Raw genomic sequence first — 141,614 nt, 5'->3', positions numbered from 1 at the left:
ATAAGTTATTTGAAGTAGAGTTTGTTCTGCTTCAGTGCTGGGTGCTCTAGGTTGTAAAATAACACTGACAGTTGGGCCAATTCCACCAACACACAAAGCAATAAAAGGCCGTACAGTTACTGGATTATGAGGAGCACAGTTGCACCTGTCAGTATTGTTAACACTGTTACCACCTGTATCTTCAACACAGGGGCAGCATAAGATAATATAGAATATACATCTCAGTGCAGACAACAATAGCTGCTATTCCACTGCATCTATGGCCATGTCATTTCCACAATAAATGGTTAACAAGACCTAGAGTATTTTTGTCATCAAAGAAAATCCTTCATCCATCCATTTTCTTATGCTTATCCAGAGTTGGGTCATGGTGGCAGCACGCAAACCAAGTATTCTAGATGTCTCTCTGCCCAGCAGTGTTTTTTCAGCTTCTACTGGGGAATCCAAAGATGTTCCCAGACCAGATGAAATGCAGTCCCAAGTATCGGGTCAATCCTCGGGGCTCCTCCCAGTTGGGCGTTCTCTGAAAGGCAGTCAGGGGGCATCCTAATGAGATGACCGAACCAGTCAGCTACCTTTGTCAAGATGGAGCAGCAGCTCTGCTCTGAGGTCTCTGTGGAGGTCCTAGCTAACCTTATCTCGAAAGAAAATCATTTCAGCAGCTTGAATCATTGTTTCGGTCTCTACCCAGAGCTTCTGACCATAGGTGAGGTTTGGAACATAAAGCCTCGTTAATGTTGACATTACTGCTGACACTGCACCAATCCTGGCTGCCTCACACTCAACTGCAAACTGCCCCAGTGCACACTGAAGGTCAAAGTCTGATGAAGCCAACAGAAACACATCATCTACAAAAAGAAGAGACTCAATTTCAATGTTCCCAAATTGAACACCCTCCTCACCCCAGCTACACTTTGAGATCCCATACATGAATATTATAAACACAACTGGAGACAAGGGGCAACTTTGGTGGTGTCCAACACCTACCAGAGAGAGAAGAAAAACACCTGCATGACTAAAAACAAATGACTCATAAATGTGGATTATATGGCAGTGGAAAGTGGCATCTAATCCAATTTAATAAGCACAAACTGTTTCACAAGCTATTTCTCTAAAGGATTAGACAGAATTAGTCAAATTAATTATCAATCCATTAATTTGCTATCTGCTTGCAAGAAAACACATTGCTATCAGTGTAGCTCCACATGTATATATGATGGAAATATGCAAACAGCATGTATGTAAATGTACATGTACAGTGCAATCTGGAAAAAAAAGCTGTCATGACCTGTTATTAAGCATCACAGCCACAACCAGCAGGTGAGAAACAACATGTTAAGCGAATGTATTTGATATCAAATAAGAAAAGGGGAGAGTCCAAGAGTGAATATAGTAATTCTACCAGCTCAGTGAGTGCAGCTTCAGAGGCTTAAGAATCGGTCAGTTTTGTCTCTATCTGGCTGCGTTTTTCCCCCTCCAGACACTTGACTTAATAAAATTTAGTTTCAACATCTCTTAAAAAGCTTCATGTAATGATGCTCACATATACAGTGATGTATAGTCATCACATATTTTCATCTGTTGGTTTATGTTTTTTGATTTAAGTTTTGTCTCTTTAACTTCAAGACTCAAGAGGAGTTCCATCAGTCCATCCCACTAAACCCCAAAAAGAAAAAACGCATATCATTCAGGGATGAAACGGATAAACCTTTGAATAAAAATCACAACAATCAGCAAACACTCCTCCATGAAGTCCAGAAGAACCCAGACAGCCTGAATGCAGCCTCAGCATCCGCATACATCCCCAAAGTGCACATTATAGCAGACTACATCATGTAAGTTAACATTTAAACTGTGCATGATGTTGAAAAATCAAAGCCTGGAATTCCAACTTCTGTCAAAAGAGTTTTCTGTCACATATGTCACTTCTCTGTGTAGGAAATATCCTGAGATCAGCTGTGTGGAGGAAAGGGAAAAGTACAGAGCTGTTTTCAATGACCAGTATCAGGAATACAAAGACCTTCATAGAGACATCAGCACGACCCTGGATAAGTTTAGAGAGCTGGATGCCATGATGGAGCAACTCCCCAAGGAAGGAAAAAGCCACAAGGTGAGACAGACCAGCCAACCTTGATTTAACCATTTAAGTGATAGTCAGGCCTCTGTTTTGTACGCGCATATTCATTGTTGCCGGTTTTTCCAACAGGATCAACAAAGGATTCAAAGCATTTTGAAGAAGTATCGCCAGAAAAAGACTGTAAGTGAAGGAATCCAGACATGTAGTAGAACTTAGTTTGTGTACACACAAAGACAATATTATTTTTTCTTCAGTAAAGCTGTCAATTATTGCAAATAATATTGCTTCCATTGGAATTTGTGGGTGACTGAAATGTTTTGTTAAACATACTTAAATTACAGACTGAATCAAGCAGTATGTGAGTTAGCAAGGAAGAGGAAAATACAAAAGAAAAGGCAGAATTAGATAATGGAAGTTTGTGTGTGTGTTTCACAGGATCCTGCTTTCCTGGAGAAAAAGGAACGCTACGACTACCTGAAAGCAAAATTAAGTCACATTAAAAATAGAATCCGCACTTTTGACCAGGAAAACCCAACAAATGATCGGATATGAAGAAGACCAGGGGGAAATATCTGCAGCAATTGAAGAACAGACAGAAACAACCTAACTTTTCCTCCATTCTTCTTTTGTCTCTTTGTGTTTTGTATATTGAATGCCCTGAATATATTGTATTTTGACTAAAAAGTATATTTTTTCATTTGAGACCAAATGCATTTTTAGACATCATTGTACAATCAACAACATGAGGGTCACAGAAAATCTGATTTGCATTTAAATTAGAACACCTGAACATTATGAGAGCAGACTCCTTTTATATAGCTTTAAATACATATCAATACATTTTGCATTTTCTTATATTTCTGTCACTAATGTCAAGCAAGAGAAACAACATGCAAATTAAAGTCCACTCAATGATTGCTGCATATGTATTTGTATAATAAAATTTGTTTTTACTAATTTTCACTGATGCTTCTAGTTACTAGAATGTCATTTTATGTTTTCTTTGCAACCTCTTCTTACACCTGTGTTGACAGGTGCTTTAACTAATAAATTATATGGATTAGCCCGTTGTCCTTTAGCTTTGCCTTCACTTCTGTAGGCATCAGAGCAAAAGTACCTGTCATCAAATATGTGATGGATAAAAATCATGTTGTCAAATAATACTACTGAAAGCTATAAATCTTCAATGGATCTTTGATTTATTAGCCTGGTATATTCCTTACTGCAACACAACAGGAAGCAAACTGCAAGCCAACAATTGTTGACTTAAAAACTTGTGTTTACTGTAACATCAATTAAGAAAATTAATTCCAAAAGAATGATGCAAACAATTGTGCTATTATTGTTGTTGTTGTTTGTTGATCCTACATTTTGTTTTTACAGTGTAACGGGATATTTTTATAGTGTGGAATAAACTACCATTAGGCCATCATCTAAACGAGCTTTTCTATAATGTTATCAGAAGTCCAGCGTCACTGCAGGACCTGAAGTGGACCTAATGTACAGGAGTGCATGCTCAACATGCATATTTTAATATTTCATTGGACTGTAGCCTGAGTCTTGTTAGCAATCAGAGGACACGTGGGAGCCGTGGGTCGGTTTGTTCAGTCTGTGGGTGAACTGTGTCCCTGCTGAGACACGCAGAAGCTCCCACGGTGACTCAAGCTGCTCCGTGGGTTTCATTTACGCTCCGTTTTCCTCGGAGGAAAATGACGAAGTTTACGAGCGTTGTTGAGCTATAAAGCAGAAAAGAGACATGAGTGACTCTCAGCTGGACGAGTGCAAAGTTGAGGAACGTTTTCCATAGTGCCTGGTGAGTATATGGTGTATGTGTGAACGTTTCTGTTGATAAATACTGATTTTTTTTGGCGAAATTTTGCACATTTAAAGTAATAATCCCTATAATTAGGTGTGTAACACGCCTATTCCACATGCTGAATGTATAAAAATGAAGTTTAAAACATCTAGAAACTACTTGCAATTCATTTTTACCTGTTTACAATGAAGTGGGCAGAGCTAAGACCTGGAATGTGAAGTTGACAGAAACTCAATAGTTTATTCTAAAGTGGAATTATTTTCATGTGTCACAGCGTGTTAAAAAAAAAAAAAAAAAGACCTGAGGACTTAGTTTAGTCGCTGCTCCTCACTTCCTGAGAGCAAATTTTAAATATTAACTACACTATTGATCCAAAAAAAGAAGCCCAAACTGTTCTTCCACGCCTGAGCGGACTTATATTTCAGCTTCCCCTCAGTGACACCCAGCAGGTGCACACAGGTAACTCAGTGTAGATGCAGCCCGGGGAGAGAACGACTGGTTCTCCCCCCTGCAGGAAACACCACGCATGGCTGCCCCGACTCGCCTCTTATCTGCTGTCTGTCTGAATTATTGAAGTCCGTTGGGTTGAGTTCCTCTGGAGCGATGAAGTGTGGGTCGCCCGATACCGGAGAGGACGGTTCAGAGATGGGCTGAGGTGAAGGAAGGGCAGGTGCATGTGGCGCAGCAAGAGAAAGTCCTAGAAACTAAAATCTAGTCCTATCAAATCAACAAAGGCACTGAAAGGACCAAGGAACAGGAATTTGAAGCGCTTTTTCTGCATACATCTTTTCATTTTAATAGCCATTTTACTTATGAAAGCATCCCCCCAGAAGCATGATCCAACAAAAAGTTAGAATTTTACTATTTACCGCTTTCAGGGCTGCCATTGAATGCCCAATAAACACACCCAGTGGACTCATTTTACCTTCTCTTCCAGGTGAAATTGCATCAACATCCACTAAACCATGTATGAGCCTCGGTACTACGACAGACCACCTGTCTACAGTCCCCCTTACAGCACCACCTCCCACAACTTCTATCCCCCAAGGAGCGTCCACTCCCCCCGGAGCCAGTATGCCCCCTACACATACAATGTCCCTCCAGACTCCTATTACGTCGAGGAGAAGCCCCAACACTTCTACCGCTGGTTCTCGCCTCCTGGCTTCGTCAAAACCTTCCAGGGAGCCACAGTGCTCATGTGTTTCCTCATCTTCGCCCTCGTAGCTTCGACCCTGGTATGGGACATGAACGGATTTGGGTACGGGGGCTACGGTGTTGCGGATGCTGGAGGTGTCAGTGGGATGGGGTCTGGATATTATGGAGGCAGCTACGGCTACGGAGGCTCCTACATGACGCCGCAGTCGGCCAAGGCGGCAATGATTTCTATGGCAGCCATCAACTTCCTGGTTTCGCTGGGGTTCCTGGTGGGGAGTTTCTCACGGTCGCGGGTCATGCGGGGATGCAAGTTTTACCTCACTGTGTTCATCTGTGATATCATCTTAGCTGTCCTTCAGGTGAGTCCAGAACTAGTCACTCATGTTTTTATGATGCTGATTATCTTACATTAGAGTGTCATCCATCAGGTGAACAGGGGGGATAGTTTGGTTGCTTTGTAGTGGGGTTACATGAGGTTCTTGTCCATAGTAAGTGTGTTTCTCACAGTAGATGAGTTTTGGGTACTCCCCCAATTTGGAGAAGCACAAAGGAGTACCAGTGTTGTGCTGAATTCTCATGTTCCTGCAGAATCCAACCCCCTTATGCTGACACTTAACCCTGACTCTACCACCTGCCCAAACCAACCCTAACCTTTACCCTCAATAATCTGTTTTCCACTGCAGGAACTTGTGGGCTCTTTAAGGACAGCCTGAACCTCTGTGCATGTTTTGAGCACAAGAACTGCCCTTGTAGAGCCTCTTTTAAGACCCATTTTCAGGAAGAAAACATATCTACTCCAGGGCAGGTACTTCTGAGGGGCCCTAAAAATCACTGCTGTCAAAGTCTTGATGCTGATTGGTTGAATATGGAAAGAACAAACACTGACTAGTTAAACTCAGAGGGGATGACCTCCACTTTTTCTTTCCCTTTGATGATAATTAATTGTCTCGTTCGCCAATAGGCTAACATGACAAATCCTCCACTGCTCAATTTTCAATGTCCTCACAGAAATGGAGTTACATCCAGAAACTACTACTTATTGTTGTTTTGACACACTCAGTTGATATTGAAGCTGCTGGATCGTACACCACAGTGGAACAGGAAGGCTAAAAGAGCCAATTAGGAGAACATTCTTGTACGTGTTTGTGCCATCTTACGTCTACTCCAGGTTCCTGTGATGTGAAAAAGCTTCAGAATTCAGCTCCACAGCTAAGCCATGAACTGCTGTGGATGGGATCAGCAGTAAAAATGTATTTAAGCCACCTTAAAAAGGACCAACCTAAAAAAAAAATCGATGTCAGTTGAAGTCTATGCTAAATTTAGAATATTTTGACTGTTTTGTTCTGCCAGTAGAATGGACTTTCCAGCGGTGAACTGAATCCATTACGGAATTCTCTTCAAAACCACCAAACCACTGACAAAAACAGCAGTAATTTCATTCTTCCAGAACATAGGAGTTGCCGATCAAACGCTGTGTGACTCCAGATCAAAGTAATAGAATGACACAAGCAAACTAAACGACAGACCAGCAACTTCTGCATTCTGTTAGGTAAAACTGATGTTTAGTTGACTGAATCTGGTGGATCTGATGGGTTCTCCATCAGGAAGAGATGTCTGATGCAAGGTACACTGATACACTAAAAGAGATATTTTTTGGGTGACTGAAATCCAATTTTGGTATTTTACATATGCATTAACTTATATTTTGGCATTATGAATACTACATTGACATACATATATAGCAAAAATGTCAGCAAGTCTGATCTCTGGTGTTTGGCGGGCAGCATCCAGTAGGTTTTCAAGCATTTTCACAACAAAAAAGCTGCTTGTTGCTTGATCAGTAGAGCTCACAGGGATTTAGGCAATAACTGTCTGTGGCTTCATCAATATAACAGACCACTTTCACATTACACATGATCCACTGTTGTTGTAGAAGTATTGATCAGCGCAGCTTTGAGCTGGATCACTGTTGACCCCAACACAGCATTTCTTCAGGAACGGGACTTTAAATATGTAGAATGAATTAAAATCGTTACTGTGATTAAATCTGCCTCTGTTTTGGCTTCTAGGGCATCATCGACATTATCTTTGTGATCGGGGTGAACCCGATGTCTCAGAGCTCACAGAGTATGTTGTACAACCCCATGCTGATGATGTGTCAGAACATCCAGGGCAGCCCCAGCTTCAGCGCCAGTGCGGGGGCCGGTTTTCCTGGGGGGTACCCCATGTTCAATCAATACCTGCACCACTACTGCTACATGGACCCCGAGGAGGTTAGAGGGGTAAATTCTGTTTAATTCCGTTCACTTCTACTCTGTTTTACTGTATTTCAGTCTAGAATTCACTGTGTTTCCTCAGGCCGTGGCGTTTGTGTTGGGTCTGTTTGTGGTGTTGGTCTTGTCCCTCGCTGCTTACTATGCCTACAAGACCCGCAGCAAGATTTGGCGCCATGGAAAAGCGAACATCTACTGGGATGAGCCGCTGGTCAGGCCGTCAGAGGGGCAGGATGTGCAGGACTGGGTGAGTCATACGTTAAATATTCATTTGTTTGTGATATTTCAACAGAGGATGGATGTGAATTGTGTTTTCTTAATCGATTGTAAGTAAACGAGTCCAAAATTTTTATTCCTTTTTCTTCTAGTCAGATAACAAAACAAAAGTCAGACTTATATTACTGCTTACAACTGAATCCTTGGAGTCGATATATAGATATATGAACATAATAAAGGATTTTCATGTCTCTGTATTGACCATTGAGTTTCGCAAACTCATTTTACCTGCAGATGTTGACTCAGAGAATGCTGGTGTTTATCTTTGGCACACCCAGGTTTCACTCTGAGTGATGATTAACCAGAGCAGTGATAACAGCTTCACAGAAACAGTGACTGTCAGGCAGCGTTATATGGACCTTAGTGACAGGAAACAGCCAGCAGACTCCTATAAAGTAATTCACTTCAAGGTTCAGGCCTAAGTTACAGTTTGTTGAAACATATATAATCACACAAACACGTATTTCCATACAGTCACAATCACACCATTTGTTGAAGGACAAACTGAATAATGTGCATGTTGTAAAACAATCATTTACAACATGCATTTAGCATTTTTAAACTATTTCAGGTATTCCTTCACAAAATATGCATTATTAAGTTTGAAAGTAACAAAGCACTTTCAGCAGTCAGCAAATGTTGCTGTCATTTGCTTACAAAATCTAATTTTTCTACAGATTTGTGGCACATAGTATCATATATTTCACCAAATAGAGTTATTAACAAACTTCCTATAAAAATGTGATTGCACTTCAGTCAGTGTTTTACTTTTCCTGACACTAACTTCTATATAATTAGCCCCAAAACACCAGAAAAGCACAATATCCATGTTCAAGAATTCTTAGTCTTTTCACACAAGATTTTGAATATATTACATTTTTGCAGAAGTCTTTATATCTAAAATTGTCTAGTATTTTGGAATACCAAAGGGCATTGTGCAGTGCTGTTCTGTGACAGTGTTTAGGCGGGTGGAACATGTTAAAGTAACATCCATGTAAGTTTTTGCAGCAGAACATTGCTTTGTAATGAGATGATCGATGTTGTGACTGATCGACGTAGTTTATCATTCAGGTAACAAATCATTAAAAAGCGATAACAAGGCGAGAGTTAAAACTGCAGACTTAAAGAAGTCGGAGCCTCAGAATAAAAAAATCCCTGACTTTGTGGCCGTGTGTGTGCCAGCAGTATAACACTCTAAATATCGGATACAGCAGCTCATTCAAGGGATTTTCGTTGTTTTTACTACTTTCTACATTGTAGAACAGAACTGAGGACATCAGAACTGCTGGATTTAAGGCAAAAAAGTGTAACCAAAGCACAATATGTTTTCATTTTAGAGTCTTCATAGTTGCCACTGTTCGCTTTTACAACAGCTTTGCACACTTTTGGCATTTTCTCATCCAGCTTCTTAACCCTCCTGTTGTCTTCATTTACAGGCACCAAAAAATATTGTTTCCTTGTCTGAAAAAAAAAAAAATTCAGCAAAAAAATTCCCCAAATTTCTTCAAATTTGCAAAACCTACAGGAAGAAAATTCCAATAATTCCTTAAAAGTTTCCATTAAAAGTTTTATTTTAAAAAAAATCCCCCAAATTTGGCAAGAAAATTCTTGCAAATATTTTCAAAAAATGAGTCAAAATCTCCAAAAAAATTCGAACAATATCTAAAGTGATTACATACATAATATTTTCTTGAAGAACATTCAGAAAAAAATTTTTTGTGAATGTTCTTAAGAAACATTTTTAACATTTCTTTTTTTTCCACCAAAAAATGTTCAAAAATTTCCCAAAAATGTTGAAAATGTGGACATCAGAAGTTTCACTGTGAAAATATATTTTTTTCCCAAATTTTCAAACTTTAAAACAGGTCAATTTTGACCCGCAGGACGACACGAGAGTTAAAGTTGTCACTTGGTGCTTTTCCAACAGTCTTATGAAATTCCCACGTATGTCAAGTTCTTGTTGGCTGATTTTTCCTTCACTCCGCAGTCCAACTGATCCCAAACCTGCTTAGTTTATGTCCAGTGACTGTGGAGGCCACGTCTTGTGAAACGTCATGGTCAAATTGCCCTCCACAGCCTGGACGCATGTAGAAAACAAATGAGGTGTAGCTGCAGAATGTTGTGGCGCTCATGTTGGTTAGGTGTTGCCTTGATCGTCACTAATTCTTCTCCATACGCATACCATCACTTCGCCTTCTCTGCTTCTCACAAAGACAAGTTGTGTTCACTTGGACTCAGGCTATGAGATTTAGCCTCTCTGGTTTGGTTTTTGGGAGGCAAAAAGAGATGAGCAGAACATGGGGGGGGAAGGAAACTTTTGAGAACAGTAACAAATAAAGCAAACATTTCACGTAGCAGATATTCCTGGTGACCTCTCAGACTGAACATCCTGTGCGAGACTCAGCGTCCTGCAGCATCAGTCCTGCAGCAGTAATCAGGTACTCATGCTGCCTCAGAGCCCGGTCCTGTTTGTACTTCACAGCGGGAGCCTCACGTGGTGTTTAGCAGTGATTAATCTATTAGAGTGGCAGCGCGCTATGAATGCACCATGTCCACCATGACTCATTTTGGAAAGGAAAGAAGAAACATACTGAGTTCTATCCAGCGAGGCCTTGGCCTACATTCTGCCTATCGCTGCAAAACATGTAGCGGGTGGCTTCATCGAGATGCAGGGCCCTATTCTGGGGCACTCTGGTATCGCAGTGAAGATGCCTGCCTTGCAGGGAGGCATATATAATGTATGTGGCATGTATAATGTATAAAAAGGGTTGAGTTGCCTCTGTGTTGCTGTGTGAATCCCTACAGAGTGTGGTGGCACTAAATGATTCAGTCTGTGAAGGGGCTGCTACACACTGCTGCAGATTAGACTCCTGGCAAAGAAGTCATTTCCCTGTGTTTTGTGCTGCATTGTTGTTGAACACAACTGGAAAAGGGATAATTGAGAGAAGAATGTAGAAAAAGTGGAATATAAGCAAACGCTGTATTGATTTTTCAGAACCGTATGTTGCTTGTGTTGAACAGGAGACGCAATTAATATTGATCAACATCAGCAGGAGCAGAAGATAAGTCAGATTATCAGCATGATGCGATGAAGTGTGTAGCTGAAGATGAGAAAGATATTTCATGTGGATGTTCAGTTAATTTGTGTTGCAGACCTTTTTTATTAGTTAAAAAAATGTCAAAATAATGCGTCAAACTGATGATTAAGACAAAAATGTCATTAATTGCAAAATATTTGTTCCTTACGTTTTTATTAAACTGTAAATGAAATACCTTTGAATTTTTTTGAAGAGTTTTAAGACATCTTTTAACATTTTCTTGTTCTGAGATGGAAGTTTCTGATAATTTTCTGACCTTTTGTAAACTACAAAATAGAAATATCTGTGCATTTAAGCAAAAAAAATGAAACAATAATTAGTTGCAGAGCTAAATGCAATTTAGATTTCTGGATTTAATGTTTCACAGAAAGCATCAGTTTCACAAATAATGACTGGAAAGCACAGAAAATTAGTAACGCTTGAACTGGTTGCAGTGTATCAGATTCTCTGCAGCTTCCTGGCTGATTTTCCACGCAGACGATCGTCCTGCGACTCCACATTAATGAGATCTGTTTCACAGTCTGCTGTTTTCAGACATCAGCTCAGTAGATCCTGATCCTGTGTGACTCCACTGTGATCCAGAAATAGGTCAAAGACTGGGAGTCATTAATGATGCATGATACCGTATGACGGCAGATTACACCAAGCGTGATGCAGATTCACTGTCTCGTGTTCTTTTGTTTCATTTTAGGTGCTTTCGTGGCTGCAATTCTGTATTTCAAGTCTTTTTTTTTTGCACTTTCAGCAACTGCAACTTTACTGGGTTGCACTGTAGGTGTTAAAATTTTCAGTTTGATGAGCACATGTAATGATTTCACTCCTGCCTCAGTGTTTTCAGTGTGCTGGGAAAGATATGGCTCACAGTTGAATTTCATGTCAGATGCGGTTGAGACATTTATTTAGTGTCTTTATTGTAATCAATTGGTTCTGTTAGTTGTTGAGAGAGAGCATTCGGGGTGACGCACAGATTTGTCCTGGAGGAAAGGACTTCTGCTCTCTGGGGCTAATGGATGTTCGAGCTTTCACACTGTGTCACGCTGAGGCCAAGGCTACTGTGTGAGTGTGAGTGTGTGTGTGTGTGTCCTTGTATTTGTCTGGCTACATGCATACATGTCTGGCAGTGACACAGCTTCTCTCAGCCAAGTGTTTTTGAGTGCAGCGTGCTGTTCAGTATAGAGAACTCTGCAGCTCTGCACTTCACTGCTTCTCCTGCCAGCATGAAAAATACATTTGACTGCTAATTATCTCATATATACTGTGATGCTAAATACAAAAAGACATAAAGATCCACAATTTCTGTCTCCACGAGAACAGAATTTAAATGGCTAAAGGCTAAAAAAACAGGACCCAGTGGGTTTATAATTTGAGTCTCCTGATATTGTCTAAGGTGAATCATGTTGGAGAAGCTCGCAGCACCCAGCAGGCGCCAACTGTTGTTGTGTCGGAGAGAGCAGCGCCTGACCTGAGGGCAGAGAACAGCGTGGTCTCCTACGGCAACGGAACAGTCAGCATCCACAGTGACGGAAATTATAAAAGCAACAGGTGAGTGACGGTCGCAGCTGATGGCTCCATGATGCAGGAACACCACAGGGACAAAAACAGGACATGTGAGCAGAACGTGTCAGTCCTGAACCTGGCGAGGACACTGACTGATGCCACGTTTGGCAAAAATCACACGTTCTTCTCAGTTTAAACCATATAAATTATAGTGATCTGTTCTCTGATGATGGGTTTTATTAAAGGTCATGTGATGAAGAAATCAACATAACGCTTCACACGCACAATTTCAATCAGTTTTGCTTTTAAATATGCAGCTAATATAGTAAAACAACCCGTTAACATTTTCAGATGGAGTTGATTGCAAAACTATAAATATGTCAAACACATTTTTATTGATATAATTTAGTTAATAGCTCCACCGATTTGGTACAGACTGAAACATCTCAAAATCCACTAATCATTACTATGATTACAATGAAAGTAGAATTTGTTGCGCTTTGGTTGAGCTGTAATTTAGAAATTTTTGCAAAAGGTTTAATTTCTTCAGTATCACTATTTTTTCTTAGCTCTCTAATTTACATTTTTTATCAATTGGAGGTAAGAACGCCAATTTTTGTAGAATTTTGTCTGCCCTGTAGATAAGGAGATTATCTCATAGAGTGACTTATTCATAGAGCCAAAAGTTATTTACATTTTAAGAGCTATTACTGATGAAGTTTGGGAAGTTTTTTTCTTTATTTTTTGATGATTTTGTTTTTAAAAATAGCCAAGGGTTTCAGGGGTTTAATAGATTGTTATTAAATTTGGTTCATGTCCCCTTAGGATGATTTGTTATTTGCCCACAGACTAGATCCCTCATCAGATTAAACTTTGCATTTGTCCAATTTGTTGTTGCATCACCAAATACCTAAAGACGTCCCCGTCAGCCTTATATGCATTTTTTACTAATTAGCAACACGCTAACATGCTAAATCAAGATGGTGAACTTGATAAATATAATACCAACTAAACATCAATATGTTAGCATTATGATAATGTTAGCATTTGCTTTTCTAACACCTGTGTGTTGCTTCTCCATAGTTTCCCTGCAAACAACAGTAACAGCCGAGGAGTTGAGCCTCTGTACCAGAACACCAGAGCAGCAGTTTGCTCCAGCAGCTCCTCAGATGAGACCGACGGCGTCAGGAAGCCTCCTCCTCATTATGTGAAGAAGGAACAGAGGAAGAGTGAAGAACCATTACCTGCTGCTCAGGTGATGGTCGAGTCCCAGTATGAAACTGGTTACACCACAGGAGACACTGGAAATGAGCTGGACCGGGACCACACAAGTCACCTCTACAGGTAATACTGCAAAATCAGTGAGGTTAACATCTGAGGGTGTGTTTAAGCAAAGGGAAGTGTATTTGTATTCATCTCGTACACGGGGGCAGTTACATAATGAATTAAAAATGGAAAATTCAACATACAGTCAAGTTTTAAACTACAAAGTAAGAGTGAATGCCAATACAGAATTATAAATGTAGAGAAAAAAAAGGTAAATAAATTAGGAAAATGCATACTGTAGTTTGATTTAAATGGCTGGTGTAAAATGCAAGTGCAGTTAGTTTTTCCAAAGCTGTTTAATGTTAAAAAGACATGCAGAAATTCAAGACTTATTTTAATGAGTTTCACTGAAAAGATGTAGAGTCTGCATGCTTGTTCTGGGACATTTCCTCCCCTTAAAATATCAGAACATCATTTCAATTATACAAGAAGAAAAAATAGGAAATTCTAAGCTGTTGAAAATCAGTGTAGATGTTGACTAAGCAGGAAAAATAAGCAGCAGTGTCAATTTTTAAAACCCACTTGGTTGCGCTTGTTTTAAAAATTTAAGACCAAGATTAAAGTCATAACTTTTTTCAAATCAATTACAGCTTTTTTATCAGAGAAAATAAGACAGTGTTAGCATTATTTCAGTCAATAATACGTAACACTTCTATCTGTCCTCTAACTGGTATATTGATTTTTATTCAGTGTTTGTATAAATACTGATACAAAGATAATTTTATGTGCCTAAATAATAGTTGTAATGCAATAATTACTTCATGTCTTGACTTTTTTCCCCCCAGGCTTTACCCAGAGATCATTTCAGATGAGCAGCGGCGCAAGTATAAGAAGGAGTTCGACTCAGATCTGTTGAGCTATAAGAGCCTCTGCAGCGAAATGGACAACATCAGTGACCAGATGCACAAGCTGAGCCGAGAGCTGGACACGTTGGACGAAGGCTCCATGAAGTACCAGGTAGACGAAACCAGGAGAGGGGAGGGTGGAAGTGGAAAATAAAAGGCAGACTGCCAGGAGAATATGTAGTCATAGTTAAACGGTTCATCTGTAGTCCGCTGAACACACAAACACAAGGTGGTGAGGACAAACCAAGACAGAGTTCAGTCATTTCCATGCTTATTTAATTTATATCAAGACTCACTTTTAGCGCGGTTCCTTATCGAACCAGCTCTAACGATTGGATCGCGTTGCAGGTGTCGCCTGTTTTTGCTGAACTGCATCCAGTTTTACTCACTATGCACCTGCAACCTGAAACAACACGCAGAACAAACTAAAGCTTGACTCATTTTTATCTGCGGAGCAATTTAGGTTTTCAGTTTGTTCTCATCTCACTTCCAGCTGTTCTTGTTTTAGTGGACTCATTTTGTGTTAAATCTTAATTGCTCTATTTATTCCTGATGGCTTTATTACTTTACTGATTTGGCTTTTTTTTAATAGTTTTCGTCACCAATTTGCATGCATGCATAGTCTGTTTATTTGCATTTTTGCTCAGCCATATTGTACGTGGAGCCTCCTTCTCAGCGTTTTTAAAAACAGGTCGAAATAAATGTACTTTTTTCCTGTTGTTTTTTGTATTAAATACTTTTGGTATTGTATATTTTTGTACTACAATTTCACAATTTTATGATATAGTTTATTGCATTAAGTCATCAGAATCAGTGACAATGTTTGTATTTTCATTTTCAGGGTGTGGCACATGAGTATAACCGACTAAAAGACCTCAAAAGGGTGAGTGCAGTTAAATCTATGGCATCAAAATATGAATTTAGTGGTATAGTTGGATATTTTGTGAATTAGGCAATGAGTTTTCGGCTAAGAAAAGCAGAGGAGATTGAGACTACTGTTATTCCTGTACTAAGCTACAGCCAACTGCCAATTAGCCTAGCTTAGCTTAGATTAGATTAGCTTAGCATAAAGACCAATAGCAGGGAAACCTTTGTTGCAAAGGTGGTATTGCTTGGTTGGGTGCAGTGACTACCTGGAATGGTTAGATGTTATGTAGCAACTTCACCAAATTTAAATTGACGCTGAACTCAAATCAAATCAAATCAAATAGAAACCAAAGTATGATAAACAGTTAAAAATATCATATATTAGTCCTAAATGTTGCATTAGATTTAAAAAATAGTGTATATACGGTTGTTTTGTTGTCATTATGCCTGTTTGAACAGGCCTTTGTGTTAGCAAAGTTTGCACGCTTAAACCACGTCCATGAATAGTGGGAGTTGTAAGTCTCTGACACCATTACTTTAGAGGCCTTGGGCTGAATATTGTGGGAGTTCCTGCTTTAAGTGAAGTCAATAAGCACATTCCTTAAAATGTCAAACTACTACTGCTGCTACTGATTATCCAGATTGTTTAATGGCTGCTTGTGTAAACTTCTGTTTTCCTAGACGGCAGACTATCAAGCAAAGAAGAAGCAGTGCAAAGAACTTCGGCAAAAACTCTTCCACATCAAACGTCTGGTGAAAATCTACGACCAAGGTCTGTGTTAGTGCATGTGAATCAGCTGTGCGGACAGCTTAGGATGAACTGACGAAGTGTGAAGAAACAAGCATTCAACAGCTAAACCTCTTTTTTCCCTGGAAGCTTCCTGCAGGACAAACCAACATGACCCTCACTGTGACCTTATAGAACCTCAATTCTGTTTTTGACATTAATATTAACATCAGAACAGAGCTATTAATAGTTTTCACCCTGTGTGGTTTCAGTACAAACTGAATTGTCAAGCAGTTGTATGTATATATATATATGTCATATCTAGTGTCAGACTTTACTTTTACTTTCAGTTGCGTTTTAAATTGAACATGTGCTTGTTACAGAATATTGTTGTATTGTAGCAATGAATGTCTGTTTTCATATGAAAATAATGTATTTAATGATTGAATTCACTGAAAGACAAGCAGATGCAATGTAAATTAAAGCTGCAAGCAGCGCTGGACGGGTCCTCGCATCCTTGCTGGTCGGTGAATCCACGCATGTCCACCAGGTGGCGCTGCGACTGAGAGTGTATGTCGGCCTATGGATGTGATGAGGGCTGGACTCTGATCACACATGTAAAATATTGGGCAGATTGGAGCATGTTCAGGCTACTTATAGAGCTTTTCCTGTCCATCCACCAGGTGGCGCTGCGACCGAGAGTGTATATTGGCCTATGGATGTGATCAGGGTCAGACTGATCACAAATGTAAAGTTTCAGGCAGATTGGAGCATGTACAGGCTAGTCATAGAGCATTTCCTTCCATCCACCAGGTGGCGCTGCGACCTAGAGTGTAAATTGGCCTATAGATGTGATCAGGGCTGGACTCTGATCACACATGTAAAGTTTCAGGCAGATTGGAGCATGTACAGGCTAGTTATACAGCATTTCCTGTCCATCCAACAGGTGGTGCTATCACTCTGAATGTATAGTTGTCTATGGATGTCGTCTAAGCTGGACTCTGATCACACCTGTAAAGTTTGAGACAGATTGGAGCATGTAGAGGACAGTAACAAACACTGTTCCCTCTAAACTGCGCGCGTGCGCAATTGCGCACTGCTGACACGGTCTCCGCGCACAGAAAATCTGCTGCGCACAAAAAAAAAAATCCAACCTAAATTGTAAATAAAATAAACACGTAACAATTCATTCTGTGCCATTTTTCAATGTGATACAGTGAGTGATCGGTGACTGGCTGCTGCAGCCAATGATGCGATTCACATACGTATTTACCATAGACTGTATATAATGGTATTTACGCAGCTAATCAACGTCATGCGTCCTTATGTGCAGTCACCGTTGTTCTCATAGATATGAATGAGTAGATAGGACACGCCCCTTTGAGCTGCGGCTACAGCGAGGCTAAGCTAGTGGGGGCAAAGTTTCAGTGCATTCCGTTGATGTAGACGGCGTGAAAACGGAAACAAGAAGTATGCCGGCTCACTGTGCTGCATACAGTTACACACTGCGTCGTACGATTGAGACAAGGAAACTTGGAATGACTTTTCATAGGTAAGAATAGTTTTTGGCTCTTTTTTCATTATGAAATCTTGTTGAGAGCTTCCAGTCTATGAGAGCTAACTAGTTAGCCACTAGCAAAACGCTAAGGCGAGCTAGCAGCTTGACAACCAAATACCAGACGATTAATAGTAGCTGTAGTATAGTTGTACAAGCAGTAGTAGTAATACTAAAAGTACAAGCAGTAGTAGTATAAACAGCTGTTAGAGTCGTAGAAGTAGTATCAGCATTTGTAATAGTATTACAAGTTGTAGTAGCAGTGCCAGTATCAGCAGCACTACTAGTAGTAGTCACATTGCTATTACTACCACCAATACTACCAATAGTAGTTATAAAGCCTAACTCATGTATATCCAGATTACCATCTATGTTCTTCCTCCAAACCCATTTTATGATTGGGATTACAGGCAGTTCTTTAGGACTGCTTTCAAATAATTGAAATCTTACTAAACAAGGTTATACTTATCAAATTAAATTGCTCTGGTCTCCAGTATATTGGCGAATTCGGTTCTTTGTACTTAATTTATTAGCATGATTTCTTTTTTAGTATGTTGTCTACAGACTTACTTCTCTGTCTACTTTTCTTACTCCATGTAGGTTTCCCAGAGACTGTGGGTTGAGGAGGAATTGGAAGTTTGTCGGCTTAGACCTGGTGTCATTCCATCAGTGTTAAACTTCCCGGCTCATCTTGGAAGAGCACGTGCCAGAAAGACCACGACCAAGCAGCCTTGAGATCTTAGGCAGCGTCTCCCTCAGGTGGGTGTCAGCGGTGTTCACAGTCAGGTCTGTGGTAATCCCGTCAAAAAACAAAACAGAAAAAAATCTAGATTATAAATCAACATGTAACCAAAGCAATCTGTGTATAATGCCATAGTATAGGATGTAGTTCAGAAAATGTCAAAGTATAGTATGCTTTACTCAAAATAACATAGTATGGCCTGTAGTTCATAGTACAGCATGTTGGCAAGAAAAAAAAAAACATAGATTATTATGTGGTTCAAAAAGCGCGAAATGATAGGATGTTGCCTAAAATTGTCGTTTTTGATATGTGGTTCAAAAAATGTCGTAGTGCAATATATTGTCAAAATAGTATGTTATTCAAGAAAACATCAGCGTATGATATGTCATCTAAAAAATGCCATAGAATAATAATTTCATTGCACAAGTAAAAGTATAGTAACTTTTAAAACTGTTCGAATTCTTATATGCTGCTAAAAAAAACCAAAAAAAACCCCCAAAAAAAGTCAGTAATATGTCAATTAAAAAAGCCTATTATATAGCGTGTCGCCCAACAAACATCATAGTATAGCATGTCGCTCTAAAAACGTCACAGTATAGCCTTTAGTCCACAGCTGTCAGTAGGTGAGGAGCAACACAAAAACAGTCCAAACGCTGGTTTCCAGAGGGTTAGACAAGAATTTATTTGAAAGAGTAAGTTTACAACAACACAACATGTGAGGGGGTTAAAAACAAATGGGTGTTAGTAAAATAAAAATAAACAGAACTAAAAGTGAACTTCATGTTGACATTGATGGGCATTCCAACCAGGAACAAAGTAAAAGATAATCAATACGAAAAAAAACTTCCTGTTCACCTCTTAAAACCCAAAAACACACCGCAGTAGCACCCTAAACTAAAACTACCAATGGGTTCCCTGTTTTCCTTTCTGAACAATTCAAAGGTCCCTCTCTATCTCCCCACACATCCACCAACCACTGGAACACATCTCCAAAGTTCTGCTGGGCCAGCTCAGCTTCCCCTCAGAAGAAGTGCTGCCACCTGCCAGATGAAGGAGCCTTTTGAGAGGCAGCTGGCATCGTGATTGGACTGTTCTTTGGTCTGTTCCAATCCAGCTTCAGCTCCAGAGACGGCAGGCGGGACGAGTCAACGGAGGCCGGGTGGACGAAGGCATGCAGCTGAGTACAATCCAGAAAACAACAGAAGAGGAGTGCAGGGCCAGAACAAGCAGAGTAGCATCGTATGTCTCTTAGAAAACATCATAGTATAGCCTTTGGTATGAAAAAACGCCATCATATACATCGTATATTGTACAAATAAGTCAAAGGAAAGAGACATACATTGTAAAATTGTAGTAATTGTGGGCTGACTGATTTACTGATTATCAGTATTTTATTTTTTACTGATTTACAGTAATAAATCAATTTAAAAATGGTGCTACTTTGGCTCTGAACCTTTATCTACCTGTGGTCGCTCTGTCTTCTGGAGTGATTTGATTGGTTATACGTCACGAATAAAACTCCTTTAACTTAACATCTGTAAACAAAACAAAAACGTATCGTAGTTTTCTGTTAGAGTTTGTGTTCTTCTAAGTGTAACTCAAGATTTTAAATACTTTCATTTACTGCAAATGAATATCTACTCCAAATGTCTCACTAATAATCATTATCAGCCTTAAAAACCCATAAAACACCCCTCTATACTCGACCAAACTTAGTACAGTCTGGTTCCTCCTTCTATAAATCTGCTTGGAATCTTCCACTTCCTGTTTGTCAAAGTGGCCTTCTACCTGGACAGGTTTTGTTGTTGGAGCTCATGCAACAAACATTTTGGGTAACTGCACTTTAATATGGATGGATGACACTGAATTAGAGTCTGTTTTAATGAGACTGAGTTAAGATGTGTAGCTCTGTCATTAAATAGTAAATTATTTCTCAGAATTCACAGAGAAAAGTCTGAAATGTTTGCTAGGTTAGCGTCCCACATGTTCTTTGGCTCAGCTAAAGCTAACTCTCGCCAACTTCTGGATCTCTTGAGTTGCTTGTTGTTAAATTATCTTGCTAGAGGTGCTGAAGCTCAGAAAGTCTGAGATGTTTGTTCGAGATGCTTATCTGAACTGTCCTCTTTCCCTAAACTTAGGAGTTAATGACAGAGCAGCACATTCAGACTCAGTCTCATTTATGTAGCGATTAAACTTCAGTGTCATTCATTGATGTTAAAGTGCAGTTTTTCAAATGTTTCTTGCACATGCTCCCGACCAAACCAGTTGAGGTGGAAGACGATGTGAAGAGAAAGCTCCAGAGGATGAATATCACACATTTACGTTGGAAATAAATGTCCTTTAATTAAACATTGTCATGCAAAAGTTGGATTTCCCTTTAATGATGTTCAAATCTTTGTTGAGTGTTTTGTTGATGTTGGTTTCTAAATGTTTTCTGACACTCGGCCCCAAAGATTAAAAATTTCTACGGCTCACAAGCTGCAACAATTCACACATTATCAACTATCTTTCTGACTAAACTAAGATAAAAAGTGAAAAACTGCCTGATTCCTGCATCATGAATGTAAATCTTTTTGGTTTTTATGACAGTAAACTGAATATATTTGGGTTTGACATTTTATAAACCAAACAAGAATTGAATTACTGGAGAAAACAATCAACAGATTAATGGACAAAGAAAATGTGTTTTCCAAATATATGGCTGAATTACTCCAACATTACAAGATACATACAATTTTAATTCAATTTTATTTATATAATGCCAAATACAGGTCAAATTGTCTCGACACTTTATTTTTATATTTTTTGTCATATTTAAAATATGACAAAGTAAGAAATTTAAAACTCTTGACTAATCCAATTTATTACTTGGTTTTTAAGAGACTAATCGACATTTTCTCCACTAAAACTAATAAACATGAGGTCAAATAGAAGAAAGAGTTTTAAATACTGCAGTCCCACGATGACAAGAATAAAGTTTGTCAACAAAAACTAAATCTGCTGGTGGATTCCATGAAAGTCCTAATAAATAATAATAAAGTGTGATACTAAAGGTTTGTGCTGCAAAAAATCTCCAAGTAAAGATATCAAGTTGAACATCTGGATGGTGGTTGATAAAAGTTGATCTCCCTTCATTTCTCTGGAGTCGACTCCATGGATTTCATGGATGGTGGTTAAAGACCTGCTCTTCTAGTTGTCTTCCTTCTAGTTGCTGTAAAAAGTAACTCCATCCTGGCCGACTTCAACACCTCTTGATGACAACTTGTTCTGCCTCCGACCTCGTGGAAACTCAAGAAACTCGGGAAAACCCGTCGAGACTCGAAGAACTCGTGGAGACTCGAAGAACTTGTCGGGCGGGGGAAGGTGTGGTGGGAGGTGGGGGAGTAGAGGGGGGAGACCGCCACCCACCTCCCCGCCTACTCTCCGCCCTGACTCCACCCAGACTCCGCCTTGGCTCTGCCCATGTGGTCACTTGGAAACTACGATGCCAAAGGGACGACGAAATTATTTCATTTCATCTGATCTGTAGCTCAGTGAGTTAAGGATTTGCCTATGGAGCTGCAGGTCGCTGGTTCAAGACCAGACCCTTCTTAAGTTTTATCAAAATCCTGACAAAGACAAAGAAAGAAAATTGCCAGTGGCGGGTCTTGAACCTGCGACCTTCCAGGTGGTAGTCCTCTTCTTATCCTCCTGAGCTACTCGCTCAGATATAAATTCTTCTTTTTTTTGCGCATTTATCATCTAGTTTTTGTCATTTTCGAGTTTTTTTTTAACTCGAGTCTCGTCTCGACCGTTTTTCTCAGGAGGTTGGACTTCAGCCTTTGAGCTGGAGGGTGGAACCCTCAGTTCCAAGACTTTCCAAAGCCTCGAGACCCTCCGAGTCCTCAGGACCTGAGCTTTCAGACAGTCTGAGGGCTGAAATTTTCTAAGTCCCACAGTAGTTCTCTGTTAGATTTAACTTTCAGACAGTCCAAGGACTGATATCTTCTAAGTTCCTGAGTAGTTCTCTGTTAGTTTGAGCTTTTCGACAGTCTGAGGGCTGAAATCTTGAAAGTTCTTGAGTAGTTCTCTTTTAGTTTGAACCTTTAGACAGTCTGAGGACTGAAAACCTTAAAGTTCTTGAGTAGTTCTCTGTTAGTTTGAACCTTTAGACAGTCTGAGGACTGAAATTTTAAAAGTTTCTCACTACTTCTCTGTTAGTTTGAACTTTCTGGTTAACAGAAGCCTTAAAACTTGTGACCATGAGTCTTGATTTCACATTTAGACTATCCATCTGAGTTCTTCTCAGACCTTAACCTGTGGGTTTTTTAGAAATCCTGAACAAACTTTGATTCACTTCACTGAAGAGTAAAGTTTGTGGATATCAGAAGGTAACATTAGTTTGATAAATGCCATCAACTACTTGTAGACTTTATCTGGAAATCTGTTTTCTGAAATGAGCACTTAATAAATCTGTCCACAATCAAACCAAGAACATAGAAAGAGGAAATGTTTGAAGAAACAACTTGATGTTTTCATTTCAGACTAGAAAACGCTTTAAGCCTTTATCTGTTTTTGCTCTTTTTGATCATTTTATTGTTTCTTCTGTTTAATTTGATCTTCTAAAGTCTAACTGGTGTCTTTTCAAATGTTTTGTCTTTAGTTTGATTCTTCTTAAATGTTTAGTTTTGCTCTTTTCTCACCTTTGATTCTTTTCTAATGTGATTTGATTTCCAAATGTTTTGTGTTTTTAATGTTTAATTGTTTTTTCAAATGTTTTATCAGCTATTTTGAGTTATTTTTTCTTTCCCAATATTTAATGTTTCAATTAAATCTTTAAGGTTTTTCTTTTTAAATGTTTTACCACCTTTTAATGTTTAATTTTCTTTTTAAATACTTCATTGTATTTTCTGTTTAAGTCCTATTTGGAGTTTTATTGTCTTTAATATGTAATTTTCTAATAAAATATTTAATTTTTTAATTAAATGTTTTGTCTTTTTAAAGGTTTAATAATCTAATTAAATGTTTTGCATTTTTTAAAATGTTTAATATTCTTCTTGTTGAATTGTATTTTTTAAATGTTTAATTATTGAAAATATTTTATCTGTAATTTTTAATATTTGTATTTTTAAAATTTTGTTTAATTTCATAATGACATGTATTGTATCTTGTTGAATTATCTAATTCAATGTTTTGTCTGTTTAATAGAGTTAAACATTAAATACAATTAAATGATATTAAACTCCAAATCACAATGAAAATACTTCTGTTGTCACAATCATGAGTTAGTCAATTATTTAGTTTATCAATTCAACTTTATTTGTTTAGCACCTTTTATACAGATGACAAAACTAAACAAGCAAAGAGAAAAAAAACTATGCTAAAACTATGATTAAAACTCAAAAACATTTAAAAAAAAAAAAAAAAAATTTAACACGGTAATAAAATCTGTTGTGTCCAGGGGATGGAGGGAGTTTATTGAAGTCTTCTTGGGCTCACATGGTAAATCATTTAAAATATAAACTTGATATTCAGTCTAAGGAAACTGCAGAGTGACAGAAGAACCAACAATATCTCCTGTTTTCTCCTTTAATGAGTCGACTCTTCTTGTGCTTTCAGACCAAAGAACTACAGACTCTTCACAACCTGCTCAAACTCTTGGTACAGGACCTCACCACACGGGTCAAGAAGGTTTCCGTCTCATTTCTACTCTGAAGATCACCTTCTCCTGCTCAAACTGCTGACAAATGTTTCTGCTGCTCTAAAGTCTGGTCTCCAGAACTTCCTAAAAACTCTCAAAGTCTCTTCTGCTGCAGGTTGCTTTGTAGAACTGTTCCAGAAAACCTCACTAAACCACATGGAGGGGCCTCAAGATAGTCGTCCAAATGAAACCATACAAAAACCAAACTAGTACAACCCAAACACTAAAGTCTCCTGCAGCCTACCAGAGAACCTCTGAGAACAGAGAATCAGGACAGGAACTCTTACCTTCTGGACAACCAACGCTGGTTCACAAACAAGAATACAGAATGTGTCTAACCAAAAACCTCTGAAGACTCACTACAGCCAAGATAAAGACACAACTCAGCTGCACCAAATCCACTAATCACTGCACACATTAACACCATGTGCTAACTGTGGCTAAAGAACCACATTTACCAAGACAACTATCCAGTACAAAGCCCTAAAACACACCAAGAAACACATTAAAGTCTATTTTACTGCTGGAAGCTGCAAGCCAACGCCTAAACAACAAACTAAAGCAACGGAACCAAACCCGGTTCAGTGGTGAAGACAAGCAGAGGAAATGTTTGTCTGCAGCTAAATAAAGCAGGAAGATACTGAGCTGCTCAGGTGTTCCTGATAACACCAAGCAGCCACCTGGACAGCCAATAGGAACACAGCTTACTGGAAGTCCAGAGGGCTGGCTTAGTGAAGGAAATTTAGTTTAAAGTTGAAGCAGAAAGTTAACAAAGAAAGTTGAAAAGCACCTTCTGATACCTGATACCTGGCTGTGATTGACTTTTTTGTGTGTTCTCATGTGCTGAACATGCCTACAAAATTTTGTAGCTGTAGACGAAACACCCTACAAGTTGGCCTGATGACCACTTTTTCAATTTTGCAGGGGGCGCTATGGAGCCATTTTACCACACACATGCGCAACTCCCATAAAATATGAAATTTTTCGCCAGTCCTGATGTGTGTGCAAAGTTTCATGCATTTTACGGTATGTTCAGGCTGCCAAATTTGAGTTTCAAAAGACGGTAAAAGAGTGAAAAATAAGAAGAAGAAGAAGAAACCCATGCATTTCAATAGGGTCTTCGCACCTTTGGTGCTCGGACCCTAATAAAGCAGTAGTTCAACTCCTGTGTTCATTTCCATCAACACACGTTTACATTAGTGGTACATGTTGCAGTGTTTATTTGGTATTCTTCATACAGATTACACTTTTTCACGTAGTTTGAAAAAACAAACATAACAAAAGACACATCGTCATCTTTTGATTCTTTTAATAACGTTGCCATACACGTGAAGTTTTAAATCTTAAGAACTCAGTAACACAAACATAAGAAAACATTAAGAGTATATTTATCTTTTTTCCCCCTCTACAACATGGTTGAGTTGTTGACTAAAAGAAGAAATACCCAAATAACTTCCGCCAGGCCCGATGGTAGATCAAGAAGCAGAGTTAAGACTTTTGACTTTGAGTTTTCCCATCTATAAATGCTGAAATATGTGTTTTTTTTTTTTATTGTTTTAATTAAAATATGTGTGATTTTGTAAACCCGCCTCTTGAACTACCTACGTGAGGTAAATCCTGGTGGAAAATCTTCTTTTAACTCCTCACATAGTGTGATGTTTTGGCATTGAATTTCCTCCTGGTGCAGTCTCTCCACCAGATTCTCATCCATTACAACATCGTCTCACATCATTTGCAACAGCAGAGACTCACTCAGGATGCTCAGAGATGAGAGCGTGAACAGCTCTGCGTCATATTAGCTGTAATGGCGTTAAGCTTCTTTCTTGACATCTGAAGAGATGACGGAGGTATTTTCATGTAAATTCATGTAGGTAGGAAAAAAACCCTTTAGGAGCTACCAGTGAAAGCAATACTTTAATGTTTAAATCAACCTTGAATTACATAATGTAAAAGAAGGAAACAACTTAGCAGAGATCCAAAACAACATTTGAACATGCAAAAAGACAAACTTGGCCTCAATATATATGTACATTTTAATACATTTCCAAGAGATCGTTACCCCAGAAACTGTACTAATTAACTGGTGTTTAACTGGTAGTGTTGCTTATAAACTCTGATCACCAGCTACATCTGTCGAGCTAATTCTTAGTATTTTTCGTTATTATTTCTCATAGATGTGCAGCTGCTATTTCTCAAAAAAAAAAAAAACCCCAGCTTGATCCAAACAAAGCTGAATGCGCCTTTTCTCGGTCAGTCAAAACTAATATTTAAAAGACAACTGAAAAATCACTTTGGGGATCTTCTTTTCAAAAGATGCAAGACAAATGCTCGTGATGCACATAAGACTCATATTTCATCGGTGTCCCAAATTCATACTGAATAACAAGGCAGTTGTCAAAAAAGAAGGCGATTTCTGGTGAACAAAATTTACAGAGGTTCGTGTTTAGGAAATATCAGACTAAAGCATTCTGATGTCTAGTGAGGTATTAGTCCGTTCTTATGCAAGTGTGGCTTTTTTTTTCTTTTAAATCATCTTCGACTACAGCGACAGTGAGCCCTGTGGATGAATCTAAATGCACTGTTCACTCGATGGTCAGGCAGTCACAAGAGTCCACTCATCTCTAATATTTCTATTCAAAAACCATCTCTGAGGATGACATGATAGACTTTGGTGATTTTCCCTTGGATCTTATTTCACTTCCTTTCCAGTTCCTTTGCTTCTTCCTCGGCGTTGAGGTGAGAGAGCAGCAGATTCTGGAGTTTCCCTTCAACAACGAGGCCTGCAGCTTTCAGTCTGTTTAATTAGCTCCACTGTCATCATGATTCTGTATCATCATCATCGTGTTACGTGCTTGAAAAGGTCACTCTATCACAAATGGTGAGCCATAGAAAATGAGCCCAGTGTGGGAAAAACTGTTCCCCTGACTGTCAGTGGCAGGACAGTTTTATTTGTAGCAGGGTGCTGCTGCCCTCTACATGAATCTGTGGCGTGTTTAGTCACTCAAGTATGTGGGTGGTAACATGACTGGCTGTGGCGGCCATATCGGAGCCCAGCGTGAGGAGCTGGTCTCTTGGCCTGAGATCTGGCACCAGAATGAACTGCGCTGGCAACAATTCAGCTCCAGCCTGGCACTCTCTTCTCTGGAGGCCCACGTGGAGACCGAGGGCTCGTTTTCATGGAGGGGAATTGAGCGGTTACAGTACATATGACGGCCAGCTGGCACTGCAGTTTGATAACCCACACAGATGGATAGTGATGAGTCAGGAGGTTTCCTGTGGGTCCTTGTCGTCACTAATCCCAGACGGAGACCTCGCCCTGTCAGGGAGCTACTGTCCTGGGACGTACGGCCAGCTGATTGAGCTTCCGGAGAGCTGCATGTCACGGATCAGCGTCTCGATGGGGGTCTTTCCTACCAGGCGCATGAAGAAGAGCTGGGAGATGAGGTTGGCAGGGACGGCACGCAGGGCGGGCAGGCGCAGGAGCAGGCGGCCGAAGCGCTGAGGCTGACTCGGGTACTGCATCCTCTCGTACTCCGTCAGAGCCACCTGAGCCTTCTCCTGCAGAGACTCCACGTGGACTGGGTCTGTCAGACCACAGGCGTCTGGGAGAGAGGAGGAGGCAGTTACTTAATAGTGTGGGCAGGTTACATAAAGAGTCGTGATGAGCCGAGAGGAAGGTTGAAATCCCAGCAAATATTGTTAGAAAATGTCCCCGAGGGGAACACGTACAAATATAGCTGCTCATCATATGCACGCTCTGGGACAAACACATCATTTACACCCTTTAATTCAATTCAATTCAATTCAATTTTATTTATATAGCGCCAATTACAGTCAAATTGTCTCGAGACGCTTTACAGAACCCATATGCCTGACCCCCAGAGCAAGCCAAAAGGCGACAGTGGCAAGGAAAACACCCTTTTAACAGGGAAAAAAACCTCGAGCAGAACCCGGCTCTAATGTGGGGGGACCCATCTGCCTGCTGGCCGGGCGGGTTGAGAGGGACAGAAGAGGTAGAAAGGTAGAGATAGAGGGATAGAAGTAGAGGGGTAGAGGTAGAGAGGTAGAGATAGAGGGATACAGATAGAGGGGTAGAGATAGAGAGGTGGGGGGTGGGACACAAGGACCATAAAACACAGCCACACATCTGAAGCATCCAGCATCCAGCTCTGGGACCAGGGACACTCGGAGAAAGGACACAGAAAGAAACAGAGTGAATGTAATGCAATCAATTAAATTAAATGTCATTATACGCATTATCTAAAAATTCTATGCTTCCAAAGGTGACACTCCCAATAAGGAATTTCTTTAGGGTAGCCAGTGATACAAGAATTAAGTCGGGAATAGCTTTGTGCTGAATACTGATCAATGGTGCCACTAATTACTCAGCACATATAAGATGCCTGCATTTTCATTAATAAGCCAGGAGAGGGTGCCATAGTAGGTAAAGTCCTACTTTAACTGCAGCTGCCCTCTGTTTGAACTGGATTTCAGTATTAAGACTTTCAGCAGTTCCTTTTTCTGTTGTTCTCTAGTGATGTGCTTTTGAAGTCTTCATGTTTTGTGATCAATTCCAAACCAACAATTTAAGTCCCACTGAGCCAAAACAGCTGTGAAGTTTCTTTTGTAGCTCTGAGGCTTGAACTAGGAAGCAAGCTCAACATTACCAGGCCTTCTTTGTGCAAACCAGCTCAGCAAAACCTAAAGATCTTCTTCATCAGACTCTCATTGATTCTTCTTTCACATAAAATAGACCATCCCTGCCTACTTCAGTCAAGAGGAACAGGTTGTTATAATGGAGAGCTATGAAGAGCATAAAAATATATTATGGTATAAAGCGCTGTTACAGCAAATGAGGCAAGACAGAAAAGCTGATAAAAAATTGATCATCATGTAGGTTAATATATTTATTTTGCCACTCAGTGCACTCTGCATGCTGCTGCTGCTTAAACTTTAAACTTCATTTATTAAAAACATGCAATTATGTCTGACACTGTCCCATAATTAAGAATACATAATTATAATTTATGAAGTTAAATTAATATTATTGATTGAATATTCTCTATGACAAATAGACTAATACATTTTCTAATCTGTGTTCTGTTAGTTGCAGTACTAACAGTGTAAAACGGACTTGAGATCAAAACAGCATCAAGTACAAAAATGTATCGAGGCAATTTTTACATCATCAGCTGAATGCATGTGGGTTTCCATGGCAACAGGATGTACTGTATACAGTTTGTGTATTTTAACTGCACGGCTTCATCCAGTAGGATTACTAATGTACAGCTCAACAGGTTTGCTGATTTTATGTATTCCCTCAATTCATATCTCGCATTCATACAATGAATATCAGGAAAAGAATTAGTGGGGGGGTCGGTGCTTCTTCACTCCACTGAAAACCCAAACTTTTAACATAACCTCCAGAGCAGGTTAGTTGTGCAGCATTAGTTACCATGGTGATGTTAAAGAGAAGCACCTTCATGACACAGAAAGCTCTGACTTTATCTCAATACACCTGACTAACCCATTATTCTTGCTTCATCGTACGACCCTCAGGAGGGGAAAATAAATCGGATTATGTGAGTAGTGATGTTTACCAGGAACTAGCAAGGATGGAAACAGTAGGATCCAGTAAAAGCGAAGATAGCTCTGCCTCTGCTGCACAGATTTTTAACATTCCTTTCTTAATCTGTTCCCAGTCCGACGCTAAATCTCTCTTAGAAGCGGCAGCCTTGGGTAGTTTTGCAGCACGCTGTGTTACAATAACAGCAGATAACACGGAAGAGCAGCAGCAATCACCTGGTGAGAACAGTGCGATGGCCTTGAGACAGCTGTACTCAGCGGAGTCCACCTGCAGCCGGGTCAGCTTGTCCACCTGGTCCTGGAACACCCTCACCTGGTCCATGAAGGACACGACGCGCTCCGCTGACATGGGCGAGGAGTGGAAGCCGGCTGCAGCCAGCAGAGGCGCCATGTGGAGCGGCAGCGCCGACTGAGCCGCGTTGAGGATGAAAAGCTCACTCCAGCTCAGCCTCAGCAGGGCCACCTGAGGATATGTGTGTTAGTGTGTTAATCAGACCCCCAGCACTGCCACCATGCAATGTTAACGCTCACCGCATTCATTCTATATTTATGCTTGATGTACACGTGATTGTTTGACATATCCGGTCTGTTGTAATGGCTGGACTATCATCTGCGAAAACATATTTAAACCTTTTAAATGGGATTTAATCCACTAACCTGGTCTGACACAGGAAGCTCGGGGAAATAAGGGATGTTTCTGGCCCACTCCACTGTGCTGAAGAGCAGCCGGGCAGCCAGTTCACAGATATTATCGATGCCCATAGCGTTGTCTGGACCGGCCTGCTGGTTGTACTGGTGTCCATATCGGCTGCTGGGGTAGGGTTCGGCCCGCAGCAGCTGGGAGATCAGCTCCGACACCGGCTGACCTCCACCGCTTCCTCCGTTGTTGTTGTTATAAAACTCGCCACCTCCGAGGCCGCTGGTGCCACCTATGGGTGTGATGGAGGGACTGAGGCTCGGCTGAGGGGGGATGCGACCGCGTTGAACTGCTGTAGTTTGGTTGGGGGACAATGGGGAAGGAGAGGAGAGGAGAGGAGAGGAGAGGAAGAGATAAAAGGAGGGAAGAAAAGTGTGAAGGACAAGGGGAGGTGAGGGAGGGGATTTGGAGAAAAAAACCGAGAGGGAGAAAAGTTAAAACTGACTTCAGCCGGTTTGGTGTATGTCAGATTATCATCAGACAGGCTTGACCCAATTAGGAACCTGTTCTTCAAGATTAAAAGGAGGCACGATCGAACCCACACTGATTCCTCAACAAGAGCGTGAAAAATATTCTCAAGCGTAATGAAGGTCATCTACAGAAATAGAGACTTTGACGCAAGAATTTCCTTTCAAATCTTTGACAATATTAATCCTGGAGGAAAACTGCAACATTGCATTGCTGTGTATTTCATAGATTTCTATATTAAACACATAAAGGATTGTTTCTGCACTCTAAAGCATTCTGTCAGACTTCACTTGGTGTGGAGAAAGTAGCACAGCTGAGACAGACAGCTTACTGCCAAAACAGAGACAGAAGGGCAGATTACTGAAAAGAAACTCATTCATTTGGGGATTTGAATCCATGTAGGAAGCAGCTGTCCTTCAGCGAGACACTGAATCAAGACACAGGAATGTTGCTCAGTAGCTACATCTGACCTCTGACCTCCCTTTGGAGCAAAGGGAATCTCTCTTCAGGGAGCCATAATGTGTCTCATTAGCATGTTTTATGATCTGTGAGGGGAAAACAACTCAGACAGGATGTTTACAATCTCCAAACCCCTATCAAAATAAAGTCAAATATATCTTTTCTAGCTTCAGTATTGAAAGTCATCATACATTCGGATCGATCTGGATGCAGGCGTCTGTTTGCTGTTTGTTTCGGTGTGTCTGCCAGAGTGACATTCACTGACTTGAGCTCCACCACTTAAGGAGAAATCCCCATATTGGATTCTTCCTGATCGAGCCAACAAGTCAGAAGGTTTCTGTAGCTTCAACAGGAGGCTTAAGGCTCTGAGGCGCAGGTGTCTTAGCACCGTATCCCTCTCAGTCACTCTTACGCAGGCACTAGATTAAGCCACTTAGTACATGGCATTGAGCTGACATGCATGGTTAGCTTAGCCATGATAGGGCCTCGACAGCCATGTGTGGCATTTTCTCTGCACTATAGAGCAGAAGAGGCGAGATAACCGCTTACGCAAATTACTACTATAGCGTGATTGATATTTCTTTTTTCTGAAAGCAGCTGATGGGAGTAATGAGAAGACTCTCTCAGGCTCAAGTAGATATTTCCTGTTTTCAAATTAATATTTCAGTGTTGCGCATTTACAATCACAACATGTCCCACAGTGTTTCTCATGCTCCCCCGGATGACTGAATTATTGGAAAAGGATTCATAGAACAGGTTAGATACCTTCTTTACGCATTCCCACACGGAAGCATTTCTTCAGGCGACAGTATTGGCATTGGTTCCTGTGGTGCTGGTCAATCTGACACTCTCTGTTTGACCTGAGAACAACAACAAATATGAATACAAGTCATTATTATCTCTGAAACAGACACAGCGGCACCAGCTTGCTACTCTAAGTTGCACTAATGTAACAACAGGCACATTTACTGCAGCTGTCAGACAGTGTGAGTTGTTTTCAATACAAGTGGTTTTATGACTTTAATCTGGTTTTTGCACAGATTATAAAAAACGATTCAAACTTAATGACAAATGCAGAAGCAATCCTGCTACCCTGACAGCTGTTCAGTGATTTAAAGTCATCATCATCCATTCAAAAACAGTTTGATACACATTAAAAGCTGTTCACAGATTAGATGAGTGTCTACAGCCTGATGCCAGTGACACTGAGCATTAATACTACATTATGAAACTAGTTTTTCCATGAGGCTGCAGGCAACAATATCACGCTCATGGAGCAGATGGTTTTATTGGACAGCATTTCAATCATGTCTCAACTGCTCTTATGTGGACTTTACAACAAACTCATTCATTCTCATTTAACTCAAGCAGAGCTGAAGCGATGAGGCAATTAATCAACAAGTGCATCGACAGAAGAAATACTCCTGGAGTTGGTTGTTTTAATCATTTTTTCAAGCCAAAATGTGAACAATCACGTCGCTCCGACTTTATATATGTAAAGTTCGAATTACTTTGTAGATTGTTGGAATACAAAATTGAGCAACTTGAAGACATCAGATAGATAAAGTGCACCAGCACTGTATATAACGTATAAAATACATATAATATGTACTAGATAGAAAATTATAATGTAAAAGCTATTTCAGTGGACATTATTGCCAGCTTGAACTTTTGTGAAATCAGAGAACAATAGCTTTAAAATAGAAGTATTTAGAGACAAATTGTCAGAATTATCACCTAAAATGAGAAGTTTGACACATTTGCTGTTATTTTCTGTAGAACAACTAATAACAAAATATTTTGATATATAATTCAGATTTTTTAAAAATTTAATATTGAAAAAAACAAAGATAAATGGAAAATTCCTACATTTGAGAATCTAGAATTGAAAAATGTCTGACATTTTTTATTTAAAAAAATTCTCAAACATTTGCTGAACATTTTCTTAAGATTAAAAATAAACAAATTTGCTTAATATACATATAATTTATATGGATTTGTTGAAAAAAAATGCTTTAAAACCACATTGGTTACAGAAGATTTGTTTTCTGAGGTCCATGTCAAAGAGATAGCAGCCATATATCTGATATAAACATATTCTTATTTGTCTAAGACTCCAAAAATGCAATGATATGTAATTTAAAATCAGAAAAGACAAAGACAAGTAGAACATTCTCACATTTAAGAAGAAAGAATTGGAAAATGTTTGACACTTTTGGTTTAAAAAATGTTCTCAAACAGTTGCTGACTATGACAGTTTTTGTCATGTGGCCATTTTTTGTTTGCAAAAATGTACGCAAACATTTGTTGATCGCTCTGTTGATCACTTTCAATCTAAGAGTTTGAAATGCAATTATATTTAATTTAATATTCAAAAAGACAAAGATAAGCAGAGAATTCTCACATTTGAGAAGCTGAAATTTTTTAAAAAGTTTATTTTTTTAAATAAAAAACTCAAACAATTGCTGACTATTTTCTGTACATCCACTAATAACAAAATATTTTGATATATATTTTATTTGTTCAACCATATATCTGATGTAAATATATTCTGTTTACTTAGTATCTCTATGGGTCAAAAATGCAGATTTTTTAGGTTGACTTTTTTTGTCTCAAACATTTGTTGAACATTTTCTATAGATGAAACACAAACAAATTCGCTTAATATATATTTAATTTATATGTCTTTGTGATAAAAAAGCCTTCTAAAATCACATCGAATTTAAAAGCCTTGTTGTCAGAGCAGCATGTTGGACAGACAGCAGCCATATGTCTGATGTAAACCAGACACCAGACTACATTTTATGACTCATATCCTCTATTAGCATCTCGTGGCTACTATCATCCAGCGGCACACAACATCACGTGACCCGGATTCTGCGCGAGACGACGCAACAACACATTTTATAGTTTTTAATCCGCAGCCAATCAAATGAGGACAAACAAACAATACTACCCATGATGCCTCTCTCTCGCTCGCTCTTACCTGCAGGTGTAGCTCAGGTTGCGTCTGACGCTGCGTTTGAAGAAGCTCTTGCAGCCCTCGCAGGTGAACACGCCGTAGTGTTTCCCGCTGGACTTGTCCCCGCACACCACGCAGTCCACCACGCAGGCCTTGTCGTCGTCCCCGGCTTCCATGTCGCTGCCTCCCGCCTGCGGAGAGCCGTCCTCCTCTTCCCCCCTTAGGTAGCCCTTGTCCCCCAAGCCGTTGGTGCCCCCGTTGGGATCTCCCCAGCCCCCACTCACCATGGCCATCGCTTGGTTACCGAACCGCCGCAGAAGAAAATGGGACAAGCAGCCAAAAGGTCTCTGGTTGCTGTCAAGGTAACATAAATATTACAAAAAAAAAAAAGAGAAAAGTCCGGACTGAGCGTTTCCCCTCCTCCTCCTCACAGGGAGAGAATCAGGATTTCCTGCTTGTTTGCATGTGTTAATTAAGTCTCAAGAGTGCTATTTTTACACCAAATCTTAAAAAAAAAAAAAAAAAAACAAACATAAATAATCCTCAGGCTAAGTAGGCAGATGTCAATGAGAGAAAGGGGGAAAAAGGCTTTGAGGAGGAGGCAGAAAAAAGAACAGTCTCCTCCCCCTCCACTATGACCTGGAAACAGTCTCAGTCAGTGTGGCAACTTTTAGTTTTGCTTGCCCGTGGATTTCTCTTTTCTTGTCCCCTCGTCCGGCTTCTTCTGTGCGTTGTTTAGTCTTTTCTTTCTTTCTTTGGAGCAGTTCCTGAGACGGTCGAATGGCTTCAACCTTTCACAGGAAACAATGAGTCAAACAAACAGTCTCCCCCCCAAAAAAAGCAAAATGACATGAGGTGAAATGACATGCTGCTGTTCTGTTTCCCTCTCACAGTAATGGCTGAAAAAGGACCTCGGTGTAGCTCGCCTTAGCACATGCCTGGAGAGGATTTGACCACCCCTCTTAAAGTACCCCTCACACTGAATCTGTCTGCAGCTATTCCCAGTGCAAGGCGCCCGTGTGGCTGCATATGCAACGGCTGAGTGCTTGCAGAAACGATGTGGCACTTACCTTAACAATAATGTGCTGCGTGTAGAAATCCCTCTCTAGATCTTCCTTCCATGCAGAGTGCAGCTTCCCTCCTTATTCTGCTGTAATCCTCGCAGCAGCAGCGGCGGCTCTGTGACCCATGGTGAAGATATTCCAGATCAACAACATCATTTTCATGTGGTGCTTCTTTGGAGGCGACGCCAGCTGCAGCTGCAGCAGCCGACGAGGCGACGTGGACTTCCAAAATACACAGCAGGAGTAGATCCTCCACACAAGGAAGTCCTCTCTCTCTCTCCCCTGTTTGTTGTAGCACGAGTGCTCGGCTCTGACTGGATCCTCTGTGCTGCTTCCTTCCACACACACACACACACACACACAACAAAAAAACTGAAAAATCAAGCAAGCAGGAGAGCGTCCGTCCTGCTCAGCCCTCCGTAGTTCCTGTGGTGGCTTCTCCCTCCAGCCTTTTGTCAGTGCTTGCCCACCAAGAACTAATGACTTGCGGCCTAGCCCTGCTTTTCGTCTCTATGTGCAGCCTTTCCCTATGGCTGAGGCGAACAAGAGGAGAGGGGGGAGGTAGAGATGGGAGCTCCTCTTCCCCCTCTCTCTCGCTGGCTCGTTCGCTCGCCGGCTTCCACAAAATCAGATTATGATTGAGGGAAATAGCCGAGCTGGTTTTTTTCTCTCTCTGCTTCCTCGCCCCTCTTCTTTCTCCAGCCTGTTTGTGAGTGTGTTTGAGAGAGAGGGAGAGATCAAGCAAAGCAAAGCAAAGCAGAGAGAGGGAGGCAGTGAGGGAGGGAGGGAGGGAGGGAGGCAGGAGTGTATGCAGAGGGGGAGGGGGAGGCAGTCTATGTGTGTGTGCTCCCAGGGATTTGACACTGCTATTCAAGCCCTGTGGTTACCATGGTGCCGGCTGCCTTATATGGCCATTGGAGTCAAAGAGCAAAGAGAGTGGGTTGTGTGGGGCAGCATGCACACAAACACACACACACACACACACAGGAAGAATGTGGAGGATGTGTCTCCTCGGAGATGCAGAGAGCGTGACCCCGAGGCCTCCGAAAACCACCCCGACAATACCAGATTACCCTGAAGCCCCGCAACAAATGCAAGCGAGCTCATCTCCTGCCTGCCCTTTGTCTTTTAGTAAGCAATCAAAATGTTGCATCCGAGGCTTTGGGAACTGTTGAGGTGAACTTCGCCGAGATGCATCCCGAGCAGCTCGCTTTGATCCTGCTCGAGGAGCGCCTCATTGTGCTGCAAAATAAAGGTTAACAGGACGTTGCTCATTTCTTCAGAATGCGTGTCCATGAGTGTCGAACACATGGTGATTTGTGTCGGAGGTTACCCCCGAGAGGTCAAGCTGACTTTCACACCCCTGGCAAGCTAAAAGCCCAGGGTCAAATGCAGATAAAGGAGGAGGAGGAGGAGACAACTCCTGGATAAGAGCTTTAAGAGATAAATGATGAATCTGCTTGTAAATGTGCAGCTCCTTGGGCTTGGAGGGGGGTTAGCAGTCGCAGATATGGACAGATGAAAGTGCCCTGAGAGATTCACCCGGTGCAACTTGTTGTCTTATCTACACAGAGATTACCGAGATTTTAAAGGCATTTTTTACCCCCCTTACGGACACTTTCATGGCATTCCTCAATCTAAAAACCCTGCTTTACCCCCCGGAGAACACAATGTGTGTGTATGTGTGTGACAGAGAAGCATTGTCCCGACCATTGTGCAGCTAATGGGTCATCAGAGGGTTGTGTGTGTGAGAGGGAGTGTGTGTTAATTTGAATGAAAGTCCCTTTAATTAGGCCTCTGTGCCTGCTTATTGTCACTTCTTGTGTTGGGAAAGATTAGGCTTGTCAAATAAAGGGTGCTTGTAAAGGGACTGTGTGTGGGGAGGGAGATGAGGGATCCAATAGGGTGCTTAATCAATACTTTTGTATTTGGAAAACAGTAAATTTCAGCAAATTGCATCCATTATTTGTGTTGTAGGAGACATTTTGAACATTGATTTACAGTTTAAACATTTAGAATTAGTGCTTTTAAGTGTCTTTGTGTTCTTATCGCAGAACTTATTGTGAAGAGAAACACGCACATTGTCTTTTGTTACGCTAAAGTCTCTGCAAATTGATTGTGGCAGAACTAGGTTTGCATAATCTTGTTTTCGGAACTCCTGTGGATTGAACCCCTGGGTAGCAGACCTCTTCTGCGTCATCGTACATGTAGGTTCCCAACAAACTCAAGGAATATTGAGTAATTTGGATGACTAACATAGCATTTGACAGACTGAAAATATTTGTGATGCGAGGAAGGGAAATACGACACGCTTTAGATAATTTTCACCAAGAAAAGAAGGAGCTCTGCACGCCTGTCATTTCCACTTCAGAGTGTGTATCTGTTTCTGTGGTACCACTGGGGGCAGGAGTGACGTGGCCTTTGAACTAACAGTCAGGAATGTGGTTGCTCCCAGCGAGGAATCCCGAAATGCAAGACTGCAAAATAAAATGTCTGTCAAGCTGCCAGTCAGATAGTAAACAGCATCACACACACACAAAATATACAGAAAACAGTGAAGCATGTTAGGCTTATGGCAGGTTACAGACTGAGACCCACAGAGCAAAACCAAAAGTAACAATTGACCTTGTGTGTGGTTTGTGGTTCATCAACAGTTTTAAGATTGTAACAGTAGGTGAAGTGTGGGGAGGAACCATGCTGTTTGTTGAAAAAATTACTTGAATGTAACTAACCATCTGTCAAAGTCCTTCCTTAATATTCTCTAAACCACCTCCTAAAATTGCTCAACTCTATACTATATTGTAGCCTGTACAGTACAATTTATAAAACAGCGTCACCTTCATGATCAAAGTGACAAGTAGCAGCAAGCAGTCATGGAAAAGCAAGAGGATCACAGACACGCTGGGGCTCCAAGTGTTCCTATAATGTTACTGTAAATGTCATTTTTAAAACAAATTGTCCATTGTCCACTGCTTGTCCATTTCTGATTTGCCTGAACATTTTCTAGGAATAAAATAGAGATCTTTATTAAGATATTTGTGAAATAAGTCTTCTTCAAACCTTGGTTTATGCCTAGAAAGTGGGGTCTGAAAATGAAGATTATGCCAATATCATAAAAAGTATATTTTGTTAGTTATATAGAGGGCTGCACAGTAGCTCAGTGGTGTTGCTTTGCACCTACAAGATCCCTGGTTCGCATCCCGGCCTGGGATCTTTCTGCATGGACTTTGCATGTCTTCACTAGGGTTTCTCCTGCCTTCACCTTAAGTCAGCCCCCCAGAGACCCTAGTGAGGATTAAGCGGTGTATAGATAATGGATTAGATATTATATAGAGCTGTTTTCATGCTCCAGAACTCTGTTCTACTTGGATTAGGATATGTAGCAATATTTTAGCTTTGTGGTACAACTTGTCCTACCAGCTCAAGTCATGAGTCAGATAAATGAATATAACCTTTAAATTTTAGTGAGTAAGTATTCTATATGTATTAGATTCTATATATGCTTATTTTGTACTATTGTGTCATGCAGCAACGTCAATATGTGCTCAAAGATGCAACTTCTAGTAACAACTTGATTTTTTTCCATCTATAATCTCACCAATAATCAGAGTACTACTTGTGCTGCTGGAAACACACCTAACACCAATCTACCTCTATGACCAAATATTCTAGGGGCCATGCGACTACAGATACAGTTTTAATACAGGTGTTTGCTGTAACCTGGAAGTGTAGCAGGTAATGTGATGAAGTTAACCTACCCTGACAGCAGCTGTTTAGACCATCCTGTGAAGATTATACCCACAAAACTGCAATGTGTTCTTAAAAATTTTTAAATCCTTAATATCCACATCTAGTAAATAACAGGCCTCCACAAAATATGCATTTAGACAAGTGGCAGCTCTATTAAATTAAAATGAACACCGTTATCCATTACTCGTCCTGTAACACTGTCCTTTGGTACAATTAAATGTGTGTGTTAAAGGTTGGACTAGGGGGTGCTTCCATTTGGCCAAATCACCCTCTGGATTATAGAAAGTAAGGGAAATCTCTTCTGGGCCACATTTGTTTCAGTTGCAGTGAACACCAGGAATAAAGCCTTAAGGGCTGAGATACGTAACATTTCTGGCTTCATCAGTCTATTAAAGTCAGACTTCGATCACTTTTACCATCCTTCATGGCTTCATTCAGACACACATGACAGTGATGGAGTCTTTAACTCCATCACTGCTGTCACGACTTTGTTATTTTACTGTTCGCAAAAAACTGTTCTGTTTACTTAAGTCACAAATATTTTCTGTCGTGAAGTTTTTCAGTCCCACAGCAGGATATTACCATTGTCAGTATATAAAATTGGACAAACGCTTGGTAACATCGCCTGTAGGTTTCCTGAAAGCCTGTTTTAAACCTCAGTGTGGTGGCTGTGACTCCTTCTAACTCCTAAATCCTAAAATGAGCAAACAGTTGGAGCATAAGTGGAGCTGAGGCAGCTCATGCTAATGTCTCTGTGCCGTAGTCTGTCCTGTGGAGGAGCCCACTTATCTCTCAGATCAGCCTTGCTCTCAATTATGCACCACTTTAAGTGTCAATGCAATTTAAAAGTGTGAATTCTCAGAAAATGTACCCCATTGTGCAATTGTCATTAATGGGAAAGTTAGCTATAGAGACCCAAGCAGTTTTTTGTATTGGGCTGTAAACATTTTTGTTGAAGTTGAGGGGATCTGTGGGGATTGACTCACAGCTGGAGCTAACCAGTGTCATTTAAGGAGCTACCAAAGGTTGCCACTAAGGTGTCTGCAGTAGTCGCTGAATTGTGCATGTCTGAAAAGGGATGTATCATTTTTACACCACCAAATTCTCACATTTAGATTTCTGCAATTTTAAGGAAGATCTAAATCTGTGCACGGCCTTACTAGTATTCTGTTTTTAACAGCAGTGGGGTTTTTTGTTTTCCAGGGTTATCTGGGGTTACCAACAGCAGTGAGTGTAAATAATTGAACGATTGTACTCTACAGAAGGCGTACACACATTTGTATGCACCACCATGATGGTCTTTGTCTGTAGCAGCAGGTTAGACATCATGTGCACCTCCGCTTTACCTCCTTTACTGGACGGCACTCTTTTTGTTGTAACCGTGTTCTCTGAAAACGTTTTGTTGCCACCAGTTTGTAATTCATCTGAAGCACTCAGAATGTTACAGCATCACTCGTCACTGACCAAATGTGAGTCTTTGTTCATCTGGCTGTGTGTTGCTAAAAGGTCTTTAACCCTCGTGTCGTCCTGCGGGTCAAAATTGACCTGGTTTAAAGTTTGAAAATGTGGAAAAAAAAAAAAAAAATTCACAGTGAAACTTCTGATGTCCCCATTTTCAACATTTTTGGGAAATCTTTTAACATTTTTTGATGGACAAAAGAAATGTGAAAAATGTTTAAGAACATTCACATAAAAATCAACCAAAATCCAGCGAATTTCGCTGGATTTTGGTTGATTTTTATGTGAATCTTCTTAAAGAAAATATTAGAAGTTTTACTGATATATGTAATCGCTTTAGATATTTTTAGGATTTTTTCGAAGATTTTTACTCATTTTCTGAAAACATTTGCAAGAATTTTCTTGCCAGATTTGGGGGATTTTTAAAAAAAAAAACTTTTAAGGGAAACTTTTAAGGAATTATTGAAATTTTCTTCCTGAAGGTTTTGCAAATTTTCAGAAATTTGGGGAATTTTTTTGCAGAATTTTTGGAGTTTTTTCAGACAAGAAAACAATATTTTTTGGTGCCCGTAAATGAAGACAACAGGAGGGTTAAGTTTGTTGTAATCGGCAGAGCGTAATTAACCAGTCAGGGCTGTAATTTGAAACCGTTCTTTGGGCTTGAGCATGCCTGTTTGGGATGGTAGCATGGCAGCTCCTAGTTTGACAAAGCTGAAAGTATGAATTGTGTTTTGTTTCAAATCTTAAAACCAGAAACAAACAGCTGGTTTACAGAATTCAGTAAAGAAGAATAAACTGTGTGAAGAGAACATTGAAGGTCTCATATTGTGTCCTTTTTTCAGCTAATTAATAAAAGTCTCACACGTCTCCAGAATATAGCTTTCAATTTTTCAGCTCAAAATACTGCAAATGTGGTTCGTGTCACCATGACTGCATAGCCCCTGTTGTAAACTGTTCAATATAGCTGAGCTGCTGCTTTCTGTTTTCTTTCAGGAAGAAGACTATCTCTGCATCTGTGATTGACGGCATGAAGCAAAAGGCTCTTGTCGGTAGGTACAGGCCTTTAAAATAACATAAATACTATATATGTATAGATATAATAAAAAATACAAATAAAAAACAGTAGACGGGAGCTGCTGTGAACCGAAGTGTTTTTATGAAGGATCCTGGGAGTTAGCCAGTAAGGCTGCTAGTGAATAGGAAAAGGGAAAGACTTTGGGAAGGAAACTGGACAAATCTGTTTTGCCAAAGCATTTATTTTATTGATTAGAATATTATTCTGGCATTGAACTCGGGAAAGCTAATTCTTCCAGTTTAATGTCAGGGCTGATCAGGCTCCTGCACTAGTGTAGCTGGGTAGCGTTTTTGACAAACTGACTTACCAATGAGTGTGAGACCAGACTATCACTTCTAATTTTCTCTCTGAGCAAACATTTTACATGGAAATATTATTGTTTTAACTCAAATGTGAATATGGTGAATGGTCAGTCAGTGTTGTGGTTATATTATGTGCAGAGCAGCATCTTGAAAATGGCTCTGAAGTGACTGCTGGTTAACATGTAGTCACTATTTCAGAGTCGTTCTGTTGTCTGACAACAACAGAAAGAGAAAACTATGTAAATGAGAGCAGCTTTATTGGGAATTCAGCTGTATCCTCATTTTAAATTCCTAACCTCATACATCCCACATAAATTTTGCATATTTTTATACTGACTCAATGATTTGATATTCGGAATAAGATTTGCAAAACTTATCCATGTTTCATAAGCCTGTTGTCCTAAATGTTTAATTTTTTCCCTTAATGTTTAGTTTGACAATACAAATCCATTTTCTTTTGGATCAAAGGAGGTTCAAGTTTCAGTCAATCAGCTGAAACAGATTTCAGTTTTCCTCACGTGTAATCATACTTTTCACGAGGATCATCTCCACCTTTTTAGACCTTAAAACTCAGTTCAGAAATCGGCCATTCAGATCAGTCGTCCTATCAGTCAAATTTAAAATGAGCCTTGTTTTTTTTACCTGTTTAAGCTGTCAGTCTGCCTTTTAGGTTAACATTACAGGGTGGATCATTAAACCCCACCTATTGGCATTTCTAGGCAGGCCCAAACACGAATCACACAGCTATTGATTCAGTTAACATTTCAGCTATTTAAGTTAACCTTTAAATGTCTAATGTTAGGCCGGCCCACTCCCACAGGCATCCCAGGCAACCGCTGTAATTCAATCTCAGGGTGTTTGCTGTGTGCTCTCAACTGCATCAGCATATGGAAAGTAGGTCTTTGCTTAAAGTAGTCGTGAGGCGCCTGCTGCCTTCTTGCCACGACGGCGTTTTTATCACGGTCCGATGGCCGTCAAATGTTTAGACTTGCTCTGACAGCTTTACCCTGAGACCAAAGTGACCTGTGACCTCTGAGGAATGGACAAGCCTGGTAACAAAAACAGAGGCCTTTTGTGCAGGTCAAAGGGAAAACATCTGCTGTGCTGAAGACATAGAGAGAAGAGGGGGATTAACTCTCGGGTATTCATCATTTCAGCCACCTCACATGAGAGTTCCCTGATGGGAACATGCAGAAAGCCACTGTACGTGACATCATTACGAGTGAAATCCTCCTTATTCCAGCCAGTGATGCTCCAGCTGCCTCTTAGCTCGGCAGGAAAAAATGATTAAAAAAACACACACTGGTAAATACAATATGAGGGGGGAATTTCTTTGATGTTAATGCTGCAGTTTTTCTTATCGTATCACTGCAGGAGGTAGTGGCCACAGCCAGTCTTTCATTTTTAAATTAAATTTCAGCCAGAATAAATGATCTGAGAGGATTGCACATCACAGTGCCTGTTGAGAAAATTCGATTGAGCAACTCGGTGTTTGATATCATTATGCATTGTCATGATAAATGAGCGTCTGAATTTTTTAACCCCACTGAAGCAGCACGGTGTCATTTAAATTCGGCCGCTGGGATGTTGCTGTGGCTGCAGCGTAGACAACAAAAGAGAAGCATTTCTGCTCGCTTTCTTCACTCGACACGAGCTCTGGACACGCTGTTATTTAGCACCATGTTGTTTATTTGTCTTTGTTCAGGCTGGTGGTTCACTAAGGTATTTACCACTTCACCTCTGCCTCCTCGGTATCTCAGTACAGAGACCTCTTTCTCCAGGACAGCCACCCGATACTGCACACAGCTGTGACATGAGTAACCAGATCCTTCAGAGCAAATTACCTATTAGCCAAACATCTCTTGAGGGAAACCTCATGGTGTGATGCTACGTGTTATCCAGGCATTGTCGTTTTTGTAATGGAAGATAAAACAATATGCCTGGTGGGTGGACTGAGAAGTGCTGGAGCGAAAAGAAAACACAGAAATTAGATTCTCTTCCAAATATTTGTTAATAAGTGGAGAGTTGTGGGAGATGTGCTTTTTGAGCAGTTACCAGGCAACGAGCAAAGATTCTAGGAAGTTAGTGCTGCTAACTGATGATATAGTCTCATCATAGACCGTACAGGAAAGATGGATGTAGATTGAGGTCTTGAAAGTGCCTTAAACCATTCTTTTTAATAACCAGCAGAGGGCGACTCCTCTGGTTGATTGTCAGATTGTGTAGAAACCTACTTCTTACTTGTTTTTACTTCAGTGAACACTTTTCTAATGAGTTTATTGTTTCACTCATTAGTCCCAAGTCTCCTTCAGTACAGCATAATGTTCATTTTGTAAGTTATGGTAACAATCGGAGGAAAATACATGATAAAGTAGGGTATGTTTTAGGGCGAGGCTACTTTGTGCTGCACAGTTCATCATCTTATATGCATGCATTATATCCCCCATCCTCCTTTAGGCATTAAAAAAAGTAGTCTATTCCTCACTGTATTCTGGTGAAATTTATGTCATTTAATAAGTCTCATAGCTTGTGCATGTAATAACTGACCCGTGCATCTAATACAAGAGAAAAAACTGTGTCTGTGAGCATAAAAGCAGCTTAATAGAATGCATTCCACAAACACTCCAAGCACAGGATTGTGATAGGTGCTGCTTGAACCTCCCCATGAGCTCGCAAATGGTCAATAGTCTCTCATTCGTCAAGGTGACTTTTAAGGGGCAATGGCTGATAACTCCTTTGACTGGTCACTTTCTGGTACCCACAGTGTGAAGCTGTCTGTACCCTCTGCGTTAAATAAGCAATACTACAGTGTAGAAGTGGTCATGCATTCAAATTTCCAATTAAGTAAAAATAGAAAAGTATCAGCATCAAAAGATTAAAAGGTACCAAAAGCAAACGTACTCTTGAAGCAGAGTGGCTCATTTCAGAATAGCAGTAGCTGTATAAAGCAACAGAAAATGGTCGGAGCCCAGATTTAGACTGGAGTAAATGTTCAATCCTTAAACAGGTTTTGAGACTAATTAAAGGCCATTAAAATGTTTATACACTTTGTATTTTTTATAGCAACTTAACTGGTGACTGTTAAGAGTTGCTGCAGCCACAAGATGTTTAGCTCAGTATAAAAACTGAAAGAGGGAAAACAGTCTTATTTGGTCTAAAGCAGGGGTGTCAAACATACGGCCTGCGGGCCGGATTGGACCCTCTGGTGGGCCGGTTTTGGCCCATGGGCCGTATGTTTGACTCCAAAACCGGCACACCAGAGGGTCCAATCCAGCCCACAGGACGACTTGACAATTAATGGATAAAAATTACAGAGACGACATTAACTGCAATTTTTCAATAAAAGTAGCTGCTATTTTAAATTTGTCCACTGCACTTTTTATGTAGAAATTTTATACATTTACAAGGAAAGGGGATAACTAAACCTTCTTCCTTAATAGTTCCCGTACTTTGTATGGTGTGTCAGCTCAGGTGGTTAGGATTACTGCACAGATGTGGAAATGATTGTAAATTTGAAACAATTTCTAAATCTTGACACGTTGCTTCGATCATAAAGTAAAATACTACATCGTTCAGTTCCAGATACCTGTGACTAAATGTTTTGTGTCTTTGTAGATAAACTGTGATCTATAAGTTGTAATGTGTAAATGATAAACTGAAGCTTAATATTGTTAAATTGCACTTATTTTTTATTAAGAAATTTCAGTTTGTTCATCATGTTTTGCAAAAAGATAGTTCATTAAATGTGAACATTTTCAGTTCAGAATGTACTTTTTGCACTACAACAAATGGGAAAAATTTGGAGTTGTTCTTATTTTATGGTTTTTATACTGTGATTTAACTGGTACGGCCCATTTGAGATCAAACTGGGCTACCTGTGGCCCCTGAACTACAATGAGTTTGCCACCCCTGGTCTAAAGGAATTAATGAGAGAAAAAAAAAAAAAACTCATGACAACAGAAAAGTGCTGTCCCTGACCACATCTGGCTCATAACTCACCGTAAATCTGTGAGTTGTCATTTCTACATTTCATTTTATTCCACAGTGTAACAAAAGAGGTATAGTTTTGTGAACCGGTGAGCTTTAGAGGTGCTAGTAAGTAGATTTAGTTACTATTATCTTGTTTCTAGTCCTAATGCTGAGCTCAATTAAGCTTCATATCTGACTGAAACGGAAGTCTATTGACCTTGAAAAACAAATATAGGACAGTAACTACGTTATACGCTACAGTATGGTACAGTAAAAGCACATCTGCGTCCGATTCTAGGTTAGTTTACATTTTTCATAGTTTCCATTGAGGATAGTTTAAAAATTCAGGAGCGCTGACTGTATATGCAACTCAGTCCATCAAATATTGACTATAAATAATCTGATCTAAGCTACCAAAGCTATTAATAAGTAATATACAGCTGTTAAACATGCTCTGCTCATTCAAAGCAGTGGTTTTTCTGTGTTCAGCTGTTTATCTTGTCCTCCGTGTGTTTCCATATTCACACTGCTTTACTTAAAGCACATCAGATCTTCTGTCTGCTCATTCGCACCTATCACTAGAGCTGCAGTAGTGCTAATTTTCCACTAAGTGGCAGTGTGTTCCATGACAATTACTGCATGTCTTGATTACTGTATTGACACTATCCTCTTGGTGTAAAATAGTGCAAAAAAAAATGAACTCCCTTAAAAAAGAAAAATCTTTGCTTAAAATATGTCAGTCTTGTTTCGAATCAAAAAGTTCTGATTGGTGCATGGTGGCATGCTTTATACTCTAAGGGCTTATCTCAACAATTTAAGTTCCATTGTCAAAACTGTTCTTATTTTTTTTTTTCTCGTGCAAAGCTGAAAAATCTTTTATATTCCAATATATACCATTAGAGTGAAAAAGAAAAAGAAAAGCCAGAGCTAAGAACCTATATATAGTATCTAGTATGAGATGTTTTAGCATTTCTACTACCTGAGATCTAAAAAAAAGTTTTTTCGTTACCCGGCATTTATTAATCAATGACGTTTTGATTTCTTTACAAAATTTTACTAAATTACATCCACCTATTATGCCACAAAGGCTTACTTGTGTCAATGAGAGTTTCAGAATTCAAATTCCTTCTAATTATTCTGCTCATTCAAAGCATTTTAAGCAGAAATGAGCTGATCACAGCCAGATCTCAGTGGATTTTGTGTGGGTGTATGTTGTAAGAAACAAGCAAAATGGAGGTCTTCAAGTTTCACAGAAAGTAGAGAAACAGGCCTCTTCATTGTCTCTAATCCCTCAGCCAGGTTGAATGATAACTGACTGGTAAATGACATGTTACTGCTTTGTTAATCCTCCTGTTGTCCTCATTTACGGGCACCAAAAAATATTGTTCCCTTGTCTGAAAAAAATACAAAAATTCAGCAAAAAAATCCCTCAAATTTATGAAAATTAGCAAAATCTTCAGGAAGAAAATTCCAAAAATTCTTTAAAAGTTTCCCTTAAAAGTTTTATTTTTAAAAAAATCCCCAAATTTGGCAAGACATAAAAATTTTAAAAAATAAAATTGTAAATATTTTTCAAAAAAAGAATAAAAATCTTCAAAAAAATATCTGAAATGATTCCATATATATCAGTAAAAGTTCTAATGTTTTCTTTAAGAACATTCAGAAAAAAATCTACCAAAATCCAACGAATTTCACTGGATTTTGGTTGATTTTTTTCTGAATGTTTTTAAAGAAACATTTTTTTAACATTTCATTTTTTCCACAAAAAAAATGTTCAAAAATTTCCCAAAAATGTTGCAAATGTGGAAGTTTTCACTGTGAAAATATTTTTTTCCCACATTTTCAAACTTTAAAACGGGTCAATTTGACCCGCAGGACGACACGAGGGTTAAAGTAGTTGGTTGAATTTATGTTTTTATTTTTCTGTTGACTTAGAAGAGCTGAAATAGGGTACTCTTCCAGCTGCATGACGCCACAAGCTTGAAGTGCAGCAGTGTTGGGGACATACAGTTCACTCTCCACAAAGAGCACTCGAAGCCAGGGAAGGAACATCTTAAGACTCGTTCAGCTTACAGGAAACCATCCCTGTAAACACTCTTCAGTTTGCTTTGTGTCTAACAGAACGCTTGACATCCTAAACACCACCGACACAATGGAGCTGTGTTCCCGCGTCACCTCTAATCTGTGACATCCAGAGCCTCCTCTGAAAACTCTACGTTCTGTAAACTCTCAGCATGTGGGAGTGACGCTGCTCACCTTCGTGGCTGACGATGTGTGGGAGTGGTGCACATTTGGCTCATTCTCCACACGAGGAGCTGGCGACCGACTCTTTCACGCCCACAGCTGATGACAACAGTTTTGGGTCTGAGAAATAAACAGTGTTTGGGTGGTTTGGAAACATATAAACATTTTTTAAAAAATATTTACCGTAACAGCTGTAATTTCTTATAATAAGATCTGGTCGGAAACAGCTTCAATAGCCTCTTAGAATGTTTATTATCATGATTATGCAATTACATTTATTTAATACAGACTTTTTCAACCTTTTATCAACACTTTTAACAGGGCAAAAGTCACAATAATACAATTACAAAGACATTTGTTGTAATTTTCAATTTTTGGTATTTATACATTAATCATATATTGATAGACTGTTGCTTAAGTTTATTTTCTGAAAAACAAAAAAGGTTGATGTTGTTATAGTTTAAAGCTGACCACTGCTTTCAGTAGTGTGTGTGTGTGCGTGCGTGCGTGCGTGCGTGCGTGCGTGCGTGTGTGTGTTGTATAACTAAGATTACAAATAGAGACCTCACCTTATGAGGAACTGACGTCCAATCTGAACAAGTTTTTTTTTTTTTTAATTCTTTATTTTAGCAGATAAGATCAGCTGAGAACAATTTCTCATTTCCAATGATGACCTGGCAAGAGGCCTCAGCAGGAAGAAAGATAACAAATTAACAATACATATACAAAAAGACACACAAGTGTTTAAACACAGATTAAAAACACCCTAAATTAATGCTAGCAATTAAATGAAAACAGTCAACACGTGCAGTGGTCAGCTAGGGTCTGCTGCAGCTTCTGTTTAAAGATGTAAGGTGATGGAAGTGATGACAGTTTCAGAGATTTTTGGAGGGAATTCCAATCGATTGCTGCAACAAAACGAAAGGAATTCTGGCCAAAGACAGTGCGAACCGTGGGGACAGAGTGTTATGAAATCACTGGACCTCAGGTGGTAGTTGTTATGGGAGGGGTGCAGGAGGTTGGAGAGATATTTAGGTGTCTTCCCTGATAGGGTCTTGTAGATGAGTAAAAGCCAGTGTTGGAGTCGCTTGGTGTAAAGGGAGGGCCAAGCCACCAGTTTGTAAAGGTTGCAATGACGGGTGGAGAAAGGTGCACCGGTAGCAAGACGGATGGCTGTGTGATGGAGGACATCAGGCCTGTTAAGGGCACACTTAGGGGCCATTTTATAGATGACATCACCATAGTCGAACATGGGAAGGGTGGTCATCTTCACAAGAGTTTTTGGTAGAGTATGTAAAGGAGGACTTATTATTCCTTGCACTGCTGGCATTTTCTGCACTTTTGCATTTATTCCACAAGCCACTTTTTGCTGATGTCATTTATAGTGTAGTAATACTCTATTCATTTTCATCCTTCATTCTTGTATATATTGTATATATTATTATTACAATTATTATCTTACTGTACATATGAAAGATTTTTGCTGCTGTAACACAGGAAATTTCCCCTGAAGTGGGGAGTAATAAAGGATTATCTTATCTTATTATGGTAAAGGAACCCCAGTCTAGATTTGATTTTAGCCTGTAGAATATTGATGTGAGGAATGAAAGAGAGTGAAGAGTCCAGCCAGAGGCCAAGGTACTTGTAGGAATTGACAAACTCCAGATCTGAGCCATCTGCACAGGTGATCTTTGGGGGGCTGGAGACACTGTTTGTCCAGTTGAATAGCATACATTTTGTTTTCTTCAAATTGAGGCACAAGCAAAGGTCCTGAAAAGACTCCTCGATTGAAGTAAGGCTGAGTTGAAGGGTAGATGTAGCAGAGTGGTCAACATGTGTAATGGAGACTTGACATTTCTGGAAAATGATTTTTGTGTTCGCTGTCATGTTTCTGCGCTTTTCTTAGAGAAACACTGTCAATTGATGATGTCACTGATGAAGTAGCAGAGGTTTTAAATAGCCCAGACACTGTAAAGGTCAGTCAGTCCTGGAATCCTACCAACTGGAGTAAGAGATTTACTTGGCACTAGTATCTAGACTCAAGATCTGCAGCACTCAGCAAGAATCCACAAAAGAAAACTACAAACCTCAGACAGTGAAGATCAGCCAACGACTGAAAGCCTAAAACCTCTTCACAGGTTTAGTGTTCTGTAGTTTAAGGTATTTTGTACTTTGTTTCACCGTGAAGTGGCGAAAAGAAACAACACAAGAGGCCGTGATGGGTTTGGAAACCCTCCTTGCTGTGGTGGCTACCAGAATAACGGGCGTGGTCCCCCTGAAGAAGACATTTAGCTGTGTGCCTACCAAGACCACATCTTTAAGCTGAAGGACAAAATTGAGGAGATGGAGAAGCGCACGAGTGTGCTCTTAGAGGAAAATGCGCAACTGTTCAATCAAGTCCACAGCGACAACAAAAAGATCAAGATTCTGGAGGCGCTTCTGCAGACCGGGGAGAGGAAATGTGAGGAAAAGAATCCCAATGAGGAGTGGAATAAGAAACTGGAGAGGCAAAAATTAGAAATGGAGGCATGGAATAAAGACCTGCTGAAGGTACAAAGACAGTTGGAGGCCAAAAACAAAGAGCTCTTGGAGGTAAACAATGAGTTTGAGATGAAGAAACACCTCTAGAGGCCTACAAAGAAATGGAGGTAACAAACATCTCCAAGAGGCCTACAAAGAAATGGAGGTAACAAACAAACACATCCTGGAGAGTAACAAAGAAATGGAGGTAACAAACGTCTCCAAGAGGCCTACAAAAAACTAGAAAAGACAAACAAAGACCTCTAGGAGCAATGCAATGAAACAGAGGCAAAGAACCAAGACCTCCAGGTGGCTAACAAAGAAATGGAGGTAAAGTACAAACAACTCCAGGAGAAGAATAATAACATGGAGGCCATTAATACTGAACTCTAGGAACAGAAGGAGAAAGTGGAGACCAGCAAGAAGGTATTGGAAGAGAAGTATAGTTAACTTCTGGTGGAGAAAAAGACAATAGAGGAAGGGAGGAAAATCCCGGAGCTTGAAAATCAGGAGCTTCAGCAACTTCTGATTGAAAAGACCAAGAAAAGAGGATTCTTTGGTTTGTTCCAGAGGAAGACAGAGGAGGAGAAAATGCAAAAGAAAGAAAAGAAACTGAAAGAAAACGAAGAGAAGAAAGAGCAGCAAAAAGAGAAGAGAAGAAAGAACTGCAAAGGATGGAAAAGGAAGAAAGAGAAAGAAGAAGGACTGGTTACACTAAAAGTGTGGCAGTGACAGAAGGTGGAGCCTCCTGATGTTCATGTGATGGATACAGTAGCTTTGCCTCCCCCTTAGGCTATCCCTTGCCGCACTTCAAAATGTAAAGTTTTGTCGAGGATTTGAATCGTGCAGCAAGGTAGCCCTGTTAGTTTTTTGCTGTGGATAATCCATTTTAAATACAGTGCGTAACACTCTGATTGTATTCCACCACAACAATTCTACCTGTCACTATTTTGAGGGAACATTAAAGCTGCAACCAACTATGATTGTTTTAAAGAAACACAAACACAACAGAGTGTTTTTTCACCTATAGCAGAATGATAATGAGGGGCAACCAGATCATTATGGTCTACAGAATGGACTGGATAAGCATGGCTAGTCTCACATTTGTAGTTTTAAATAAAGGTTTACATGCACTTGTAAAAGCCGTGTATATCATTGGCTGCCTTGAGTTTCCAACTCTTCATTTTCTATGACAGAATGATTGAAACAGATGTTTCTGATCACCACACCCTTTCACTGAATATTTGAGGATGTTTGAGGCTTCTGGGTTACCATGTCCTGCTCCATCTAATATACACTGTACATCCCACAACTATTAAGTTTCTGGCAGAATTTTATTACAAACTGCTTCTCCATGACTGTTGTTCTCAAACAGAAGATTTTTAACAGCATAACCAAGTAGATCTGAACAACCAGTAAAATGTTCACACTGTTTTTGTGGCAGGATTTTGTGTTGTTGTCATTAAAAATGTAAAGACAGTACAAAAATATGTTTTTAAATGTGAATAAAGAAGTGTTTGTAAATGTTTTCATTTGTTGACATGTGTATTATTCAGTTTTAATTGTGGATTTATTTGAAGTGCTTGTATAGACTCTCGAAGGCTGAAAGGAATCCTACTTTGAAAACTGAGAACCTGCAGCCAAAAGAGAGGAACCAAAGGTTGTATGGACACAGATGGGAGTCCTAAACAGAACAAGGTCACTTTGATCTAAGTGTCTTACATGTACTCATTCTATGGAATTTTAAAGTCTAATGCACTTCATTAATGATTACAAAAACATAACTTAATGAACCAGATTTTAAATCAAATGATGGCTACATAAAAAAAACGTTTATAATACTGTGTATGAGCTCGCTTTAATGTAGCAGTTTGTCTGCATGGGTAAATGATCAAAGTGAGCAACCAAAAATACTATCTGACCTGAAGCGATTTCCTGAAAATAAAGAAACAATGAGACATTGTGCCACCTTATTGTAAATAATACTTTCAGTCTGACTAACCCTAAAACAATTATTGTCTGTCTCTGCATCTGACCAAACAAATGTTTTGAGTCATACTGGAGCATCAGATCTTCTCCCACTGGACACTGTGCTGTTTGTGATTAGGCCTATTTAACTGACTACACATTACTGAGGTGTAGAAATTATGCAGCAAGCTACTGACTTAAGAGTGCTGTTTCAGTCTGGTTGAAAACATGGCACCAGAAGAAACTCGTCTAGACGTAAAGATTAAACAATGCACTTCGCCTCTTTTGAATTTACGTCGGGTTATTTACGCCTTCTATTTGTCTCTGATATCCTGCATTTGTTGATGCCTTTAATCCTGGATCTTTTCCAGAAAGTAGCTACAGGTTTGGCCATCAGCAGTTCCTCTATGAATTGCCGCTTCCTGGCGAGATGAGGCCAAGCATGTCAACAATGCCTGGCAGGAAAAAGTTGCGACTGTTACTGTCAGGCTGCTGGATTTCATTTTAAATTAAGTATCTGTGTGTGCCAGTGTGTGTGTTTGTCCTTATGACACGAAGGGAAGTTAACGGACGTCATCATGTTGGACTGAGACTTGTGCCATCAAAGAGCCACTGAATGAGAATTTGCAAAAGAATAACACGAGCCATTGTCCTCCTGGCCTGTGGAGTGCCGGAAAACACTGTTCATGATCCCATAAAAATGTATTTGGCAGGTTTATGGAGAAGCTGCACACATGGAGTCTGGTGATGTCTTTATGGCCGGTGAATAGACACAATAGAGACGTGTTGTCAGTGTAGATGTTACCTACTTGTTTGTTCAACAGTAACTGCATAATAAATTAGATTTTATGAATGAGATGCACTCCTTAGATCACAAAAAATGATCTTTATTTTAATCATTCCCCAGATCAGTGAAAATTCAAGCTCAGCAAATTTACATATATGTGTTGGAGAGTGTGTGTGAGGACTTGTACGGTACATACACGCATATACATGTGTGTGTGTGTGTGTGTGTGTGTGTGTATGCTAAACTCTGCATGGGATGGGACAGCCAATGGAGGGAGGAGACTGAAACCAGCACCACTTCCCATCATGGGAAATGTGTGGCCAGAGGAGTTTATAAATCTGTGTCCATGTTTACACCTAATTCACAATCTTATCAATTCTCACGTTATCAGTGCCGCCGAGAGGAAACGTCTGGCCCACGTCTACAGTGTGTTGGGATTTGTTAGAGGAAGGGGCAAAAGCCTCACAAGAAATGGACTGCGAAATCCGCTGGCTGCTCTGAAATATTGTGCTCATTTGGCTTGCAGAGAGCTGATATTTGTCCTCTGAACTGGAGCTGAACTTAGTTTGAACTTGGCTCACAGTGATTTTTTTAAGCCTCAGACTACATTGTGCACCATCTCTCTGACCTACCACCAGCCCTCATGTACAGCAGTGGCTACTCCCAGGTGTCCAAGTACAGCCCAGAGGCCCGAAAGAAGATGCAGTACCGCTCCAAGGGCAAAGGCTGTGGCTACTACATGCGCATCGTCTTCTTCTTCTCTTCGCTCATTCAGTCTCTTATCATAGTCAGCCTGGTGCTCTTTCTGGTCTACGGTAAGACGCAGGACTCGGCGTCCACGTCTCGAATCCAGGACCTAGAGGAGAGCTTCAGCCGGCTCTCCATAGAGAACGTAGCTCTCAGGCAGCAGAGGACCAACCTGACCAACTTACTCAACGCCACCCTGACGGAGAAGGCTCGCAATGACTTCGACCTGGCCAAACTGCGATTTGTCTGCAACATGTCGATTCTGTTCATCCAAGAAAATGAGAGGAAGCTGGTGAGAAGCCAAACTTAAGTTGGCAATTTGGTATCTGTAGTAGAACTGTGTGTAAATTAAGTTCTATGTCTTACATGTCTAACATTTGAACAGCAGTAGAAATGATCTTTGTGTCAACAAAGGTGCACTAAGTTGTTAGTGTAAGTAAAGTTCCAGATCAGATGGAAATAGCTATCACTAAATCTGCAATGCTTTAATCAAGTTGATAAAAAGTTAATAAAGCTGCTACTTCAGTCATTTAATGAGGTGTAATAGTGTCATACTGGCCTCAAACACTAAAATATATAGACAATCCATGCAGTAATAATACTCTATCAGTATTTCTATTCATCAAAAAATGTGTGCAATACTATTGATATGTGCAGTAATGGTATTTTTAGATCTAGTGCTTATGTACATTTTGATTTATTCTTACTTTTATACTACATTCCTTAAGTATTTGCACTATCTTTGCTGCTTTGCTTACTGTGGGATTATTACATCTTATCTTATCTTATCTTATCTTATCTTATCTTATCTTATCTTATCTTATCTTATCTTATCTTATCTTATCTTATCTTATCTTATCTTATCTTATCTTATCTTATCTTATCTTATCTTATCTTATCTTACACCACTCACAAATTATTCTGCAGTATTGTTTTTTAGTTATTCTGCTGATTATTCTTATTTCCATTTTTAAATGAGATAATTTTGAGTCATATACTACCACTTTAGCCCACATGTTACAATATTTTTAGGACCGGTTGACCTAAACAATGTTGATAAATCGTTTACATGATTTGTGATTGATTTATGTTTTGCTGTTTTTCTACTCAACTGCTCTAAACCAAATCACTAAATCACCTGTGGCTTTTTCCCTCTAATCTGAACAGCAACAGTGCAATGCCGATTTGCTGTCTTGCAGGATCAGAGGTCCTTCAGTTTTCCGTCAACCAATGCGTAAGTATGATATTTTTTTTGTGCAAACCACAAAGTAATCCAAAAAAAATTAAGATAAGATGAAGCTTCATTTATCCTGAAAGAAATTCTTGTGCCAGATATTGCTCAGAAAAAAGAAGTGACATAACATAAGAAATGCAGTGTCTAAAAGTAAAAAAGCAATAAGATATGATACATTACTGGAATTAAATAAGTACACTAAAACGAACCTGAAAAAATTAGATGAAAATTCAATATTGCACAAAAGGTTTGGGTAAGTCTCCCACTTGATTTATTTTTTAAAGCCTCTTATTTTGTTAATCTTTCTTCATTCGTAATTTTTTTTTTAAAAACAGCGCAACTTCCAGGCGGTTGTAACTGTGGGCTGCTGGCTGAGCAGCTGGAAGCCAAAAGGGTGCTTGTGGAGTCCAACTTCACCCAAACAGTGCAGAGAATGAGGATGGAAATGGACCAGATTTCTAAAGAGAGAGACAACCTGAACCTGGAGACCATCCGTCTGAGGAGGGACAAATCCACACAAGAGAAGGAGCTGCAGTTCCACAGGCAGACATCCAAAGAGGAGTTCTCCCTGTCCTTGAACTCGGTTCTGAATGTCTCCAGAGCTTTTTTGGTGAAGATCAACTCTCTCTTCCCCGCACACCTCCACTTCCAGATCTCCTGCCCGAAGCAGCAGGAACACCTTGAGCAGATCCGCTCCAACTGTACCAGTCTGTCCAGGGAGGTGGAGGACAAGCTGCAGCGTTACCTGAATGTCGTGGGAGACCAGGTGTCGAACATCCAGGCTGAGAGCATTCGCTTGAAGGCAGAAAACTGGCGACTGTCTGAGGACTACCGCTGGTGCAGCCAGAACCGCACGGGCCTGATCGAGCAGAACAGGCAGAACTTGGACAAGCTTCAGCGGAAACATGATCAGGACAAGGAGAGACTCCTGATGGAGAAGTTGAGGATGACCGGAGAAATAGACGTGCTGCGAAACAATGTCAGATATAAGAGTAAAGAGGTTGATCACCTTACAGAGCAAGTCAAGCAGCTCAACATCTCCTGCATGGCTAAGGTAAGAAGAAATTGCATGACTAACTGTGTTCTTCATTCAGCTTTTAATTACTAATGTTACATTCAGATTACTCAGATTTGAAAAATTGATTCTCTCAAGGTTCACTCAGAGAACCAACTGCAAAGAACAGAAATGCTTTAGTGTGACGTAATGTGAGTCTGTACAGTTAGTCCTCATCTTACTATCAAATCTTACCATAAATATCTATAAAGATCTTGATATGTTTGTGCAGCAATCAAGTGATTCTGTGCACAGATTCTGCTTTTGTTTTCAACAAAACTCTCTGCACTATCAGAGGTCGTATCTGCTTACAGTATAACAGGTGTGGAAATACTAAAATACAGCAGAGCTCAGATCCCACTGCTTTGAGCTAATGACCTCTTACATAAGATGTATAAGATCAAAGGAGCCCGATTTGTTGTTGGAAATGATCCAGCTTCATGTGCATAGGAGGAGGAGGTGGGGGAGGAAAATGTCTGGCAGTAAAGAACAAGAGGGCAGAAAGGTGAAAGCGGGCAAAAGCTGTTGTCTCTTATGTTAAGTGTCTGCTGCTGTTGTTGAAGGACAAATTTAGAACCTAGATTGTTATAGTCATGGAATCAGTGGTTTGTGTCTTAAAACAGAGAATATGATGCTATGTTGTCAACTACATCATATAATGTCATTGAAGTTCAGTTTTAACAAGTAAAAATGATGGAGAATCAGTTTTGTCTGTCATAATGTTGCTTTTACTTTATTTCAGGTAGGGTTTGGTGGATATTCAGGAAGTATGGGCTCTCGGCAGAACACGCCGATTCAGCCTGGGTGGGGCTCATATGGCGCTGGTGGATCCAGCTCTTCTTCATCCAGCTCTTCGTCATCCAGCTCTTCCAGTTTGGGTCAGATTGGTAGGACAGGGTCAAATGGGTTCGGTTCAAATTTGGGCTCATCTGGGTCATCATTCAATAAGCCTGTGTCCAGCGGATCATCCTCTTCAGGTTCATCCTACTCTTCTGCTGGGTCCAGTCCAAGCCTGAGCTCCTCTGGATCTGGATATAATAAGCCTGGATCGACTGGAGGAGGGCTCTCAAGCTTTGGATCAGTGGCATCCAGTCCAAATCTTAGCTCAGGTGGGTTTGGTTCAGATAAACCAGCACAGAATACAAGAGGCTCATCGGCATATGGGTCATCCTCTGGGTCATCCTCTGGGTCAACAGGGTCAAGTTCAAGCTTTGGCTCCACAGGGTTGGGCTCAAATAAGCCAACATCGAATGAAAAAACCTCCTCAAGCTCTGGGTTTGGGTCATCATCTCGGTCAAGTGGGTCAACTGGGTCAACTGGGTCAACTGGATCAAGTGGGTCATCTTGGTCAAGTGGGTCATCTGGGTCAACTAGGTCAACCGGGTCAACTGGATCAACTGGGTCAACTGGGTCAACTGGATCATCGAGCAAAAATGGGTCAAGCAGCTCTGGATTTAGTTGGTTTGGGGTGGGGAGCTCTAACTCAGGACAAAGTAAGCCAGGAAGTGTACCAGGGAGAGGAACATCCAGTGGTGGAAGTGGATCTTCAATTGGAGCAGGAAGGACGACTGGTCTGGCAGGTGGCCCAGGTAAGAATGAATACACACTTTACCTGTGATTGTTTGCAAGTTTTATTGCCATTCTGGGACACTTTTACGACACGGGTTTGGTATTTTCTCAGATACCTCCCATAGATTTGCCCAGGTCTGATGATGTCTTTCAGATTTAGCAACATGTCTTCTCAGTAACAGTGTTGTTCCTGGTGGAGTAACAGTCCAACAGTTACTGTTAAACTTTAGCTCCACAAGCAAAACTCCACATTAGAATACTGAACAGCAACCAGATTGATTATTTTTATGGCCGAGTAATGACAAATCCCGGTTTTCTTATGTTTAACCAACAGTCAGCGTATCTCAGCACCTTCAAGAGCTGCAACGCCTGATCAACCCTGCTGGCCCACAGTGAGTATCCAGTTTGTTTAGCTGCAGGTTGTAAATTACTGCTAAGTGCTGCTGCTGCTGTTGTTGTTTGATAGGATTTGCACAGAGGAAATATTTTAGGTTACTGTCAACAAATCCCAAGACAAAAACAACATTGCCATAAAGCATCTCTCATTGCTTTGGTTTCTCCATCGCCTGTGGCCCTCAGCCCCTGATGGCCGCTGGTTCCTGCTGTAGACATAAATATTTAAAAACATACAATACAAATGGATAGTTGCACATTTTTTTAAACAAGAGTAGATGGGAATGTGTTATATCAAGCTTGCCTACACAAATAATGCCTGTTAGTAAAATGAGGTCATTTTGGTCTCTTTATGGGATTTGCTGAAGAAGAACACATAATAATCTTTCTTTCTTTCTCCAGGGAGAAGCAAGATCTCTCCAGAATGTTGGGTTAATCCAACCCTGTTTTATGTTCCATTGCATCTATCACACATCTCATACTGATTTCACACATTGTCCATTAATAAATGTACTATATAATATGCACTGGTTATGACAGTTAATGTTTTAATGTTTATGTTTTGAAGTGATTTGAATAACTTTGGCACTTTGAATGTAAAATGTGAATTTTGTGTCTCATGTATGCACGAATAATGACCCGTGTTTGTTTTTTTACATTGTAAATACATAAAATAAAAGCTTTGTTTAAAGTTAAGCATATCGACTGTGCCATTCTCTCCTTGTTCTTGCTCCTCATAAACAAAGCTATTTAAAATATTACCCTATCCAGACCCGGAAATAACTGTTTGTCCCTGTGTGCGTCACCTATTGTGTGGCTAATTGTCTACAAATGCCTCCTCAGCCCCTTCTGTGACCATTTACTGGCAACTCGATTTAATCCCTCCAACATGTTTATGTTTACCTGCCAACCTGTCAGTGCACCGGCATGGACAGATGGGAGGAACCTCTTAGAAAAGCTCTTGTATACATGTTGTCAAAAACAGGGCACGATATCTTCACTGCAGAGAACACGGATATCCATTGTCTAAATGAAATCTTAAAATATCTCTTATACCGACCACATGAAGGGAGAAAAGATGTCGGATCAGTGCTCCGATTATTCATCCTCCTTCATCGGCCGTAAGCTGCAGCCAGATTTTATCTTCAGTCTTTGTTGAGCAACAACAAAATGATGCCGCCAAAATATAAACAACCCGTATTCTTGTGTGTATAAAAAGTACTGCAGCGTTTGAACATTTGTGAGATACCAAGAGGATATTTCCCTTATGAAAGTATCAAAATAGTATGAAAGAGTTTTACATTATGTTATCGACATATAGGATTATATGGAGGACCAGAAGTGCCAAGAAAAGAGCTAATTAAGAGCTAATTGTACAATATAATCATCCATCCCTGGCAAGGCTACTAAACAAAACAGACATTATTAAATTTGTTTTATAAATAAGTAAAAGTTGCAAATCAGTTTATTGTTGATATTGTCATGGGAAAAGGAAAAAGCGGTTTACATTTAAAAAAAAAAGTAAACCAGTCAAAAGCTGCAGTTTAAACATTTTGATTATTAAAAAAAATGTGAAATAAATAAATATAAATTGAATTTCAAAATGTATTTAAAAATTCAGTTTAAAAGGAGAGATCACTGCCCAAGTTCACAAATTGAATTTAAAATTAGGGTTTTATTCAGGCATTTAAAGGGACAATTCTTTTTTCATTTGCATTTTTATTTCCTCGCTGCTTTTTTTTTTTTTTAGCTTATTATTTTTCTTAGTCATTTAGTTTGTCCTTTTGCCTTCTGTGTTCAGCCTTTCTTCTATGTTTGGGCCTTGCCAAGAAAAAACTATGAAAATTAGCCATGATATGCTCCATGTTCTTTGATTCGCCATCACCTGACAAGTCATTAATGTACCTTTAGGTGATGTACTTACTGGGCATTTTATGTTGTTTTTGTAAATCCTTTTAGTTTCTTTTTAAAATCTCTATTATCTAGTAACGAGCTACTTTGTAATTTAGTCCTGACATAAAAATTAAAATGTCCTTAGTAAAATAAATAAATGAATAAATGCTTAATTACCATTTCCAAGTATCATAGCAATAGTTCAGCAGAAAGGAAACTTGATTTGGACAAGAACAATTTCACCGTGGTGCCAAAATGGAGGAGGGGTTGAAAGAAAAGCTTCATGCGAACACACAAACATCCTGTTCGTTGTATTGTGAGACGATGGGAGCGTGCTGTTAATTCCAGAACCAATCGTGTATTTGTATTGGTGCCAATTAACAAATAAGGCACTTGAGTGAAGGGGCAGCTCTTTCCCGTTTAAAGGATATCCTTTGTTTAACATCAAGTGTTTTTCCACGTTTGGGTTGTGCAGCTTACTGCAGGAGCTGTGGGACTATTAAAGGTCAACCGCTGGGATGCTTCTGAGAGTCACTGTATCAGACAGACTGAGACACAGGACGTGTTAAAATCATCATCCTGATCATACAGATCTGTGCAAACATGCTTCCTTTCATCTCCTCACCTTTTCCTGTCAACTCGTTTCTTTCTGTATTTCCTGTGCACAAATGGCACATATTAACCACTGACCATTGTTTAAACTGGCACTGTGGACAGGATCTGTTGAAGGGAGCTTAACTTATTAACATTTTACCTGCTGGCTTAAGGGTTCAACAACACTGAAGTTTATTTTATCAGAGATGCAACAATAATATTCTGATTACATTAATATAACAATATAACTCAATCACAGACCGCTTTATCACAAATATGTAAAATAAAAGAATGAAAATAAGGAAAACATGATTACAAAGAAGTATTTAGTAGCATATAAGACATTTTGATAAGTGCTTAAAAATAATATATATATATTTTATCTATAAAATGGCTCTAATTCAAAGCAGTTCTAATTCCAAAGTTTCTTTTGACTACTTTGGCCCTATTTATTTTAAACTGCAAACATGACAGGCATTAAACAGAGAAAGGGGAAGACGCTTGTTTTGAAGCTGACACTTGAACCCAAAAGTCAAATTAAGTTGATGTTTCTGAAAATATCAGTTGTAAGAAATCCTGGTCTAACACAGAGGTCCACAGAAAAACTTCAACACATTGTAGAGAAAAAAAAAAATCTCAAAAATAAAACAACAAAAACAATAAAAATCTGGCAGCAGGGGTTTCAGAATATATACATTCCAACACAGTGGAATACTGTAACGTTCAGAACATGTTAAAAAAAAAAGAAAGAAAGAAAAAAGTTAAAATAATGGTAAAAGTGGTTTAAAAATTGAAAATGAGCAAAATGGTGTAATTTAATGATTAAATGTAAATGATTGAAAATACAGATTTTTCATATGTACTGTTTTTGGTATTATATGTAATTTAACAAAGGAAAATATTTAAAACAACAGTTAAAAAAGTATTATCCTTAATGTACATAATTATTTTAAATAAAATAGATAAAAATCAAACAAAAAAATCTGATTTAAACACAGTTTTAACAAATTATTGTAAATCGTTATAAAATAACAAATTACCATTTATTAAAAATGATGATTTTTGATGTGGACATTATTTACACTTTATAAAAGTTATTATCTGCATGCTAACAAAACCAGTAAAATCTATAAAATAGTCATTCCTTTTTTTAAATTGTTAAAAAACTTTTTTTCATCTTTTTTTGGTTTTACAGTGCATGTATCTCAGCACCGTAAAACAAAAAAAAAGATGTTTAACACAAACTGCAATGAACAACTTTGAAACAAAATCCTATTGTATCTATAAATCTGATTTATATGCAAAGCATGCGACTTTTGGATAAAAAAGTCTTAAAAAGTAATTCACCCAAACTGTCTCATGGAATTTTAAATGAGGTGGAAACAGTCATTTGTCAGATTTTCCATAGTTTTCTTGTCTGCATTTTTCAAGTGTGTCATTGTTTAGGCCACATGTGTCACTGAGAGCTTCCAGTCACGTTGAGACTGCATGACTTCCACCTCTGATGGAGATCTGGAGCCACAGTGTCACTGTCTGCATGGCCGCCTCCCTCCTCCTCCTCCTCCTCCTCCTCCTCCTCCTCCTCCTCCTCCTCCTCCGGCAGGAAACCGAGAGGGTGGTTATGGTTACGACCTCCTTCCTCACCTGGGCTCTGACCTCTTTTGTCTTCGCCTGCTGATGTCCCTTTTTTACAGTCCTCTAATTGCATTTCCTATCTGCTGGGCCTCCCACACCTTCACATCGCTGCCCAGGCTGGTAAAGACATCACGGGGCAAACCCCTTTCTCTTTCTTGTGCAGAGCTGAGAGGGGGGGATTACCGCTGGAAACAGCTGGGAGGGAAAATATCCCCAACACTTGGCTTCCTTTTGTTTTAAAGTCCCTCAGCGCAACCCTCCCTGACTTTCACCTTGACCTTCAGCAGAATTGCGGTGGAAGGGAAAACATGGATCATTTTAATTGCTTTAAGGGGGTGACTTTGACTTTGTATAACCCATGTTTGGGCAGCTCGACCTAATGTAGCCTCAGTGTATACATGACGTCAACATAGCAAAATACTGCACTTTCTTTGGTTTTACTGCAGTACCTCAGACAGCATGGATTCAAACCACATATTTATTATTTACATGTGTATACAAGGGACTCCTGCGTTAATATTGTAAAAGGTTTGATTTATGTATGTTCCTAAGCCACAGAGGATTGCTAGTATTTTCTTGTAAATCATAAATATGACAGTTATGTCCTTGGACATGTGTTTAACTCTCTCCAGTGTCTTTGTAAATGCAGAATAGGATGTTCATAACTGGCCCTGGTGCAGAGATGCTGTCCAAGCCGTTTTCTTTCCAACCTGAGGAATGTGATTGGAAGGTTGCCCAGTCGAGCTCTCCAATCAACAGCATTCAGTGTTGCTGCTGTTGTATACACTCATGTGAAATGGTAAGTACACAATAAATCATATGATTTTTTTTCAGTTCCCCTGCTGCCTTAAAAATTTGAGTTTACTGAACTTAAGGTTGAATAGTTGCTTCAGCAGCATCTCATGGCTGCTAAAATGTCAAATTTTCCAACTTGATTAGTTCAACATCTTCAGTCAAGATATTGAATAAAATCAACTGTGTAGTTTCTCAAACAGTTGTTACAGACTGAACTACTTTTCTCAATTTATGTAGACACAAAGAACTGCCAGCTTTATACCTTGGATAAGACAAACATAAATGTCAGCCTGTGGCATTTCAGACAGAAATTAGGAAATATGTCTCTGCATTGTCTTAGATTTTGTTCATCGTTTATTTATTTGTTGTTTAGAAATCCAAAAATTCTGTAAAAAAAAAAAAAAAAAAAAAAAAATTTTGGCTGAGTTGTGAGAAATTAATCTGTTTTCAAATCTGGGAATGTGCATATTTTTGCCCTCTGAAGCATCTTTTAAAGCAGGGGTAGTCAACACGGTGCCTGCGGGCGTCTGGTTGCCCGCAGAGACCATGTGAGTTGCAACACATGTTCTAAAAATAACACTAGTCACCATAAAATTCTTTATAAAAATTATAGTTTCTGTTCTTTATAAAAATCAAAAATACTTACATTAATGCAGATTTTAAATTACAATATTTATTATATATTTTTTTTAAAACAAAAATGTCTTCGGTGTAAATGAACTTTGACCTTGTCCGAGTCAAAGTTCACTGCGCATGTCAAACCACCACGTCACTCTGCTGAAGCGTCCGGACGCAGACACTTTCGGAAGCTGGATGTGGTTTTTACCCCCAAAACATGACAGAGAAGTGAAAGAGAAAACGCTATTTTCACGATGACTGGGAGGAAGAGTTGTTTTTCACGACAGTGAAAGATAAATTTGTGTGTCCAATATGCGGGGCGACTATTGCGACGGCAAAGCGGCACAATGTGGAGAGACGCGACTTTAGCCGCTACAAAGCTTCCATGCTAACTAGCCACCTGCTAGCACACATAGACTGTATGTGCGCTACGGACAGGAAAAGCCCGGGACTTAAAGGCAGCTTTGACATCTACTGCGCGGCTAAAAGTTTCTTCGTGGAGAAAAATGTACCATTAGAAAAGCTTGTTTTAGTCACGACAGACAGGGCTCCCTCCATGACAGGTCGGCATGCAGGCTTCATTGTACGATGCAGAGGTGATCCAGACTTCCCAACATTCCTACATTACCACTGCATCATTCACCAGCAGGACATATGTATGTACAAAAGTGGCTGGATTTGATCATGTGATGACTCGTGTCGTGAAGATCATAAATGGCTCCAAAGCCAAACAACCAGGACATTGAAGGTGCTGCTGGAGGAGCTGTTAGCTGAACACGGTGACCTGTTACTACACACAGAAACCCCATGGATCAGCAGGGGACCAGTTTTGCAGCGTTTTTTGTCACCATTGGCCGAAATCAAAGAGCTGATGCAGTCCAATAGGGGAAGACATCTCGCTGCTTGAGGACACTGAGTGGATTCTTGCCCTTGTATTTTTAACGGACATCACTGGGAAACTGAACCATCTGAACTGTGAGCTGCAAAGTAAAGGTAAGACATGATAAGCTCTGCAATGCCAGGCTTCCCACTAACACACATTTACAGACAAAGAAAGAGGTAACACATGTTGTCATTCAAAACACTGTGCCATTACATAAAAATGTGAAAAATAATTAGTTGAAAACATGTAGTGATTTGTTGTTATGATTTGTTAAAAATGTTGCAATGCTGGTGATTAGTACTAATGTGATAGGATTCATTTCAAAATGTGAAAGAGTTGATTTTTTTTCTTACATAACTGATAATTTGTACAAACATGGGACAGAGTTCATGAATTGTTCAAAAATGTTACAAAGGTAGTGGTTTGCACAAATGAAGCATGATTTGATGACAGTTAATGATTTCCTAAAAATGTTAGAAGTGACAATTTGCACAGAAATGTAACTGGTGTGATTTTGAACAAAATGCTGCAAATATGCTGATTCATACAAAACTGCCAAGAAAGATATTTACCAAAGTTTCAGAGATGGGATACCTCTGACTTTTAAATATTGGAACAGATTTCCATATGTGTGTGTGTGTGTGTCTGTGTGTGTTTCCTACCATCATTGTTGTGGAAATCGTTGTTAATAATTATTGTAAGGAATAATTAACATAAATGTGATCAGACAGTCTTTCTACATATTATTTTCATTATTATTATTGTTTGAAGATGATGGCACAAGTTTGCTATTGAGGAAGTTTGTATCCAACAAGGTGCCCTTCGTACTACTCAGTACCCTTGAAGTTGCTCTCAGGTTCAAAAAGGTTGATGACCCCTGTTTTAAAGGATTTATTGTTACTCCCAGAGCCATCAAATTTATTGAGGACATAGACAATGTTTTTATTAAAACAGCTTCAAATGATTAAATGGCTCCAACAGAGGCCTCATTTACAATGTTTGACCCCTGAAAATGGGAGAAGTTGCAACATTTTCAAACAAAGATGTACATGTTGTTAAATTTCAACACAAAGACAAAATAAAATGGAAGAAACTTGTACCTTTTCATATATAATGACAACATATAGAGCCCTGTGCACACTAGCTATTGTTGTCCTACAAATGAGTCCATGTCACCATTTTAATACCTTAAAGCAGCAATAAAAGTGGAACCATGGCTTGCCATATTTGACACAAATGATACTACACCGATGTCAAATGTCAACCAAAGATTGTATTTTCATAGAAAAAAATGGATACATCCATACACTTAGAAAACTTTGTGGACACATAACACCAAAGATTTTGCCTTTTTTTCTGTTTTCAAGGCCCATTAATTAAAAATGTGGCCATAGAACCATTCAATCTGTCGGGAACGATGTTGTCTTAGTCCTGACTATATTCCTTATATATCATGGTATATTTTAGCTTTATTTAACATAAAATTGACAAAATGTTTGTATTTACATTAAATTAACAAGAAAAGATTGATTCCTCTAAGTTTCTATTGTTTTACAAAGTACATTTCATGTAATTTGTTGGATTTTTGACATATTTGAAGACAAACATTTGATCTTCTTTGACAGTAATATACCTGAAAAACACCAGTAGCAAAATTTGCTTTTCAAACATGTAGTGAACAAAGACATACATAGATTTTCTTTTGGATAAGAAATAAGTACACCACTGACGTCAGGAGTTTGTATTTCCCCCTTCAGCAGAAATAACTTCTTGTTATTGTTTTGCATAATCGCCACTAGTCTCTGACGTCGGCTCCAACATTTCAGTGAGATTCAAATGTGGGCTTTGACCAGACCAGTCTGTAATCCTCCCTGTCTTCTGTTTAAGCCTTTCCTCTGTGGATTTGCTTGTCTGCTGAGGACATTTAGGAAAATGTTGAAAGTCCCACCTCTGATTCACCTTCAACTTTTGAACAGATGCCCTCACATTATCTGTAAGCATTTATTTGTATGATGCAGAATTCACAGTTGAATCAAAAAAACTGTAGTTTTGTTCTAATACTTTTGGGGACCAGAGGCTACTTCCTTGCATGTAGGTCAAAGTCCTGCTGTCTCTTGCTGACTGTAGACTTATGCACTCTGGCACCAACAGCTGCAGAATAACCTGCAGGTCCAGCAATGATGTGATGTGGGGTTTTTTAGGTTCTTGGAGACTTCTTGTTGCATCAATCAGTCTGCTCTTGCCAGGCAGATAAGAATAAAAACTCCGGCCTTGGAAGAAGTAACTTACATGCAGAATCCATCTGGTTTCATGTTGCTTCTCTTTATCCGTAGCAGAGCTGGACTGTAACATTGAGGATCATTAATCAGAGTAATGGGTAAGTTAATATTTTGACCTGGTGATGGTGTTAGAAGTGAAGTCAGGAAAGCAAATAAGATATAATATGACAATATACACTTTTACACCAACATGTCTGGGAGAATTATGCTCATTCCATCACAGTTCATCAAGGGGCCTTCTGCTCAGTCATCTTGGATTTGCTTGAAACTTTATTATTATCATAAATCATGGATATTTGAAATAATATCCATGAAATGTTTGCTTCATATATTGAATGTGTTCTGAGATTTATATTTTATTTTAATTGCCACAAATGTTTCGCATATATTTACATTTGAAGCTATGTTTGAAGGTCAATATCTTGCAAACTATTAAGAGCAGAAGCCTAGAAGACCTTCACTGTTATTTCTTATTGTGACAGTGATTCAGAATCTGAATACTGGATAAGCACATCAAATAATTTTGAGTGCACATTAACCGAAAAATTGATAATGCATAGGTCAAGTAGTGATATCTTCTGTACAACGTGTAGTTGAATGTCACAGTAAACAAAAACAAACATGCAAAAAAGATCCACGTAGAATACTTTTGAATGTGAAACACTTGGTCATAAAAATGAAAAAAGACAAAGTTACTTTAGTGTGACTTTCATGACTGATTGAACCTAAAACAGAGTTCTGGAGTTTCAAAAAGGATTTTCCAAGAAAAACTTAGAAAACAGTTTTGGATGCTCTACGTGTGCTGATGGGGAGTTTAAACAAAAACATATCTCAGAAAGTATTTGATAAATAAAGCTAATATTTCACAAGTATCCTTATAAATATTCATTTTATGCAAATCAAAGATGGTCAAGCAGATATTGATGAAGTGTACTACAAGTGGTCTGTGCAGCAGAAGAACAAGAAACACCTGAAGTGCTGGCAGCTAGCGATGATGCATTTAAATACAAGGGTACTTTTAGTCAGATGCTAACATCAGCTTGAAAACATGCACAATGGGGCTAATTAGCAGTAAACACGATTTAGCAGAGGCTAATTAGAATGTTGTTCATTTTGGGTCAGATTTGGTCATAAATTATTGCTGTCTAGAAGAACTAAAATAAAACTTTATGTTGTCTGTCTGTGTACCTGCAGTATGTAGCAAAGTAAAACTATACCTACTAGAAATAAAAGGCGGGCCCAGCATTGTTTGAAGTAGTGTCCTATTTATCTTTGCCATTTATTAACCATGACATGCTGGGAGCCCCGTATCCCTCAGGCAGGATATAGAGAAGATTACTGATCATCTAGTGTGTTAGACAGGCCAACAGAGGTGAAGCCACTGCACTTACATCATTCGATCGTCACACCCACATGGAGACTTCAGTCAGTGTATTAAGTGTATGTAAATGCAAGTAGTCTGGAGGTAAGTAAGTTCTGCTCATTTTGAATAAACAGAAAGTAAAACCAGTAGAGTGAACTCTACGTCCTGAACACATCCACAACTCATCTCAAATGTCAGTGATCATTTTTATTTATTTATTTATTTATACGGGACTTTCTGCTCATCAGACTATCTGACTCCAGCAGCTTCCGGCAAAACTGAGAAAAATGTAATGTTTTGACAGAGGTCCTGTGATCTAAACACAATAGAGATAGCACAGTGCCAGTTTGACGTACTTCAGATTTGTTAGCGTCTCCCTATTTGTCCTTTCATTACACAGTTCTAGCGAATTCTGGTTTTGTCATTTGATGTTTTGTCTTTTTTGTGCATGTGTTTGTTACAGTAATTTTGAGAATCTATTCATATACTTAAATATCCCTCTTTCTTTCGTGTTACAAGGACATTTTATCATCTATTTTCTTACTTGAATAAAAGATCTAAAGACAAAAGGTGAAATATGTCATATACACCGTAAAACCATGTGGGATAAATTTGTGATTGTGAGCTATGTAAGTAAAAACGACTTATCTGACATAAAACTACATCTTTGATAGGAACAAGACCCCAGTATGTTGCAGCAAGACATACAGCCAAACAGTGTCTTATTTTCACTCTGAGGGTTGTAAAGGAGTCATAAACCTTCGCTGATGATCTTGAACTGTCCACTGCTTCCATCTAGTGTCCATAGAAGTGTATTGCTGCAGTGGACCGTGAGGGAAAAGAATGGCTCATGAGTAGGTAATTAAGTTTCCTTTTGATTGTACTCCTTTGAACAGGTCTAAAGGGTGCAGCATTTTTCAAAGCTACAAGTTACTACAATACATAAACATGATTTGTGGGATGTTCATATGACCTGTTGTGGTAAAATATATTAGAATTCAGTGTAAATGGAAGCTTTAACTAAGTTTTGTTGTCATTTTTAACCAAAAAGCATATGGATATACAAAGTTGATCTGCAGTCATTATTTTGAAGGCTGTTCTTCCGTCCATCTTTTTATACTCAGCTCACATTTGCAGTCCACAGTCAGTGCTACCTGTCTGTCTCCCATCACTGCACATTCTGCTTGGTGCAATGAAACATGAACACAAAACACCTTCCTTCAAGACACTGTGCTGAGGGACCATTTGTCTGGCCCATGTGGCAGCAGACAGATGTGCCTTTGGGTGACGACACCAGCAGAGGGTGAATGAATAATTGATCCAAATGAATCTAATTAGGGAATGTGTTGGGCTGAACACTTCCACATAGTTTATATTGTTGGTGGGAAATGATACAAACACATTGAAATGCAGCACCATATGGCATTATCGTTGCTGTCTCATTTAGCTCTCCGAGCTGTTTAACTGCCAATATATTTTAAGATTCAGAACAAAAATATGTTAATTTGGCTTGTTGACAGAGTGATTTATTTGGACACCAGGCAGCAAACTGCCTTATATAAGAATATTTAGACAGATATTTGTTCTCTTTTGGTCTCGGTACAACAGAAAGTGAGCAGTCCAGGAGCAGTGACTCTCAGGGCTTATAAAAAATGACTAATATGGGTTACTGATGTATTATTCTGTAGTTTCTGTCAGACTGCGGGAATTACTTTCAAGGCTGGATTACCCAAAAGCCAAAGCAGCAGGCAGTTATCCTTGAACTTCAAAAAGCCCTGGTTCACAACACATTCATTGGTATAATAAAGGCCTGGCTGCAAATTTGAGAGAATTTGCGCACTATTTTTACCTAAATGATGGGATTGATGAAATATCTTAAAGAACCAAAAACAAGTCCAGTTGCCTTCTATTCAAGCTCATAGGATTTTTCCGTATCTACGCCAACTTAAACTCTTAAGTCACAGAATGCACTAACTCCCAGCAGCTTCCTGGTTGCCTGGCAACCTCATCATTACAGCAAGATAAAACTGTTTAAAACCACAACAGATTCCATATGTTCAAAATCACTTAGCCTGATCTCCATCATTAGTAATTAAGTTCTGGGCGTGTTAAATGTATCCACTGTATAGTGCATGCAAAGATCTCCACTGAAATGAAGATTACTACCGTACTTGTCACATCTTTACATTTCACAAATGCCAACGTTAGCTACTCCGTGTGAGTCAGTGATGAGCAGTCTGACACGATTAGAGTGTGACACATTTCATTTCACTGCTACTATTAAGTGAACTACTGAGCGTCCGTATAGACTAAGGAGTAGTGATTGGGCCAGCACTTTTTTTTGTAATAGAACTAATGCAGTGTTGACACAGCTTTAGAGTTCCTGGTTACCTTTGCTCACTGCCAGGCTAGCTCTTTCTGAGCTGTTATTGAGCTATATACTAACCATCTGATGGCTGTAGTTTCCCTGCATCTAAAACCCCAGAGGGTAATTAAAAAACACATTCTGCTGTTTTGTTTATTTTCAGGAGCCTAAAAGATGTTTCTAAGCATCTAGATGCACAGATAACCTGTTAATTTTTCACGTCTGTCTTGCAGCTTTCATGTCCTGGAGTTTGCATGTTTTCCCTGTGCATATGTGGGTTTTCACCGGGTTCTCTGGCTTCCTCCCACAGTTCAAAAACATGCTGATGTTAATTGGCGATTCTAAATAGTCTATAGGTGTGAATGTGAGTGTGCTTGCTTGTCTGTCTCTCTGTGTAGCCCTGTGATAAACTGTTGACCTATCCAGGGTGTCCACTGCCTTCCCCCTAAGTCAGCTGGAATAGATTCCAGCCACCCTGCAACCCTAATGAGGATTAAGCGATGTATAGATAATGGATGGATGGATGGATGGATGGATGGGTGGATGGATGGAAGCTGCTGTTTTCAGTGGACCTAGCTGGCCATCCACTATGGTTCGATTAGTCTTTCGCCCCTATAACCCAGGTCGGACGACCGATTTGCCATCCACCATGTGTTTGGACGTTTGTGAAAAAGGCATTAAAATGTTTATTATTATTCAGCAACAGGATATTTTTTTCATGCAGAAAATAGTTTGAAAACATACTTGTTGATACGTCTCAATCCGCCTGGCACATCTGGACACTGCAATTTTAGCCCATTGTTCTCTGCAAAACTGCTCATGTTCTGTCTGGTTGCAGAGGAATTGTGAGTGAACATTGAACTGAAGTCTGGGGATCTGACTCACTCACTCCAGAACATTCACCGTGTTGTCTTTAAACCATTTCTGTGTAACTTTGGCTGTAGCTTCGAGTCATGGTCCTGCTGGAAAACAAATCTTATCCCAAATCATAATGCATCAGGTTGTACCCCAGAATTTCTTTATACTTGCTGCATTCATTTTACCTTTAACTTTTGCAAGCCTTTCATGGCATGCTGTCAAGAAGTATCCTAGTATCATGATGCTGCCACCACCATGCTTCAGTGTGTTTGCGATAGTGTGCAGTGCATCTAGTCTGACGGCCAGAAAGCTTCATTTTGGTTTCATCAAACCAAAGAAGCTTCTCTCGGTTGACTTTAAAGTCTCTCACATGCCTTTTGGCGAACTTTAGTCAAGATTAAATATGAGCTTTTGTCATCATTAGCAGTGTCCAATAATGATAGAGGGATATGCGCAATAACAACAAAGAGACATTTGCAATATAATCATGTTTAAATGTTAGTTAGTTAATTACTGCTTGGTAACTGCCTTGGTCCCCCAGCTTTTGTTTGTTATGTGCACTGTGTTATCGCTTGTTGCTTGTTTTTTTTTTTGCATGTCTTTGTTCAGTTATGACATTATTCTTTATCTTTGATCTGCCAATGGGACTCGAGATGGAAGTTAGCTGTACGGCTACAATCTCTCGTATTTACGTGGAAATGTACATTAATATGAACTGTCCCATTTTAAAAAATAAATACAATTAAACATTAAAAAAAAGAGATTTGCTTTCACTTCGACATGAAAGAGTCTTTGTTTACTCCATGCAGACCACAAGGGTATAAAAGTTGTCATATTTTTCTTATTTACAAGTTGGATTTTTCAGTCCCTTTAGGTAGTTGTCACCCACATAGTTGCCATCACATAAACCAAAGCTTATTTGATTGCAACCAGGTTTGTGGTGTATATATAGAAAAATCATTTGGGGTCCATGGGGACCCCAACCAGACCCCAGCTGGACTGTGCACCTATTATTTATATATATTTGTGTTTTTTTTTTCTCTTATGATGACTGCTTAAGTTTCATTGTGTTTCATTTCAATTCAGGAGTTCTTACACTAATATTGTAAGCAATACATATTTGTAATCATCAATAGTAATTTCATTGTTTCTTTCATATTTGTATTTATAGACGACACATGTTTTAGGAAAATATACATTGAGAGGATATGGACAGGTACAGAAATGTGAAACAGATGAAATACTACTGGGGTCCAGCTGGACCCCAAGTGTACGGATGAAGTAGGTTTTGCCACGTGTACTGATGAGGGTTATAATATAAATTCTTATTATAAAAAAAGCCAAATTAAACTGATCATGATTTAATGTTGAAGAGCAAAGATTAAACTCCCCATCATTGGTTATATAAGCTGGTTATCATGGACTAAGCCATGCCCAACATATTTTGAGCAATGTGCTGTCCACATCCTCTCAGATAAGCTATATTTAGGCGAACAGAAAAGGCAGTGCATTTAAATGAGTGAAAAGTCATCGTGGGACACTACAAGTCACTCTCAGCTGTGCATGTGAAGCCATTAAACACGTGTCACTGTTGGTGGACCTGTAGGCTGCGCGGTGTTTCCCCCTAAACTCTGTCGTCATCCAGTCAAGTCACGACTGGTGCGCGTAACGTGTAGATGCCATGATCAGGTTCCTCCTCCTCTTCCTCCTCCTCCTCCTCATCTTTCACGTACACTAGTGTTTTCCTTTTCTACATGCTATGGCCATGCAATAAAAAGAAAATTTCCCTCCGTGCAGTGCGGTCATCCAGCTCCCCTTTTCTCCACCTGGACTATTTGTGCAGCACCATGCAGGCGGCAGCGGACAGCGACGCTCCTGTAAACACTGGCAGCAGCAGCGGCACCGCAGACGTCGACGACAGAGACGGAGCGGGAGACAGGATGGAGAGGACGGTGGCCAGCGAGCAGCAGGACAGGACCAACAGCCAACAGCACCAGCAGCAGACGTCCTCAACGCCGTCCGGTGTGCTCGGTGAGTATCACAGAGGAGCCGCGGAGATGAGAGGAAGCTGGGCATTTGTGCGCATTTGCAGCCAAAAAAAAAAAGAATATTGAGGATAATGGAGATTACGCGACCGTGCATGAGCAATATGGTGCAGACACTAGTGCTTCATAGACTTGGGTGAATGTGTCACAGGAGACAGGACGGGTCAGTCGTCTGTGATTGGGTTTCGGTGGGTCCGTCCTTTCCCCCCCCCCGCTACATAGTGCGCATTGAGGCAGGCCCGGAGAAGAGTGAGGCTTTGTGGTCCACAGGTGCATGCATGCAGGAGTCTTCTGCAGCCGAGGTGCATGTCCCGGCGGGCTTTGCTGCACTCCGCGTCCGTGTTATCTCGGGTGCTGAAGTGCAGAAATACGGTGGTGAGTAAGCAAATAAATGGTGATATGGCCATTTTTGGAATTGCATTGTGAGCTGCACTGGAAATGATATTTTCTCTAACCTTTACTGGGTTCAGCAGTGAGTTGTGTTACTTCAGTGGAGGGGCCCTGGTTCATCTCTGGGCCCCCTGAATCATTTATACTAGGCGAAAATATCAAGGCAGCAAGTAATAATTTATTCAATTCTAAATATTCTTTTTAACATAGAGCAATATGTATTTGTTGTCGGACGTCATGAAACAACCAACCACGCACTATTTGGGACATGATAATAGGCAGATGGAGAGTGGGGTGATAGACCAGAAATCACAAGTCAGTAAATCATGCTTAGATTCAACAAGGTTGTGGGTGTGGCTTGTTGAATGTTGTCCCACTCTTCCTGAAGGTCTTGGTGGATCTGCAGGACATCCCTGGGGGACAGGATCATGTTGTCAGACGTGTCTGTACAGAGCATCATGTGGCCAACGATTGTTCATACTGTGCTGTTCAAAAGAATGTCTTAGATGACAAATGTTGGAGTTGTGGACATTTAAGTGTCTGGCTACAGCCTCATCTGATGCAGCAGTCAACGTCTTCCTCTTGTCATCTGTGACATCGTGTAATTTCAGGGTGGACTTTTATAGTCACTGGTCATAGAGTGTATGTATACAGGTCATTTTCCTTCAAAGCCACATCTTACTGAGGTGTAGATTAACTCAACAGACACGGATTTGTCTTCAACTCAACAGCTCAAAAAGTTTTTCAGAATTGGTTAAATTTTTTCCTCTTGCATTCGTAACAATAGAAATTAGACTTTTAACTTTTCCTTTAAGTCAGAGAAAAAGACATTTGCAGGCTGCATTTCATTTTTGTTCAGTATAGTTCATAGTGCTGTCCATCTGGTATGTCTTTGCCAGACATCTGCCACAGGTAAAGTCCAAATGGTTTTGGGTGTGGCTTGTTGAATGTTGTCCCATTTCTTCCTGAAGAACTTGGTGAGGTTGGAGGACATTATTAAGGGACGGGATCATGTTGTCAGACATGTCTATCCAGAATATCATGTGGCAGATTTTCTGTTCTACCGGGCTGTCTGAAATAATTCTTAGATGACAAATGGTGGAGTTGTGGACGTTCAGGTGTCTGACTGGCATGTCATCGTCCAGCATGGCAACGTCTTCCTCTTGTTTTCTCTGGCATTGTGTCATTTCTCTCTAAGTCAGGAAAGAAAACTGTTAGGTGCAGTTTATTGTGTTGTACATCCAGTACCTCTTGTGGACATTCAGGTCATGGTTGGGCCCTCTGTTCATATCATCATTTCTTTCTTAGCCTTAACAGTGTTGCTGCAGTTACTACTTTGATTCACACATTGACTTTCTGGCTATCTTTAAACATTCTTCTAAGAACACGATCATCTTAAAATGTGCAATTTCACAGCCTGAAGTAATGTTAAAAGATTAGACCTTCCTAGCCCTGTGTGTTTGAACAGTAGCATCGTGGTGTAGCTGAGCTGTAACACATGAATGATCACTTTGCTGATACCCACATCAGATTAACTGCAACAGATTACCACAGCTTCCCTCTTTTATTGGATCATCTGAGTTGTCTGCATTTGTTGGAAAACAGGCCACTCACGGCTACATCTCAGGCCTGCATCTTATACATAATATGCTGGAAAATGCACCAGATCGACCACCCAACTGCTAGCTGTCTGACAGACAAGGATTACTCCAGAATGAATATTTACATTGACTATTAAAACCATACACAGAGAGCTATTTTTTTGGAGGAGTATTTGAGCTTGTTGTGTGATGAACTCAGCCATCAATGGAACAAGTGGACTGGTCTGTGTTGGTGATATGATACAAAAAGAACATCAGTTTTCAGATTTAGTTTGTTAACAGTAATTGTAATTATATTATTTAACTGTTTACGTATAGTGACACCCTAAGAGGTGCAGAGTTGGATGTCATTGGTTTATTTATTCTGCAATTATGAAGAATTGCACTATGGGGGAATGTAGATCAGCAGAGTCATTATGTTGGTAAGTCAGTAAACTCTGGGTGATACTGCTTGATGATATGACATGCTCCAAACATGTATCTACATTTATTAGCATCTACTGTATATTGAATCTTAAGATTCATTGATATGTTAGGATGCTTTCCTCCTTGCACTGTTTTTTATGTCATATTGGGATTGTTCTAAATTTTGTATCATCACATTAGACAATAAGTTCTGGTTAATGATTGAGTTGTGTTTTAATTACAGTGGTACATTATGTTTAGTACCCACTAACTTTATGGCTAGTTCATGGTAACCATCCTGGCCCTATATAGCTCATTATAACAGTTAAAACAAAGGCACAAAGAAAAAAACAATATCTACGATACACTAGATCTTTGGTCCATCCTCCTCTAGTGCATTTTGACATAAAATTGCATCATCATTATGTGATAATGTTGCTCTGTAAGTATAAATTGCTGCTGCCCGGCAGAGAGATTTTACATGTCAGATACATCTCCATGTGGAAGCAATTATGTCACTTCCAGCTGTAGAGATATAAGAGTGCATGCAGGACAAAAGAGAAGCCACCTCTGTCATTGATTTGGCTTAGAATCCAATCATTATGTTACACAAAAGTCAAACACATCAGCAGAATTCAGTAGTGATTTATACATCTCATCGTATTTCTAAAAACACCTTACGATAAACTCCTTGATTAGCACATCAGTGCATGAAAACAGACCAACAAGATACTGTTTCCTTTGTGTATTACAGCCACTTAGTGGGTGGTTGAAATCAAAGTCCTGTAACACAGAGATGACAGCAGCACTGGCGGCTCTTCGGAGGGGGGATAATGTGTGCTGAAAGCAGGGGATGCGATGTGATAATGCAGTTACGCTGCAGAATGTGAAATCCTGACCACAGACACGTACTGAGAGAGTGTCACAGTATAATTCACTGCACAATGAAGACAGCGGTCAGTCACTGTGGCTATTGTGCCTGCATTGAGGCAGAGTGTGAGCCAGTGCAAACCAAGAAGAACCAGAGAGGAAGAAGCAGCAAAAATTGTACCTTCAGAGTAATAAAGCACAAGCAGAAGAAACCACCAAGGCCTTTTGCTGTGCCTGTGTTCAGTGGCTGCAGAGACAGGCTTGAAAAAGCGTGACTATTTACACACCAGCCAGGTCACAGATTATTTATTTGTTTGCTGCTTGTAACATTTGCTCAGTCATATGACCAATGCAGCACAGTCAACCTTCATGCTGGCTGAGTAATTATAGTGGACATTTCTGTCATTTTGTCACCATCACAGTGCACAAAACGATGAAAAATAAGGCAAAAAAAAGGCGCGAGTGATGACTGGCAGAGTGATACTAATGACCAACCTGTCATCTGTGTTCATGATCAGTATCACCATCTGTCTGTCTCTCACACATACTCTCTGCCATACCCTCTTTTTTTAATAACTGTATTAACCTCAGTCTGACTGGGTCTCACCTCCTCCCCACATTCTTCCTTCCTCCTTCTAGATAAGCTGTTTGGGAAGCGACTTCTCCAGGCCCGACACTACATCATGTCTCGGAAGTCTTGGTTAAAAATGGTTCCCACTGAAAACTGTGATATCCTGATGACATTCCCAGGTACGGTAAGCTCTCACTTGTCCTCCCTGTTTGTCCTATGAAGAAGCTATAGAGGGAACAGCTCATTAAATGTCTTTGGTTGTCAGCCAGCTGCTCATTCACGTGACACTGACTTAAAAATGGCCTCTGGGGACAATTAAATACCATCCATCAGTCTGGATACAGCACCTGTATCTACACACCACTCCCTTCTGCAGTGTATCAGTGTGTGAAAAGTGAATTGGAAGCATTTTATTAAACAAATCTACACACATGGAGTGTAAATATCACATCCTATATATTATGTTACACACAAACAAAACAGTGTGTTTCATCTACAGGGGGGAGATATTAGGTTGGTTATGTAAGTGCTTATTCCATTTGCCAATCCCTACACGCAATCCTACAAAGTGTATAAGTTGTCCTTGTGTTCAGCATGTGACTACTGGGACACGTGTATGGAGTATAGAGTCATGATTTTCAAAACCTCTCTTTCTATTATTGAGATTTTACAATATTGGGTAGTAGTATTGTAATGCCATACATTTTAATATTAATTGAAACGAAGGGATTCATCGCAGTAAAACTGGAAGCAGAGCAAATGTCAGGATTTGTCAGGACTCCAGCCTTCAAAAATGGTTTTCTCCAACATCAATACAAATCAAAATCAAAGTACCTTTCATTATGAGAACAAAAAGCTGCACTCTTGTTTAGATGACTTTTAAATTACCATTGAAAGGCATTAAAAATTATCTGAAGTCTATAATGTCCCCTTAAAAACAAATCAGTCGAATTTTGATTAGTGCTTTCTAATTGTCTATTAAAACAGAATTAAAAGCAGCCAAGTCGACAGTGTCAACTCCACACACTATCTCTTCAACTTACCTCCAGCTGGCATTTCAATTACATACTTCCATTCATTTACACACAGAGCTGACATTGCTCACTGATCTTTCCATTGCCCACTCTTCAGTTGTCCAACTACCTTCATTGCTTACAAACTGACAGTTCAACCGCCTACAATGCTTCAGCTCATACGCTTTAGCTTCTTGTCGTATCTGTACTTCAAATGGCTCCTCAGCTTCAACTGCAGCTCCCACACATTTCAGATGCTGCCAGGTAACAATTTAAAAACATGTGCATACCTGCATTTTGTAGAGTAAAAAGGCACGCTTACATTTTTAACAGGAAATATAGCCTTCTTACTCTATCCAAGCAATAAACCAAATGACACAATCTGTTTTTGTACTAAGTAATCAAATACATTTTATTACAGTAGCAATTGCAAAACAGGAACTCAGCAGTATGTCAAATACAGTCAGTGTCACAGCTTGAGTATGATATCGAAAGACAGAGATGAAGCTCTGAGACAGCAATGTGAACATTATATACATCAGCTTTAGCCCATTTACATTAACTCACTGCTAGTTTCATGGTGTTTAACCCCTTTATCTGGTTGATAACTAAAATCCCATGTATGTCACATGTAATATGTCCAAACTACACCATATCTATGGTAGAATCTGTGTGTATTAAGAGAAAACATGAAAAAAAAATTTTAAATGCCAGGTCTGTTACATCAGCATTCAGCCTACCGTAATAGGACATATTTATGGCAGTGTAAGTTATTTCGCAACAAAAGTATTTGTCTGGTGGGTACATCAAAATACTCACTACTTTCTGATGCCATGTTTAGTGTTTTTAAAAGGTGCCAAAAATGGCTTCCTTAAGATACGATACTCTGTATCCAGTCAGCTGAAGCAGTTGGAGTCTGATTGTAATCAGTTTGGGTTGCAGTCCTTCCTTTCGACGTGCTTTTTTTTTTTTTTTAGACAGAAATGCAGTTGGAGTTTCCTTTCACTGTCCTCTTTAATGCACTGTTCCACGGCCCTGATGTCAGAACTGTGACCCTTCACCTTGATTCAATCTCTTTATGCAGCAGCAAACTTAACATTGCTTTTGGCAGGAAATGTGCTAGGTGTTCAGGTGAATGTAGACAAATAAACTGCTCATATTCACTATTAGTGTAAATAATCAAAAGTATGCCATCAGACTTCAAATTAAACAATTTTTTCTTCCTCCAGAAACAATAGATGACCACACTCTGCTGTGGCTCCTGAATCAGATTCGTGTCGGAATCCCACAAGTCAGTATTCAGGTTCGACAACATAAACACACCCAGGCACACGCCTTCTTCATCACGACAACATTTGAGAAGTAAGGCTCTGAAACTCACACTCTGACTTTGTGTGTTTGTGTATATGTGCATGGGCATCTGTGTAGGTGGACCAGTTTCACACCATTTTGACATTTTACACTGTTTAGTAATGGCACATGCATGAGCTAGAATGAAGTCAGACAAGCTGTAAACAAAACCCCAGTTTTTAAATTTCATTCCTCAAACACAGTGTTGTAACTCTACATTAGATTTTGCATCTAGTATTTTGCAAATCGATTTTTATTTTAAAGTCAGGGATGAGTCCATTCATGTCAGTTAATGTATATACTTGAATAAATTGTATATCCACATGTGAATTTACCACCATTTACTCATTTGCTTAGTTTCCAATGAATACTTCTAATTTACAGAATATTTAAAAGTCTGGCAAGTTAAAGGAATAGTTTGACATTCTGGGAGATAAGCTTATTCATGAGAAACAGATAGATGCAAATTTACTATTAAATTAGAGGCCAGAGATGATTAGCTTAGCTAGCATAATAGCATAATAGAGCGAGCATAAAGTTAGAATAAATATTAAAGCAGGGCGAAAAGCTGCCCTGGATTTGTCCAAAAGTAAGGAATACTCGTCATAACCTCTAAAGGTCACTTATTTACAAATTATATTTAATTTTTGTTTATCAGTCTTTAAAAAAACAAGTGGTTCTGATGTGCAGAACTGTTTCTTGGCTAGGGCAGATTCCAGGAAGTCAGTGCTTGATGTAAAAACCCTTAAAACAACAGTGGGTTGTTTCTACAGATTTAGCCTTTATATGTGACCTATTACTGAGACGAAGAGGTGCTGGTTAGCAAATTTATTTCCCTAGACAGAACCAGACAAACTGTTTCCTCCTGTTTTCCATCGTGCTAAGATAAGCTAAGCTAATTAATTCCATTTCATAGTAAATGCACATATCACTTTGATGTTGACCTTCTCTTCTACCTCTCAGCAAGAAATCAAGTTACATTTTTATAAGCACATGTCGGCATATTCAAAGTTTAGAAACCACACAGAGAATCATCTCCCAGTTCCAGTTGTGTGCTACAGTTTGTTGTGTGCACTTAATCTATCAAACATCTGCGGTCCAGCCCCAGTGTTTGAGCTCCATCAGGTTTAATCCTGCTGTTCATCTGCCCTTTGCTCCCTCTCAGCTTACTGCGAGGAGCCGAGCAGATGGGCATGCACAAGACCGTTAAACCACAGTTTGGTGGTGGGATGCGGCGCTTTTCCTGTGAGGAGGACAACATCTATGAGAACATCGAGAGCGAGCTTTGCTTTTTCACCTCACAGGTTAGAGGTCAAACCTGTGGAACTATTTATGTTTGCGTGTCAGTTTTTGAATGTGGTCCCAGTGTTACATGGATCAGAATTCTGAATATCGCTGCATTGATTATATTGCAGAAATTGAACTGCCTTTTCTATTTTTCTCTATATATCTATAATTGTGTTTAGGAGCGTCAGAGCATCATTAAGTATTGGCTGGACAACCTGCGAGCCAAACATGGCGACGTGCTTCACAACATTCACTTCCTCGAGGGACAGCCAATCAGTATGCTCATATTTATTATGTTTAATTTTTTCAGGCTGTTTCACATCATTTTTTGTCTTCCCCTGAAGTGCTTCTTAATGTCAGCTGCGCCCAACTGAATATATTCCCGATGTACTAGTAGTTGTTAATTAAAGCCATTAGTCACCCAGTCATTGCACTCCTATATTAATTTATTTATCTAAATATGCCATAAAAATATTTGAGTGTATTTATCAGACACCATAGCTCATAATGAGCTATTAAAAATTAAATATTAATAATGCACGCATGAAGTGATCCACAGCAACACCGGCAAAAGCAGTAATGACTCTGAATGTGCTGGAAAAACCAGCCAAGAGACTGAACATTTTATAAATAAGCCTGTTCCTATAGTGCAGCTAGCACCTCTTCCTTGGATCCAACCTTAATGCTGCCATAAGTCTGTCACAACCCCGACAGAAAATGACACTTAACTGCTGCATCAGTGGCTCGGTGTGCCATCAATAAAATCTGAAATGTTTTTTCTCATTCTTTCTTGACTCTTCACCCACCTTCACCTCTCTGTATACCTTTTATTTGCTGCAAATGAGAACTTTCTGTGTGCTTGTTCTTGGACTGGATAAGGGAGGCCTGATAAGTTTTTATGGGGTTGTTCTTTATCCTCTATAATGGTCCCACACTTTGGATTTCCTTATTTGACAAATGTGATCACAGTGTATTAACTACAGGGACCAGCAGTGTAAAGGATATTATCTGTCTTTGTGAGTGCCGCCACTTTTTTTTCTTTTCTTTTTTTTCTCTGACAAACCGATAAATCCAACTTGGTCAACTAAGGCTTTTTTCATCAGTGTTTGGTCGACTGTTAAAGGGCAGCCCTATTTAAATGCATTTGAAATTCTAGCTGTGCTTCGTGCAGAGGCTTAAATATGCAGTATTCATTTAAACCAGAGCATCTGTTGTGCTAAAACAAACAGCATGACTCACGGTCATCAGGACACCCTCTGTTTGAGATTTAAACTTGACCTCTTGCGTAGCTTCCTCATTAAACTAATAACATTTTTTATGCTAATTTGTAGCAGAAAAATGCATATGTCTTTTGAGATACCATGTATAAATTTCCTGATGTGCCCTCTTTAGTTCCAGAGCTGGTCGCTCGGGGGGTGATCCATCAAATGTTTCCTCTTCATGAGCAGAGGATACTCAACCAGCTGATGACATCCTGGGTCCAGGCTGTATGTGAAAGACAGCCGCTTGGTAGGAAATCACAAGGTTATTTTTAAGAAAAATTGTCAGGACGGTAACAAGCAGCCCTGAAGTATACAAAGTAACATGAACTGACACTATGAAATACTTTAGTCTTTATGGTATAAATACTAGAATCTACAAGTTACTGTATTTTGTTTTTTTTTTAAACATGATGGTTCTTGTTACCAAAGCCTCAAAGTTGTGTTTGTAATTATATCTGCTTTGTAGATGATATCTGTGACTACTTTGGAGTGAAGATTGGCATGTACTTTGCCTGGCTGGGCTTCTACACCAACTCCATGCTTTACCCTGCTGTCATTGGCTTTCTGCTGTGGATACTTGCAGAGGCTGACCAGGTACTCGAAACCATTTTTTCCCTGTCCTTTAAAAGACAAAAATATACATACATCAGCTTGCTTTAATTATCAGTTTTGGTGATGTAAAAAGTTGTATTTAATTATTTTAGTGCCATGGCTTCTTAACTTGTGAGTGTATTTTTTTTTTTTTTTTTTTTTTTTTTTTTTTACAATTGACTACAACTGGTGACTCATCTGGGCCAATTTAAATAGTCCCAATTTAATACTTTCATCAGACTCAGGGACAAACACTACAGCGAGAAAGTCTGAGGAGCTCAGCAACGATCTGAAAAAAGCAAATCACTGAGTTGAACAAATCAGGACAGTCACTTGGAGCCATTTCGAAGACATTTTAGATTCTCAAATCATCTATGCAAACTGTTGTTTGTAATAATAATGTGCATGATAGAGTTGTGTCACTGAAAGAAAACACAAACATCACCTGCTGCTGAGAGACAATTGATCAGAATGATCAAGGGTCAACCAGGAATCACCAAAAACCAGATCTGCAGTGAAGCTGCTGGAAAATAGGATTTGGTGTCCAGAGTCAGATACCATGCATACTAAAGCCATGCAGTCATTTACTGGAAATCAGCAGTATATGTGTAACGATGCTGATTTATAACCATAGTTTTGCCTTTCAGCTACATATTTTGTTTTTACATCAGAAATGTCAGGATTTTGTTTTGCTGTCTTCATGCATTTTTCATTATTTCTTCAGCTTGTTTTGACAGATATCATGTTGCCTTTTATACTTTTTCATAAAATTTTCAAAAGGTTTACAGCAAGTCGAAGCAGCACTCTCTGCAAGCAAAATAATTTATCAGTGGCACTAACAGCAGCTTTTTATCAGACAACTGGACAGTGTAATCATACTGTCAGAAGCTGCAGTATATGATTATCTCTGTTTCCTTTATGCTTCTGCACAGACCAGTCAGGATATCTGCTGTGTGGTTTTCGCCCTCTTCAACGTTGTGTGGGCAACTTTGTTTCTGGAGCGCTGGAAGAGGCGGGAAGCCGAGCTGTCCTACAGGTGGGGAACTCTGGATACCCCTGCCGAGTCCCTGGAGGAGCCCAGGCCTCAGTTCAGGGTGAGGGTCGTTTCTATGGTTGGACCTTACATAGATGAAAAAGTAGACCTATTATCATTGTTATCATCATCAGTCACCTTCTCCGCTTGTTGCAGATTGCAAACGTGAGATATTTGTCTCCACAAAGGTCGATCGCCAGCAGATGAGTTAAGAGAAAAACTTATGGGTTGATCTTTTGATATGACCATATAGTTTAAGTACTCTTGATTTAATAACTGATGAGATTGGCTTCAGTTTGGTAGTGTTGAGTAGTTGTTTGATAGGAATATGGCCGCTGAGACATTTGTTAGTCATAAGTCTTATGATGTGGTTCTGTAATACAGTGAGATTTTGGAGTGATTTTGTTTTCCAGCTGACGCAATCAAGACCGTAATAACACAACTGGCATAATGTAGGTATCAAAGATCTTGGATTTCAGATGATAAGGAACTCATTTTGATGTTAGGACTTGTTTATTTTTGTTGAAAACCGCTCAGCCTAAAGCGATGCACTGCTGTACAGTGACCATTCCATTGCTGTTTGCAGTTGGTGACCAAGATACACAAATTCAGTTACTTGAGTGCTTTGCTGATTGTATGTCATGAGGTGGAGACTGGCATTGTTTTGGTCAGTTGCCATGCATTTCGTTTTCGAGATGCTGATGTGTAAGCCAGCCTTTAGTGCATGTTTGCCAAGTACATTCAAAAAGTTTTGTAGATCAGTTGTACAGTTACTGATAATGGGAAAATCATCTGCGTAACTAAGGTTTGTAAGAGTGTGACCTCCTATTCGGTAGCCGGAGGAGCATTCATCTTCAGCTTGATATATAAGAGCTGCTATGAGAAGAAAAGAAAAGAAGTGCTATTGGGACATTTCCTCGTTTAACTCCCTTCAAAATGTCAACACAACGTGTAGTTAGAAGATCTGTTTTGATATATGCTGTTGAATTGGTGTAAGTTTCTTTCAGTAGATTAATGTAATTCTGGTTGATTGAGGTTTTGTTTACGAGATGCCACAAACTGAGTAGTTTCACACTGTCAAAAACTTTTGTGAAGTCAATGAAATAGAATTCAGGGTTGTTGAATTCTATCGATTTCTCAATGATTTGCTCAACAGCTAGGATTTGCTCGATGGTGCCTCTTTCAAGTTGAAATGCGGCTTGTGTTTCAGGAAATGATGCGTAAAGGTTCAACTTCACCCGTGCAGCAATGAAAAGCTTGTAAACGTGGCTCAATAGGCTGATGGGGTGATTGTTACCACACTTAAGTCTGCTGCCTTTCTTGTGAGGTACAGCTATCATTGCTTTCTTGAGCATCTCAGGCATTTTCCCTGTTGGGATAATACAGTTGAATAGATGCTGAAGTGCTTTGATGATTGGTTCTCACCCTGCTTTGATGTACTCAGAGAAGATGTTGTCAAGTCCTACGCTCTTTCCTTGTTTCAAATTGGTGATGGCTTAAGATATCTCTCTAGTTAAAATGGATGGAATGGCATCTGATGTTGAGTCATCAAAGGCTGTTGAGTTTGAGCTGTTGAAATACAGTTCCTCACAGAATTTTGTCCATCGCTCAAGGATTCTGTCTTTGTTAGTGAGAATAGCTCCGTCTGAACCTTTGATGCTCCAGCTAAGATTTCTTGGTTTAGTATTTAGTTTCTTCAAAACAGCATGACATAACCTGTGGGGTGGCGGGTTATTGACTTCCTCCATGTTGTTGTACAATTGTTTAACTTTATCTGATTTCACAAGTTGCTTAGCTAGCTTTTGCGATTCTATACTGGATTGATGTATGGCAACACTCTCTTCTGATTCTGTTTTTTTCAGAGATTGCTCTCCGTTTGCTGTGATATCCACTGTGGGGTAGATAGTCTTTCCTTGGGTAAAATCTCTTCTGATATCTTGTTTATGCCTTTGCGGATAGTATCATAGATGTTGTTGTTGATGGTTTTCATCAGATTGCAATGCTGAAAAACGATTTTGAAACTTAAGGTGAAATTGGTTGGCTGTTCTGTTGCATAAGAATTTTTCTAAGTTTAGTTGTTATATTTCCTTCCAAATATATCCAGAGTCATTTGTTAATAGACATCTAAAACGTGTAAAAGTTCAATACATTTTCAGTCAGACCTTATGAAGTCTTTCATTTCAGTGCACCATTTCTGCTGCTCTCAGGTAATGTGCAGTATCAGGCTGTTTTACTGCTGTCAGTAATCACTTGCGCAACTCTGCTGTAGGAACTTGGACTTGCACACAATACCAGGAAATTCAATCGGCATGTTTACAGGAGTGTCTCTCAGACCCCATGTGCTCTCAGAGGAGTGGGGGAGGGCAACGCCTTCCTCACTGCCGCCTGTTGTGAAGAATGAATAGAAGAGTTTAGGGAGGGGATGTGGGTCACCCCATTTAAATGGAGGATAGGAAGTGAAAAAAACATGCCCGGCTAGCTCAGTCGGTAGAGCATGAGACTCTTAATCTCAGGGTCGTGGGTTCGAGCCCCACGTTGGGCGTCAACTTTTTCCAGGAAGAAACTTTCAGAGAGTTGTAGAGCTCCTGACGTACTGTATCATCATATAAATAAACAGCACAGATAAACCACTATCACAAATGTGCTGCTTGTGCTTTTTGTAGCTACATTTTAAATTCATGTAGATGTTGTGCAAATCTGGATGAGCTGTTACAATGCAATTAGGGTGCAACAGTATTTGTTGTATTTTATTAAAATATAATAAAGTAGAGAAATACAGAGTGAATATTTTAGCTGGAAGGGCACAGCCTATACACCAGGATCGCGTTCAGAGGTCATACTCAAAGAGTCAAAGAATCGGGAATCAAAAAGGATAATACAAGTTATTGTAGCATTTGTTCTTCAAACATTATAGTCTCAGGTTTTCATTACCCTTTTGATGTGCAGTGTGGGTCAGGAGATACCCATTTTCCATTGGATTTCTGTCACTTTTGACCCATGTTTTGCATCAAAGGGTTCAGATAACAAACACTACTCAGCCAAGGAATGCATATGATGCAGAGTGCAGTCAAATCAGACTATGACAACAGTTAGACCAAGGTAATGAGATATTTTGCTACAACCGTAGATATTGTCATAACCCAGGAAATAGACTGTGACAAAAATGAGAAAAGAGATGCGTGTTGCCTGCAAAAACTTTAGTTTTTAAATAGTAATGAGAACATGAAGTGTGTCAGTCAGTAGTATAATGGTGGGTGCGTGGTTGTGGTGTTTTGAACATGTCAGGTGCAGCAATTCAAACCAAATGAGGACTAATGTGTCTGCAGAGAAAGCCCAAATGCTCCAGTCAGGCAGGACTCCAGCACCTCAATGACCTGAAAACAGATCACAAAATACAAAATACAGCCAGTATGCCCAAACAAATCTACTGAGCAGGGCAGAGACAGTGCAGATGTGATGTCTGTAAAAAAGATGTCAAAGATTCTTAGCATGTACAAAGAATTTATCCATTGGACAAGAAATCAGTTATTATGGAGCACATTTTGTATAAACATTTCTAAACCATTCCCTGTTCAGATGATCACAATCACCAGAAAGTCTCTTATCTCATATTGTTCCCTTTTTTCTCTGCAGGGAGTGAAGCGCTGCAGTCCCATAACGGGCTGTGAGGAGTTCTACTATCCTCCCTGGAAGAGAGCTCTGTTCAGATGGCTGGTCAGCCTGCCCATCTGCCTCCTCTGTCTCTGCTTTGTCTTCCTCGCTATGCTCCTCTGCTTGGAACTGCAGGTTTGGACCAGATAACAATTTAGTTAAAATAGCCTTGGAGATAATAAATGGGAATGATACTGTGTATCTGTATTAGTTGTGAAGAGTTAAATCTACCTTAAATACCACAGTTAAACAGTAAGACAGGAAGAGCAGTATTATTGTTATTTGATTCCATGAAATGATAAACCCTTGAATAATTTAAAATCCACAACTACTGTGTAGTCTGAATGATATCTAAGTTGCATAACTGTACCAAAAAAAAAACAGGTTAAACAGATGACATTCTAATATGCTGCTTGTCAGTTCAGGTTCATTTAATTACTTTCTATAAATAGCTGTGGGATTTGAGATATGAATGAATAGGACTTATTAAAAATGTATCATACTTCTAATTTACCTCGCAGGAAGTAGTGATGGAGATTCAGGAGCTACCTGGTATCACAAGATTCATTCCTAAGATACTTCTGGCTATTACTGTAACTGTGTGTGACGAGGTATATAAGAAGATTGCCTACTGGCTGAATGACATGGGTAAGAGACACAAAATACATCATCTGGGCAAATAAAGTCAACATTGTGTATGTGATGTACAATAGAAGAGTTACTCGATTAAATGAAAAGAGCATAAATTAAAATGGAACCTCTGCAAATTAGTATGTCTGAGACTACATGCTTTCCTATTCTTTGATTTTCTGTGAAGGAGTTAAAGCAAAAAACAAAAGAAAAACAGTCGCCTTATTACTGTCATTCAGCTGCACAGTGAGTAAAGAGTTTCTTCTTTTTATTTCTTCATCCAGAGAACTACAGACTTCAGAGTGCCTATGAGAATAATCTCATCATCAAGATGGTTTTTGTAAGTCATACTTCCTCTTCTGTTTGGTGTCAAATACGAACAATTGATCTGTATTAAGGGAGTGTTTGAGTTACTGTAATGTTTTCTGGTTGTTTTACAGTTTGAATTCATCAATTCTTACCTTAGCCTTTTCTACATCGGATTCTACCTCAAGGACATGGAGAGACTGAAGGAGGTAACAAGAACATTTCAGTAGCACTGAGTGAAAGGTCATTTGATCCTAAAGTTACAATATGTCGTGTTTGCTGAGCAGTGCCCACTGTTGGCAAAAAGTGGTGCTGATTGACTGTTATCTAAACTTTTTCTACATTTGTCAAACTTTCCATTTCAGGGTACTGAATGTGACAATTTTTTGCTCAATACTTGCATTTTTAAGTCATTCTTTGATTTCACAAAAATTCTAGCTGGCAATATTGTCTGCTGAGATAATATACGTATATCCATCCATCCATCCAATCATTCATTCAATCATACATCCATCCATCCATCCATCCAATCATTCATTCAATCATACATCCATCCATCCATCCATCCAATCATCCATCCAATCATTCATTCAATCATCCATCCATCCATCTAATCATTCATTCAATCATCCATCCATCCACATCCATCCAATCATCCATCCAATCATTCATCCAATCATCCATCCATCCAATCATCCATCCATCTATCAAATCATCCATCCATCCATCCAAAAAATTTGTGACCAACACAGTAAGAAGTTGTAAATTCTTCAGAAATCCTGTGCTTTGTCCGTCCACTGTGCTCAACACACTTCTGGAATAACCACACTGAGACAGTGCTACAGGAGAATCTGTAACCAGCTGCTATATCTTGTTAAAACTACAGTCACTGTCTTTCAGAAACATCCACACATCCGTTGTGTATTTCTACATTTGAGATGAGGTGGCAGTCCACCGTCTGTGTAACAGACTGATGTGGAACTATTGTAGTATGAATAGAAATACATGCGTGTTTGCTGTCTGTTATAGAAGTCTGTATCACTCATGTGGAAACCAAGAATTGGCCTTAAATCAAACAAGTCCTGTGTTCTAAGTCACTGCTGTTTACCATGTGACTCCATTTTTAAATTATATTAATTTCAGTTTTATATGTACAGCATCCAATGATAATATACGTCATGTCACAGCACTTTATATAAAAGAATAACGTCAAGACTTTACATATTATAAAAAATAAACCCAGCACATCCACCTTGGTGAAGAACTTGACAACAGTGAAGAGAAAAAACCTTTTACCATGTTAGAACCTCCAGCAGAACCGGTATCTCAATAATGAGTGTGAAAACATACCTATTGCGCAGAAAAGTGCTTTCAAATTTCCAGAGTGAAACAGAAAACTAGTGTAAGTGGTACCAACACTATTCAATGTTATCAATTCCATAATTCATTTCTCCACATTTTAAATATGCAGAAATAGGAAGTCGAGCATCTCTGCCATGGATTATGTTCTAAATCCCAGTTTTGTGATTTCTACTGAGTGCATAATTTGGTGTATTGCACCTAGGGAGGTAATGAGCAATGAGAGGTGATTTCAGATACAGCTATTGTTGTGTTTTCTGTTTTGAAAAAGCTCAATAAAATAACCTTATCCTTCAAAATCTTTATATGCATATTTTTGTTCTTACTACAGCCCCAGCTTAAGCATGTTGACAATCCAAATCTTGACAGGCTTAATGTCTATAGCTGTGCCAAGTTGCAGTTGCTAAGCTACGATTGTAAAGTCACTGTTAGAATAGAGATTTAACAAATGGTCAATTGCAACATAACTGAGCATTGAATTAGCCACCTGTTAAGTCCCCGAGAGCTAGGGGATGAAGGGAGTAACAAGACTAAGCCATACAATACAATGGTATGTTGCTTATAAACTGACATGCTGTGGCTGTAACAGGAACATTTCAGGTAGTGAAGTGCATTTGTACTGTCATTAAGCACAAAGAGTGGCATCTTATGTGCTTTCTAAATACCTCTGAAATTGTGAATGCATATTTTGCACTTCATTCCATGCAGTAATACATGTTGTCCTCCTCACAGATGCTGGCTACTTTGCTGATTTTCCGCCAGTTCCTACAGAACATCAAAGAGGTCCTCCAGCCTTATCTGTATGAGCAAAACAAGCTGGGTGTCTTCACCCCAAAGGTGCTGTGGGAGCTACTCCAAGCCATCATGCTCAAGTACGGCCGGCTGGCTCTGGGAAAGGCCCAGGCCTCCATGACGTCTTACTCCTTTCTGGGTCCCAGAGGGATCCCCGTCAGTCACACTGCAAACAGCAACCCAGAGCCAAAGAGACGAGGGGACCTGAAAGCTGGATTCAGGCTGACAGAGGAAGAGTGGGACATGAATGACAGTGCCTTGAAGCACCGTAAAGTCAGCTTCACCGAGAAGGTCGACTACCAAGACGTCATGACAGAAATGCAGGCTGTGGACGACAGCTTCCTGGAGGACAGTCCCACGCTGGTGGAAGAAGGGATGGATCCATCCAGTATTTTTGACAGTTGTGACGAGGACAGTGATTGTGAATCGCTTTCTCAAGTATGTGGCCTGCTTATTTCAACTGTTTATCATGCATAGTTGTGGCTTCATGGTCTTGGCTTCTTTCTTTACCCTACAAAAATGGCCCTCTGTGTAAATCTACCATATCATTTTTGCTTCTTTAAAAAAGTAACAAAAATCTCTCATTCTTGTTTCATGAATTATGTTATATAATGCCTGTTTAGTTTCATTTCATTCCTCTACATAGCATACCGGCACACAGTATTGTAGTCTAATGTTTACATTAGCAGGAAACCAAGGAGAATGCCACTGTGTCCTCTCCAAAGGAATCTGACTCTCTCTGTCAGAGAAGAAAGAATGCAGGTGAAGGGAAAGACGACAAGAAGTCGTGGATTGATCCGCCAGAAGAACCCAAAGGTGTCACTCTAACACAGGCTGAGATTGAGAGCTGTATGCAGACATATGAGGTGGGACTCCTTATGTACTCCACAATTCATTTACTATACCTAAATTCACAACGATTTTCTTACGAAAATACTGGTACAAGAGTGTTGTTTCAAGATATTTGACTCCAACAGGACACGCTTCAGGACTACCAGGAGATGTTCATTCAGTTTGGCTACGTGGTGCTCTTCTCCTCTGCGTTTCCTCTGGCAGCCATGTGTGCTCTCATAAACAACATCATCGAGATCCGCAGTGACGCCCTGAAGCTCTGCTCTGGCCTGCAGAGGCCCTTCGGTCAGAGGGTGGAGAGGATCGGACAGTGGCAGGTCAGTGTGCTGCATTTTGTAAAATGTCAGAAAAGCCTTCTAGGCTACTGTGTACATAGTGGAGGCTTTTGATAACCTATAAATGTCTCTCTGAACATCAGACTGCAATGGAAGCCATGGGCCTGATAGCCATTATAGTCAACTGCTACTTGATTGGTCAGTGCGGGCAGCTTCAACGTCTGTTCCCCTGGCTGAGTCCTGAGATGACCATCATCTCCATCGTCTTACTGGAGGTACAATGCAAATGTAGATTCATCTATGAAGTTTTTTTTTTTTTTTTTTTTTTTGTAGTTTTAAGACAATGTGGTTTCATTCCCAAAATGATTCTTTTTAATATGATTAAAGTACAAGCCTGCATGGCTATTTGTTATCAGGATTGTGTTATGTCTCACTCCTGGTCAAGGTTGATTAACAAACACAAAACCTTACTGTATTTTTTGGTATATGTATAAGATGTTGTGTACAGAATAGGAAAATAATATGTGACTGTACCTTGATGTAACTGTGGGTTGAGCCTGTCCCTTTGTGGTCTTGGTGGTTTACAGCACTTTGCAATCCTCCTAAAGTACATCATCCATGTTGCCATCCCTGATATCCCTGGCTGGGTAGCAGAAGAGATGGCCAAGCTAGAGTACCGACGAAGGGAAGCTTTCAAGGTATAGCTGTGTCATAGCTTGAAAGACCTTCGGCCTTGAGGCTTGCTGTTCGTGGCATTTTAAGCAGTTTCTATCATTTTCAATGTATGTGTTCATTCGTCTCCCTTTGTCTCTTGGTGTGCATTATCCCAACGTGTACACTGGTGCAGCATTTTTTTGATATTTGTGAATAAGAAACTGTTTGTTAATATACAGTCTCTTGTCTGTATGGTGTTGTATAACATTACTGGCATTTCATGTCTTAATATGGTCTTAGATAAGTCGAGTTATAGAGATAACTCAATTAGCAGCGGTCAGAACGTTTAGAGTAACCATCTCAGCTTCTTTTTATTAGCCTAAAATGTAACTTCTAAATTGATAGCCCTACTAGTACTGTGTGCTCTTTGCACTGCTACCATCCACATATTCAAGCTCTTTCTTAGACAGTTCTCTCCTCTCGTTCAGTTTCAGTATATCTTTCGATGTTACTCTTTTTCTCCGTGTAATGTGTTGTCATGTTAAAATGCCTCCACTTCTAGAAACATGAGCTACAGGCCCAACAGCACTTCCAACAGCAGCTCAGGCGCCGGCGTGAAGAAGAGGAGCTCCAGCGTCAGGCTGAGCTGCAGGCCGAGGCCCGTCAGGAGAGCGACTACCACAAGGCAGAGCAGCACCAGCACCACCACGACAAAGCACAAGGAAACAAGCCAGGGGATAAACCTAAGAGACCCAGCTCTCTTCTGGGCAACAACAATGTGATGAAGCTAAAGCAGATCATTCCTCTCCAGGGGAAGTTCTCCTCTGGTACATCACGCTCACCAGCACAGTCCCCAACAGGAGGTGAAGCAAAGCTCCCCGGATTTCTGAAGTTCTTGAAGTCACCTGAGGTGAAAAAAGAGCCGGCAGTGGCAGTTGGAGCGACGCCAGGGTCAACAGTGAGCTCTTCTGGTCCCCCTAGTGGCCAGGAGAGGTCACAGTCCCCCAACAGGACGTTCAGTCCTGGGAAACTGTTCAGTTTTAGTAAGTCGGAGGGTACAGTTGTGTGTGCGAATGGGACCCAGCTACCAACCCAGGCTGCTAACGCTCAGCCCAACAGGGCTGATTTAAACACACCAGAGGAATTACCCTCCAATGAGTCAGACAAAGGAGAATCAAGACAATTGACTGATTTAGAAAACTCAAAAACTTAATAAATGACCAATGTAATATTATAAATGGAGAGCAATGTACAAATGTTCAGAGACACTGATGCACCTGCAGTGTAGGAGAACATGTTAGTCACAAGGACCACATGTAAGGTCAGCAAGCATTAGACCTTCACTCTCGATGCAACTTACTTCTCACCAAGCATTACACTGTATCTATTAACACTTGATTATCTAGCTTCCATGTAAAATATGTACAGTAAGTATAACTCCCTGAATGGAGCTTTACTAACCTTTACACCTTTACTAAAGGTTCAAATCCTGCATGACTGCCTGGTTTTTAACAGCACCAGAACAGATTATGTTGATGTGAAGGATCTTTTCGTTTTCAAAATTTCAGGAGCTGATCACCAACGAGCCCTTTTGTGAAAGCACATGAACAACAGCTTCCCATTTCCCAGGTTTGTTTCTCATTTTGATGCCTGTATTGAATGCATGTTGCATCATGTGCATGCATCACATGTCCATCATGTCTTTTCAGTTGTGAAGCACTTTTAAAGCCATCGTATTCTTCCGCAATAGGTCAGATATATTCACTGTGACCATGAAAAATATTCTATTTTTCTTAACTTTGATTTTCTATGAATTATTTTACTACATAAATTAGTGAATGTACTTCTAAGATGCAAAAAAAAATCTCACTTGAACAAACATCCATCAAGAGATAATGCACTGGCTGAGTTAATAAATATCACTATATAAGAGATCATGTTGCTGGGCTGATTTGTTTCTGAGATATAAGGCATGAATGAAATTAAAATTGTTATCTCTTAAACTCATAATAAAACACACAGACACCTGCACTAACACACTTCTATTAAGGATATCTTTACCAAGAAAAGATTTTCAACTAAAATTATATACAGTTATTGTATGGATTGAATTTAGCTCAGTTTCATTCCAAGAAAAGTTTTTACTGTACATCATAGAGGAATCTATACAAGAACAAGATCTGAAATTGACAATACATTTACAAAGTGGATTCAAAGCAAAATGAACACATTCCAAACGTAGTTAGGTGATAGAATACAAACCATGTGACAAAATTAGAATTACACTCTTTTATGAAGAGCCAGGAAAATAAACACCGCATGTCTCTGGTTCAACCTAGAAAAACTTAAAGTGAGTATTCTATGTATACCGACTTGCATAAGCAAAGTGAACATGTACTGAACACAAACTCTGGAACTGTTGAACAGGAGTCCATGAAAACTGTGCTTTAAATGACTCAGCTTTGAAATGTGCCAAAAACACTGCAGCAGGTTACTCTTAGCAAAAAAAATAAAAAATCTCCCTGAAGGTGCAAAACTCAAGCCTCAGCAAATTAAGGGAAATGCTTTTGTTTGTTTTGACCAAACTCTTGACTAGTATCTCTCCTGCGTAAAAGAAAAGTTGGTTAAATAACAATATGGCTAACTAGGGGAAGACAAACTCAGAGCTAGTCCTTGTCTTGTTACCTGATAAAAAAGATCAAGGCAATCACAATATATGTACATACTGTACAAATATACAAAAGCTGTGGAGCGTTGAACGTGAGATTGACACTTTACATGCAGTCAATACACTGTGTACTCAGCCCTGTTGTTGAAAGCTTCTTATTTCCAGACATACATTTTCTCAATTCGCACAAATGTGAATGGCATCTTTACAGCAAGGACAGACAGCTGTCCTTACAAGTAGCCCACACATTAGTATAGCTAAAGTGTAAATGTACACATACCTTCTGCCATCACCTAGTCCATAACATACCGTGTCTTTCTGTTCCAAAAAAAAATCAAGCCTGCTTATTAATTGGTGATCTCAAACATCAAACTGAGAATATGTCTACAAAATCTGCAGGTCACCTGGTAGAAAAAAAATTGCATCATCTAGTATCGACTTAAATGTATCCTTATGCTAAAATCTACTCAAAACAACAGTGATTCATCTTCCCGAAACAACAATGTAAACCAAGGGGCACTCTAAGACATTGTGGAAACACACTCACATCCGTCGAAGGCAATAAATTATTATTCATCAGGAGAAAATGACATCATCAGCACTCCATACAGTCCATAATCAAGACCCTGAATTGGTTATTCAGTCTAATTCACAAACACAATGCAGTTTTATTTTCAATGACAGTAATCTCATAGAAGACTAGCTAAAATAACTTTTTAAAGGACCACTGTCATTACTTCATTCAAAACTAAAAATTCCTGATGGAGTAGGAGCCACAAAAAATGACATGCTACAAAACATGCATATCTCAGAGACTGTATGGACAACTGTAAACTCTTAAATGGTGGCAGAAGAACAACGACTTTACCCCTGGCATACTGAAAAGAAAACAGTGTGAGCACAAGTGAGTGAAAACCAGAGGAAATGAGGAATAAGGAGGTAGATGTATGGTATTTCAAGACTACAAAGACTATAACTCTGAGGCAGAGGTGGTGCCTTCTTGGAAGTACAGAAAATCCTGTGTGAAAACAGGAAATTAACTGAAGGGAAAAGTTTTTGGTTAAGGAGGAAATCTGAAGTCAGTTGCAAACATTAAGACCAATGTGACAGTTGTGGTCTGACATGTATTGAATCTTGTGTGCTTCAGTGCCAAGGCCTGCAAACACATACTCTGCATCAGTGTGTGCATTTTTTTAGTCAGTCTTCACTGGTTGAGCACAAACAGTAATTTATGAATCCTCATTCAGCTCCCGACTGTCTGTTCTAGCAATTTTCCGTGGAGGTGCTGTGTTCTCCCCTTCTGCTTGTTCCTGTTCCCGCTTTTTTGCTGCATTCTGATAAGGAAAGAAATACATTTACCAATCAGTGGGCCATAACACAGAAGATATCTGCTGTCACAGAAAATACAATTCGCAACAGCTCTCTCCTCCATAACATGAATTATCTTTAAAAACCTTTACCTTTTTATCCCACTGTTGATGTAGATATCGCAATAGGATGTTTGTCTTCTCTGTGACTATGACTAAGAAGAAACAACAGAGATGATTATTGAATTATGGGAGACACGAAGGGAAAAGGTGCTCAAAAGCAATAATTCAGCTGAAATTAGATTTGCCAATAGTGACTAATAACTTTACAGTAAAAAGGCGATTTACTAATTGTGTACTTACTCTGCTCTGATGGATATTCCCGGGTTGGAAGATACACAGACGGTCGACGGTTCTAAAATCACATTGACATCCAAATTAGTCTAAAGTAGCTGAACTGCCTCAGACATAAATATTCATATGTAACATTCTTTTTAATGTTTTGAGGAGGAAAAGGGTCACTCACTGATGCTTTACAGACAGAGTCTGCATGGAACCGGCTGAAGTTGTTTTTGTTGTAGACGGGCAGTCCCTTCAGGAATTCTCCCTGTCAACACAACAGAGAGGTGAGCACAAAAACACCTCCAACACCTTAAGAGTTAACTTGGCAACGTATTAATAGATGGCAGCGAGCGTTTACAATACGTCCTACTTACCACCAAGTAAACAACTATTTAGCTTTAACCTATACTTAAACGATTATGGGAAGAACCAGCTGTGGACTAACCTTCTCCATTTCTGTCCGAGTCACGGTTGTCTTCGTTTGTGAACTCGTAACCACCGTGAGAGTGAAACCGAGCAGCTGCTCCTGTTTTAGCTAGCTAGCTCCTAAGCCTTGTTGTCTTTGTCGTAGCCAAACTACCGGGTTGTTTACCCGGTCGACAGCTTCTTAGGCCTGCTATAAAGCACAAGCTACGTACAGTTTGACCACATTACGTCACTTCAGTCTGACTTCTAATTGTGTAATTACAAAAAAAGCCAACCTGGACGTCCTTTCGTGGCTAACTTGCTACTAGTTCACAACTCCATTTTTGTTGTTCGTCCAGTCTGGGGCGGGTTCCTTCTCACATCCAGCGCACCTCATTGGTTGATCACCGATGTCTGTTTGACGACAGAGAAAAAGCAGCACGCTGATTGGCTAGAATGTGATTATGTAACAGACCAAGCTCCCAATACGAGGGGGTGGAGGCATGAAGCTCTTATGAAAACAACACCAGTACTTTCTACAGTGAGTCCTCCGTGTATAGTTATGTTTGGCCTCCAGGCATAGAGTTCAGGCAAATTCGTGTTATTTCGGATGGCAGTGTTGCTGCATATCATGTTCAGTGTTTACCTATTTGTTATTTGGAATCCAAAACTAAGTTCTGTATATATTTTTGGCTCAATTTTAAGAATTCCGTATGTTTTCAGACTTGGGAATTGTAGTATTTTCACCCTGAATAAACTACACTACAACTCCCACAGGATTGAAATTAGGTTGAAGACACAGACAGAATTGTTTGTAGTTGATCTAAATGGCCCCAGGAGACACCAGATTTTTAAAGAGAGGATAAATTCAACCACAAGTTAACAGCACCTCAGATTAGAGCCCACATAAATTTTTCAGAGTTCAAATAGCAGACAAATCTCAACATCAACTGTTCAGAGGAGACTGTGTGAATCAGGCCTTCATGGTGGAATTGCTGCAAAGTAGCCACTACTGAGGATGACTAGCAAGAAGAAAACAATTGTTTAAACCAAGAAACACAAGGAATAGGCATTAGACCAGTGGAAATCTGTGCATTGGTCTGATGAGTCCAAATTTGAGATGTTTGGTTTCAACTGCTGGTCTTTGTGCGATGCAGAGAAGGTGAGGGGATTGTTTCTGCATGTGTGGTTACCACCCTGAAGCATGAAGGAGGTGTGATGGTGTGGGGGTGCTTCGCTGGTGATACTGTTGGTGATTTATTTAAAACTCAAAGCACACTGAACCAGCATAGCTACCACAGCATCCTGCAGCATCTTACCATCCCATCTGGTCTGTTTAGATGGACCATCATTTATTTTTCAACAGAATGACCCCAAACACACCTCCAGGCTGTGGAAGGGCTGTCTGACCATGAAGGAAAGCAATGGAGTGCTGTGTCAGATGACCTGGCCTCCATAGTCACCTGACCTAAATCCAGTTGAGATGGTGTGGATGAGTTGGACTGCAGAGTGAAGGAAAAGCAGCCAACATGTGCTCAGCATCTTCTGGAAGTCCTTCAAGACTGTCATCAAAGCAAAAGGGGGCTACTTTGAATAATCTAAAATATAGAACATTTTCTAACACTTTTTTGTTTACAGCATAATTCCATGTGTTCTGTCATAGTTATGTCTTCAGTATTAATCTACAATGTAGAAAATATTTTACATAAATAGAAATCATTGAATGATGTGTGTCCAAACTTGACTGGTATGATAGATAGATAGATAGATAGATAGATAGATAGATAGATAGATAGATAGATAGATAGATAGACAGATAGACAGATAGACAGATAGATAGATAGATAGATAGATAGATAGATAGATAGATAGATAGATAGACAGATAGATAGATAGATAGATACGATAGTAATTCATAGATCTGTTCATATTGCCTCTAGTTAAATAAACCGGAAACTGTTTAACAAACAGTAGTCAGCAGATCAAACCTTTTCTCTTTAAATGCAACAGGGAAATAACTCTTTATCTACAATTTCTCTTGGATACTATTTAAGTAAACTTTATTTAATCTGCATTTAACTGCATCTGGTGTTTGCATTTCAGGAACAACGCCACCAACTGGTTTTGCAAAATCATTTTATTGGACACTTTTTCTCTTTGACCCAAATGAATTCACACACACACAAAAAAAAAACATTTGCTGACATTTAATGGTTCTAACCAAAACTTCATGTTGGGTGGGGGAAAATTTCCTCTAGGCAAATCCATCCCATCAGACAATGGCAGTATCCATTCTATCCTTCCATTATTACTCACACTGTGTGACTGCCAGTCAGGCCACACCCAGTTTCTCCATGCATAAGTTCTTCACTGCATGCTGAGCACCTCCTGCATTTCAGAACAGACGTCTGTTTCTTGAAAGTCTTATAGGTTTCCAGAAGGAACCTTTAATGCGAGAGTGATTTCCGCCCCTTCAGCATTCGCCGCAGAAGCACTTCGATGCCACCCTGTGAGCTGAGCCTCTTTATCCAGCCGTGGGTTCTTTTGCGTTTAATGTTCTTGGGCTGATACTCTGTGCCTCTTTTTCTGGTCCGGACCTGCTGGTACTGCCACGGAAGCTGCTGGAACACTCCTGAACCCTCAGCTTGTGGAGAAAGCGGCGCAAGAAATCTGGAAATCTGAGGTGTTCCAGCCGTTCTGGGCACAATCCAGTTGCTGAATGATCTAAGGTGAGAGGTGCCAGTTACTGCAAGGTTCAATGAAGGGAAGCTGTAGAAAGAGCACAGATTTAAATGTAATAAACAAATCTTATGTCAATATTTTGCAACCGCAGTGATTACACTCAAGCTTTAATCCATTTATATTGTTGCCGTTAAGATGTATCTTTTGCACTGATTTTCATCATCAACATAATGATGAAATGTCTATGTACAGACTGAAATTTGTGCCATTCTGTGATTTACACTTGATCAATATTCATAATCAAAAGTTGACTACACCCATAAAATGTTTAGTCATTCAAAAACATAGAAAAAGACACTATACACACACAACCATTACAGGTTAATTTTAAAACATGACATGTTCAGAAACGCAAATATTTATAAATTGTGAATAAACTGATATCTAGGTCTAGATGTAAGCGTGAGTGTTACACTTTATGAAACTAGAGTAACCAAAAGTAATTTGGATCTGGCTTTACTGTGAACATTATTACTCCCTGACTAACAAGTTTTAAAAGTGGATTAGCATCTGATTTGCAGCTTCCAGTTCGGCAGTTAATGGAAACGTCAGGGGGGAAATGTAATTTACAGAATTGGACAACCAACTTCGTTTTGAATACTGATCAGTAAGTTCCAAATGAATTAGAAATTACCCGATTAAACATTTCCAATCAGTCGGCAACGAGCCAGTTTACCTGCATGAACTAGTAGCCACGATGCTAACGCGATGCTAAGTTAGCTTCCAGTATTAGCAACGTAAACAAACAGTGTAAGCGTTGCCGTATTGTAAATACGAGACTCTCTTACTTGCTCAGGTGAGTTATTCCCCTCAGTCGGGAGAAAGACGACAGTATTACATTCATTTTGAGATATTTAACGACATACAGTTGACACTTGCATGCGAACAGTGAATGTCACAGCTCTGCCAGCCTCCCTACATGAAGCAACGTGATTGGTTCAGACTTGAACCAATTGAGATGCTTCTTGCTGGAACACCGGAAAACCTGCTGCTGCTCACAAATACTAATAAAAAGGTTATTGACAAGGTGAAGAGCTGATTCATAATTTAAGAAAAGTTTCTAGTAGACAGCAAACGCTAAATAAGGAAACCCACACACACATATAATTTCACTATTTAAAAAAATATATATAGTAGAATAGAAATGCATCAAAAGTCAGAACACCTTTAATTACTGAGATTTAAATCTTTTTTTCATAATTTGTATGCACACCTTTATTTCTGATAACAGAGTCAATCCTCCTCAGCATGGAGGATGTCAGTGTTGCACAAATCCCTCTAAAAATGTTCTGTCATTCTTGAGGGTCTACTTGTTTCAGTGGCTGGGGGTGTTTTGTTGCTCTGTCTTATTCTTTATAAAGGCGCAAAGGTGTTGGATTGGAATCAAGACAGGCAATGCCTTATCATAGTTTCACTTTTTCCTCATTAAGAAACTCTTGTGCGATTTTGGCTGAGTGCTTTGGATTGTTATTATGCTGGAATATTCCTTTTCCACAAAGCTCCAGTACCCTAGGAGTTATCTTGTCAGCCAGTATTTTGGCATATACACTGGCATTCATGGTGTCATCCATTATTGTTTTGTTGTCGAACATTTTTTGCACTTATGCAACCCCACAACATGACACTCCCATCTCTGTACTTCAGTGTCGGGACTGTGTATTCAGTGTGATAGTACTGAACAAGCTCACAACAAACATGCCAGACCCCATCTGAACTGAACAATTTTATCTTGATCTCATCTGATCAACGAATGTGCTTCCAATAATCATCAGGCTTCTTTTCATGTTCTATAGCCAAGTTTAATCTAATAGTTTTTTTTGCTGAAGAGCATGCAAGAGGGTTTTCTTGGACACTGTCGATAGAAGTTGATGTTACACACTGTCTGAGCTATCACAGAAACTCAGATTTTCAACAATGACCCCTGTGCCAAATCTTAAGTACTTTTCCGTCTGTTCTTCAGAGCTAGATTGCACAAATACCACGCTGTCTGTGGCATCATTTAAGGAGATTAGTGGTACTATGGCTTGTTCAATACTGCCCAAATACTGCTGCAACTCTGACACTGATTTTTAGTTGGTTGTTGATCTTTCTGTATTCTTTTCCAGATTTGTGAAGTCTCATATTTAGAATTTTTTTTAGTTCCTTTGGCATCTCTTTTCCAGTTGGAGCCATGATGCAGATATGCCCATACGTCCTGCACTGACAAAGTTCACAGTTTTTGCAACTTGAATGTCAGTGGTCACGATTGTATTCACTTTTGTTACACTGACTTTCTACTTTGGGGCCTGTATTTTTAATATAGTCTTTCCTAAGTATTAGATTTTTATCATTCATACAAGGAAATACTCTGCTGTTTAACTTGGTGAAAGGTGATCCAATTCTGAATCATTCAACAGGTGATTTAGTAAGTGTTTTTGAGCAGGCGTCTGCTCACTTCTGTTGCAAACTATATAAGCACGCTTGTAATATTATATGCCACTGTGGAACACCAACTGCTACATATTTGCTTGGAGGTCCGCGCAAATGTTTGAAAGTTTATGTTCAGATGCATTATTTGTGATGTAAGGATTTACATGTTGGGTACGTGGATAAGAGGGAAATAGTGTGTGCATTTGAATTTTGTATGTCACTAGTGAGACTACATATGAGACTATGATGTGTGAAAAGATGTAGTGTTTTGGGGAATAATGGTTGTCATTTCACTCCATATATCACATCGCCAGAGTTCACCAGTGTGCTGTACATATTATGAGACAAGCAGCAACAAAAAAGTAGTGCAAACAGCAATGCAGGATAAATCAGAAATCAATTAGTGCAACTAAATGAAATAGTATAAAAATCAAAGCAGGCAAAAAGGATAGCAACTTGTAAGAATAATTTCTTTTAAAAACAAAACAAAACAACCCAAAGCCCATTGAAAACATGCATATCTTGAGGTTTTTTCTTGAAAGTTAAAAGCAAATATAGAGCACATTACGAGATTTACTGCAGACCTATGAGTTGAAATTTGAGGGCTGCTTTGTCTTTAATAAGAACATTTTCCCTTTCATGCAGCGCTAGTTCTTAAAAGTAAAAAACAGAAGAAGAATCTTCAAAAAACTTTCAAACTAGAAATATTCATGCCCATTAATGAGTTTAAGAGTATCATAAAGAATACAGTGAAGGAGAAATGTCAATGTTTTTCTTAAGAGGTCACTGTCCTTCAACAGCTGTCAATCTGTTTTATTGTTTTATTGTTTATTGTTTATTTGTGCATCATGTATCTGTTTTATATAACTTTTAAAATTTGTATGGCTGCTACGTTGGCCAGGTCTCTCTTGTAAAAGAAATCTCTAATTTATTTACCTTTATTTCCTGGTTAAATAAAGGTAAATAAAATAAAATAATAAAGGCCCTTATAGATCTACAAACACTAGTATATTGTGGCATGTTGGTTGGCCTAATTGGTTTTGAACCCTTTTCCCAATGCGTTCCAGGCAAAAGGATGAAGCAATAAGAGTTATTTACAGCAGCTCCTAAACAATAACACAGACGGTTGACTCACAAGCTCTCCTCCCCTCAAATGCCACAGCCGGTTACCCAGTGACTGGTACTGAGCTGCTCCAGTGCACCAGTTTGTTGATGACGGTCCAAAGCAGACCGCACTTGTTAGTCTGTTGCATTTAAACTTAGAGGTCATTTCTCCCTGTAGTGATGCTGCAACTGCACAAGCATGATCTCACTTTATGTTGATGCTACAGATGAGATGTCTTCAAATCAGATGGGAAATGTGATCACACATGCATGCAGGAAGGCCTGATCAGCCCATTTGGATAATTAGCTGGACCATCATTTTATCATTTGTGTCACTGTGTCCGACCGAGCACGAGCACGCACGCACGCACGCCTTTTTGCTTTTCTGTCAGCCTTAGCAACAAGGAAACACGCTTCTCCCATTGGCCTCCTCTCACAAGGAGCTGCCTTCTATTCGCCCTCCTCACTGCCACTCAGCAGAGGAAGTGAACACTTGCTGTGGCTGCTGCGGATTCAAGGGCAGCAGGGCTGGGTAGGTAGGTGGGTAGGTAGGTGGGTAGGGTTCGGCCTGGCTGCGCACTGGATGCCGGAGGGAGGAAAGGAGGGGGGGAAAAACACGTCTGTTATCGTGATGGGTATCTTAATGAAATGCAACTGGCACACTTCTCTGGATGCATGCGTTATTTTCAATCCAAGCCCCACTGTGTTCTGTTGTGGCAGTCCAATGAGGCTCATAAGGAGCCTGCACTGTTTTGCAGCATCTCTAGCGTAGACAAATTGTTGCGCCAAATGCACCGTTTTCCTCAGCTGCGTGTCGTCGGCCCTTGACTGTCATCCTTTGGCGCAGGTTTCTCATCGCCTCAATCATCGCTAATTCTGCAGGTAAGCGGGTCGATTTTTATTGCATTACGTTGTCTGAGTCGTGGATGTTTATTGTGCATCACATTGTCATCAGCGTCGTTGTACGGCTGCACGAAGACTGCGTGTGTTTGTGCTGTGACAGCGCAAAAATAACAATCAATAATATAAGCAGTGCAGTTGTGGGAACCAGACTGTTTAGTAATAATTATGCAATTTGTGAGGCCTGTGATTTACTGGGCTTCTGATTTATTCCTAAATATTTTTATAATTGTGGATGTCATGCCCTGGAATCTAAACTATTATTACAATCTGTAGTCTATATAATTACATTTATGAACTGCTCTTTGGAAAATCCCTTTTGTGCATTTGGCGTTTTTAACAAAAAAGTAGGTTACAATGGCCTCATTTTGCAAATCTACGCATTTCACGTGCAGCTTTCATGCCAGACTGCACCGTACTGTAGAGCCTTGTTGTGAAAATGCAGTAACAGCAGCACACTGTGTTCCAAATGTACTGTAAGACTTGGCAGACATGTCAGCCTATATATTCAGCAATGCAGACAAAAATACCAGCACGCCTGAGTAACCTTCAGCATGCTTGACTTTAGGGGGTTTGTGGATTTGAGAAAGCATCTCAGCTGCTCCCCACAGCCATGTTCTAGTCCTGGTTGGAGTGTTTGACAGATTGTAGGTCAGGAGGAGAATCCCTGATTTGGATGTTGATCAGTGTGACTGAGGTGGTTGGACATGTTTATCCAGACTGATGACTCATTGTTGATGGCTACAACTGCAAGATAGATAGATAGATAGATAGATAGATTTTTGCAGGCTGACAATGGATTTCTGCAGTCTGGAATGTCTGCGTCTTCTGTTGATGCTCCAATTTCATGTTTGTGGAGAGACAGCTCAGTCTGTTAGCCTTTACTCAGCTCCAGGTTGTAACCAGATAGCACTTATTGCACTGACCTTGAGACCATCCTGCTACCAATAACAACAACATGCACATGCACAGACACATGCACCCACCTGTGCATTAAAAGTCTGTGTTTGTAATTCACCTTATCCAAGCTCTTGTAAAAAATAAAAACCTTGTTGATTTTGTATTAAGCCAAAAGCAGATAAAACACAAAGAAACCATACAAATATGCTGTTTATCAAGTCATCTTTTTATGTAGTACCTTTAAAACAACAGTCATGTGCCAAAGCGCTTTTCAGTCAAGAAATAAGATGAATAATGAAGAGATGAGATTGCAAATTTACTCAGCAGGTTTAAATATTAATGTTAAGACCATACAGTATTATTTATGATAGCTATTTACCTGAGTAACTTCAATATTAATGTTAAAACTCTACACAGTGATATAAAATACAAATTTACTTGATTGAACCATCGCATACCGATAGTATTATGAATAATGGAGACTTCAAAGTTAAGACCCTACAAATTTACACCTATTAAACCCAGTGAGTCCAATGATTCCCTATGACCAAGCATATATGCAACAGTAGAGGGAAGGAATTCCCATCTAACATGAAAAGACCTCCAGTAGAACCAGGTTTAGGGAGGTTAGCCATCTACCTTGACTGGTTGGAGTGAGGATAAAGGTGAGAGACAAAAGGATAGCAAAGACAAATAGACAGTGAATATGATGACATAAACTCTGGACAAGACAAGTAAACCACAGATGAGACTCTTGCAGCTCCAGAGTCAGAAATACCTGCAGCGAGGTCACAAACTACCAGAGAGAGAAGACACAAATATGCAATAGTGAATATAAATGAATGAAGAGTTATTTAGTTAAGGCAGGTAAAGCATATTGGCTAGATTGAGAAACAGGTGAAACTATAATAGCAAAAGAGGAAAGAGAAGACTGAGTGCAGTCCGGCAAATAATCAATACGAAACAGCAGGATGATAAAAGAAACCAAGAGGGACACGACTAGAGCAGCTTCAGGAGGAACTAAAAGCAAGGGGGAAAGTGGCCAATAGTGGGACAGAATTTAATGTGGTGTGATAACTGAAAAGAACCTTTTCACTTTGAGTCCTGAGGTGTGAGTGGAGAAACTGTGACATTGGCCTAAATGGCCTCGGACCAGAAAATGGAGTTGACAGTAATGATGTGCATTGAGGGCTTCATAAACAAAGAGTAGTAAATAATAGCAAAATTTTGAACTCAATTCTGTATTTCACAGAAAGCCAGTGCAACTGAGCCAGACATGAAGTGATGCGCTGTATTTTCATCAGTTAGAAGCCTGACAGCTGCATTCTGAACTGCAGTCAGGTCAGGTTAGATTCTGAAACAAAGGGAGCCACAGTAGTCCAGCTGGGAGCTTATATTGCACAGATAACAGTTTTCAGGTCTTCGTGAACTGCCTGTCACAATGTTGCTGACTCACTAAAGTTAAAAGAAGAGTCCAGGAAGACACCAAGACTTGACAGCATTGTGCACATTTTCAGACAGTGGTGCATTGCTAACACTGCTTACAGAACTGAGAGGACCAAATTCATTTAGCTGCCAGTTACAGTGATGGTGTTAAAGCAATACATGTAGTATTTTCTACATGTGTTCATTTGCATCTGAAGGGGATTACAAATAAAGATATATATTACATTATATATTATATTTCAGTACAGACACTTTATATGACTTGAGAAACTTTACCAGCAACAATATGACAAAGAGAATCAATGGAATCGATCCACTTTCCTTAGCTATGTATATACAGAATCTACCATATTAAAGTACATCTATAGTGATTTATTCGTTTTATGTTGAATTTTATCAACAGCCAAATCTACACATGCTATACTGTGAGCAGTAATTTAGAGTGTGTCTTGTTGGCAGTGATGTGCATGCTGTGCTGTTTCAGTGTTTCTTTAAAGGGGCAACAATAAAGCTTTGCCGTGTGTTATAGATGAGACTCTTCCTGTTCTGTTTCCTAGAGATAACCAGTTTGTGTTTGTATCAAAAGTGAGGACCAACAATGTTTTGTTTGCACTGCGCTGCTAAAATACAGTTTAGTAGTGACTGGACATGAGTGTGTGTTCCTCTTTGTCCATTGGAAACAGTGTAGTTTGGAAAACTATTATGAAACTGTTGTGAGACATACAGTTGACAGACATGTACACAGTCATGCCCTATGACTGATGTTTTCTATTTATGTGTATCCTGATTCTGACCACGTGAAAAGGAACAGATATTAATAGCAAACATGTGGTTTGGATTGTGAATGGTCAGTCTTCAGTGACATTGACACTCTAGTACGGAGCAGTATTGTTTTTCTGTTTGTTAATGAATGTGGACCTGCTGAATATTGAGGTGCTTTGTCCTCCAGGTAAGTGTGTTTTAGTGGAGCTTTATTGCTGTTGGAGCTGGACTTGTGATTTGCATGGTGGTAAACTGAAAGCATCCTTGCTCCTGCTATGTTTCATTTCACGAAACATTGGCTCTGGATTGATGAAAAGATACAGAAAACCATGCCATTCTCACTCTGTTGCTAGGAAACAGCTTGGGCCCAAATTTGTAGGAATCAAGCTGTTCCCAATTGCTTCCAGCTGACATCTGCTAACACTGCAAACATTTATATTGTTTGAAATGTTTGAATGTGGGAGAACAAATGATTTCTGAAAAGTAGGCCAACCGACTCGTGTTCATACAATGTTTGTTTTTACATTTTGTACTTTTTTTGTAAATCGACATTATCTGCTTGTTGTTTTTTGTTCGCTATGTTTAAAATGGAGCATTTCAGTGATGATCTGTTATCTGTGTGATGCAGGGAAGCACCATGCTGACCAGCATCACTGAAGGGATACTGTGCTGCCTGACTGGGAAAGCTGCCAGTCTTGTCTTGCCTTTGGAGTCATCAGAGCCCTCTGATGGGTTTGAGTTTGTGGAGGTGAAACCTGGAAGAGTCCTGCGAGTTCGGCATATCGTCCCTGAGCGTCAGCCCATAGAAACAGAAAAGGAAGTTGCAGGAAAGGAAAAGACAGATGTTGACTGTGATGACTCTCCTGAGGATGCCTGTAATGACAGTGATACCAGCAGCAGTGTCCACTGTAAGAGGAGGATCACAGTCTACCGCAACGGCCAGCTAGTGATTGAGAATCTTGGGGATGTTTTGCACTCTGAGATCTTGCAGTGTCAGGATGGGGATTTGGAGCCCTGTAGCACTGTAGAGGTGGAGCTTGCTGACTTTAAAGAAATAGCTTCTTCCCCAGACCCTAACCCTGTTCCCCCTCCAGTTCCACCACCTCCTGGGGAACAGAAACCTGCTCCGCCTCCTCGCCGCCGCCGTCGCAAACCCAAACGCACAGTGGTCATCGACTCAAAGAGGGTGATCTCAAGCTGCAAAGGGACGCACTCGGATGTAGCGCTGTTCTTTGTGCATGGGGTGGGAGGCTCTCTGGACATTTGGAGCAGCCAGCTGGACTTCTTCTCTCGCCTGGGCTATGAGGTCATTGCGCCAGACCTGGCGGGACATGGAGCCAGCACTGCCCCACAGATTGCAGCAGCTTATACCTTTTATGCCCTGGCAGAGGACTTGCGTGCCATCTTTAAGAGATACGCTCGTAAACGCAACATTCTCATTGGCCATTCTTACGGGTGAGGATTTCTGAGATATTTTTATTCTAAATCATTTGGAAGAGTCTGCAAACAATTCTACAGAACAATTTTGTAGCAGTGATTCACATGTTGCTAACATGCATCTCATTACATCTCTTCCAGAGTGTCGTTCTGCACCTTCCTGGCCCATGAATATCCTGATCTGGTTCATAAGGTGGTGATGATCAATGGAGGGGGTCCCACAGCTCTGGAGCCCAGCCTCTGCTCCATCTTCCAGCTGCCATCTTGCGTCCTTCACTGCCTATCTCCCTGTCTGGCCTGGAGCTTCCTCAAGTAAGATCTGCATTTATACAGAGGCAGAGTTGACACTAGAAAGAGCGACATACCACAGTAACTTTTCTCAAAGAAAGAAATATTCCAGGCAAAATGTTTAAAATATATCACAAAATGACTTACAAATGAAGCAACCACTATTTTCTAGCACTCTTACAATTTTCAAGTAACGTTTCTTCTCTTTTTCTAACCTCTAGAGCTGGATTTGCCCGTCAGGGTGCCAAAGAAAAGCAGCTGTTGAAGCAGGGCAATGCCTTCAATGTTTCTCCATTTGTCCTGCGAGCCATGATGAGTGGTCAGTACTGGCCTGAAGGGGATGAGGTCTACCATGCCGAGCTCACTGTGCCAATCCTCCTGGTTCATGGCATGTGTGACAAGTTTGTGCCCATGGATGAGGACCAGCGCATGGCAGAGGTACAGTACATCTTCATACTAATATATATAACCAAAGTTTATTTGTTATATTTAATATGTTATGCCTTATTTGAGCTGTGGTACTAAATATGATAATACTCAGCTGTAATTTTTGGCTCTGTTTCTAGATCCTTCTATTTGCGTTCCTGAAAGTCATCGAGGAGGGAAGTCACATGGTCATGATGGAGTGTCCTGACACCGTCAACACCCTCCTCCACGAGTTCTTTCTATGGGAGCCTGACATGTCCAGAAAAGACAGCAGCAAGACAGACGCAGAGAAGACAGTTGCTGTCAGTGACACTCTTCACACACTGAAAATCAATAAGGTTATGGACAAATAACCAACAAGGGGTCTAGTTTTATCACAGAACCAAGCAGAGGGCCTTTTTTGGCAGTTGTGTGTTCTGAAGGCTCCTAGGCTGAGAGCTGTTATTAACAGGGCCACATCTTAAGGATGTGGACGACTACTGGTGCTCCAAGATAAAGCAGGAAAGAACATTTGATGAGAAGAATGGATGCAAATACGCAGTTTCTGCTTTGCTTTTTGATACCAGTTTGTGCTCCGTTGCATCATTTTGCAAAACGACACAATACCTGGAGGTCAAAGGGACTCTTCATTCATGATTAGTGTATGAAGAGTTTGTGGTGAAGAACTAACTATTACAAGAAGGAATAAAATCCAGGAAACAGTGTCAAAATATCCTCGCTTTTATCTTGAATATTCTGTAAAGTACTGCAGAATTTCTGTCCTACCTTTATGAAATGGTGAACTTATGGTTGGGTTCAGTTTAGATTTGCTGCCAATGGGGAATGGACAGAAATAAGATATAGTAAACTGAAGAATCAGAGATCTGATTTGCCAGTGATAGAAGTGAAGGACAGCTTATCACAAAATAAAAGCGTTGGTAACAGTGATTGTCAAATACTGACCAGATGGTGGTGGGAAATGGGTTCAAGACCTTAAATATATGCCAATGTACATGCAAAATGTAATTAATAATTGCGTCACATGTATACATAAATTATATTATGACAGACAGAAAAATCATAGTTCACTTGCAATCCAGCCACCTATTAACCACATCCATACAATGTGCAGTGTACACTATGTCAAACACCAACACTCACAGTCATAGCTATCTACTAAAATTGGCTGACAGATTTCCAAATCACAGCGATCTATTTTCCATATACTGAACTCTAATGTAAAGTCTAAATTTAAAAAGCTATGTGTCAGTGTTAAGCACAATGTAACCAATTCATCCTTTCATAGTTGCATGAAAATGAAGTAACATTCAGTAAGAGATTTATAAGAACTGGTTGCAAAAACAGATGTAAACAAACACAGATGCCAAAAAGTTCTGTCCCTTGATTTTAGCAGCCATTTATTCAATGCTATATATTATCCTAAGGATACAAAGTACTGAGGCCCTGCATGAGTTCACAATATGAAAAGATATGAGGGTTGTTTCAGACAGTTTCAATATGTTGTCATATATAGAAAAATTCCCGTGCGCTCCTGTTTAACCAAATGGGTGTTCCTCTTAATCTGTAAGTATTATTTTATTTATTTTGATTCTGAAATAACAGCAACCTCCATGACAAATTGTGGTTGTATTGACCGCTTTAAGCTGTTGTGTCTCAAGCTGATAAATGCAAAATGAGTGTGTTCTCTACTACTCTGGTTCACTATATTTATCTATTTGTGTTAGACTGAAAGACTGAGCAGATCATTTTGCTCAGTGAAAGACATTCACTTGTGGATGCTGCTTTGTCTCATAGTGGGACAGTAAGGTGCAATAAAAGCACAGTCTAATACGCTCCCTGACAGTGCTCATCTGTTGACTGGATAGTTCACTGTTTTGAGTATCGAAGAAGGTATAAATCGGTGGATTTGAAACTGGGTGTCCAGTGCTAAAAAATCATATGAGTCAGCCAAAGGAGAAAGTCCTCTTAAAATGTAGGACATCTGTGCTCACCGTGCTGGTCTGTTATATATACATTTTCAGAGAATGCTGATGCAACACGACTGGTTTTATGCAACTGGAACAAAATAGAAACAGAGTGGAGATGTAACAGACTTGGTATTGACGACTCTAAAACATTATATATTCTCTGTGGAATTTCCAAAAACCAACAAGTGCTGCTGATTTGATGTACTGTACATCTTCTTTGGTGTAAAAGGTCAGTAAAACTGTATGGACTACAGGGTGCACATGTACTTCCTCTTATGCTAAAAGTGTGCATATACAAATTGTCAGTGCTCATATGTGCTATATCTTTTTGTGGTTAACAAAGATGTGTTAATGTTATTGTTGCATTTATTCATGGGAATCATAATATATGCACTGCCTGAATGTAGATGCATATAACATTATATAGCCTATCAAAACAGTTGGATTCAGTGTATGACTGTGCCTTTCCTGGCATGAAATAAAACAGATGTTCACAGTTGAAACGTGTTGTTGCTTATCTGTTTTTTTACAGCAATATAATTTGTTTTTGTGAGCGTTGGATGTAATTATCGGAATTTATTACAAATTAGGAACAATATAATACAGGTATTTTTTTTATGGGGAAATTAAGATTAATTGTTCATTGTTGTTATTGCACAAAGAAAAAAGCAACAAGTTTGAAAATAATTATTAGATCACCCTGATCATTGTTTTCTACATCTTCCATGTTTTTTCTTAAGGCTGTAGTCTAAGTTTGCATTTTTAAAACATGAAGGTATCTACCCATAACCTCATAAATCTCTTCTTTCAGTCACTGTTGAGTCATAATTTAGTTTCAATTATCAGTTGACTTCACATATTCAGCTTATCCACAAAATAAAGATGACACCAAAAAGCTATCTACATTTTTACAGTTTCAATACATCCTGTCTTTGAAAGCAATTTATTGCACCTATTGAAATTTTCAAAGGCTTAATTCATGTATTTTAGAGGATACTGAAATTATTTAACCACTTTGATTAAATCAAACAAAAGAGTGCTGAAGGCCTTTTGTGTAGTTTTTGTAAAGAACACAGAAAGCGGTTTAAGAATTATTTCCAAAGCTACAGGCACTAAAACTACATGAAGAATAGAATCACATTAATTGTTTCTAATCATTATAATGAATGCACTCATTGCCTCTACTCATAGCAGTTCATCCAGTTTAATCAAATTCCCCAAACATTACACGTTGATTGTGCTTTAGCCCAACATGCATTATCTCTGTGTTATTATTCTAAAAAATATTAATTTCAACTGATTTAGTCTGAGTTCTAGAGACACTAAAATTATATATCAAATAGATGACTAGTCAGAACAGATGATTAAGTTACTAACATAATAATCTAGACACCTATCCTTTAATTTTCCTTATATTAGAAAGCCACACTCTCTGTTTGAAAACTTTATCAAAAGTGCAACAATATAGGCAATATCATGGCTAATTAAGTAGGTATTTACAAAAAAAGGTCTCATCCATCATAAGACGAGCCTTCAGACTCGCCGTCTGATTGGCTGAGCGTCTCCCATGCGTGTTGTGGTAAACAAAATCCGAGCTGCGTGTGCATGCGTAGATCTGGTAATGGAGGATAGTGATCTACTCACAGGGGGCTTAGTTAGCAAGCTGTCTTTTCCCTGTTATGTTCCCAGCCACCGCTTCCATTGATTACTTGGTATTTTCAACACAAGGGACAACCTCTGAATCAACCGAGAGCAGCTGGTAAGTGTTTGCATGTCGAGGTAGCTCCGCCGCAGAATGTTAACTTAAGAACTCACGGTGCTAATCTGGCGGCTAAGCTAGCCGGAACTGCTATCCAGCTAATGTAGACGGTCGGGTGCAGTCTAATTCGTGATGTAGACATCATTGACTTGGTACTTTTACCGTTTGTGGTGTTTGCATAACTCGACTCAAACAGAGGTTCAGACGACAATTTAGAGGTTAGTTAGCTGTATTTTTTATTTTTCAAACGTGAAATTCCTGCGATGATAATGCTAAAGCTAGCTCTCTCAAAGTTTGCTAACAGTACTCGGGATGTAGCTATGATGGAGTCTGCAATTCAGAGATTAGTCTCATCCCTGCACGGTGTTAACGCGAATTAGTGGCAGGTTAGCTAACGCTGTGTTTTGATAATTGCTTTAGACACTAAGTTTGCATACAGTAGTATTTGTTACTTTGCACTGTCACGAACGTACCAGAGCTAAATGGGACTTGAACACCAGTGCTATGCTATCAGACCAGCTCGTGCTAATTTTACATTATGTGCCGTTACCTGAATTAGCTCATGTTTCTTTAGCAAGTTAGCAATGAGCTAATGTTAGCTGGCCCGGCTTCAACAGTCGGGCCGTATTAAAGCGACTGTTAAAGAGACGCGGGCTTAGCCAATCGCAGGCGGTAGTATCTTTGTCCCAGCTCCGTCCAGGTTAGCCTATCCCACCCCATAGTGAGGAAACGTGTAATTCACACAACAGAGACATTTACCTAGACATATTTCAGTAAGATTATGCTTTCTCTGCTATTCACTACTTGCGATATTAAGAGTATAAACAGGAGAGATTTAATTTGCAATGGGAATGTATAGCATCAAGGATACGGCTACCTTTAGAGACACACGGAACAAAACTATAAATACAGTTTGCAAATGGTCTTCTCTTCTGAGTAACAAATAAATCTAATATCTATTTTAATATGTTCTCAACCATTGAGTCGGACAGTATCCAATAGCGTGACCAAAACACAAACTCTTCTTTGACCGCCTTAAAAAGCAGCTTTATTCAAATGACACGATGCCACAGATAACAAGAGAAAGATGAGAACGAGCTGTTGACATGCTGGGCGCTGACATTTCAGACAGGGCTTCAGCCAGTCACTTGAATAGCCACAACACCACCATTTGTTGTCTAAGGTGTTGTACTGTGCTGTTATTTCACACAGCTTGGTGCAACAGTCAGTGTACCACATGATGCTCTGGATAGACGTGGTTGAATTTGATATGATGTGATTCTGTCTCCCATATGGTAATCCTTACAGACTTGTTATTTCTGGTCTATGACCCCACTCGATCTGCCCAGCAATGTTTCCAACATTTTGCATAGTTCTTTCATTCTGTTGTAGAGATGCCATTTGTTTGAACAACAAATACGTATTTCCCTACGTTACAAAGTATGGATGGATTTAATAAAATACTGCATGCTGCATTTTTGTCCACTATATTTAGTAGTCATCAACCAGTTGCGTTAAAATATTTGTACTGTCAGCAACCACTTTGTGTGCCAAAGTTATGTTATCACGGGTACTTGCAACGAAATATTGTTTTGCTTTTTCCCATGTTATTATTATTATTATTATTATAATTGCTGTTTTACAGTTGTTGAATTTAGCTGTGCAGGTTAAAGTGCAAGAGTCAGCTAAAGGTGTCTGTTGGTACAAATTTAGTAGTGTGCTCCATTTAAAATGGCACTGCATCAAAATATTGCATTATAATGTCACAATTTCCCCTTTTATGATCTGCAGGAGCAGCCATTAAGTTTTGGGATGGCGTCAGACGTGGTTTCCCAAAACCATGGTACCAAGGGGATCATGACTTTTTACCCCACTGCTGCTGAATTCAAGGATTTCAGCCGCTACATTGCATACATGGAGTCCCAGGGAGCACATAAAGCAGGCCTGGCCAAAGTAAGTACCAGTAGTGTCTGATTTCACTTAAGTCACTTTCACTTTCTTTGTAATGTGTATGGGATTATATTTCTTAGCAGCAGAAATTGCTATGGTGTAAAACTAATAATCATCATCGTATATCTGTTTTTGTTCTCTAAACTTATTTGGCCAAATATAAGGATATCTGTTCTTAAAATTCCATCACTTCATATGCAAACATGTGTGCAACAGCTTGTCAGAAATAAAAACGCAAATTTCCAAAGTTTTGCTTTAAATAGACTTACAAACACTGGTACAATAACAGTATTACTCACTGTCTGCTTTCTTCCTTCAAGATTGTCCCACCAAAGGAGTGGAAGCCCAGAAGTTCTTATGATGACATTGACAATTTGATGATACCGGCACCCATTCAGCAGGTGGTGACAGGCCAGTCAGGTCTTTTCACGCAGTACAACATTCAGAAGAAGTCCATGGCTGTCAGAGAGTTTCGCAAGATTGCCAACAGTGACAAGTGAGACCTGCTGAATGAAAGAGATTTAAGCCTGAATTTTTTAAAAAAATACTATCTGCATGTTTAACTTTTTCGTGCTGTAAAGTCATTCATAGTGTCGGTGCTAATTAAATGTTGTTAATGCCTTTTGTAGGTTCTGTAGTCCACATTATGATGACTTTGAGGAGCTGGAAAGGAAGTACTGGAAGAATGTGACATTTAACCCTCCCATATATGGGGCAGATGTCAATGGAACCTTATATGACCCAGTGAGTTGACGTTCTTTGGATGTTGTGACTGTAGTAAATGTTTATTAGTCTTGACAGGATTTGTAATAGTTCTCTGTGTACCTGTTGACGAGGTTTATAGAGGAAGATAATCACGTCACTCATCATAATGGACTTTGTGATTGCTTCTAGGCATATCTATTGATCTTACTGTTTCTGTGCTCTGGCAGGATGTCAAAGAATGGAATATTTGCCACTTGGACACCATTTTGGATACTGTGGAACGTGACAGCGGCATCACTATTGAGGGTGTTAATACACCTTACCTGTATTTTGGCATGTGGAAGACCACCTTTGCATGGCATACGGAAGACATGGACCTCTACAGTATCAATTACTTACACTTTGGAGAACCGAAATCATGGTGAAGACACATGATGCTTAATTTTCTTGATTAGATACATGCTACTTTATACTCAGAGGTATCTCAGATATGTGTTGCTAAATGTGGGTATTTATACAATGCTTATTTTGCCACATAAAAATAATCATAATTTACGTAAGTAAGAGTCACCCCACAAAACTTTGATTTATAGAAAAGTTGTGTATTGAGACAAGAAAAGATGGCTCCTTCCATAGGCAAATATAGCATCACCAGGGAAACATAGCATTAGCCTGTTGGATTGGAATACCAGGTAGAGAAACTGCAAGCATTAAAAGTGTTGTGCATTTATGTTCCTGCACTTATTGTATCTATAATATCTATAGTATTTATAAATGCATTTTAAGTCAGGCTGACAGTCTCTAAAGTGGATGGATAAATACTCATTTGACTGTCTGCAGGTACTGTGTTCCTCCAGAGCATGGGAAAAGACTAGAGCGTCTGGCTAAAGGTAGGAGACTAGTGGAATATCTTCTGTATATACATAATCTATCAACTGTCATGGAAAGTAACACTTTTCAGTTATATATTTTAAAGCAATTTCTATCTGTTCTCTCTTCTTTTAGGGTTCTTCCCTGGTAGTGCTCAAAATTGTGAGGCCTTTTTAAGGCACAAGATGACTCTCATCTCTCCTTCGATACTGAAGAAATATGGCATTCCATTTGAAAAGGTAACGGTCGACTGTGTTGATTTTGTATTTCAAACAAGGGACCTCTTTATCCTTGGAACAAGGGTTAAATCTATAAAGTGCTGTTACTAAATCTTTTTAATATTACCTCTTCCTAAGATTACTCAGGAGGCTGGTGAGTTCATGGTAACTTTCCCCTACGCCTACCATGCTGGGTTCAACCACGGCTTCAACTGTGCAGAATCCACCAACTTCGCCACAGAGAGATGGATCGAGTATGGCAAGCAGGCTGTTTTGGTGAGGACCCCCAATGACCGCATAGGAAACTCTGCATAATAGCCTGATCTCTTTTTGTCTTATTATGAAGAATGAAATCATTTACATTATCAAATGAGTGTTATAAATGAACATGGAATTATATTCAAGTAATAGTGATTACTGAAGCCACAATCTCTTGGTGTTTTTCTCCCCTTTAGTGCTCATGCCGTAAAGACATGGTGAAGATTTCCATGGATGTATTTGTGAAGAAATTCCAGCCAGATCGCTATGAACATTGGCTGGCAGGGCGGGATGTGGTACCCATCGACCACTCACGGCCCACTCCGGAGGCTAAGGAGTTCTTGGGCGAGTCGTTCAATGACATCACCAGCAGCAGCTACAGTAGCTCCATCGAGGGCTGTTGGGAGGATGGAGAGCGGAAGAGGTGGGTCATTTACTCTGAATGTCCCTTATCTGTGTGCCTTTGTTGTACCCTTGTTTTCAATTAGTGTTGTTTGGTTTTGCTCAACCAGCCAAGATTCCCACTGACATGGAGCTATTGGATTATGATAAATGTATCAGTCACTAGTAGAATGTTCTGTATTATTCTCAATGACAACACCTTGCAGGATTTCCTTCTCAGAGCAACTGTGTATTAGTCAGTATTCAGAATTACGTTTGTTTTTAATGTGATTAAGTTAAGGGGCATGTTTGCCACCACTTACATAGTTGCTCTTAGTAGCTGACCATAAGTACTCCAAACATTTTCAGTTGTGATACACTTCTTAATTCCACTTTCCAGCACAGATTTGGTTTGTATTTTGAACAAATTAGAGTCAAATGGTGATCTATTGCATCTTTCTATGTAATGTAAATCAGAGCTAGTTATTGTGCAAAGGTGAAGTTGCAAACCGTGGTACATCCTAGTTATTTTTCTCTACAAGACATTTTTTAAATTGACGTAAATCACGGCAGAGCAAATGTTTGCTAATTACTCTTGAAAAACAAATTACTGCTTGTGTTTGTTAAAAATTCATCCATGAGGATAAAGGAATGCATTTTTTCAAGAGTGCCCAGCTTCACACACTACACCACATTTGGTCCTGAAAGCTGCTCAGTACCACCAGTTGTCTCTGTTTTTCAATGAAAACTTCAATAGAGCAGTTTATGTGTCTTGCCAAAGGGAACACATTAACTATGATCATTTTTAAACTTGGTAGTTTTTGTGTTGTAATGAATTCTAGTATATAAACTGAGAGCGATCAGCTTCAGTTAATATAGTCAACCATTTAAATAGAGTGCACTGGTTCTTTTCTACCTTGATGCCAGTTACATCATCTCAACTCAGGTTATCTGATACTTACTCTTGATTCGACACCAGAAACTTTTGAGAGTAGGCAAAAGTAGCTCAACCATCACCAACTTCTGGGTGCTTGTGATTGGATTTCCTCAGTTTCAGGTGTAGGATGCAAGCGTTGCAGCTGGTGTAGCACCTGCTCTGTTAGAAAGTTCAGATGGTAACCAGATAGCCAGAGAGGGGCATTTTATTTAGTGCTATTGATGTCAAGTGACTCACTGCATTTGAATGAATTGCTATGAATTTAGAAAACACAGCCGAGAGACAAAGCTGTTTTGAGATTAGCCTTTTCTGTCAACATCACCATAGTTTCTTAATCTGTTTTTGCATTATTTATTTTACTTACATTTTTGAAAAAGGGCTAATTTCTTTATTCTGTTTAACATACATCTTTACATTGCTGTAGTTTATGATTTATATGTTGTCAAAAAACACCCAAAACTCAAGACAAAACTAAATTGCAACTAATATAAAGACAAATCTATTGATATATTTGGAGTCGCTACAAACATTGACATGTTAAATTGGCAATTACAGTGTAGAAGTGTAGTCTCTCTGCTTCAGATACCTGTTTTTTATTGTGTTCCTATGTTTAACCTGTAAGTAACTTGTTGGTATAGTTGTAAGTGCTGTACAGTTTCCTAATGCTAGATATTAGAAAAGAATGTGAAGGAGTTATTTTGATTTCAGCTCTTCACAATCCTCTGTCCCATATCTTTACTCAGCACTACACAAAGGATAGAGACCAAGAGACACCGTGTGTATCTGGAGTTGCCCGAAGAGGTTGTTCCCAAAGATGAAGATGATGATGTTGTAGCGCAATATGGAAAGCGTCCCAGGCTAAGTCTGATACCTCCACGAAATACTTCACAAGATGGCAAGAGAAATAAAGGTATTGTCATCATAACATCATTGTACTGGCTTCCTATAGGGCAGCTAAGCCTATAATAACATTTGCTTTTGGTGAAAAGTAATTGAGTGGAGTGAAAGTGTGCATTTTCTCCCTTCGATTTAATTTACAGGCCCACCAAAGTTGGTTGTCACACCAACCAAGCTCACATTAATGGATCCATTTCACAGGGGCCTGACCCAAAGTAACAGTGACGGAGGCCGCCCTCCTCATTATACCAAGACTCGCGCACCTGCAATCTCATCTCAGTCTCAGCACAGAAACGGACATCTATCGATTTCAGTGGCACCTATGTGGACAGAAGTTGCAGCTCAACCTGCCCGCAAAATGGGGGTGGCAAGCCTGCTCTTCCACAGGACTCTCAGTCCAAAGGACACTCTTCAAGTGCACAGCTACACCCTGGAAAAGCAGCGGCAGCCTCACACACAGCTCCAGGTGCACAGCTATGCCAGAGAGCACCAACCCCGTCATCTCCAGCACAAAGCCTGCACACCATCACACACACAGGTTCAGTCGTCATCTCAAGCCCCAAGCTGCGAGAGAACGGAGCCTCAGATGGAATCTAAAATTGTTGTTACCAAAGTAGCACAGAATGAATCAGAAGCACAGAAGCCTGTGGTGCAGGAACAAGAGGAGACCAAACCCAAAGTGTTGATACCCGTTGAAAGTCAAGCAGGAGTGGAGAAGACGGAAGTCGTACCAACCGTCACCTCTGCTCCCCCTCATACCCAAACACAGTCTCAAGACTTAAGCAATGAGAAGATGGAGGCTCCCAAGAACAACAAGCGAAAGGTTTGTGTTTTTGTTTTTCAAACTCAATTTTCTAGATACTCACATATCGGATGTAACAAGTGAAAATGTCACTGTGAGTTTAAATTGTTAGGGTGCATGTTTTGACTTTCCTGTCAAGTCATTAACAAATTGTTCAACTCACTGGCTGATCACAAAAGTAGTAATTAGTAAACTTAGGCCTTGAGTAATGAACTAATATCCAACAGGGGTTTTTCTTTACACAAATGTTTGCAAATAAATGCCCTCCAACAGCCCTGTAAGGCACAACAGGAGGGGAGAGACAGTCAGGGTTTCTTTAAAGACAACTTGGCAGCAAGTGGCCTAGGTTTGCTTCAGTAGTTTCACACACTAACTGACCCAGAGTGAGAGTGATTTCTGTTTATAAAACTGAAGTAACCAAAAGTTTTTCTCTATGCATGGTTAACAAAGTGTTTACTGGTGTACACCTCTGTTGTGCAAGTAGGGACCAAAAAAAGATGACTTTTTGGTTGCTCTGTACTGGTTTTCTTGCATGATGTTTGTATACTAACATCTCTGAGCTACTAACGAAACAATTCTGGACACTCTCTCTGATGACAGAATACACTTTAATAGACATGGTTCCAAATTCTGCCATGAATTTTCAATGTTATTCATGCTGTTTAAACTACAGAGTAACCAATGCCCCCTTGCGGATAATGGCATTATCCTCCTGAAAGACACCATTCCTATCAGCAAACCAATCCAAGATGAGGTGAAGGTGATTCCTCAGAATCATCACGTAAGTAGTTACTTCCTGTGACCAAACTGTCAAAAGGAATGGTTGGACGTGATGTTTATCTGCAAATGTATGCACACCAGTACAGAGCTCCCAATACGCCTCAGTATGGGGAGACTTTATAGCAAACGATCTTGATTTGTTCATTGCAGCACATACAGCATAGTTCTTGTTTTGAAATGATGTTTTGTTATACACTTCTTGCTCCAGCAGGTGTCAGAAGAGCAGTCATACTGCAAGTCACTGGTGTCAAAGCAGCAGCAGCAGGAAGAAGAGCTCTGTAAACTGCCTCGCCATCACCCTCTAATCAGAGAGCTACACAGTGATGATGGTAGGTAGTTATTGAGTAAATTTACGTAATGTGGTAGTATGTAGTGTTACAGTTTACCAATCACTGTATTTACCGTAGTAATTATAGACCCTGTTTTAAGAACCTTTGCTATTCATTTTATGCTATTTCTAATATATAGTTATTATCAGCTCATCAAGATTCAAATTCTCATGTCTTTCTCCCTGTTATTTTCTATACTGTAATGCATTCACCATCGTCTTTCTCCTCCAATTATACCCCCCCATTTGTCTGTCCCATCATCTTTTTTCAGATGTGTATGTTGATGTGGAGGTCGAACAAGAAGAGAAAGAGGAGTGGGCAAAACCGCTAACCCAGCTGTGGCAGTGTCGACCATATAACCCCGAGGCAGAGAGGAAATACAACAAAAGCATGGGCCAACAGGCTCCTTACTGCTCCATCTGCCTGCTCTTCCACACTTACCATCAGGTAACAGCTAAAGGCATTTTCCACTTTTATAGTGTGTGTTGTGTCATCTATGTTTTGTTACCTTTCTTTTATATTAATGTCTTGTGGACAAATGTGTCAATGCTGACATTTGTGGCAATCAGACTTTAAAACACGTGTTACAGCATCAAGTAAAAATTATATGGCAGAGATGTGTCAGTGCTCAGGGCTATTAAAAACAAAAATAGAAAGATAAATGTTCATTAGTGTGGTCTTTTTTTACTTGATTGATTTTATACATAGCTGAAGGCAAAACAAAGTTATAATTTCTAATGCAAGATTAGTTTTTAAGCAAAACAAATGTGGTACATGTTTAACTGATAAATTATAAGTTTCATTTACTACAGTATTATTGTAATTGTCTTAACATTGGCTTAGGTAACTTGTTTGATGGAATATCTGTGAGTTCTGATTTTCATAGAATTAATCCCTGAAGTAATATCTTAACAATTTTTTTGTCCTCTGAAGTCTGAGTCTACTAGCGCTAGTTCCACTTTGACATTGGTGAACCGTCCAGGGGGGCAACAGTGGTCCAGACCTCTCATTCCTGAAATGTGTTTCAACACCCAATCCAACAAGACGACTGATAGCGGGGAAGGACAGCTATCTAACCCTCATGTAGCAGAAGACGGGACCAGCCGACTGGTCAGCTGTGCTCAGTGCTGTGTCCGTGTACATACAAGTAAGCCCCTTTTCTCTGATGAACAGATTTCTATTAAAATTTGTGTAGGTTGGAACACTTGACAGATTGTTAAATGAAATCTCTCTAACATGCTGTACGAGCAGGTTCTTTGCTATTCTTTGGGAAACCAAACATTTAACTGTTATTCTTAAATCTACTGTTACAAACTGTCATAACTCAAGGGCATGTCTATACTGCTGACAGTGGGAAGCTTGGGGGGATTTTTTGTGGAAAGAGGAAACTCGCTTCTCTTTGATTTACCCAAAAAATGGATTGGTTCCTCTTCAAGGCGGGGTCATGCTTGCCCCATGTTTGGAATGAAACTGTTTTCAGTAGGTGTAACAAGAAGTCTTGTTGCTTAACTAATCTTCACAGTTACGCAAGCTAAAAAGTAAATCCCACAACACCTCTGGTAGCTGTGGGCCAGACAATACAAATAACCAAGCTTGAGAATTGAATATGTGCCATGTTCTTCTCTGTTACTGTGTAGGCTGTTACGGTGTGTCTGGGGATGAAGAAGAGCTGGACGACTGGCTGTGTGCCCGCTGTGAGGCTGATGCTATCACTGAGGTTAGTTAATTGGGGTAGGCACCTGATAGCAGATCATTTGAGGTAAATTATTTAAATTGCTCTCAATAATAATGACCATGTTGCATAATACAGGGTGTTCTTAAAGTCTGGACACATAGGAAATCTCATGAACTATAATTTTTTTTGCCTTAACAGATAAAATATGGCTATTAGATTAAATATATATTTGATTCCTTATGAACTATATATATATATATATATATATATATATATATATATATATATATATATATATATATATATATATATATATATATATATATATATATATATATATATATATATATATATATATATATATATTAAAATTTTTATTTTTTTTTTTGCCTATGTGTCCAGACTGATTCTGGTAAGTGATGAGGGTTCTGGAGTCAGAAAGCTCTGCATTACAGATTATGAACAGTTAAGCACAGTGGAAAAAATAGGTTTTGAAAAGCCTAGAAAAATGTTTTCAATGGACATACAATTTTGTATGTGTAAAAATAATAATTTTCCTGACATTGGAACTGAATGCCCTAACCTTACATCTGTAATATCTGCACATTTTTTCAAAGTAAACATGAAGTAAATCGCAACAAGCAATGGTCCAGAAAAAGCATAGAACAAAAACCATGTGACATGTGACCATGTACAGCTCACTTTCTCAGGTGAAAGACCAGTGGTACCAATTTGCAGCATGGCTACCCTTGTGGTTCTCTCGTGTAGCCTTTCTGTACTGCATCTCATTGTTGTTTTGCTGTAGGGCAAAATGGTCTTGTTTGTTTGTTTGTTTGTTTAATACAATTACAATCCCATTTTATAGAATAGAACTGTGCTTGTTGTAACCTGTTACAGTAGCTCCAGTCAATGTCTGGACTTTGTTGTTAGTTCTAGTGTTGTGGTCTCGTTTTTTCCATTTGTCTGGATGTTCTCTCATGAAATACTATCCTAAACCAACCACAACAGTACTGCAGAAGCTAAGCAAAGGATGCAGCAGCGATGCAGGAAGGCGAGCAGTGTCTATAAAATAGTATTATTTACTGCAGAAAAAGTAGCAGGGCTGCATTATTCTACGATCCAAATCTTTGGTAAAATTTGAAATGTTCAGTGTCGTAGGTTGGTGAATGTGAAAGTGGGAGCGTGTAGGCAGCAGAAGGGAGGAGGAAGCTGCATGAAATGTGCAGCCCACAGCAGTCTTATACCTGCAGCCTGGAACCGTTGAGTCGTACTCATGTGGAAGATCCTAAGATAAACTTGTACTATCTGCTTGGGGCGTATTGTGAAGTTATTTTTATAAATGAAGTTAGTTGCAGCTGCTGACACTACAAACACTGCAGCCCTCTTGTATCATGATGATGAATTAGTTCCACTGTGGCTTCATATTCCTTGTTTTTAGGACATCAGACAAAAATTAATGTGTATGTGATGATGGTGGTGAATCAGTGTCTTAACAGCAGTATTAATTTTACCTAAAAGCACAACATAAACTATAATGTTCCACATGAGCAACACAAAGATAGATACTGTAGTTCAATACATCTGACAAGCCCAGCTTCTGTCACACTAAAATAAACTCTCTGTTCCGCCACTTCCTTTGTACAGAGACAGTGAGAGTGTTCCCTTCCTTTGTGTGTTTTGGTTTGGGGAATTTGTTTTTCCCACCTTTGTTATCTTCAAATTTCCTTTGCTTTCAGCATTCCTGTATGCTCAGAACAATAGATGTTTGTGAAGCATTCTGGGAATATTGCTCAAATTTAGCTCTAACACCTTTGACCACCAGTGGGCAGTGCTCCACTTTCTGGTTCATTGAGACACCTGAAAGGACATTGATTTTGTACTGTTTCACTTGTCTAGTTTGTTTTCAGTGTAGATTTTGTGATCTTCAGCTTTTTTTCTTATTAAAGTATTTTAATAAGTGTAATAATTTGCTTTGCATATCTGTTAGATGTTTTCCATGCTTGTAGACAGTGCAGTGAGGCGTTGCTGACAGTTGTGCTGGCAGGTGCACAGTGGGTTTATGAGAAACAAAGAATGAGCAATAGATTAAGCTTCATATGTCATTTATCCAGTCGAGGAGACACATTTATCCCAAATTTGAGCAAAAAAATATGCACAGTAGACCATCATGAATTCAAACACCCACATTTAAATGTGATAAGATGAAGTAGTTGTATACCAGAGTCAATATTTAACACATTGTTGTGTTTTTTCCCTCAGGACTGCTGTCTGTGTTCCCTGAGAGGTGGAGCTTTGCAGAGAGCCAACAACGACAGGTAAGTAGTACCAGCAGATAATAGTACTGTCACTGCAGTGTAGGAAAAAAATGACTCAACTTCTTAATTGCATCCAGCATCAGGGTGACATGAAGTGACATCAACTCTTTTCGTTGAAGTTGATGATGGGATTTTCGAGAAGTAAAATGTAGAAAACATTTTCATTATTGCTGCCTGTTTCTTCAGTCTGTTACTGCTCAAATCCATCTGGCGCTTCCAGCTAAACTCATTTTTCAAATGCAAACATGCATACACAGTATACATGTGTGTGGGTGGCTATCACACACACTCACCTTGTGGTTAGTTTGTCACAATGTGCAGGGCATGATAACTGTATGTCAGTTTAAATTACAGGAAATCCTCACCAGAAGCAGCATTTCCCCATCTTAACGTGCTTATGACAGCAGGGGATCTACTTGGTTGTCTCTTCTTATAATTGTTCAAAATTTCGCAATATTTCACATTTTTGCATTTTAACAAACTACAATATAGTATTTTACTATTTTTAAAAATATGGAATACTTGGAGAAATGTAATGAAAATGTACAGTAAAACTAAAACAGAGGCTTTTGAACTCAAGATGAAGTTGTAACCTTGATTTAAAAAAACTAACTTAATTTAAGCTTTTAGAGCTTTTGAACACTTGTTTCTCATATCATAGAAATTGCTATCTACTCCATATTCTTTATAGAGACAGCTAGATGTATATCGTCAAGACAACTGTGGAAACGAAAAGTACTAAGGAAAACTGAGCAGTTGTTCAAAAATAGACGATGCAACTAAGTGAACCTTGAGTTTAGATAATTGATTCTCAGACAATTGTTTGATAACGTGTAGAGAATTCCTGATATTAGATGGGACTACACACACAATGTTTAGTTGTTTTTTTTGTTGCAATGTTCTGTTGTTTAAACCACATTGCTGAATATGTGCACTGACATTTCTAGAAACATTGCACCCTGGACAATGTCCTGTTTGTCCAGTATCCGCTTCATGTTTGCCTTTCACACAGGTGGGTTCATGTGCTGTGTGCCATCACTGTGCTGGAAGCTCGCTTTGTCAACATCACCGAGCGGAGCCCCATTGACCTCTCTGCCATCCCACTGCCACGCTTCAGACTGGTAAGACACAGCAGCTACAGCCTTGTGGTGTAATTGGATATGGCTGCATTGATTTGGCTGAGAGGAACTGTTTTTGTGGCCTTTCCCTACCTCTTTGCGGTGTTCTCTTACATTGAATTAGTGAAGTTGCAAGCAATCTTTTCTAACTGGTCTTGGTTTGAATATCTCACTGTAATCATGGCACCTTTTGGCTTATTGGTGGCATTATGAGTCAGTTTTGTTTTTTTGACCTCTGTTCACCTTTGACCCACATATAGATCAGATTGTTCCTGCACAGAGCTGTACTCTGACGGCCTCCTTGTGGTTCTCACTGAGGACACACGTTTCACTGTAGTGAAACTGGTGTGGTGCCTGTTGTCTCTCTTTATGGTTTCACTTCTCATTCTGGTTCCTGGATGTTTTTGAAAAACACATGCTGCTCATTTGCATACTGGACATGGTTCTCATATAAAACAATAAACAGCCATTTTTAAACTTTGAGTCAGCTCCCTAAAGTTTTTACTTCAAAATAATGTTCAAGTCTAACATTACGTTTACCTTCTGAGGTTAGTTTGAGTCACAAGCAGTGTACTGGAAATAATCCAGGGCTTTGGTCACAATAGGTGGCCTTGTCTCCATTGTTGGTGTGGATCTCAAAGGAACTTTTCTCAAAGGATTCACTTAATAAGGACATATGATGTCAGTATGCCATTAAAGTATCAAAGGGAAGTTGTGTAATTTCCCTCTACATAGCTGTGTTCCAGTTCATGTCTGGGTCTGTCTACCTTTGACTCCCTTTGATAACTTTTCTCTTCCTCCTCACTTGGCTTGTTTCCCTTCTCCTCCTTTCCTTCCTCTGGATTTCCTTTGCTTTAACCTGCAACCCATAACTCCACACTTGTGCCTTTGTCTCTGGCAGAAGTGTGCATACTGCAGGAAACGGATGAAGAGGGAGGTGAAGGGCTGCTGTGTCCAGTGCTCTCATGGCCGTTGCTCCACAGCATTTCACCCCACCTGCGCTCAGGCAGCTGGTATCCTCATGCACCCAGATGACTGGCCGTTCGTAGTCTTCATCACCTGCCACAGACACAGAACACCAGTCATACCTGAGGTAAACTAGCAGAGTTAGGGTCAGGCTGGTAGTAATGAATTGGATGCAATGGTCACATAATTCCTGCAGACATTTGCTTGTGAAGCCTTATTTACGTTTGGAGGGTTAACTGGACCATCTCTTTTGAAAAGAAACAAAACCAAGACACAGCACGCAAACTCAATTGCTTATCTCACTGCTTAGCCTGGTTGTTTAGCTGAAAAGTCAGTAGTGAATAATTTCTCCACAAACACTTTCTCCTTTTTTGAGAACTGATATGCATGCTGTGGAAAAGTGCCAGGTTTATCCTAACTTGATTTATGAGAGTGATTTTGTCTGCCAGAAACACTCTTTTTGAGAGCACCTCCCTTTTGATTTGCTTTGGATGCTCATGAGATTATTTATTCTAGGATAAATAAACATTATCAGTTCCTCATTGGAAAGAAATGTTCCTTCTGTTATCAGAATAAATGAGCTCAGTCTAACACCACATCCACAATCAATCCTTGGTTGCTTTATTTCCTTTTCTAGCTGTTTCTGTTAACTAGCAGTCATTTTTAGTATCATAACTGAAACTTGTTCACACGACTGTTACGATCTGTGTTGTCATTTGTTGTTGTGCTGATCAGAATATAACCTGTTGGTATAAGGTCCTGTCACACTCAAAATTAAATACAGATTTCTTTTATTCTACTTCAGAAGAGGATAAATGCATCTGTCATAATGCTGTCTCTGTGACATTTTTACTCGTTGAATCTTAATGTGTGGGTTCTTGTAGAAAGCGAGGCCTGCCTGATCAGCCTTGCGTCTTGCCTCCACCACTCATTTAATCAGCTGCAACACTGGTTTAGCTGGGAAACTGCCACAGTGATTCTTACTATTGTACGTGTTCACAGTGCTTTAATTCACCAGGCGGGGAAGACAAACATTTGCCTGGTGCTGTCAGAGATGTGCAACGATCAAATTCTTGTCCACCGAATGAACTCGTTAAAGTTTTTATTTTGTACCAGAGAGCTGAGAGAGCAGCACCTTTTTTTTTTTTTTTTTGATGCACATTCTTAACAGTGTTTTGTCAGCACTATAGACTTGTCATTGCAGAGTTATCTTCATAAGCTTTAGTTGTTTACTGCACTGCAATCAGTCTTATCTTTAATGTAGCAGTTAGTTCTGTGGAATGATAAGCTATTAAGAGTAACACTCAGTTTTTCTCCTTTAGCGCAACAAGGCTTCCATGCGAGAGCTGGCAGTGGGTCAGAAGGTGATCTGTAAATACAAAAACGGCCGTTATTACCACAGCGACGTGGTGGAGCTGACCACCGCTACATTCTACGAAGTGGTGTTTGACGACGGATCATACAGCGACAACCTCTTCCCTGAGGACATTGAGGTTAATAAATTGCTTCAGGCATTATAAAAATGTGCATTTGGCTGTGTCATAACGCAGATAAACTTAATGACCGATATAAAACAAGATAGCCAGAGTTTCAGGGTTTTAGATAGGTTTCTTTACTACGTGACTTGAGTTGACCATGCTTTGATATGTTTGCAGAACCGTGACTGTGTCCGCCTCGGTCCACCCTCGGAAGGTGACGTCGTTCAAGTGCGATGGACAGATGGTCTGATATATGGAGCCAAATTTGTAGCATCGCACTCCATCCCCATGTACCTGGTAAACCTCCCTTCTCTGTTTATGTGTGAGAACGACACACATAAACTGTCTTAAACCACAATAAAAAAAAAAGTGTGGTTGAACACGTAGCACAGTCATCGTGAAACTGTACTCATCAGTTTATGATACCTGAAACTGAAGTGCTCTCATCTGGTTGGCGTAAAACTTTTTCCTCCAATTATTTTGTAGTCTATTATCCAACTGCTAACAACCTTAATTTTACAATTTACAATTTCCTGTAGCAGATTTAAATCAACATGAAGCTCTTTACATGCCTGTGTGCGTGTGTGAATATTCAGGTGGAGTTTGAGGATGGGTCCCAAATCACAGTGAAACGAGAAGACATCTACACTCTAGATGAGGATCTGCCCAAACGAGTCAAGTCACGAATGGTAAACTAAAAATATTAAATTCCTTTTATGCTCAGAACATATGCAATAACAAGTGTGACTTTTGGCAAGCAGTTATTTCTACATCCAGCGTTGTGTTTCGTCCTCAGTCGGTGGCATCAGACATGCGCTTCGAGCTCTTCGCACAGAGCGACGTCAAACAGAACTCCAAAAGGCAACGGGTCATCAACTCTCGATACAGGGAGGACTACATCGAGCCCGTCATCTACCGAGCCATCATGGAGTGATTTCTTTTTCCTGCTTTCCACCCTGTCAACCCACCACAGAGAGCCAAAGGTTTTCATTTCTTGGTCTGGCTTCTCTGTTTCTGGCTACTGCTAATAGAAATGACCACCCCTGCTCCTGTTCTTCCACGGTCCGTCGGGCTCCATATTTATAAACTACGGCTGGGACTTTAAATGACTTTTGTGTGCATTGAATAATATTCTTAGACCTCCATTTCTCACTACACTCTGTAGATTGTTATTTTTTTCCTCCATTTCATCATTTCTTCTTTTTCTCAGGAAGAAGCCATCAATGAATTATTAAAAATTGGAAAAGGTTGGACTATCTTAATGGGGCAAGATGTTTTCTTTTTCTCTTCCACCACTTTTAGCAGCCGCAAACTAAATAACTACACAGTGTACAATAGACTGTTTTTCTAGTGATTTTTCTTACAGACTCGTGTTATTTTCATAACAGTTGATTACAATAATGTTTTGCTGTGAGGAAAATGGGGAAGGAGGGTTTAAAGGAAGCATTATTGAGTCGTGTAGTTTCACTCCACTCAGAGTATGCTAGCTGTTGATTTCATGAATTGTTCGATTAAACAAGAGTTGTGTTTAGTTGCAACCCCAAAGAATTCAAAAATGTCTCAAGGTCACTTTTTTTTTTAAACAAATCTTTAGATTGTACTTTTCACTTCATGCTTTGGATAATGTGGTTGAGGAGTGTGTTTCCAGTTCATCTGTACTGAGTTTTGTCATCATGCATCTACTGTAAGGACAGAGGAAGTCTAGACGTGTTTTATAGGCCCAAGCCTTACATTTCAGAGGTCAGATAATATAGTTAATTCCCAATGGGTCAATAAAAGTTGCAGTAATGTTTATTTAAATGTACTGTTTTATTGAGAGAAGGGAGCAGAGATAAACAGGCTTGGTTGTTGCATGTGAGTTTCCAGGGTATAATCAACAGTGTTGGTATTTGCTTCGGAAAGTTCACAACCAGCTTTGGGCACAATCCTAATATCACTGAACTTTTAATATGTGGACATGTTAGCAATGGACTGCTTCTCTACTGTCCGCTGCAGAGAAAACAAGAATTATTTTTCCACTTCATCTCAATAAGAACTCTCTTAATGTAGGCTTACAGTGCCACATTTTTCACCCTGAATTATTGTAATACAGGGAGGTATGCTGTAGAGTTTTCAGTTTTACTACAGCCTTCCACCTATAATTCGTATAAGAATCTGCCATGAGACAGAAACTAGCTACTAAAATCCATAACTATTCACGGTCGGCTTTCAAGAACAGCTGGATTTTCCGAAGAGGTTCTGTGAAGATACACATCCACGCTGTCTTGTTACCTGCTGATTACACAGAGGCAATTTAATTAACCATGACACCCTGTAATAATCTTTATTGCACCTCCTGTTTAGCAGGCTCCACAGTAAAAGGTGCCGAACTGTTACAAACTGCTGGTATGTAATGCACCGTTCTGTGTGACTGACACTACATATAGTGAACTGCCTGAAGGAATGTGATGTAAATGAAGAGCAGAACATGTAGGAAATGAATTATGGACCCCCATAACTTCATAGCCTGATGGCGTATGGAAGCCTGGAGTGAATACATGTCATTTTGTAGGTGCTGAGCATGTCCCCACAAGAGGAAGGACAGTTTAGGGTCCTATTCAAGTTTGAAGTATATTAGATGCCTCATACTTGAGTTTTGTGATATATATATATATATATATATATATATATATATATATCACAAATATATATACATGTGTATATATATATATATATATATATATATATATCACAAATATATATACATGTGTATATATATATATATATATATATATATATATATATATATATATATATGTGTGTGTAATATATATATATTTTTGTGATATATATATATATATATATATATATATATATATATATATATATATATATATATTTATAGTGATGATATAAGCTGATATTTTCCAAATAATTTTGTCTGAGTACAAATATATTTTACCAAATTACAGAGAACATCAACTCTTCCCTGTAGTGCAGGGGTGTCAAATGTGTGGCCCACGGTCCAAAATTACAAAGAAGACATTAACTGCAATTTGTAAATTTGTATAACCATGAATTTAAATGATTTTTTAGACCATGGCAAGTTGTTTTGATCATAAATGTAAATACTAGATTGTTTGTTGTTCTTTTGTGTCTCATTTTTGTAATATTTTGTCTTGTTTTTGTTGTTTTTTTGTCTGACTTATTGTTTGTGTCACGTTTTTGTCTTACGTGTTTTTTGTCTCATTTTTTTGTCATTTTGTGTTTTGTTTTATTCATTGTTTTGTGCATTGTTTTTGTCGTTTGTCCATTTTTTTGTCGCTTTGTAACTTTTCTGTCTAATTTTTTGTCACTTTTTTGTCTTGTTTTAGGTTGTCTCATTTTTTGTCATTTTGTTTCTCGCTTTTGTTGTTTGTGTGTCATTTTGGTAATATTTCGTCTCGTTTTGGCTGTTTTTTTAAAAGTAAAAAGTAATAAGTAAAATACTCCATTGTTAAGTTCCAGACATCTGTGACTAAATGTTTTGTTCCTTTGTAGACACTCGGCGATCTGTAAGTTGTAATGTGTAAATGATAAACTGAGGCATGATGTTGCTGAAATTGAACTTATTTTCTTAAGAAATTTCAGGTTGGTTATAATATTTTGTAGAAAGATAGTTCCTTAAATGTGAACATTTTCAGAATGTACTTTTTTGTACTAAAACAAAGGAAAAATTTGGAATTGTTAGGTCATTACGTCGTGATTTTACTGGTCCGGCCCACTTGAGATCAAATTGGGTTGAATGTGGCCCCTGAACTAAAATGAGTTTGACACCCCTGCTGTAGTGCATTTAACATATTATTATACCTACTCTTACCTGATGTTTAACTGCCTGGTGCAGACTTAAAATGCAGTGCTTTTCAAATGTACACATTGACTGGGCAAAAGAAGAAAACTACATCTACTTACATTTTCATTTTCTGGAACATTTTTAAATGAAATTGGAAACATTTAGCCTGACAGGTGTTACTTACCTGTCAATATTAATTTTTTTTTTTTGCTATTGCTATTATTTCATTTGAAAGTCTGTATCGGCTAATAACGATGCCAACATCATCGCGCATGCATAATATTTAAGATTGAATGGTGAAACCATTTTGTCCTCTCAAATTTTGCACGAAAAAGCAACATAAATGTTTTTTTAGGTTCTTTAAAAAGGTTTGATTGTAGATTCCACGGTTCAACCTGTCACTGTTTGTGTGCCGCAAGAAGTCCGCAGATCAGTAAGTCACTGCAGTGAACATTCAAAGAAATGCTTCTGGGGGATTTTTCTTTTAATGTGACGACACAGGAGAACTTTTTTACTCCGCTTGACGTAAAATCCTGTTAATGTTAGTGTAGCCTCAAAATTCTGCTAAAAGTTTGAAGGAAGTGTGTGAATAGGTAGGATGTGGTCATGCAGTTGGCTGGTTGCAAGAAACGAATACCAACATCCTGCCAGTTTCCATTTCATGCGGTAGTTTTACTCCAACTGTTACGTCCTCGAAATAACTGACAAAGAGAAAAGACTGTGACGCTTCAGGGTTGTTCCCCGCTGTGGTGTCAGGTCTTTGTAGGTTGGCATAATGTGGTTTTCATACACTGTTCCTGCATTTCTCAGTTTTGGGCCTTAGTCATGGTATTGGCTGGTGTGAAAAGATACTTCTCAGCTGAATGCTTTATTTCTGAATGCTTGGTATGCGTATGAATGCAAAATGTTTTCCAGATAAGTTAAAAAAGACGTTCTGCCCAAGACTATATGGCATTATCTGGGAATGGATGTTAAGGATTTGAGAAAGAAAAAAAACTTAAGGATGCATCTGACCACTAAGGTTGAAAAATTGTGTTCTCATAAAAGTGGTATTGACAAGGCAAAAAGCTCACAGGACATTTCCTGTAGAACCACCAAACTCGGGATTAATTATCTATCTATCTATCTATCTATCTATCTATCTATCTATCTATCTATCTATCTATCTATCCATCCATCCATCCATCCATCCATCCATCCATCCATCCATCCATCCATCCATCCATCCATCCATCCATCCATCCATCCATCCATCCATCCATCCATCCATCCATAATGGCTAAAAAAAATTCCCTGTATTCAGTAAATGCCTCAGCCTCTATTAAGATACTCATCACACTATTTTTTTTTTTTTAACAGATATTTATATTTCTTAGAGGATTCCTGATTCCTAACGTGATCACTTGGAGTTCTAGCATATTTTCGGCTCAAGATTGACATATCTCAGCAACTACTGAATGGGTTTTCATCCAAATTTCAAATTTAGTACAGACATTCTCATTTTATTTTTTAAAGTTATTATTTTTTGGCCTTGTTTTTTTTATTTATGGCTTTATTATTATAGTGAGAAAGAGACAGGAAAGTGGTGAAGAGAGTGGGGGAAGCAAAGGGCCATTGGCTAGATTGGAACCCATGGCTGCTGCCTTGGGGACTGTAGCCCCTGTTTATGGATCGCCCACTCAACCCATTGAACTACCTGGGCACCCGCAGACTTTCACATTTTTGTTAGGAAAATCTGCAATGACTTTAGTGATGCCTTGACTTTTTGTCTTTTGCCACCTACAGGTCACAACATTTTCTGAGCTTCAGTATTTAAAATACCATGCAAAGCAGGTTCCTAGTAGTCTCGGAACTGACTTCTTGTTTACTGCTAATTAGCAACTCTCAGCATGTTAACAGTCCAAATATGATGGTGTACATGGGTCAATATATAATTGAGGCACTTCTGAAGTCCGTGGGATACATCTTACATACATTTTTGTTAAAAGTAAAAAAAAAAAAATTATGATCATGTCTTTATAAATTCCACAATTGTTTATTATGGAAACAATCACTTATTAATAAAAAATTACTGGATATCACTAAAATGTCAATCAAATAACCGTCCAAATTTAACAACAACCACCTTCCAATTAGCTAAACAATAATAAAATGAGTTTATTCAAAAATAGTTTTGATTGTGTTCTTTTTACTAAGTTGAGATAATCATGACACATATTTCTTTTTTGGCAATATATCAAATTTTATATGGAAAAAACAAGTTGTATCTGTGTCTGAGAAATCACTTTCAACTAAGTTACCCATTATAAAAACACCTCTGAAGAAAGTGTGTTAATTCCAGATCACATGACCTGCTCCACATGATGTCATTTCCTCCTGAAGAAAAGACTGGTAAGACTCCAAGGCTTTCTGAGTTATTTAATATAAAGTAGTGTGTGAGTCAAGTGTGGATTTATGGCATGTCAACAGGTTTACTACAATATCTTTATAAATAACATTGAATTTCAATTTCACTCAATCGTATATATAATATTTTAGTTATAGGCGGCCATGTTGATTTTAGGCCTGAAAACAGCAAAAATGTCAACTATGATACCTGTAAACTATGTTAGAAAAAGTCCCACAATTATATATTGACCCACATGATGAACACTACACTTGCAAATCATGTTAATCTATTACTGTTGCCATTGTGAGCATGTTAGCATACTGAGATCAGTGCTAAAGCACCACTCTGTCCAAGTGCAGCCTTACAGAGACACTAGTGTGCCTTTTCTTTGAAGTACTGAACTCACAGACAAGGAATCGATATAAGCTTGAAGTTACAGGTTAAAATTCTGATTTACTAGAGTAGACTCGATGTGTTGTTATACCATTTTAATTTAGGAAGTCCAACTTTTACTTTACTTTTATCCATTTTTGTGTTTTTATTTGTATCCTTCATATCCTCTGGCAAAAGTTGCCTTCCGCAGCGTGTATGATTTAATCTGGTTTAGCTTGATTTAGAACATGCAGTGTATCCATTTTATGCCAGTAAATGGAGCTGACAGGAGGCCGAGTCTGCTTGTGATTAATGACGGCAGAGAAAAGGGCCCACGTCTGTAGCGACAGGAAAAAACAAACCTGATTGTGGTAAGAGAGGTGGATGGATTGTGTCCTCACACACATACATGCACCCACAATGACTCTAAGTCCTCACCTGCAGCAGATACCTTATTTTCTGGCTCTGTGCCCTTTTCCACCTTATGCTTCAGGTTTATGGACGATCATAACATCTGCTGGCAGATAGATAACGGTGCAAACACGAGATGTTTTGTGTGGCTTTCTTCCCTGAGCATCTGCCAGGTGTGAGGACATCAGCGGTTAGGTACAGGGTACAATAAAACCAGACATTTCAGCAAAAGTCTTTAAATATGGAACAGAAATTACAAATTTTCCATATCTTTCAGGAAATGTAATAATTCATAAAATGCAAGACGTACCTTTTTGGAGGTCATAAAAAGTCTTCACACAGTGGAAACCCCATTTCACCCTGCTTCTGTCTCCACCGAGGTTAGCATTATAACTTCATACTGCATTTGTTCACAGATTTATTAATGATAAAACAATTAATGCTTTGTATGAAAGCACGTTAGCTCTCTAAACTGATGAAGACTGTAGAAAACAGTCTCCATTTTCTCACATCAAATCTTTCTACCTTTGTTTTACAAAATAATTAAAGTGGAGTTTCCTAGTTGACCTAGTTAGTAAAACATTTTTCGTTTGTGATAAAACAAAAAAGAAATTCGTGACTGAACATTCTTAATTGGCTGCGTTGCATTATTGTTATTATTTCCTGTCACCAGTGGCAGTTTTCAAAAGGTCCATTGGAGCTAAAATGAAAGAGCCACTGTGTTGTTTGGTATGACTCAACAAAGTCTGATATGCCGATGTGGATCATCCCAAAGAACAATGTGAGTTTTATATGGGGTAATAGAGAAGGGTGTTTCCTGACTGATCATCAAGGTCATGCGGATTCATTTGAGACTTGTGTCAGTTTAGTGGAATAGCCTGCTTAGTTTGACTTTGCATCGACTCAGGTCAGGTATGTGCATCATATTTTTATGATAGTGCAAACCATACTGATAGTGTGTACAATGATTCTTTATTGCATCTCTGTGTTACATTTTCCTTTAATTATTGATTAGTGCGCAAAGACTTTAGTCTGAAACTGCCATCTATAAAGTGGCTACAATAAATGTTTTTATGATGATGGGTCAAATAAAACATGTGCCTCAGGGTGAGAAACAAACAGAGAAACCTCATGTGTCTTCAATGGAGCATTCTGATGTCTGTTAGCTGACTGTTCTACGCCTGCAGTCCGCTCTTTTCACTTAAAGCTTGAATCAACCGTCTGCATTCTACCTGCCTGGCATCAAACAGCAGATAAAGTCAGCAACAAGCTAATGGACATAGCGCAGCACTTAGCTGCTAAACAGCCAGAGCCAGATATTTCCCCCAGGAGTTGATGGAGACAAGAGTAGAGCTAAAAGTAGTGTGATTATTGGACCCGCACTCATCCGGTAGCCAGAAACAAGACTAAAAAATGCTAATGGCACTTCTGTGTACTAGATATGGAGCAAGTTTACCACAGCAACAATCCATCATCATTGTCTCATCCCTAAGAACAGATTAACAAGACAAAACTGAACAAAATCACATAGGACACTGTTTCATAGGAAATACTTGGTTACAAACTTTCACAGCTGATTGGGCAGGTATGACAAATTGTACCACAAAAACCAAAAAGTTGCTGAACAGCCTAATACAAGTAGAACAGAGTTCTGGAGTTTCAAAATGACTCTTTCTTTTTATTTACTCTTTTAGTATGGGCATATTTTTCATTTCAGACAACACAGATACTCAAACAATGAAGTCATAAGAAACAACAGTGGAAATTTCAGGCTTTTACCTTTAATAGTTTCTGAGATATTGTGGTTCAAACATAGTCTTAAATTTCAAGGTGTGAAAAAAATGTGTGGAAAATGGGTGGGTGGGCTTTTTTTGTCTTTTAATTATCTTGGAAAGTACCTAATATATCAATACCATCTATAGTTTATAAAAAAAAAGGTTCAAGCAAACCAGAGAGAGTCAAGCAGGAAGCCCCTGATGAACTGAGATGGAAAAACCCAAATCGGCTTAAAACATGGTGTCACGTTTGTACCTTGTTTCCACTGACCTGAAATGGCGCCAAATAAATCAGTTATTGCACTAACATTGATGTAAAAGTAACTTTTGTCAAGTAGACTTGGACACGTAGCAGAAATGTGTGAGCAAATGGCCCAGTCACTGTTTTCACACCCATGCTCTACCTCCCAGCGGACCTCCATACCCTCCCTCAGGTTGCTCTCTTTGTCCAGTGCAATTAGCTGCAACCGCCTCAGACCAATCACATGGAGGCCAGGTGATAAAGCTCAGGTTACTTTGTGCTAATGATGTCTGACTTTCTGACTAATTACCCAAACGAAGGAGCAGCAGCATGGCAGCATTTTACTGCCTATGCAAATAGACAATTTTGGTGTCTTTGTCTGTACACACAGTAAAAGCTTGCAGGGTCACCAGCATGTCCGTGCAAACGTACACGCTCCATTTGCAAAGACCTTACAGTAGTTAAATTGCTCATCACGTTCCTGCTCGATGCAGGATGCATGAATCAACACAGATAATGCAATGTGCTGGATAAACATCTGCTTGTAATGTCAACCATGAATATGTAGTAATGAGCATAAAAGCTGAAGTAAAACTCACAATATTTCAAAACAGCCAAAGCTCTGATCACAAACATTGATCTTTAGGTGCCAAATAATGCTCAAATTCAACCAAATTAGTATGTTTTTTTTTTGAAAAAGCTGAAACAATGTAAAGATGCAAAGGACATACAACTACAGTGTGACATCTAAAGGCACATCAAAGTAAAACACTGAAAAAACTACACAAATTATAAATTATAATTATAAATTTATCTTTACAAACAGATTCTTAAACATTTGGACGTTGACACAATTTTCAGCATTTCGGCTCTGTACAGAACCACAATGGATTGGAAATGAAACAGTCAAGATGTACTTTAAGTGCAGACTTTCAGCTTTAATTTCAGGGTATTTACAACCAAATCAGGTGAATGGTGTAAGAATTACAACACATTTTATATGTGCCCTCCACCTTTATAAGATACCAAAAGTAATGCTCCAATCTGCCTGAAATTTTACGTGTGATCAATGTCCAGCCCTGACAACATCCATGTGGTTATATATATTCACAGTCATAGCGCCACCTTGTGGTAGCAGGAAATTGACATATTTCACACTTTGATGTACTATTCTTAGCACGTTGATCAGATTCACCTCAAATTTGGTGACATAAGCCTGAACACATTGATGATGATTCCCAGAGAAAATGGTGGCTAGTCATCAAAGGGCGTGTCTGTGGCGGCGCGGCGAATTTCGATTTCTCGCCATGAAAATTGAATTATTAATATCTCAGCTGGAAATGGTCCAATCTGGACCAAACTTGATATGGTGGACACCAGTCCAGGTCTGAACACATCCACACTCATAAATGTAGAAATACTCATAGCGCCACCTATTGGCAACAGGAAGTAATTGTCATTACATTTGCACCTACCATTGCCGGAAACTTTGTCATATCATCTTGAAAATTGGTCAGCTGACTGGTTATGCCTAGACGATGCCACAATGTGAAGATTTTGACGATTCATAAAACACCGTTGCCGTGGCAACGCATCGTTGCCGTAATAAACAAAGTACTTTTTGACAGGTTAAAAATGCTCAAATGCTCGCCAAAATGACCACACATATCTGGACCGGCAACCCACTTGATATTTTAGGGAAACTGCATATGTGTGTGGCAAAATGGCTCCATAGCGCCACCTGGAAAATTTCAAACAGTTACTGCGGCCAGTAGGTGTTACCTAGAATTATGAAACTTGGTAGGCATATGTAACTCGTCAAGACACACAAAAATGTAATTGACACCCATGCCCAAAACCCAACAGGAAGTCGGCCATTTTGAATTATATGTCATACTTTTTGACGATTTTGGGTCATTTTTGTACATTTTCAAAAGCTATAAACTCACATAGGGTAACACCGAGAGAGCTGAAATTCGGCCAGGATGTACTCCAGGCATGGTTGATCAAAAGTTATGAAAATGCTCACCTTAAATCTGAGGGCGTGGCCATGGCGGCCTCCTGAATTTTGGTGCTTCGCCATGAAACATCAACTGCTGTGTAACTGCCCTAAACATGCTCCAATCTGCCTCAAACTTTACATGTATGATCAGAGTCCTGCCCTGATGACATTCACATGCTGAAATACAGCCACAGCCATAGCGCCACTTGTTGGATGGACAGGAAATGCTCTATAACTAGCCTGTACATGGTCCGATCTGCCTGAAATTTTATATGCGTGATCAGAGTCCGACCCTGATCACATCCGTAGGCCGACATACACTCTCGGTCGCAGCGCCACCTGGTAGACGTGCGCGGATTCGCCGACCAGCAAGGATGCGAGGACCCGTCCAATGCTGCTTGCAGCTTTAATTTTTAACTTGAGTTTGGACTCGACAGTTTTTGTCAGGAGGTTGGACTTTAGGCTTTGTGCTGGAGGGTTGAACCCTGATTTTCAAGATTTTCAAAGTGTACAGACCTCTTGAGTCCTGAGGAGATGAGCTTTCACACAGTGTGAGGGCTGAAATTTTCGAAGTTTCACAGTAGTTGTCTGTAAACTAGAACCTTCAGATAGTCCAAGGACTCGTGTCTTCTATGTCCATGTGTAGTTGTCTGTTAGTTTGAAATGTCAGATAGTGTGAGGACTGAAATGTGCAAAGTGTCTTAGTACTTCTCTGTTAGTTAGAAATTTGTGTTTAATCGAAGCCTTAAAAGTTGTGAACATGAGTATTGATTTCACATTTAGAGTATCCATTTGAGTTTTGGTGAGACGTTCACCTGTGTGCTATTTAGAAATGGTCCAGAAACTTTGATTGTATTCACTGAAAAGTATAGTTAGTGGTGATCAGAAGGTAACATTAGTTTGATCAATGATTTCAACTATTAGTAGACTTTATGAGGGAAGCAGTTTTGAGAAAAGAGTTATTAGTAAATCAATTCATAGTGCAACCCAGAACATTGAAAGAGGAAGTGTTTGAAGAAACAACCAGATGTTTTTGTTTCAGAATAGAAAACCTTTTAAGATATGTAAATTTATTTGTTTTTTAGGATTTTGTTATTGTGTCTTCTGTGTAATTAGATATTCAAAAGTGTCACTGGTGTTTATCAAATTTTTTGTCTGTATTTAGATTCGTCTTAAAAGTTTAGTCTTGGTCTTTTGTCATTCTTCATGATTTTATAATGTTAGATTAGATGTACAACTGTTTTGTCTTTTTAATGTGTAATTGTTGAGTGAAAAGTATTATTGAATGTGATGAGTAAAAATATTATTTTCAATATTAAATGTTTAAACTCTTGTAGTTTGTAATGTTAAGAACTTGTAGTAGATTTTAATGTGTAATTGTATATTTAAAGTTTTCATAGTAAATTGTGTTTAATTCCTAGTAAAAGTGTTATTGTCTTTAAGGTGTTTATTTGTAAAGAAACATTGAACTATGTAAATAAGTGTACTAGTGTCTTTCACTTTTTGTTTGGATAGGCGTCGTGAGAGACAGCTAGACAACGGGGTAGAAATAAGAATGAGGGCAACTCATACAGCACGGGGTTGCGAGCGGGAAACGAACCCGGGCCTCAGC

At 39.4% G+C, this 141,614-nt stretch overlaps 9 protein-coding genes and 1 non-coding gene across 22 annotated transcripts in view; 7 read left to right on the top strand and 3 right to left on the bottom strand.

Annotated features, from left to right (window-relative positions):
- The window catches only part of marveld2l (MARVEL domain containing 2-like), a 6,805-nt gene extending 3,765 nt beyond the window's left edge, over nucleotides 1-3,040 (top strand). The window contains exons 3-6 of the mRNA XM_023267687.3: nucleotides 1,627-1,835; nucleotides 1,939-2,110; nucleotides 2,207-2,257; nucleotides 2,513-3,040. Of these exons, the coding sequence (XP_023123455.2) occupies nucleotides 1,627-1,835; nucleotides 1,939-2,110; nucleotides 2,207-2,257; nucleotides 2,513-2,629 (549 nt within the window). The 3' untranslated portion in view covers nucleotides 2,630-3,040. The remainder of the gene's footprint in view (nucleotides 1-1,626; nucleotides 1,836-1,938; nucleotides 2,111-2,206; nucleotides 2,258-2,512) is intronic.
- A 607-nt stretch (nucleotides 3,041-3,647) lies between these two features.
- Nucleotides 3,648-19,688, top strand: zgc:154006 (uncharacterized protein LOC563016 homolog). 2 transcript variants are annotated; one of them, XM_055014358.1, is made up of 11 exons: nucleotides 3,648-3,890; nucleotides 4,831-5,407; nucleotides 7,118-7,321; nucleotides 7,407-7,568; nucleotides 12,083-12,237; nucleotides 13,276-13,536; nucleotides 14,304-14,475; nucleotides 15,205-15,246; nucleotides 15,912-17,509; nucleotides 18,113-18,271; nucleotides 19,197-19,688. In XM_055014358.1, the coding sequence occupies exons 2-9, from the start codon at nucleotides 4,859-4,861 to the stop codon at nucleotides 16,011-16,013; spliced, it is 1,647 nt and encodes a 548-aa protein (XP_054870333.1). In that variant the 5' UTR covers nucleotides 3,648-3,890; nucleotides 4,831-4,858; the 3' UTR covers nucleotides 16,014-17,509; nucleotides 18,113-18,271; nucleotides 19,197-19,688. The 2 variants fall into 2 exon arrangements, with proteins under 2 accessions (XP_054870333.1, XP_023123453.2); XM_023267685.3 differs by having other exon boundaries at nucleotides 15,912-18,271.
- Nucleotides 19,689-25,137: 5,449 nt separating this feature from the next.
- On the bottom strand, nucleotides 25,138-35,906 carry nr2f6a (nuclear receptor subfamily 2, group F, member 6a). Of its 2 annotated transcripts, none has more exons than XM_023267851.3 (6): nucleotides 35,177-35,906; nucleotides 34,131-34,897; nucleotides 31,910-32,004; nucleotides 30,178-30,506; nucleotides 29,737-29,983; nucleotides 25,138-27,536 (listed from the first exon to the last, which is right to left on the bottom strand). In XM_023267851.3, exons 2-6 carry the CDS (start codon nucleotides 34,397-34,399, stop codon nucleotides 27,262-27,264), a joined length of 1,215 nt encoding a protein of 404 aa, XP_023123619.1. In that variant the 5' UTR covers nucleotides 34,400-34,897; nucleotides 35,177-35,906; the 3' UTR covers nucleotides 25,138-27,261. The 2 variants fall into 2 exon arrangements, with proteins under 2 accessions (XP_023123619.1, XP_023123618.1); XM_023267850.3 differs by having other exon boundaries at nucleotides 30,178-30,509; nucleotides 35,177-35,903.
- A 17,684-nt stretch (nucleotides 35,907-53,590) lies between these two features.
- Nucleotides 53,591-58,936, top strand: plvapa (plasmalemma vesicle associated protein a). Its single transcript, XM_023267858.3, has 6 exons — nucleotides 53,591-54,282; nucleotides 55,158-55,224; nucleotides 55,560-56,278; nucleotides 57,021-57,867; nucleotides 58,182-58,239; nucleotides 58,643-58,936. Exons 1-6 carry the CDS (start codon nucleotides 53,887-53,889, stop codon nucleotides 58,674-58,676), a joined length of 2,121 nt encoding a protein of 706 aa, XP_023123626.1. The 5' UTR covers nucleotides 53,591-53,886; the 3' UTR covers nucleotides 58,677-58,936.
- Nucleotides 58,937-73,164: 14,228 nt separating this feature from the next.
- Nucleotides 73,165-94,394, top strand: ano8a (anoctamin 8a). 6 transcript variants are annotated; one of them, XM_023267859.3, is made up of 18 exons: nucleotides 73,166-73,554; nucleotides 77,474-77,584; nucleotides 79,648-79,780; nucleotides 80,934-81,072; nucleotides 81,235-81,331; nucleotides 82,448-82,564; nucleotides 82,784-82,911; nucleotides 83,841-84,002; nucleotides 87,575-87,727; nucleotides 88,114-88,240; nucleotides 88,507-88,562; nucleotides 88,663-88,737; nucleotides 90,620-91,117; nucleotides 91,366-91,545; nucleotides 91,657-91,848; nucleotides 91,950-92,081; nucleotides 92,394-92,504; nucleotides 93,023-94,394. In XM_023267859.3, the coding sequence occupies exons 1-18, from the start codon at nucleotides 73,278-73,280 to the stop codon at nucleotides 93,671-93,673; spliced, it is 3,339 nt and encodes a 1,112-aa protein (XP_023123627.1). In that variant the 5' UTR covers nucleotides 73,166-73,277; the 3' UTR covers nucleotides 93,674-94,394. The 6 variants fall into 6 exon arrangements, with proteins under 6 accessions (XP_054870571.1, XP_023123627.1, XP_023123629.1 ...); XM_023267861.3 differs by having other exon boundaries at nucleotides 73,167-73,554; nucleotides 91,405-91,545; XM_023267860.3 differs by having other exon boundaries at nucleotides 73,167-73,554; nucleotides 91,369-91,545.
- Nucleotides 86,411-86,483, top strand: trnak-cuu (transfer RNA lysine (anticodon CUU)). The gene has a single exon. It is a non-coding gene; the product is annotated as a tRNA-Lys (tRNA).
- Nucleotides 94,395-94,581: 187 nt separating the features above from the next.
- On the bottom strand, nucleotides 94,582-97,543 carry LOC111567015 (DET1- and DDB1-associated protein 1-like). Its single transcript, XM_023267857.3, has 5 exons — nucleotides 97,223-97,543; nucleotides 96,962-97,042; nucleotides 96,799-96,850; nucleotides 96,589-96,650; nucleotides 94,582-96,462 (listed from the first exon to the last, which is right to left on the bottom strand). Exons 1-5 carry the CDS (start codon nucleotides 97,229-97,231, stop codon nucleotides 96,358-96,360), a joined length of 309 nt encoding a protein of 102 aa, XP_023123625.1. The 5' UTR covers nucleotides 97,232-97,543; the 3' UTR covers nucleotides 94,582-96,357.
- A 1,758-nt stretch (nucleotides 97,544-99,301) lies between these two features.
- mrpl34 (mitochondrial ribosomal protein L34) lies at nucleotides 99,302-100,872 on the bottom strand. 2 transcript variants are annotated; one of them, XM_023267863.3, is made up of 2 exons: nucleotides 100,713-100,872; nucleotides 99,302-99,951 (listed from the first exon to the last, which is right to left on the bottom strand). In XM_023267863.3, the coding sequence occupies exons 1-2, from the start codon at nucleotides 100,766-100,768 to the stop codon at nucleotides 99,630-99,632; spliced, it is 378 nt and encodes a 125-aa protein (XP_023123631.1). In that variant the 5' UTR covers nucleotides 100,769-100,872; the 3' UTR covers nucleotides 99,302-99,629. The 2 variants fall into 2 exon arrangements, with proteins under 2 accessions (XP_023123631.1, XP_023123632.1); XM_023267864.3 differs by having other exon boundaries at nucleotides 99,302-99,906; nucleotides 100,713-100,858.
- Nucleotides 100,873-103,974: 3,102 nt separating this feature from the next.
- abhd8a (abhydrolase domain containing 8a) lies at nucleotides 103,975-112,066 on the top strand. Of its 2 annotated transcripts, none has more exons than XM_023267848.3 (5): nucleotides 103,975-104,319; nucleotides 108,074-108,900; nucleotides 109,024-109,194; nucleotides 109,392-109,608; nucleotides 109,737-112,066. In XM_023267848.3, the coding sequence occupies exons 2-5, from the start codon at nucleotides 108,083-108,085 to the stop codon at nucleotides 109,947-109,949; spliced, it is 1,419 nt and encodes a 472-aa protein (XP_023123616.1). In that variant the 5' UTR covers nucleotides 103,975-104,319; nucleotides 108,074-108,082; the 3' UTR covers nucleotides 109,950-112,066. The 2 variants fall into 2 exon arrangements, with proteins under 2 accessions (XP_023123616.1, XP_035802972.1); XM_035947079.2 differs by lacking the exon at nucleotides 103,975-104,319 and adding an exon at nucleotides 107,493-107,632.
- Nucleotides 112,067-113,166: 1,100 nt separating this feature from the next.
- kdm4ab (lysine (K)-specific demethylase 4A, genome duplicate b) lies at nucleotides 113,167-130,263 on the top strand. Of its 4 annotated transcripts, none has more exons than XM_023267854.3 (23): nucleotides 113,167-113,322; nucleotides 115,114-115,275; nucleotides 115,593-115,768; nucleotides 115,902-116,016; nucleotides 116,205-116,398; nucleotides 116,818-116,867; nucleotides 116,983-117,086; nucleotides 117,204-117,341; nucleotides 117,521-117,747; nucleotides 119,385-119,551; nucleotides 119,682-120,361; nucleotides 121,014-121,121; nucleotides 121,332-121,449; nucleotides 121,721-121,896; nucleotides 122,383-122,596; nucleotides 123,087-123,166; nucleotides 125,384-125,439; nucleotides 126,452-126,560; nucleotides 127,459-127,650; nucleotides 128,846-129,016; nucleotides 129,179-129,298; nucleotides 129,598-129,690; nucleotides 129,798-130,263. In XM_023267854.3, the coding sequence occupies exons 2-23, from the start codon at nucleotides 115,135-115,137 to the stop codon at nucleotides 129,933-129,935; spliced, it is 3,567 nt and encodes a 1,188-aa protein (XP_023123622.1). In that variant the 5' UTR covers nucleotides 113,167-113,322; nucleotides 115,114-115,134; the 3' UTR covers nucleotides 129,936-130,263. The 4 variants fall into 4 exon arrangements, with proteins under 4 accessions (XP_023123622.1, XP_023123621.1, XP_023123624.1 ...); XM_023267853.3 differs by having other exon boundaries at nucleotides 121,329-121,449; XM_023267856.3 differs by lacking the exon at nucleotides 121,014-121,121.
- Nucleotides 130,264-141,614: the final 11,351 nt, after the last annotated feature.

The sequence above is a fragment of the Amphiprion ocellaris genome, chromosome 10 (genome assembly GCF_022539595.1).
Source record: "Amphiprion ocellaris isolate individual 3 ecotype Okinawa chromosome 10, ASM2253959v1, whole genome shotgun sequence".
Taxonomy (NCBI): domain Eukaryota; kingdom Metazoa; phylum Chordata; class Actinopteri; family Pomacentridae; genus Amphiprion; species Amphiprion ocellaris.
The sequence above is the reverse complement of the archived record's forward strand: the minus strand, read 5'-3'. Positions and strand labels throughout refer to the sequence as shown.

What these genes read in the sequence shown, in the direction of transcription:
- plvapa (XM_023267858.3), top strand. Translation starts at nt 53,887, where the DNA reads ATGTACAGCAGTGGCTACTCCCAGGTGTCCAAGTACAGCCCAGAGGCC. An exon ending in AAGAAAATGAGAGGAAGCTG is followed by an intron (nt 54,283 to 55,157) that starts GTGAGAAGCCAA and finishes TAATCTGAACAG; the next exon opens with CAACAGTGCAATGCCGATTT. An exon ending in AGTTTTCCGTCAACCAATGC is followed by an intron (nt 55,225 to 55,559) that starts GTAAGTATGATA and finishes TTTTAAAAACAG; the next exon opens with CGCAACTTCCAGGCGGTTGT.
- ano8a (XM_023267859.3), top strand. Translation starts at nt 73,278, where the DNA reads ATGCTATGGCCATGCAATAAAAAGAAAATTTCCCTCCGTGCAGTGCGG. An exon ending in ATCACGACAACATTTGAGAA is followed by an intron (nt 79,781 to 80,933) that starts GTAAGGCTCTGA and finishes GCTCCCTCTCAG; the next exon opens with CTTACTGCGAGGAGCCGAGC. An exon ending in ATGTGAAAGACAGCCGCTTG is followed by an intron (nt 82,565 to 82,783) that starts GTAGGAAATCAC and finishes TCTGCTTTGTAG; the next exon opens with ATGATATCTGTGACTACTTT.
- abhd8a (XM_023267848.3), top strand. Translation starts at nt 108,083, where the DNA reads ATGCTGACCAGCATCACTGAAGGGATACTGTGCTGCCTGACTGGGAAA. An exon ending in CTCATTGGCCATTCTTACGG is followed by an intron (nt 108,901 to 109,023) that starts GTGAGGATTTCT and finishes CATCTCTTCCAG; the next exon opens with AGTGTCGTTCTGCACCTTCC. An exon ending in CTGGCCTGGAGCTTCCTCAA is followed by an intron (nt 109,195 to 109,391) that starts GTAAGATCTGCA and finishes TCTAACCTCTAG; the next exon opens with AGCTGGATTTGCCCGTCAGG.
- LOC111567015 (XM_023267857.3), bottom strand. An exon ending in GGAATATCCATCAGAGCAGA is followed by an intron (nt 96,651 to 96,798) that starts GTAAGTACACAA and finishes GTTTCTTCTTAG; the next exon opens with TCATAGTCACAGAGAAGACA. An exon ending in ATCAACAGTGGGATAAAAAG is followed by an intron (nt 96,463 to 96,588) that starts GTAAAGGTTTTT and finishes TTTCCTTATCAG; the next exon opens with AATGCAGCAAAAAAGCGGGA.
- mrpl34 (XM_023267863.3), bottom strand. Translation starts at nt 100,768, where the DNA reads ATGAATGTAATACTGTCGTCTTTCTCCCGACTGAGGGGAATAACTCAC. An exon ending in GGAATAACTCACCTGAGCAA is followed by an intron (nt 99,952 to 100,712) that starts GTAAGAGAGTCT and finishes CTCTTTCTACAG; the next exon opens with CTTCCCTTCATTGAACCTTG.
- nr2f6a (XM_023267850.3), bottom strand. Translation starts at nt 34,399, where the DNA reads ATGGCCATGGTGAGTGGGGGCTGGGGAGATCCCAACGGGGGCACCAAC. An exon ending in AACCTGAGCTACACCTGCAG is followed by an intron (nt 32,005 to 34,130) that starts GTAAGAGCGAGC and finishes TGTTGTTCTCAG; the next exon opens with GTCAAACAGAGAGTGTCAGA. An exon ending in CATCGCACTGTTCTCACCAG is followed by an intron (nt 27,537 to 29,736) that starts GTGATTGCTGCT and finishes CCTCTCTCCCAG; the next exon opens with ACGCCTGTGGTCTGACAGAC.
- kdm4ab (XM_023267853.3), top strand. Translation starts at nt 115,135, where the DNA reads ATGGCGTCAGACGTGGTTTCCCAAAACCATGGTACCAAGGGGATCATG. An exon ending in ACTAGAGCGTCTGGCTAAAG is followed by an intron (nt 116,868 to 116,982) that starts GTAGGAGACTAG and finishes CTCTTCTTTTAG; the next exon opens with GGTTCTTCCCTGGTAGTGCT. An exon ending in AACGAGTCAAGTCACGAATG is followed by an intron (nt 129,691 to 129,797) that starts GTAAACTAAAAA and finishes TTTCGTCCTCAG; the next exon opens with TCGGTGGCATCAGACATGCG.
- zgc:154006 (XM_055014358.1), top strand. Translation starts at nt 4,859, where the DNA reads ATGTATGAGCCTCGGTACTACGACAGACCACCTGTCTACAGTCCCCCT. An exon ending in GCTACATGGACCCCGAGGAG is followed by an intron (nt 7,322 to 7,406) that starts GTTAGAGGGGTA and finishes GTGTTTCCTCAG; the next exon opens with GCCGTGGCGTTTGTGTTGGG. An exon ending in AAGGCTCCATGAAGTACCAG is followed by an intron (nt 14,476 to 15,204) that starts GTAGACGAAACC and finishes TTTCATTTTCAG; the next exon opens with GGTGTGGCACATGAGTATAA.